This window comes from Chroicocephalus ridibundus, chromosome 7 (assembly GCF_963924245.1).
Source record: "Chroicocephalus ridibundus chromosome 7, bChrRid1.1, whole genome shotgun sequence".
In the NCBI taxonomy this organism is placed as follows: domain Eukaryota; kingdom Metazoa; phylum Chordata; class Aves; order Charadriiformes; family Laridae; genus Chroicocephalus; species Chroicocephalus ridibundus.
The window spans coordinates 47,065,942-47,204,977 of NC_086290.1; the positions used below are offsets into that span (position 1 = coordinate 47,065,942).

Consider the following 139,036-nt stretch of genomic DNA (forward strand, 5'->3'; position numbering starts at 1 on the left):
GGCAAGCCACCTTTATATTTTTATGATATAGACGTAAACATAGTTCCTTTCATTTAACATTTTTTCAGTTGTATTTTTTTAATTATTAACAAGGTGTTTCACTTCTATTGCATTGCTTGTTTATTGTGTTAAGTAGCCAGGATTTTAAGTAAGATCTGGGTTACTAAGTCAACTGCCCAGGGATGAGATAATCCCTGCCAAAACCAAACCAACCAACCAACCAACAAACCCACACTGCAACTTCTGCCTTTTCTTACGGTACCTCAGCTGGAAGTTGTTGTAACACATACCATCTTCTTGGATGCCCTAGAGGATCTTGTATGCATTTTCAATAGGAGAAAGTGCCCCCACAAAGATACAAGTTAAATCTTTTTATTTTATCTAGAGAAGATGCGACAGACAAGGATGGGAGGGATACCCCAAGTAATGAAAATTGAGAAGTCATGACTCAAAAGATGAATAGTTTGCTGGTCATTTGAGCTCAAAAGGAAAAATGGTCTAATTTAGCAAAAGTGGTGAAAGGGAAGATGGGCATTTCACTTCTAAGATCAGCATAGTGTGCACAGGACGCAAAGCACAACCACACCTTTTTAGCGACTGCTGGGACTAAAACAATCTGGATTGAGAGCTTGGGCAATCATTCAGAAGTAGTTCAGATTCAATTTAATTTTGAAATAACATGGCTGATTATCATTCTTATTACAAATAAAAGCAAACTACTTAGGGCTATTTTAAAGTCAGGAAAGTTATTCTTTTTTCTCCCACATTTCTTTCTTCCATTTCTAGTTTCCTCTTGCTTCAGTTCCACAAGGAAATACTGACAGCTTAATAACAATGCTAATAGCAACAACCAAATAGCAGGGCTGCTAGTTTAAATAAAAGAAAAAAAAGGAAAAAAGAAAAAAAAAATCACTAAAATCCAATATGTAGCCTTGTTTCACACCTATGATAAAGCAGCAAGGAAATACTGCGCTCATGGGTGAGAGTTGGCAAAACTGCTCTGCTGTTGCAGAAGACAGCAGGAGTTTTCTCTCACAAGACTCATTCCTCTCCAAGGATCCTGGTTCATCACACTGACCCACACCCAACTTCAGGAGAACCCAAATGAAAAAGGAGTATGAAGCTGCACCTGAGCTCCCAGTTTTGTAACTAATTGTGATGAGAGTGTAATTCACATCTCTGAAACCTTGATTTCAGAAACCTGACAAGAGATGTACCCTAATCAGCCATTATGCTGGGTATAACCACCTATACCCCCTTGCCGTCCCATGCAGTGATTCTCTGCAGCTTTTTCGGGAGAGCAAACTGCAGGCAGACAGACATACACCTACTGGCCTTGTCTGCCCATGCCCCAGTCACCTACAAGTTTCAGCACATCAGGCGTGTACTGTACAAGCCCAGCAGCTGGCCTCCAAGCCCCCAAAAACTGTACCTGTCTTAATCTCTCCTAAACGTACAGTGATGCTCTCTGCAAGACTCAGTAAGGACTAGCACAAGGTTTAGGCTTTCTTGTCCAACAGTTCCTGGTTTTCCTTCTAAGACCACAAAAGAGAGTCTGGATCCAATAGAAACAGGGCTGATAGTGAGCTTGCTGACTGCCAGTGTGCTGATACGGCTCAGTGTCTTCTGGACTGGTCCAGCAGTTTTGTATAGACTTTACCAGTAGTATCTGGTAGGCCACGACGTGATCAAACAAACAGCCCAAAATGCGCTGCAAACCACCCTTCAACAGCATCGCACTGAATTCCCACAACTAGTGGAAGATATTGAGTGGAACGATGCAATGCAGAAGTTCTATTTTTTGTGAAGAACAATGAAAATATTTAGTCAGCCAGGGAGGATTAACTTTACTGCTTTGGAGGATTTGTGCAAGTGATTACTGATGATCAATACACAAACAGGGCAGGATGATCAATACTGTCTCTGCATTCCTCAGCAGAAGTTTGGGGAAGTATCTACCCCAGAGCACACAAAAGGTAAACTGATTATTCCCCACAGCTCGGTGAGAACCACAGGCAAATGGCCGTCTTCTGTACTACCTGCACAGCCCCTGTCACCGTGTTCTGGGAGCAATGGTCTATGCTACACTAACACTCAGAAATCCCAAGAAGTCCTGTTGGTCCATTCTGTGGGATATTTGTGGGATCCTGCTGAGAGACAGCCAGTTGCTGACGTGGTAGAACAGTTTTATGCCACAGCCTGCCTGTGGGCTGCTCACACAGAGGCTCTCTTCCAGCAATCTCTGTCCAGATGCGCCAGCAGTTTTCGACCTGGAGTTCCCTGGTTAGGACTGTTTATCAAAGCATCCACCAGTAAGTGGCCTACATCTTTTCTCACTCCACACACTGCCCATGGACTTGTTTCTCCAAACAACTGATTTTTACTAGACCCTTTGGACAGCATATTTATATCATCTTTCAATCTAGCCACAATTACTCCCTTGGAATGATTTGCTATCCCAAACATTGACAGATCCTCGTGTCCTGGCTGAAAAAGCAGCTTCCAGAACTCTCGTGATGTAAGCAAGAGGACAAAGATGCACTGTGTGAAAAATAAATACTGGAGTATCAATGGCATGATTGGCCAGCAGCTATTTATATCCTTACACCAACAGGTTATCCTGGCCATAACCTGGCCATCTTGGATAAGCTTGTATTTTAAAAAATCATGAATAAAAAGACAAAGGTTGATATTTGCAAGACAGGAAACTGGATGATCAAGCTTGGGTAGGTCAACCCTTTTTCAAAACACATAAGCATAACTCGCTTTGCTTGTCCTCTGTGAGGAAAAAAAAAAAGTTTATGCATTATGCTGTAATACAAAAGGAAGCCCTTGTGTTTTTACTTCAGTTCTTTTGATATCTGATAAGCCAGGTTCTCCAAATAAGGTGCAGTTTCCCCCGGAATTTTATAAAGCATTTACAGTAAGTACCGTAGTTATCTTTAACAAGACATCTCTGAGGTGGGGCCAATTCCAAAAGTCATCTCAGTTTTTCTTATTCATCAAATGAAACTCAGGACTGCAGAAAGCTGTCTGGGACAAAACAGAGGAGCTGTTTCCCAGTATTTTCATAATATTAAAGAATCTCTTTTTGTCCAGACAAGGACATTCTTCAAAGATAAATGTAGACGTGTTAACTAAAATGAATTCTGGGGAAGTCAAGCAAAAAACTTATAGAGACAAAACCACCCCACTGATGAGGACACCCACTATGCTGCTACCCTGAAACCTCACTTGAATTACAAAACTACCCATTTAATGTTCAGTGGCTCTTTGAAATCGATATTTGTAAACCACATTACTTTCACTTTCTCAAGCAGATCAATTTTCACATTTATATCCTTCACTTCAGAAGTCCATAAACCTACAGTTCATCCATACAGTGTCCTCCGCTTTCACCTGACTGCAGTGTGCTACACTCACCTGGAAGAAGCTGCAGTAGGTGTACGTGGAAGCTGTAGGACTAGCACAGCCAGTCAGAGGATCCGTGTGGGCAGGTGAACAACACTGCAGTGCAGCTGCAAGAATTCAAACACAGTTGTCAGACTTCCAGAATTTGTGTTTGGTATGCAGAGTTTTATTGCTTACTTTGATTAAACATTTCAATAATCACACAGTAAACTGAATTCCAGAAATGTATTATTACCTCTCAAGTGATTTTAAGACTGATTTCTTCGTCTTAAAAAATATTTATTCTAATATATGTGTACATATATTAAAAATAGATACTGTAAAATTGATATGCACACATATAAACTTATAAAGCACGGCCTTTTGTATCTTAGTATCACCTTTTTAATTTGTCTGCTTGACTTTCTCATCACAACATACCACAGAAAGTGGATTCACATAAGGAAGACCAGACATTCATACACACACACACACAAAAATTAAACAGTGATTTTATTCTAAAAAGCAACTCTGTAGATGAGGTAGTATTCTGCAGGTATTATTTTTTGGTGACACACAGAGATAATTTAAAAGTAAAGGCATTATTTGTAGAATAGATACTCTTTAAAATCTGCAGTCATTCTGAGACAGAGAGAGAAATCCGTGATGAAATCAAATTTAGTCCAATGTTCATAATTAGTAAATCTAATAAGCATAACTTGAGATGGCAAACAGATAAGATCAATTTATTTGCAATGCTTGTCACTTAAATGGGATTTCACATGAGACAGTTGCTACGATAACCAATATGGTTTTTTAATATCTATACCTTTTTAATAAGATGTTGATTTTTTGCGCAGTTTGGAGCAACAAACACAGGTGCTAAACAACACAGAAAGAGCCAGCAGACACCCTTCTAAAGAAGCATGGGATATGTGTATCACTTGTGTTACTTCAAAAGCTAATTCTGAGCAACTTTATGATGAAATGCAGCCATCTTCCAGAAGAACATTCTGTACAATTCTAGATATTGCCAAAAACCTAAATGATATCTGGGTTTCTCTCACCGGAAACTCCAAAGTATGTTTACAAACCCAAGAAAACCACCAAAGAAAACTTTTGAAGGGCTATCGCATAAACAACGTAAGACATCAATGACAAAGGAGAAATTTCTTGCAACCTGCTAGAAAGATTCTAAGGAAAAGCAAACACATATTACTAAGAAGCTATTTTCTAAGAAAAGAAAAGGAAGGACCTGAAGGGACAAAGTGCTTGTGAAACAGTAGGTAAGTGTAAAACCCCAAGTCCAGATCATATGCTATAAAAAGCTACAAGTAAAATATAAATGACAGTATTCTTACAGTTAGTAGACCTTGCAGCAAAAGGAACTCATTAGTCAAACGAATTCTTATATTTGTAAATCAAAGTGAGGAGAAGAAAAATAACTGTATAGTAGACTGGACCGATGACCGATTCTGAATGGTTCTGAAATGCAGAATGTTGCATAAGAAGAACATTTTGCACTCACAAGAACTTTTTTTTTTTTTGCCAGCTCATAGACGATGGCAGTGGCTGATCTAACAGCAAGAACAACTGCGTCTGTGGAAATACCACGGGAGATGTGAACATAGTCTTAATGGCAGTCAGTTGAGAAGCAAATCCACTGTAAGATGGAGGCCAGTTTTAGATAAGCACCACTCATCACCCATAGTCACAAAAGGAGAGTCACCATATATCCAAACAACTTTTTAAATAACAATGAAGAAAGCATTTACTGACAGGCAGTATTATCAAAAGGGAAGGTGTTGATTCATTTACAATACTTCAAGTCTTCAAATTGAATCAAGATTCAAAAAACATAGCTGCTTCACTCACAGGCTTTTGTCCTACCCTGTTAATTGGAGAGAAGAAATTTCTAAGTTCTTTTGTCTAAGATACAGTTAATGTAGTCATACCCAGAAGAAATTACCAGCTGAAGCACATTCTGTCACTGGCTGTTACGAAATAACTGACAGTGAACAGATCTCATTTGAATACTAAGGAGACAGGGATGAATGGCATCTTACGGAATAGATGAATATTTACTGAATAAATTAAGAAAAAGATACAGATCCTTCCATCAAACAAGATGGACCAGCCTCAAAATAGATTCGGTTTCTGCCAAAAAAGAGACGTACTTCTGCCCATACAAGCTATGCATGGAATATATCACACACTCTTCAGGACACAGTATGTGGAATATCAACACTGATTTATGAAAATGGAATTGCTGTCAGCAGGGCTGTAACCAACCCAGCAATGGACCCCTGAGGACAAGCAGAGATCAACGAAGAGCATAGTTCACAGAACAAGGGAAGGACAGAACACTCTGCATCACCATTATTCTTACACACGATCATATTTCAAACATACTGAAAATATCTTTGGATATCCAAAGAGGTTGCAAAGAAATCAGGCACAGAAATCGATACTTTTAAAGGAAGTTATTTAGAAGTATGTTAACAAAAAATTTATAAGCAAATGTAAGCCATAAACCTGTGGCTAAACCAGAAAAAAACGAAGGAAATACAGTGAAATAGAGAATGAGTTGACACTGGATAATACATAATGGGAAGGAGTCAAGAAGACTTCTTTGTGTTTAAGAGAAGTCACCCTTCATGCCCTCTTCAAAGACCTTCAGTAGGTAAACAAACATGGGTAACTGTGATATGGTATTCAGATTTCCAAAAAGCTTTTAACAAAGTCATAATCAGAAACTCTTACAAAAACTGAGCAACAACAGCACGAGCGGGAAGGCTGTACATTTAAAAAATAATCTATCTTAAAGATACAACAGACAAGATAGATAGGAATAAACAGGCACTTTTCACAGGTGAGCAAGGTCACCAGTGGAGGTCCCCAAGGACCTGAACAGGAACTAAGGCTACTCATCATTCTAATAAAGTACTTTAAAAACTGGGTGAGTAAGCAGTGAGGTGATCCTTGCTGATAATACCAGGTTATTCCTGTCAGGAAAGAGCAGTCAGCTATGAAAATGTGGAAAAAAAAACCCTTATGAGTTTCCCAAAGCCACCAGCCACCAGATAAAGCTCTGCACTTAGGAAAAATAAAACTGATCTCACACAGAAAATGATGGGCTCTTAGTTGTCAATCAATAATCAGGAACTAGATCTTGGTATCATAGTAGATAGTTTCAGGAAGACATCAGCTTCACACACAGCAGCTGTCAAAAAGATCTCCAGAGTCACAAAAGAAGCAATCAGGTTCTTAGGAAATATTACAAAAGGGAACAGAGAATCAAATAGGAACGTTATTACTCCACTGTATATGATTCACACCTTGACCACTGTGTATATTTTTGGACTCTACACCTCAATAAGAAAATAACAGAACTGGAAAAGGTTACAGGGCAGGCAACATGGATGATGTACAGAACACTTTTCTGAAGGACCAGCTAAGTGGGCTGAGACTCTCCGATCTAGAAAAAATGCAGCTGAAGGAACCGCGATAGAAATATTTAAAATCATGAACGATGCAGTGAGAGGGATATGGATATAGACACATTCACACAAAAACCAAATGGAGATTTAATGAATATGCAACAGGCGGAAAAGAGACAAGAAAAGGTGGCTCATTGCACAAAATGCAATTAAGCTATGAAATGAAGCCCTTGTCGCAGATGTTTTATGTGCCACAAGTCTACATTGGTTGGGAGAAACAGACACGTTCATGGAAGCGAAATCCACTGAGGGCTATTAAATACGACTCGTGTTATGGTTTATTAATTCCCTGAACCCACACTGTTGGGAGTATTTTGGAAAAGCATCTACTCCTGCAACTCCTCCTTGGCCATTACTGTCAGAGGAAATGATGAGCTATATGGGCATTTGGTCTGATCAAGGCTAGTATTTTTATCTCCAAAGCAGAGAACTATTCATTAGAGAATTAATGAGGCATTCACTAAATCTTCTTTTCTCAACACTGGCAAAATTAGATGAATTGTATAAAAATGGACAAACAAAATTTAGCTGGAGGGATGACAATATTAACATTGCATTCTTATATACTTCTCCCTCCTCATCAGACAATATTGGTTTGTGGGCTCTCAACGTTTCAATAGAGAAGAGCACATCAATCATAATCTTTGATGAAGACATGAAGGCTATAGTTCTACCAGTAAATTAAATGCATCCAGACCCATTCTCTGGCACAGAGTCTGCTAATCCTATTAAAATCTCTTACTCTTCCAAGTCAAAACAGCCACATCCAAACAGCCTCTAGGGAATGGTCCCAAGCCCACGCCAACCACTGACATAAGCACAGCATTTTTAGGGGAGAGTGCTAACCAGGCTAACGATCTAATGATAGAGCTGATGAAGACACACAGGCACTTTTCCTGGCAAAGTCTAACACAGTAGCGTAGACGCAGACAGATATGCTTGAGCTCAGACATAGTTTTAGCAAAGATATGTCTTGCCAAATATGTCTGGAAGTTAGAACCTAAATGTAAATAAAATCTAAGAACATCAAAAAAGCTCCATGCTCATAGTTGGATGTGCACACATTTGTACTGCATGCTTTTTACAGGTTCCAATACTACACACAAACTCAGGAAAGGTGAAAGCCTAAAAATAAATGCAAACCCAATACGATCAGCAGCAGATTTTTACCAAGCTTGAACAGCCCCCGTAATTTCTCCAAAGATCTGCTGGAAATCGAAGGACCGCATGTACCATCTCTATGCCTTCAAGACAGCAACAGACATTAATAAGCGTTACCATCAGCTCCGCTGGCTAAAGGGGTGAGACTGACCTCTCCAGCATCTTCCATTCCACTTGAGCACGCACTACATGGGAAATACCAAGGAAGAACCTTAAGACCGTCCTTTCAGTGTGAAAGTATGATGTCAGGTCCAAAAGTTATGCCTAAGAGAAGCTAACTCCTCAGACAACTGGGTCAACAGTACTCAAAGGTGTGCAGGAAATTAGGGAATGCAGCTGTGCCTGTTCCTGACAGATCAATGAACACATCGGAATGGGCCTGAACACAGAAAACATGCAAGCTCCGATCCTTTACCAAGCAAAAGACTGATGAAAATGAGGATGATACCCAAGGGTATCTTCAATAAGGGAAAATGGGAAAGACGACGTTGTTTGAACTGGCTTAGGCATTTCGGAGGGATTAATTGCATTACTGCTACATAGACTCCAATGTCTAGCAGTTGTCAAAACTCTGCACAGTCAATGAACAAACAGGCTCATCTGAAAGAAAGCAATTGTCTTCCAAAGGCATAGGTCTAAGAAAGCTGGAATGACTCAACCTCTGGGAGGTGCCTGTTTCTCTCTGCTGGCTATATATGTAATCTAGATGACAAGCCCAGGCGTATACAACTAACTATTATACATTCAGATGTATCTTAGGCAAGATGAATCCTACTACTAGTTTTACAAGTGCATTACTAATGCATCTAGTCTGCTTTTCTCAAGGGAAAATATGGTGCTATTTATGCTGCGTTAAAACAGATACTGTGTTTTCAGCTGCTTATTTATTTTAAAAATCCCCTTTTGACCAACACATATGTGAATTTTAAGCTTTACATACATTTATCTTAACAGAGGGTGTATCATTCAGAATAACATGACTACTGCTAAACTACCACTCACCAGAAAGGTTATCATATGTAAATGACCCCTGCAGCCACAGATGTATTCAGAAGGCATGACTGGACTTGAAATGTCAGCTGGCACCAATAACTAACATTTCTCACATAGTCTCCTTGACTGATTTTTCATTATTAGGATGCCCTCTGATAATAAAGCTTCACTGCATTTCTTTGATGCAATCCTACTGCTATCAAAGGTTTTGCAGATAGTTGAAAGCAAACAGAAATAAATCCTTAAAATAATTATGGTCTAATGCTAGCGGGAAAAAAAGATCCAGATGAGCATCTTTTATTTTACTGCCCTTTCAATGAGAATTATAATGAAAAAAACACGGAAATCTTTTTGTCGCTGAAGTTAACAGACAAGTCTGAATACACATAAAAAGAAATCTTTTGACGAAGTTCTACTTTGATTTAATTTAATGGGACTTCAAAAGTGAAATTACAGTAGTCAAGAATAAGATTGAACATATATTCTTTAGTCCCCTTGCTTATGACATACCTATTTTAGGATTAACTATGACTTTCCAAACAAGCTAATCTTGGTTCTGTGCTCTCAAGATGAAGGAAAGCAGACTTTTTCATGTGGACATATGAAGAAATCAGCTTTCAGAATTCTGCATGCTATAATATACAGAAGAAAGGATAGCAAAGAGATTGAGAGATACACAGGAACAGAAGTAAAAACACTGAGACAGTCCTAAGTGACAGTGAAAATTAAAAGATTTATAATACTTTCTAGTGAAATTTCAAACTTCTCAGAAGTACTAAATAATTCACTGGAGTTTTCAAAAGCCTCAGATTCCATAAGTTTCTCTATTTTAGTCTGAATTACACTGTAATTTTTGTACCTTGCAAAATTTGTTATGCTTTAATCATGCCCTCCCCGCCACGGCCCAGAATATTTTACCTGTACAACATAGCCAATTTATTCTTCAAACCTTTGTAACTCCAGCGAGAGAGACTAGCGTCATCCAGTTACAGAGATCTACATATTCATGTCTAAATCTACGCTAGCCTCCCTCAACTCCTCTACAGTCAGTACTGCAAAATAGGTGCTCCCAGGATATGAGTAATCTCACCCCAAGACAAACTCTAAACCAAGCTGTACGAATCGCACCCTGGAGATGCCCATTTCCTCTCCTCGACTATAGAAGAGGTCTGGGGGACTAGCTGAGATACAGACATCTAAAATTCAATGTGATTAATTTCAGCCTATGCTCTGTAACTGATAAGAAACATGAAGTGGGGACCATCTCCCACCTTAAGCACGTATTCTGGCTGAGGCCTTGAGCAACCCGGTCTAGTGGGAGGTGTCCCTGCCCGTGGAAGGAGGGTTGGAACAAGATGATCTTTAAGGTCCCTTCCAACCCAAATCATTCTATGATTCTCGGGATACCCCTACTAGTTTGCAGCTGGTAATGCAGGCTGTAGCCACCACAGTAATCTTAGTAAGTAGCACAGGGCAAGGAGCACACGGCAAAAGTTGCCTGTCTCTTAAACATTTAAGAATGTCCACAAGAAATGTCTAGCTCCTCAGAATCCCTCCTCGACAAAACCGATGTTATGGAAACTAGCGATCATTGTCTGAAACATTCTCAGCAGAGGTCTCAGAAGACACGCACAAAAGATATGAAGATTTCACTGTGTACTTGGAGAAGGACAGCAGCCACCACGTGTAGGATTTCTAAACAGGGATATCTATCTTAGTGAAGGTGCGGCTGCCTAGGGAGGAACATGCAGAAGGAAAGAATAATAACCAAGTTTTGGTCTGTTCAAGAAAAGAGTCACTATGTTCTGAGTTTCAGAGGTTTCAGGGAAATTAAAAAAAAACAACACCCCCCCCCCAAAAAGTAATTTATCACGTGATTTTTCCAATTCAAGATAAGGCAAGGAAAAGAACACCAATTTGCTTCAACTTGTCTTCTGAAGAATAAAAACACTTAAGCGAGACTGAAAATTTTAGCAGAAACATTTTGGACAAAAGAAAGGAGTCAAGTACAACAAGAAAGCTGTACTTTCTAGTCTTCAGGGCATTAAAAAAAATACAACATAAAGAAGGTAAGCAAGAAAAAAAATTAAGATCTGAAAATAGTATGAGCAGAAATATTCTACACAATACTTTTGACTGATCTTTGACTTTTAAAATTTAACCTGGGAAAACATGAGACCAAGGACTAGTATACTACTTTTCAATAAGTTCTCAGTGCTTTAGTACCATCGTCTGAGCTTTGCTTAATTAAAAAAACTATGTAAGTTTGCCTAACACTGACTAGCTGTGGACAAACGTTTTTTCTCCTCACCCTTTAACCTCAACAGAGAGGCTACCTGACAAATCGCCAGGGGACACTCAGAATCTGGAGTAAGTACAGGAATACCAACCAGAAAACCTTTTCGCTTTATAAAGGTCTCTCTTCCTTTTAGACTTTACACTTTCTAATTCTCACTTGAGATATACACGTGACAGAGCATTGTAGAAAAATATTTTTAAGTATCACTTTTAAATATCTTTTTGAAAAGCAAGTGCAGAAATTTTTTTCATACCTGTTGGATAGTAGGCTTGTGAGTACTGCATTGAAGAAGTGTAGCTGCTGTAGTTTGGAAGGGAAGTGGCAATGGTTTGAGAGCCTTGCTGAAGCGGCAGAAGAGAGACGACAGGCTGGAGTGTGTATGTGACCTCTGTTGGAAACCTCTGGAGCCCTGGAAAGGCAACCCCTCTATCTGGAAAAGTTGGGGAAGCCTCATGCCCTGGAAGTAACCCAAGAGATCCCTGCCATGTTCTGGAAGGGACTGAAGTCCGATCGAAACTTTTTGCCGGTAAAGTGCTGTGGTTCTGGACTGAGGTTGATACATAGGAGTAAGGAAAGAAACCGTCTCGATGATAAGGTTGATGAAACTGTCCTACAGGCATCAGTCCTGCAGCGGGTACAAAATAAAGTGACACAAGCGTTAAGGAAAGGAGTTTTCACAGGCAATGAAAGGCAATATGAGGAGCCAAGGCTCTGCAACATGATTTGGGAAGACTACCTATGCTCCGATATACTTAATCCAGAAACAGATTGTATTCTTACACCTGAACGCACAGTAACTGCTGCAGTGGCAGATTAGTGCAGTGCCAACACCCAGCTGTAGCATTCAATCTCCTTAAACTTGCAGTAACAAGTTATCAGTATTTAGAAATGTGCTATAAATCAAAACGCATAGTAACTTACTAAACTAAACAAAATTAATTTAGAAAGTACTGTATGTTAAATCGGACAATAAGTTTTAAAAAAAAATGGGAAATCGTAAAGCAAGACTTCAAGACTTGACAAAACTCCAATGCTGGCAGCTGATAGACAGCTAAGGGAAGGGCAATGTCAAAATCCTCCAAGTGACTCTGAAAGTACTTTACGACAAGTCATTTAATTTGTCAAGAAAAAAAAAAATAATCAAGGCCAGCTCTTCCAGTCAGCTCAACTAGTTCAGTTTAGACTAAAATATCCCAAACTTCATCATTTTGTTATTTCCTAGACATTCCTTTTATTTTTCTCTTAAGTTTTCTCTCTTAGTCAGTTATTTCATGAAACAGTATTTGCTGTTATACCGTGATAGCTCAATTTCTATTAGAGGTTTTGGTGACTTTGTTGAAACACTGACAGTAACACCGAGAATGTCTATGTTCATTGAATTACTAAAAGAACTACTGCACTTGTGACTTTTCCATGGTGTTGTATATGACTATATACATTGTAAGTTTCAGGATAGTTCACGTCAATAGGGTTTATCTAGAAGCCAGGTTTTTCTCAGACCTGCAGTTCCCAGTTCTCACCTAAAAGACTTTTTACAAAAATAGCCTCACATTTACCTCTTTCACTCCTCTGGTGGGAACTAATTCAAGAAATGGGTAACATACAGTCATTATTCTGCAAGTTCATATTAAATCATGAAGAATCACTAAATAAATACCACCTGGCCCTTAAAATTTATTAAGAGTTAATGTATAGGACCATTTATTTCCTGTTCAGCATTTTTACCATATATAAAAAGAAAATAAACAGAGGTATGAGTATTCCTTTGTTTATATTTTACCTTTGAATAAGGAAATTAAGATTATCTAGTTTTAACACATAAACAAGACACCAGAGGATGCCAAGTTATGAAGCATCAGTTGCTTTACAGGAATTATTCCTGGATGTTTAACACAGAGTTATGTGTTGCAAAACATTTGGAACAGACTGACGCTTTGCAAACAAAAATATCTTTTATCTATCAAATTACCTCACATTTACAGCAAAGACATGCCCCTAAACAGTCAGTACAGAGTGCACCATAAATTGTCAGCCTGTCAGAACTTGACTGCATATAAAACCTCATGTTTTCCTTGTTCTGTCTTTCTAGAAACTGAGACTCCTGAAGCAAAAGCTCTCTAAAACTGCACCCATAAAACCAGAGGCCAAAAAATTAAAAGCTTGTATCTTTCTCTGGCAACGGCCTGCATTACATCAGTCAGAGCAGATTTCATTGAAAAAGTCTGTAATGACTCATCTTAGTCTTAACAATGTTAACACCAAATCTCTAATTTAAACACTTCCTAGTCTCAGTACTGAAATAAGTTCCTTTCCTTCTCAAATACTTCGTTTTGTTTTCTTGGTATTACAGATGTAGTTCCATACACATCAGAGAAACCACCACGGAAATGAGATGACAATTCCTACTCTGAAACAGCAACCAAGAACAAGTATCATGATATCCTACTCTGTCCTAAACTGGGGGCTGGTGCTGCAGGCAGCAGAACCAACTGCTTCTCCCCTTTTCTCGCACTGAGCCTTACAGTTCTGCACCCACGTGCTGCATCACCCTGGCCTGAGAGCCTGCCGTAAAAAGGCCACTCAAGTCTTCTCCTTGGATCCTCATGCTGAACCAACACAGTTGCTCTATCAACTGCAAGGAAGATGATGCGACCAAGGGAATGGGAAGCAGGACTGCTCATCTGATAGCAGCCCACAATTCAATCAGACTGAGAGCAAAACAAAATATTCACATCTTCCTTTCAACTACAATGCTCTCCTGCATACATGGAATTTGTGGAATAATCCTCTGAGAGCTCAGACTTGTCCTGGAAAACTCAGATGCTCTCAACAGGGTTAAAAAGAAAGAAAAGGTGTTCTGAGGCTTTTTAACAGCATTATTTTCTATTTAGCTCTTACCTACTCCTTCAGCCCTCTTTAAAAACTATTTAGCTTGTAATTCTTTTTCAGGAGACAACTGACAGAAATCTAACTACCAGGTCTTCTCTCCTTTGCGCAAAACTGACAGGATGCTCTAGTTGTCACTTCATCTGACCCATCATTTCACAGATTTAATAAAAGCTTATTGAGCATCCCTGCTGACAGGCAAGGAGGACTAACATTCATCTGGTAGAGCTGTGCCAGCCTCCGAGAGATCAGGCGAGGGTGTTCTTAGTGTAGTATACAACAGGGACTGCATTGTAGACTACAGGCAGACTGAAACACATGTGAACCATGTTACCCATGCTTACCGGCAGCAGATCTACCTGCACGATTTTCCTACACCGGGTGAACTGAGTGGCCACCAGCACGGACAGGTAACCCTCCTCCCTCAGGGGAATGCTGATTTTCAGACCTCATGCCACCCAGCGCTTCTCAAACCCACTGTGGCCCCGCATGGCCCGCCCCACCTCACCGGGCCTGTTGGCCTTGCCAAGCGTCGAGGGTAGCAGCAGTGGGTTCTCGTGCGGCGACATCCCAAGCAGCCGCTGGAAGCAGTTGGGTGGGCGGCTGTTCACCTCCAGACCAGCAGCCAGCTTCGCCTTATTGGTGCTTGTCAGGCGCTTCAGGTGGACAAGGAGGTCAGGGTGATCGCGGCAAAAGTGGGGGCTGTGGAAGTGGTGCATAGGCCCGGTGGAGCTGTCGCCATCGCCAAGCCCTGAGCCCAGCCCAGGTCCGGTCCCCGCCACGCTACCCGCCGTCGCCACCACTTTGCGGAAGCCATAGAGGTTGAGCTGTCGGATGAAGCTGGTGAAGTTCTTGGTCTTGAAGAGGTTGGCCCCATCGCCGGCCAGCCCCACGGCATGGCCCGGCCTGGTGCCCAGCACCTCGCACTCGAAGAGCGGCTGGTCGATGAGGAGCCCCTCGCCGCGGGCGTCCCAGCGGACGGAGCGGAACCGCGGGCTGTTCGCCAGCCGCCACAGCTTGGCCGGGAAGTTGCTGGGGTTGATGGAGGCGGGGAGCTGCGGTTCCTCCATGCCGGCGGCAGGGGGAAGGACGCGGCGAACGCTCGCGCTCCAACGGCCGCCGCGCGAGGGCCGTCGCCCCGCCCACCCCCCAGCGCCGGGGCCGGCCCGCGCGCCGCCCGGCACGTGCCCGCCTCACGACGCGCGGCCCGTGGCGCCGCTGCCGCCCCGGCCTTGCCATCCCCCTAAGCGCCGCCGTCCCCCTCAGCACCCCCAGCCCCCTCAGCTCCACCAGTCCCCTCAGCCCCACCAGGACCCTCAGTCCCCCGAGTCCCCTCAGCGCCGCCGTCCCCCTCAACCCCTCCAGTCCGCTCAGCTCCCTCAGTCCCGCCATCCCCCTGCCTCCCCTCCGTTCCCCCAGTCCTCTCGGCCCGCCGCCTCCTCTCAGCCCCACGGTCCCCTCAACCCCTCCAGTCCGCTCAGCTCCCTCAGTCCCGCCATCCCTCTCCCTCCCCTCCGTTCCCCCAGTTCTCTCGGCCTGCCGCCTCCTCTCAGCCCCACGGTCCCCTCAGCGCCGCCGTCCCCCTCAACCCCTCCAGTCCGCTCAGCTCCCTCAGTCCCGCCATCCCCCTCCCTCCCCTCCGTTCCCCCAGTCCTCTCGGCCCGCCGCCTCCTCTCAGCCCCACGGTCCCCTCAGCGCCGCCGTCCCTTTAGCCCCGCCATCCCCTCAGCCTCCGCATTCCCTCAGGGCCGTCGTCTGCTCTCAGCCCTACCGTCCCCTCCGCGCCGCCGTCCCCTCAGCGGCCCCCAGTCCCCCCTCACGGCCGCCAACCCCTTCAGCTCTCCAAGTACCTTCAGCGCCGCCGCCTCCCCTCAGCTTCCCCGTCCCCTCAGCGCCGCCGTCCTTTCAGGCCCGCCGGTCCCCTCAGCCCCGGTGCCACCGGCTGCTCACGTCGGCTCCGTCGGGGAGCGGGCGGCTGAGAGCGGCGGTGACACCCGCCGGCAGCGCCGGGGAGGCTGAGGGTCCCCCATCACGGCGGGGGCCCGGCGCGGGGCGGGGAAGGGGGCGGGAAGGCGGTAAAGGGTGTCCTCCTGGGCGCCGCCGTGGCTGGAGGAGGGCTGCGCCGGAGGCGCTGTGACAGGGCTGGCCCCGGGCGGGGGTCGGGGTGGGGGGCAAGGGGCAGGGAATAAAGAGCGGGGCTGAAGGGCCGGGTTCCCCAAAGGGAATTAATTTATTATTATGAAGACAGGCTGAGAGAGCTGGGGGGGGGGTTCAGCCTGGAGAAGAGAAGGCTCCAGGGGGACCTTATAGTGACCTTCCAGTCCCTAAAGGGCCTACAGGAAAGCTGGGGAGGGGCTGTTTGCAAGGGCATGGAGCCATAGGACGAGGGGCAATGGTTTAAACTAGAGCAGGGCAGGTTTAGATGAGACATGAGGAAGAAGTTCTTTACACTGGGGGTGGTGAGACACTGGCCCAGGTTGCCCAGAGAGGTGGTGGAGGCCCCATCCCTGGAGACATTCAAGGCCAGGCTGGATGAGGCTCTGAGCAACCTGATCTAGTTGAAGATGTCCCTGCTCACTGCAGGGTGGCTGGACTAGATGGCCTTTAGAGGTCCCTTCCAACCCAACACATTCTGTGCTTGTATGAATTTAGATGTCACAGAGTAATAATCTTGAGGAGGGTGGTGAATGCGGAGACCTGGGCTGGTCAGGACACGAGCAGTGAGGAGCAGAGCGGCTCTGCCGCCGGGCCCGGCCTGATGGGGGACAGTGCTGGGTCAGGGCGCAGAGGGGGCAGACACGGGGTGCAGGATGCCGACCACGCGCAGTGCGGCCTCGGAGCTGATGACTACTGCCCATGGGAGCGGTGATGAAGTCAGAGAAAATGTTTGAAAGTGTCAGCTTAAAGTTCACTGGCAGTTGGCAAAAGAAAACTCGTTTAGAAGGGATTGTGAGAGGAGCACAGTGCAAATCAGGAACTCTTAAGTGTCATGTTTGTCCGAAAAAAAACCCAAAAGTGTGCAGTTCTGATCTCCCCTGCTCCAGAATAGATCGCGTAGAGTTAAAATGGCATAGAGAAAATCAGCATCAAGGACATGAACTAACTTCAACAAAAGGAAATACAGAAGAAGAAATCTTCAGGGTTGTTTTTTTTATATATATATAAAAAGGTAGGTAGTAAAATTGTAGGTAGCGTAAAGGAGGCAAGCATGACTACTGGAGGATGTCAAATAGAAGACATCAAATCAGGTACTTAACCACCGGGAATCTGGGAAGCTAATTGCCATGGGAGGTTACTTGGCTGAGGGGGGGAATTAGCTATATTCACGAAGAATATAGCTCTTAAAGCCTCCAAATATAGCACCTTTGTCACTGTTAGTCCTCGAACTGAGCTCATACCTGAGACGTGCCAGTACGCGTCTGCCCTCTTACACTCTTCTCAGGGTTCTGCTGGGACTGCAGGGACTTTTTTTTTCCCCTGCCCTAGCGCACCTATTCTTACTGGTTTAGAAGAAGAACCTGCTACGAACCAAAAGGGGAAGAGTTGGAGCTGGGAAAGGAGGAGCATGGTAATCTCTCTCTCTCCGCTTGCATCCTATCCAGGGGTCACCAGCAGTGACAGAAGAAGAAAATGACATTCCTGTCTCTTGGCTGCCCTCAGAGCAAGAAAGCGGTGAGAAGACTAAGCACCTGTGTATTTCCTGGCCTTAAATACATTATCTTAGAGTTGGCGTAAGATTTCTTAGCAAGAAGGTACAAAACCAAACCCCTTCTTTCACGGAAATCATTCCTATTGCTTTGGTTTACAGCACAGCCCCAAAGCAGCATGGCAAGTGAAAGTGCAGTAAGTTTCAGATAAGGGGACAAAACTGAATAAACTGACAAGAAACTGTTCCTATTTGTAAACAGACAGCAAAATCACTCTGCTTTTCCGCATAGCTGAGGTGAGGAAAAAGATGTTAGACGGACTAGCTTAAATATTTGGGGTGGGGTTGCTAACAGAGTTCCCCACTTCAAATTAAAGCAGACAGGTAAAACAGGAAACGGGACAAGGAAAAACGTTGATAAGGAGAGATTAGAAGATTTTACTTTTGCCTCTTTTTCAGCAGACTGGCTGATTATTTCTCAGTCGCTGCCTGTCTTGGGCAGATTTAGCACATTTATCATTATTCTGAGTCGGTACCAACAGCAGGAAGGAGGAGAAATTTTGCCAGAGTTGTTATCAAAGCTAAAATCCTGCACCACAGAAGGATGTTGCATTTCCCAAGGAATTAATGGCCTACAATTCCAGTGAACTCATGCTGCCGTCTTCCCAAGAGGCTTTGCATTTTTATTTCCTCTTAAGAGGAAGTATTTATTCTCTTAAGAATTATGGGATGGCTGCTCAGTGTAAACAGCCGAAACTTCAGTAAAGCATACAGAATGCAAACCTGAAAAATCAAGAAAAAAGTCCACTTCCCTAAAAAAACATTTTCTCAGTATTCCCGAGATTGCCTTTTGCATTACTTCAATTAAAGGATTTAAGGCTTCTCCCCTCTCTCCCTGTGCAGCAGGAGCGCAAGACAACTGCGACTACCTGATGGCGGGACAGGTGAGGTTTTTTGTTATCACCCGTAACTCGGGTCAGAGCCAGCAACATGTACAGACCGAATCCCTTAAACTAAAGCCCCTGAAACTAAAGCCCCGAAACACGGGTCCCTTTATAAGCCTTTCCTTCGGTACTTTGAAGCAGTGAAACAGAGGACTTTTTAAAGACAGAACGATGTTTTCCATGAGCATCCAGAGCGTGGCTCGCTCCCAGCAAAGCCACAGCTCTCACCTCTTTGCGCCTCGCTGCTCATGCTGGGTCTTACAGCAGGAGGTACAGCCCAAGGGAACAGCTTCATAGCCCTGGCAGGGAGGGCACTCGCCACGCCATGCCAGGCTAACGATGAGAAGCGAGGTAACGGTCCCTTCAGCTCTCCTGGCAGATCAGCCTCCGAACCCTTCGTGCTTTGGACTTCATGCAGGGGCTCTCTGGAACAACGTGTTCTGGGGAACACGGGAAGTTTCCTCTTGCTTGGAACGCAACAATAATACTGAAATGCTTTTTGGCAAGAAATGGTGTAGCTCAGTCGAAAGCTGTTGGACTGCACAGGCTTGACAGGTAACGCTGTCAGCTGAAAAAGTGCCCAGCCCTTTCAACCAGCCTTGCTGCTGTTCCCTCTGCCTCTCTTCTCATGCTTCCCTCTCCCCCTCCAGCCTTCGCTCACCCTGCCCGCCCCACACTGACCTACAGCATTCACTCTTTCTTCCCCAAACTGCGATGCTCTGGCTCCGAAGCAAGGTGAGGAGCACACCCCGCCCAGCGGCATGGGTTCTCTCCTCCCCGCGGCCCGGGTTTCCTTCACACCCAGCCGTGGGTCCGGCAGCACCGCTGCTGCCTCTGCTGTCTCTATTACAGTTGTTCCTCTTCAAACGCTCACCTGTTACAAGTCGGTGACGCTGCACGCCTCCCGTCTTTCAATACCACTGGAGTCACCTGTTTTAGGGAATACTTTACTTACCCTGCATTCGAAAGGAAGACGCTCCGCACAGTGCACACCCTGGACCTGTTAAGCCACATGCGTGGCTTCACTTTTTGTCTTTCTGCAAATCTGCACGAAAAGAAATCTGCATCTTTTTCTGACTATGAGTGAGGAGACATTGTTCTTTGCTACTATCTCAAATTTCCTAGCTTGTTCTTGAACAGGACTGCTTCGTTAGCAGGTGACAGTGAGCGCTTTACAACCTATAGCCACAAAGAGCAGTGGCATGGCAATGGTGAATACTTTGTCCCAGGAGCACAGCGCTTGCAAATCCCCCTCCCAGTGCTTACCCTGACGCTGCTGTCTCCTCTCCCGAGCACTCCGCTCTTCTCCGGTGGGGCCAGGCAGCACCCGGCTTCTCAGCGCAGAGGGGGCACGGGGACGTAGAAGGGACTGGGCCTTCAGTAAGAATTGCCTGCAAACGCGTCAGGACAAACTACGCTTGCATGGGAGAGTCGAGTTGCATGACTGGCCTAAACTTTGTGAGGCTGAAGTTGGGTGCTCCTTTGCTGCATTTTTTTTTTAAATTATGATTTTAAACAAAAGATGCTGCATGCAGGCCCCAGTGTACCCAGGGTCAATCTGACAGATTGGTTTTAACTTGAGAGACACAGAGCTGCCCCACGTACCACGAACAAATGGCAATGCCTGGAGTTCACTTTCACAGAAGTCTAACGTTTTGTGGAGAGAAATATCCTATTTCTTTCTTACACTGAAAACGGAATAGACGGACACCCTCGAAGGCCGCCTCCGAAAGCCTGCATCCTCCTCGCCCCCGTCTCCTGCTCCGAGCCCTTCCCAGCTCAGGACTTGCAGGCTCCCAAGGCCACACGGCGCTCCTCTCCCTCTCCTTCTCCCTCAAGGCTCGACATGTCCCTTCACACCCCCCGCAGTTTTACCATTAATGGCTTAGCAGCTGAACGATACCAACCGTTGCAAGCTTGACCAGGCTTCTCACTACACCTAAATCTCTGTTTATTTTGTTCAGTGGCCGATGAGATATTATGGTACATCATAAGCAGTTCCGGTTGTTAATTTGCTAAGAATTCATGGCAGTTAGTGCACTGATAGTGAAAGGCTTTGATCTCACTGTTTGTGCGAGGTTTAGACACATTTCAGCACACATATAGATTACCTCACGCTGAACGTCTTGGCAAATTATGGGTTTATATTCTTTAAGTGATAATGCTTTGTTCTGTGCTCAATAATCATGATTTTTAAGCGCGCTTTGCTGGCGTGACCAGCCTGACATTGCAAGTCACAAGTGTCTCGGCAAAAGGCCTCTATTCAGTTTGGAATGCAGTGGGGGAAATGCTGCCGAAGCGCGGACCTGGCTGGCGCTGGGAAGCCAAAGCGTCACCCAACAGCCCCAGCAGCTCGCCCTCCACCGCCTGCCAACATGACATCGGAACAGTTAAAACCAGAGCCTGGAAGTTAAGCAGTAGACCGTCCTTTCTGTAAAAAATTTGTTCACGATGAATATTCAGCACCGTCGCCTCCAACGAGGATCTTTCGTGTGGCTGCTTCAGGAGCAATGGTTAATTTCTAAATGCGACAAGCGATCTCGCTCTGAACATTTCCAATACAAAGCGTTTAGGTACTACCTGTCTGACATGAACACTGACCTGAACCACGTGAGCAGTTTACCAGTGATCGGCTCAATTCCAAGATCCCTGGATGCTTTAAATTGCGGACAAGCTTTCCAGAAGATTCTCTCCAGCTCCACCAGAAACTGTAACTGACCTGCGTTGCCCTTGGCGCACCGAGCCGACCGGGCACAACAGTCCCCATCTGCCGTCCTGCACAGGGGAACACAACACACAACCCACCAGGGAAAAGCGGTAGAAGCCTGTTGGTGAAGAGCTAGTGAATCCTGCCAAAAAATTTCTTGGAAAAGAAAAATTTCTCACCGAGTCATTGCGGGAGAGGCTGGAAGGGGCTGGAATGCTGGGCAGCTGCAGGTTTGTTCGGAAGAGAGCAGAGGGCCTCAGAGTTGCGTCCTCCCCTTGACTCTTATTTGTGAGAAGGGATATTAAATTCCTAACATTCCTTAATCAAGGGAAAAGGCAGCAAGTGACAGCAGCCTGGGAAACATCGTGCAAGAATTCACCACAAACGAAAGAATGGGTCCAAACACAGCAGCACTAATATAGAGATTTTATTTCAACTGTATTGAGTTGTACAGCACATTTTGTTTGTCACAATGCTATCGAACTGATTTTAGAGTTTTTTTTGGCCAGCACATTGTGACGCTGAAACTCACAAGAGCTAAAAGCAGTTTGAACTAGTGGCCTGAACGGAAGGGCCAGGAGTACCTAGTTTCTGGCTTCCTTATTGCTTGCAGTCACTCCAACACGTGGAAAACAGGAGCGGATCCAGTTTCTTCTGCCAGCCCAAGGGTCACTCTTCCATGTCGGGCAATGACTGCAAGGTACAAGGCAGGGGAGAATCTGAAGCAAGGTGCCTTCTCTTCCCAAAGCCATATTGGTTGTTCCCAGTATGGAAAAGAAGCAGAGTCCAAGTAAGTACAGGGTCTTCCGATGATGCTAGCTTTGCTCGCACTATTGGGATTCACAACACCAGAGGCTGACATACCACAGTGCAGGAAAGGGTCATTGTTCCGTTCCCTCCGACGGAGATGACAAACCGTTAGCAAAAAACTGGGGAGACCAAACAGTGTCAAGTACTTTGCCTTGTTAGCAAACCAAATGTCCTCACAGGTCTCAGGAGGTGCAGAATACACCAGCTGTGTTCAGTTAGCTGGAGAGAAAACCTGCATTTCTGCAAAGAAATGCCCCACTTCCAAACCCTTCTTCCTCATTAATAGCCACAGATTTCTTAGAAAGGAGGCAGGATGGATACTCCCCCAAGGGATCCAGGGTTTTAAAGGCCCACCCAAAGCCCACTTTCTTTCTAAACCTTTCTTTCTTTCTAAACCCAGTTCCTTTTCCTTAGAATGAGTTGGGATTCCTGCTCTAGTTTAAAGAGGCAATTACAAGTTGGCAACTCTGAACTTTGACCGCTGTACAGGAGACAAAAAAAGAAGTCAAATTCGAGAGGCATTTTAGGTAGCGCTGGGGCGAGTCAGAGAGATTGTTTCCACCACTGAACGTGCCGTGTTTATCGCTGTAGCTTGGTTATACATCCTAAAGTGAAAAGCACAGACCATAGTGTCTCTGTCAGCCAGTGTCCTTCCCCACCCCCATTTTGGTATCGATGCTTCATTCTCCCTTCTTCGGGTTACATTAAGTGCACAGAAATATATAGCAGCATTTGGACTGAAACCCTCACATACACCAGACAGCACATTCCAGGAGGTAAAACAACACGTTATGGCCTATACCCTCAAGGTATCAAGTTTTCAGGATAATAAAGAGCAGTAGGAAGTGGAGAGCTGAGGGCGGAAAAGGGGAGGAGGAGCAACACAGGACGGCGAGTTCTGTTTCCATGCCAGGAGAGGATCAGGGTGCCACTCCTGTGCTAGCACCAGGCCGTGACACTACCGCAGACAAAGCAGACGGGCAGAGCAGAAGTGAAAAAGCCGATCTCCCCTGGCCCTGCAGTACGGGGGTGGGCAGGGGCAGAGTCAAGTGCGTTCACCGATTCTAGCGGAGCGTGAAAACGGGCAAAAGCTGCTTGGCCCGTTTTCAGCCAGAATGAACTTCTCTTCAACGCTCAAGAGAAAAAAAAAAAAAAAAATCAATTAGTGATGGCTAATGAGTCTTGTTCACCAAGCTGATCGCAAATCACACTCATGGAAAGAGAATCTACAGAACTGCTCCAGGCTGAGGCCCTTCCAAAGCACACGGCACCACCCGGAGTCTGCCCGCTTCCGTCTCGTACAGCAGCCTGCCTTGGTAGGGGGAGATGGTTCTAAACATGCCTTTCTATTGCTTTGGGGGTACTTTGCACAGGCAATATCTGTGAAAACATTGCTTTCCAGCCCACAAAAGACAGAGGTCGCAATCCCCTCTGTAGCCCTAGGTCGTCAGACTAAATGTACGGGCCCACTGGTACCAGAGTGGGGACACACACACCATACTCTAATCTGAGCTCCTCTGCTCCGGACTGACAGTAAGACTGCTGAAGACAGCGCATTCAAGCTTGGTGTTCAAGTGTTGCACCAACGGCCTTCACAATTACAGTGGAGGCAGAGTCACCCTTCAAACCCACGAGAGAAAAGGCTGGGCTTCGACAGGTCCTTTGTCTGGCATTCAGCTGGAAGCTGTGGCAATGGGTTTCTTCAGATGTTGGCTCATGAGCTCCCTGGCACGAGACACTTGGATGTGGTCATAACAGGAGTTACAAACGAGGACAGGGTCGTACAACTGCTGATCAGGGATGGGCAACTTCAGGTGGCAGCAACCAGCGCAAAACACATTCCCACAGTTCCTGTCAAAGAGCAAGAAAACTGGTAAACAGAGAGCTGGGAACACGGCAGCAAAACTTCAGCCAGTGCAAAGGGTCCAGTTCAGGGGCGAAGTACCAGCCTTACTTAGGGCTCGTCAACATGTTCCTTAAAGTATATTCTTAAAGCACTGTGCTCTCCAGTGCAAGCTGCCTGGCACGGAAAAGGGACTAATGGGCATTAAGGATCAAAGGCCTTGGAAAAATAGAAACAAGAACAATGTAGAATCATAGAATCATAGGGTTGGAAGGGACCTCTGAAGATCATCCCATCCAACCCCCTGCCAGAGCAGGGTCACCCAGAGCAGGTGGCACAGGAACGTCTCCAGGTGGGTTTGGAATGTCTCCAGAGACGGAGACTCCCCCACCTCTCTGGGCAGCCTGTGCCAGGGCTCTGACACCCTCACGGGAAAGACGTTCCTTCTCATGTTTAGGTGGAACTTCCTATGATCAAGTTTGTGCCCGTTACCTCTTGTCCTGTCCCCGGGCACCACTGAGAAGAGCCTGGCCCCATCCTCCTGACACCCACCCTTTCAGTATTTATAAGCGTTGATGAGATTCCCCCCTCAGTCGTCTTTTTTCCAGACTGAAGAGACCCAAATCCCTCAGCCTTTCTCCATAAGAGAGGTGTTCCAGTCCCCTCAGCATCTCGGTAGCCCTTTGCTGTCCCCTCTCCAGCAGTTCCCTGTCCTTCTTGAACCGGGGAGCCCAGAACTGGACACAGTGCTCCAGGTGCGGCCTCCCCAGGGCAGAGCAGAGGGGGAGGATGACCTCCCTCCACCTGCTGGCCACACTCTTCTTGATGCACCCCAGGATGCCATTGGCCTTCTCTGCCACGAGGGCACATTGCTGGCTCATGGTCAGAATGGGAATCTGCAGGGAATTTATGAGGCCTGGCAAATAAAGGAAAGACCTAAAACTTTCTCCTTAGGAGCTGGAGGGAACAAACATCACAGACAGGCATTTGGTGAGAAACAGGCTGAGAAGAGTGGAACAGCGATACTATTGTTTACCTGCAGTGATGCCTCCGTTTGGCCAGCCAGAATTCACAATCACAGTTAAAACAATGCGAGGCCATGTGGTCCGGAACCCACCGTGTGACCTAGGGCAGACACCAATCCTCATCAGCTTTAAGTTTGAACACGACAATGGCCAGGTCTCAAGACACCAGCGCAGGTGGAGATGTGGCTTTGGACCACCACAGGCCAGCCCAGAGCAAGCCCACCCCACAGGTCCCCCTTCTACCGGGCACAGCAGCAGCAGAGAATGCGTTAAAGGACTAGGGTGGCTGCTCTCTGCCTTGCTTCCAGCCCACTCTCTGCTGCCGTAACCACCAAAGTTAGCTGCAAAGAAACATTCTCTCCTGCTGCATTACAGCTGCTGTAACAGGACACGTACCTCAGTCTCCTTCTTATCAACAGGCTCCCAGCTCGCTTCTGACAAACAATCTTCGCTATGATCGGAACAGAAATCCTCAGTGTCGCTGCCGTCCGATTCCTTCAGACATGTCTGCAAAAAGAGACAAAGTCAACAGATCTGCCTCCATCGCAGGGTCAAGGGCATTCCCTGCCCTGGCCACACTGGGTGCTTCTGAGGGGCACGTGGGTGGCTCCACAGCTCCCCACGCAAGGGGGTGAAGCGCTTATGACTGTGTAGGAGCTGTTGCTTGGCCCTCAAGAAGCAGGGATACCTTTGGGTGGCATGAGGACACCGCATGTGGACAGGAGGGGAAAGGGCTGAGGAAACACAGGAACAATCTTAACCACCCACTCCAAAGGTAAGAGAGCAAGAGCTGTGGGTCGGGGGGACGCAGGGACCACCGCACCGCCAGAGTCACAGAATCACAGAATCTTCAGAGTTGGAAGGAACCTCTAGAGATCATCTAGTCCAACTCCCCTGCTAAAGCAGGACTGCCTAGAGCACATCACTCAGGACTGCATCCAGGCGAGCCTTGAAAATCTCCAGAGAAGGGGACTCCACAACCTCCCTGGGCAGCCTGTTCCAGTCCTCTGTCACCCTGAGGGTAAACAAGTTTTTCTGCGTATTTGAACAGAACTTCCTATGTTCTAACTTGTGCCCATCGCCCCTCGTCCTGTCACTGGGAACCAATGAAAAGAGTCTGGCACCATCCTCCTTCAGCCCACCCTTTAGATACTTGTATGCCATAATAAGGTCTCCCCTCAGCCTTCTCTTCTCCAGGCTAAAGAGTCCCAGCTCTCTCAGCCTTTCCTCATAAGGGAGATACTCCAGTCCCTCAGTCATCTTAGTTGCCCTTTGCTGGACCTGCTCCAGCAGTTCCCTGTCCCTCTTGAACTGGGGAGCCCAAAACTGGACGCAGTATTCCAGTTGTGGCCTCACCAGTGCAGAGTAGAAGGGGAGAATGATCTCCTTCGACCTACTGGCCACACTCTTCCCTATGCAGCCCAGGATTCCATTGGCCTTTTTGGCAACAAGGGCACATTGTTGGCTCATGGATAATTTACTGTCTACCAGGACCCCCAGATCCTTCTCCTCAGAACTACTTCCCAGGAGGTCCACCCCTAACCTATACTGGTGCTTAGCATTCTTCCTCCCCAGGTGCAGGACCTTGCACTTGCTTTTGTTGAACCTCATTAGGTTCTTCTCTGCCCAGCTCTCCAGCCTGTCCAGGTCACGCTGGATGGCAGCACGGCCCTCTGGAGTGTCAGCCACCCCTCCCAGCTTGGTATCATCAGCAAACTTGCTGAGGATACACTCTGTCGGGGCGTGAGAGGCAGTTACTTACAAAGTCATCCTCGTAGTCCATGGGCGGCTCGGCCGGAGGGGCGCAGAAGTGGCGGATGTCCAGGCGCAGCTGCAGCTCCCGCACCTGCCTGCGCAGCTGCTCCACCTCCTGCTTGTAGCTGGCCTCGATCTGCCGCAGCCGGTGCTGAATCACGTCCGTGGGGAAGGGGAGCCCGTCGTCGTCCAGGTAGAGAGGAGGCACAGGAGAAGGACATTTTGGCGGCACGTGCTTGGGACCAGACGCTTGTTTCAGGTGGTAGGGTAGCCACGAACGGCTGGGCTTCCCCACGGGGCCTGCAAAATGCGTGCTGACGTGGCCAGAGCAGGCTGAGGGTTTCGCACCTTCTCTGGCAGCCCACTGGCCACTGAGGCACAGGCCTGGCGCCCGCAGCGCTTTGCTGCTCAACCTCTTGCTGCAGCAGCCGTAGGAGAGGAGGTGTCTGGGCGCAGGCTCCCCATTCGGGAGCGATGTCACCATTCCTTGAAAACTGTCCCAGTTGGACCCCAGGAAGGAGAACTCGCTGCTTTGGCTCTGGGAAATAGGCTTGTGCCACTGCTCTAGCGGGACTCTCCCCAGCCGGCCAGGCTCCTCGCAGGGCACATTCCTTCCAGCATCACCTTTGCTGCTGTCTTCATCTGGGCAGGGGATGCCCGGGGCAGGGCCTGGGATGTCCTGACAAGGGGTGCTTGGTGCCAGGGCCTCCTGGCTAGGAATGTCTTGGCAGGTGTTTCTCTTGGGGCAGCCTCCTCCATTGGACACCATGCCAGTAGCCTTCAGAAGTTCCTGGGGACCGGTTTCTAACTGCTTTCCGGAACTGCTGGAAACCTTGTCAACATTTTCCTGTCCGGAAGGATTTGGAGCTGGAGACGTACCATCCACTTCCTCCATGTGTGTTCCGTTTCCCTTTTCTGCCTCCAGAGAGACACTGCCCGCTGGCACAGAAGCCCAGCTGCTCAGTTGCCTGCTGTGCCCTTCGTGCTCAGCACGGCTGCTACAAGCGCTGCTGGCTTGCAGTGGAGCGTTTTCCTCTTGCTCCTCCACCTGCCGTGTCTCTCCCGCAGCCACTGCGCTGCCTTCGCCCAAGTGCAGCTCAGCTCCCTCAGCGGCAGCGTGCCGGGCTTCCAGCCCCACCCGGACGTCCTGGCAGTGGTTATTCAGGTTGGGATCACTAGAGGTGCGGGTCAGCGGGCTGCTGGAGTCGCAGGCTGAGAGCAGGTCATCCATAGATCTTGTCTTTGGTAATCTAGAACCCAAAAGCAAACAAATCGCAAACCAAAAACTCCTGAAACTTTCCTCAATTCAGTTGAAACTGAAATGAGAGACAGGAAATATTCCTAATTACAGATGATGGTGTGGGTGGGGAGGGGCAGTGCAGCAGCAGGAGCTGAAACGCACACCACTATAGCGTGGCCTTCGCAGTCTGCCTTTCTAGGTGCAGCAGGGAGCCGTACACGTTCTTCTCTAAGTGGCTGGGACAACACTACAGAGCTCTTGCTCTCCACAGGAAAGATGAGAACAACAGGTAAAGCAGAGGAACTACAATGAGCAAGGAGGGAAAGAAGGCCTGCGGGGAGGAGGCAACCCAGGATTGGGGATTCTAGGCTCTTACCTGTCCAGACATCTGCCACTGAACTCCTGGCTCTGAGATCCAGGGGGCAGGTAAATATCCATATCATCCTGTCCCAGGGGATGGGGCGAGGAAGCTGGGAGATACACTGCTGTCCAGACGTGCAGCGCTCGCACGTGGCACACTGGGTGCAGCACCTGCAACAACCACTGACAATGAGAGATGAATGCAAAAGGAAACCCCTCCAACCTCTCCCTACCCAGTCCCTGGTACCCGGCAGGCGGAAAGCCTGGAAAGCTGGGCCAGGAGCTCTACTGACCTGCTCCGAGCCTGGCATATAGAGAAGATTGTGGAAGTTCTTATTGCCAGCCCGCAGGAGGGACCACACAGAGCAGGTACGCTTGTAGATGTTGTGCATCTCTCGCTCGCAGGGGCTGTTCCCCAGGAAGGTCCCGTAGAGGCAGGAATACGTGTGCTGTACCAGCTTCACCTGCAGCATCGGAGGGGGAACAACTGTCAGGGCCATTGGGAAACGGTGTCTCCTGTCTACAGGGGAAACGTCTTCTGCTCCGCTGGGATGGCTCACGCACTTCCTACCCACCTGGTGACCTGATTGCTGTCCCGTCTGCCACACAGGGCAGGACAGCCAGGGGACAGTAACAGGAATCACTTAAAGTGAAAGCAGCAGCCAACTAATACCATACTCATAACTGATACCATACCCATCCCTCTATGGCCCTAACCTGTATTGTTTGATAAGAGAGAGCTTAATAGCTATCTTTTCCCTAATTTATTTTTTTAAAATGCTTCAGAGTCATATTGCTCCAAGATATCACAATCAGGCTTTTAATCAAAACAGTGCTGCTGATGGTATCTGAATTCACTGGGCTAGAAAGGGACCCGGAGAAGGAGTGATGCAAAGAAACCAGAGAATATAAACCCTTCATCGCTGTGCAATCTGCTCGGTACTCCGGGCCTGCAGTACCCGCTGGGAGGAGGAGGAAATTGCAGGCAGCTAAACAGAGGCTAGCAAAAGCATCACACACACACGCACACACAGAACCAGGTCAAAATACCGCAACTGAAGGGCAGGGCTGGACCCACACAGTGAAGGAATGTCAAGAATGCCAGCAGAGAGCCCAAGCACTACTCGGACACTTCCCCGTTTTTAAAGAATTCAGTTGTTGGTTTTTTTTTCTTTCAACTACAACACTGTAAAATATCACGGCCTTTCTTCTGCCTCTGCTCACAACTGGCGAGGGATAAAGAGATGCTTGCATGTGTATTTCTTACCAAAAAAGCTTCGTTAAATTCGAAGAGGCAAGGAAATTGCTTCAGAAGCTGATGAACGGCATCCAGCCACTGGAGAAAAACTGGGCACTGCTCATTCTGATCTTCCACCTTCTCCTGGTGACCACAGCGATCCCCGAACTTGTGACCAAAATCCAGCCAATCTGATTCCACAAGCACCTGGAAGCCCTGTGAATAAAAGAAAAAAAACCCTAATTACAGACACTTTGCTGTATGCACGTAGCAGGACAAGCCGAGCCCCACCTGCCAGCAGTGCCAGGCAAACCCAGGACTCCTGAAGGGAAAGGAGGGTGCAGCAGTGCTTGGTTTGGGAGCAAAGCTACCTGAACGTCAGAGGTTTCCAAACACAAGCAGCTGTTATTTCTAGAAAAGAAACAGCTTGGAGAAGATGCACAATTAAGAGTAGGGAAGCAGCTAAACCTTAAACACAAGAGGTTATTTACCACAGTACTTCTCCAAGCTGGGCAGAGGAGTTCACCAAAACCAGGCGAGAACAGAACATGGAAAAACCCGACACCCACAACAGTAGCTCTGAAATGCCACAATGCTTATCACCAAATGCGATCCTGCTCCTTTCTCCATAGACTCCAAGCCAAAAGCTGCCTTTTAACAGCCAGGAACTAGCAGCACAGCACAACTGGTACCTCCATGGTCCTGTAGTAAGGGTCCAGAAGAATCTTTGCCAGCGCTACAATCTGCGGAGTCCTGTCCCAGCCATCGGAGCAATGAACCAGCACCGGGCGCCCTTCTCTGTCAACCGCATTGGAGACCAGCACCGCTGCCTTCAGCATGACAGAGAGGTGCTGCAGCCACTTGGTACTCTCCAGGGCTGAAAGCCAGCTACGAGGGGCGCAAAAAGCAAGAAAATGGTTGCTTAGCTCTCCAGTGAAAAAAAAAAAAAAAACACAACCAAAACCAAAACCACCCCCCAAATATATTTTAACCAAAGTCTTTTTTGAGTCCTCAATGGAAATCAGTCTTTTCTAAAACACGTTCAAAAGGAGCCAGCCAGCCTGGGAATAAGTGCAAAGAATCCAACGCCTAACGTCAATTTTTCCCACATACGGCTACATGTCAGGAACCCTCAGAGGACACACAGCAAGTGACACTATGGCAGTGCTGCAAACCCTTCTGGATTACCAGGCATCAAAACAAGCAGCATTCGAGCACCGCGAGCACTTTCTTAACCCCCCTTTTTCTGAGGTAGAAACCTGGGATAGGAAAAAGGAAGAAGGAGGAAAAAAAAAAACCCCAGGACATTAACAGACGTGGCGTCAAACTCAGCAAGAGAACATTCACTTACTTGCTGGGGTCTGGCACCTGGCTGCAGACCGCACGCAGGTACTGGAAGCTGTTGCGGATGGAGTGGATGTTGGCCATGCCCATGAACACGACTTCACAGTTTGGGTAATACTCTGAACACAACAGAGACAAAAACACTCAGAGAGAGCTGCTGCCACTGCAGCAACTGCCTCCACGCGCTTTAGCCGGCCCCTCACAGCACCATCTCTGGTCTCCAGGCAGTTTTTGTACAAAAGCCTTGTGGGTCAGCAGCAATATATCAGAATAATGGACTTTACAAGAGCAAGAAGGGGAACGTGCTCCCAGAAACTGAGTAGCAAAATGCTGCGCCCCCTCAACTGCACTCTAGGACCCACTTGACAGAGCAGGTCCAAGACGAAGACGTTCTGGGATGTGCTCAGCCCTCTGTACCTTCACATTCGCAGCCGCCTCCCTTCGCTCTGTTGGCCACAGCCGCAGTGTAGGACCTGGCATCAAGAATCAGCAGCTTCTGAGGAGTTCCTGCGTTCTCCACACCTGAACATGCGGTGAGGGACGAGTCTGCAGAGACAGACACGGACTGAGCTCCCAGCATCTCCCTCCCTCCTACGAGAGGCCTCCAGTGCCACCCAACACCAGCCGCGTACGAGCCCAGAGACCCGTCCCACACACCGCAGTCAAGGTGTGACAGGGCCCAGCCGATGCATCTGAAGACCAGGTTTAAACCTTGCGTTGTCACAGCAATATTTAGGTGTAGGAAGCGCTGAATAATTTGCACGTTTAGGAGAGAGGGGAAGGGAGCGAGCTGTCTCACCGAAGTCGGCATCGCAGGCCTCGCTGCCGTCGCTGCTCCCGTTGTGCGGCATGCCACCAGGTACCTTTACTCCAGGGTTCAAGGCACAGGCTTTGGCAATAGATGTCACAAGATACTCGTCGTCAGCGTTTCGCCAGCCCCACCAGCTGATTTCAGGCTGGCTGCAGCGTGCAATCACCGCCCCATTGCGCACGTGTCTGCAAAGGAAGCAAGAGCCTAATGAAGCCCACAGAGAGGTGAGGAATAACCCCAGGAGGCTTCACCTACAGGCAGCACCTGTGCGACCTCCTCACTGCTTCATCTACGGCATTTACTCTGGCACCCAAGTGGTGAAACAAGGCAGGGCATTTCAAATAACGATTATTCATAACACCAGCAGAGCCATGGCTGTCACTCGCATCACGGCGGTGAGGAACAAAGATGGCTGTGAGCAGCACAGGAGTGGCTAATGGGGCTGGAACAGCTGGCAAAACGAGACTGCGGAGGAGCAGGTCACAGGAGTGGCCGTCAGGAACCGCCAGTACCAGCGGATGGTGGCAGCTCCGGGGTCAGCTGCAGCTCCCAGGTCATCACTGTGTCCAGCTCCACAGGCCCCAACTAAGAAGGACATGGAGCTGTTGGAGAGGGGCCAGAGGAGGCCCCGGAGATGCTGGGAGGGCTGGAGCCCCTCTGCTGTGAGGACAGGCTGAGAGAGCTGGGGGGGTTCAGCCTGGAGAAGAGAAGGCTCCGGGGGGAGACCTTCCAGCCCCCTCCAGTCCCTCAAGGGGCTCCAGGAAAGCTGGGGAGGGACTCCGGATCAGGGAGGGGAGCCATGAGACGAGGGGAGGGCAGTTTTACACTGAAAGAGGAGAGATTTAGATGAGACGTGAGGAAGAAATTCTTTGCTGTGAGAGTGGTGAGCCCCTGGCCCAGGTTGCCCAGAGAAGCTGTGGCTGCCCCAGCCCTGGAGGGGTTCAAGGCCAGGTTGGACGGGGCTTGGAGCAACCTGGGCTGGTGGAAGGTGTCCCTGCCCAGGGCAGGGGGTGGCACTGGGTGGGCTTCAGGGTCCCTTCCAACCCAAACCATTCTGTGATTCTCCTCCAGGATGGAGGGCTGTGCCTCTCACGGGGCTCGACTGCCAGCGAAACAAATGGGGAGTTTCTGCAGCAAGGGGGAGGCTGCCAGGTGTTCCAGCCATTGCTCTACTAAACTATTTTTATAATATATCTTTACATATTATTGTAAATAAAAATATAAAATACTATATGTATAGAGATATGTAAATATTTGTAGATTAAAACAGAGAGGAGAACTTCAAATTATGATTGTACTTCGTGACAGTAACAGTTTTTTATTTTAATACTGTTCTGTTCTCTCATTTTCTTTCTTTTCTTTTTTCCTTCCCTTAAAGTACGTACCAGTTGTTCAACCATTTCATTTATCACTTGTCAGTTAGAAAGATTAGCTCACTCGGCATCAGACCGGTTGGTTTCTGGGTGGAGGCCTGAGCTGGTGTTTATTAACAACCCCTAAAATGTGAACCCTCCCCTGGCTGTTGCTCACTGCCGCCTGGCACAAGGCCTGAAGTAGGAAGAAGTGTTCATTTTTCACATGAACACACCAGTCAGGTCATTCACAAACAACCTGGAAAGGGAATGGGCCATTTGGTGACAAAGTCGCTGGTGATACAGAATTATCCAGGAGAGTCTGCGGCTGTCTGGAAAAAGTTGCCAAGGATCTCGTGACACTGGGTGATAAAAATAGAGTATGAAATTTAGTATTAATAAATGAGAAGTATTTAGAGATGATCAAAACGTAACTCCAGCTATTGACATGGAGCCGTTCAGTACAAACCGGACGCCAAATCTTGAAGACTTTGAAGTCACCGTGAAGCTCTCAAAAAGCCTCAGCTCCACGCTCAAGAGAAGCAAGAAGTTTAAGAATGTGCTAGTAGTTATTTGGAACAGAAGACAGAACATATTATGGCATCACATCTTACCCGTCTCCAAAATGACAAAAATTTCTCATTAATCCATCTCAAAAAGGACAGTGTGGTACCCGAACCTCCGGAGGAGGGTGGCAAGGGCAACCAGAGGTACAGGAGAGCTTTGCTACAGGGACAACTTCAGTAGGAAACAACTCTCCACCATGGCAGAACAACAAGAATGGATAAGAGGCATAAAAGGTCATGAATGATACAAGAGAAGTGAGTTTGGAAGATTAGTCTTGTTTTTCCCCAAGACAAAGACAAATGAGCATTGGAATGGTCCTGCCATAAGTTTAAGAACAGCAAGAAGTCTTTTTTGGACAGCAAACATAACAGAGGGTGGACTCAATGCCACAGTGCAAAGGGGAAGTATAAACTGGTTCCAGAACACATTAAATTCATGGAAGGCAGGCCTAGCAAGTGACTGGGAAGCAAAAAATCATATATTCTCCTGCACATCCATTGTAGAACATCTAAGGTACCAGCTGCTCCAAAGATGCACCAGGGCAGAACTCCTGCTATACTTCCCTGAGATGCTACTCCTGGTTCCTGGCCCTCCTTGGAGACAGGATGATAAACTGGACCTCAGCTCTTCACCCTACCAGTGCTTGCCCCTCCCTGTCCCACCCTCACTCATGCAGCACCTCTCTGAAGATGAGCTGGAGTAAGAAGACAGACATAGATAAAGCTCCTGACAAACCACATCCAAGTATTTTCTTCTTATTTGTAGGTCAACACCTCTGAAAAAGTTGCCCTGGTGGCAAAGCGGGGGACGTAACGCTGTAGATTCTAGAGCACACCAGCACAAGCCTCAGCCCACTACTCCGGGGCTGTTTAGTTTTTAGCGAGGGCTATTAGAAGCACTCTTGAAGGTATCTCACATGCTGCCACCCTAGGAGGGGCTCTGCTGTGCCATAGGGGCTGACAGGGCCTGTCCATGTCATTCGCTGTAAGGCAGCACACCAAGAAAATGCCTTGAAGCTTTGAACAGCTTCTAACGGTGGTGCACAGTATCTCACCAGCACCTACCCCAGTTTGCAGCGATGGGTTTACTTCTCAAAGACAAGGTCCCCTTGTTCTCCTGAGGCAACTTATCACCAAACGCAGAAAATGCATTATGTTAATGACATCTCATAGATAACAATGGCGAAGACTCTAAACTGAAGACTTCCAAAGAGGTAATATTCATGTTCGGCTAAGTCAAAATACCGTGGGGTCCTTCCGTCGGCACTCTCTGCTGCGGTTTTGTTTTGCGAGGTGACTTACTGAGACGTCACTCCCAGGAGATCCATCCCTGTCTTCAGGATCACTCAAGGATGGTTAACAGAGACAGCAGTAAAAGCTTTGTTTATACTAGTAAATGAAACAGAGCCAAGGTGTGGACCTAAGGACTTAAGCAGCAGCCTGTGATCATCCAAGCCTGTTTGTTAGCACACCCACGGTCCTTGGCCTGTGCCAACCAGCTCTTTCCCAGACAGCGCCTGAGCACGTTTTGGGGAAATGCAGGAGCTGTGCCAGGACTGCTCCCAACAGGCACGGCTGGGATGCAATGGCACCATTTTGGGGTGCAGAGCATAGAAAAAGAGTTTAGCTGCGTAGGCCACTCGAAGTCAGCGGTAGCCTGCTTAACGCAATACTATAAACATTGCCAAAGAGTCACATTAACTCAGAAAACTTCTTGGTAGCACAAACCTCTCAGCACTGCAACAAGCACCAGGCAGGGGATGGCCTGGAGGTGGCCAGTTTCAAGAGACAGAACGAGGTGCCAATAAACACAAGGCAATATGGCCAGCATCGATGAGCATAAAGTCATCAGCAAGCAGAACACATAGCAAGTGCCAGCGGACAAACTAAAACCACAACTGAGCTGGCAACGAGCTTCCCAGGTCAGGGGAGCAGCCACAGCTCGACTCGGTGTTCCCTTCCTAATCTCCCCAGCATGAGGAGAAAGCATTAAGCATTTCAGGTCTTTTCTTACTGGGGATTTTTGTGCTTTTCCTCAAAGGAAAAAAAGCTCCTTTCTGGAAACTAGGATGGCAGAAGGTGCCACAGTGTTTTAACTTACGTGGACAAAACTATTCTTTTAAGGATCCTCAGTTTAGTTTTAATGACTCCAGGCCCTTTCAGAATCCAAAGCTGGAGTATGAGGTGCCTCTGTAGTTTAGCAGTTGAGGTTTTACTCCCTGATTCATTCAGAGCGCAAGGCTAGAGGCACATCTGATACTGTTAGTACGTGCCATTTAACACACAACAATCATCCAGAAAACATCAACTAACACCTCTCAAGTCCCCTCTCTATTACTTTCTGGCCATAAGAGGGCTCATCAATGCCAAGTCAAGCAGCGTAGCTTAAAATACAAGAAAGAGGTGAGAGAGGGTTTGCAGAGCTACCGCCTAAAGTTTCCCAACTGCGATGCATGTACACAAGTGCTTTCGCTTCCGCAGCCTCTGGCTTAAGCTCCCGGCTCACTCTGGCACGATCTGAAAGCCTGAGACCAAGCGCTGAACCACAGGGCTGGAGCAATGTCCACCGCTTGCCCGCTGCTTCCCTGGCATCCACCGCAGCACCAGCACGGGCAAAGGGGATGCTAAGCATCTGTGAGGAGCTCTCTGGCTAACGCAGTCCCAAGGTCTTCTGAAGGTGGCTGTGTAGACAGAGAGTAATAAGGAGGAGCGGCTGGCACGCAATGCCCGTCTGTCTCTCTAGTCAGCTAAATAATTAATTGCATCCTTTGCGTTGTTTTAAAAGTGAATTGTGCCTGGAGGTTCCTGCATCTCTCCTGCACATCTCCACTGAGGACTTGGAGATGGACACCTGAATTTCTGCTTTGCTTAACAGCTAAGTTACACTTTTTAAAAAAAAAAAAAAAAAAAAAAAAAGAAAACTGATAATGTGGTACCTTTGGTGTCATGTTTTACATATCTGTGACCCAATGAATTCAGCCCTGTTCTCCTAAAGCTCTGAAGTCTATCAGACAGTCCTGTGGCTACAGAGTCCCCAGGGTGCACGCACCCGAGCGCACTTGTCCACGCTTCTCCTGAGCCATGGGTGAGGAGGAGCTGAGTCTGAGGCCCTTCCACGCAGCACAAGGCACTCCAGAAGCAGCCATGGCCCTCACGGACCCTCCTGGCCAAAAGGCTTCAATCTTGAGGGCAAAGGCTCAAGAGTGCGTGAAAATGAGAGACACATGTGGGCAAGCACTTGTCCCGTCTTGTGACATCACTTGTCAGCATCTTCTAATCTGATCCCAGGCTGCAAAGCATTGCACCTCAGCCTGTAAATTACTGGGTACCATTACAGTGATATTATAAAGCAAGGAACAAAATAAGTGTTAGAGTAGCAAAAAGACAGGGCCTTGCCCTCGGGTGGGGAGGCACACTGGGACAGTCTCCAGCGCCAGGCCATTTTTAGCAAAAGTAATCACAAATACAATTAACTTCTTAGCTGACTTGGCTACAAAGAGGGAAAGGCTCCACACGATAAGCAGCACTCGTTAGGACTCTGCTGCAGGATTTCGCTCTTCTAGAAGCAATACACTGTGTTTTGCCGGCATCTAACAGCAAATCACGTAACACGGAAATGTAGAGTTAAGGTACGTGTAAATTCACCGGGTTTGTTTCCTGGCTTTTGTACTTTCCAGGACTGTCCTTTGTTCTGCAGCCCTAATATTTTCAAAGTTTTTTTATATTTGGATTTAGGAATTGCTACCACAGAGTTTAAGGCTAGAAACCATAACGTACATTCGACAACACGCTCACTGCCTGGGTGCAGCTACCCAGCCAGCCTCCTGTTCGTTTCAAACATGTCAGCCTCCCGGAAGACAAGTTAAATGAGAAACCTCCCCACCCCCGGAAAAGCCCTGCTTTATTTGCTGCCTGGCCTCCTGCATCCTCCTCTATGGATTGTTTTTGGAAGGCCGACTAGAGACTATTTACCAGCTATTGAATCAACAAAGTTCAGCTGCACACAAACATTTAATTCAGTTACCTAAATGTTGTCAACAGACCTTGGCCAAAACAGAAGTGATTTGCACTTGGGTATTGAAAGCTACGTCCAGGCCTGAACACCTAGTTGAGAGCAGGGCCACACAGCAGGCCCTTTTTGGCTGAGATTTCTTTCCGAAGTAGCAGCTAGGCAAGTACCAAACAGTGAAAGGGTTTTGAAACTCAAAAAGAGAACCTTAATTCGACACAGTGCTCTTGCTGCATCTCCCATAGGAAGAAAGTCACCCACATCTTCAGATCTAAGCGAAAGCAGGGAAGAAGCAACAGCTATCGAAACGCTGTTTCTCCGTTCCGGAGAACAGCGTGCGTTACCGTCGCAGACTGTGTGCCTAGAGCGGCTGATGTGTGTGTGCTGGGAGGAGGAGTCCTGACAGCAGCGTGTTTTCAGATGGGAGGCAAAAGGAACAGGCAGCATGAGGACCAGGACATCATGCCTTGCTCCACAGCCCCATACGCACGCTCTGCCAACCTGGCTCCACAGCGCCCAGTGAAAGAGTAAAGGACAAGGGCGGCTGTCGTGGGGTTGAGGGAAAGCACTGGTTTGGTTTTGGATTTACCTGTACACCACCACAGGGATCCTTTTCCATGACCTAAACGAAGCCACGTTCTCTAGCTCCTTATCGGTGATCCAGACAGGGACCAGCAGCTTCTGGGGATAACTGGAACAAAGCCTGGAAGAAAGAAAGCACGATGATGAGGACTGAGCAACCAAAAATCTGCACCAGGGAAACTGTGCAGAGAGAAGGCAGCAGCAGCTCACATTTCCCCAAACTCAGCATGCAGGACTTCCACTGTTTCTCTTCGTATCTGTCTCAGTACAGTCTCAAAGTGGGAAGAGTGACCCAAAAAATGCTGTCAGGAGTGAGCCTCCTTTCCCCTCAGGCCTCACCTCTGGGATCGTGCTAAGTACCCCAGTACTTCCCAAGGGTGCCTTTGGAGCATCCTCTGGATTTAAGAATTCGTGAGCATTTAGAGGAACAGTTATTAATTTATTGGGGTTTTGGTTTTCTTGCAGCACTTGCAAACCCAGAAACACAGCTTTGGGTAAATGATGATCTGCCACTTTCTGCCTCGCAGAAAACAGGTCACCACTGATAAACATTACATGTTTCTCTGCAAGGAAGACATAACTCTGCCCAGAAAGATGGCAACGGTGTTTTGGTGTATGCTATAATAAAATGACATAAAGGAGATCTAAAAGAATATCTTGTTTGGTGGGCTGCCAAGAAATCACATTCCTAATACACATCTGAACACGTGGCAGCAGTGAGAGGAATGCCATGGGCAAGTCCCTTCCAATCCAGTCCCCTGGAGAAGAACCTCACAGCCTGCACAGCTAATAACGGGGCACCCAACTCTTCCACGGGCAAAAGAGACCCACATCGTAACGAACCTGGAGCGTAAAGCAGTTTGGTTGAAATGGAAATTCAGCCTGTGGGGAGTGGTGGAAGAGGCAATAAGACTGTCAATGCTTAAGTCTCAAGACAACCGTTAAAAACCCAACTGCAAGTCCGTTAACAGCAGGGCAAGAGGGGAGCCAAGGGAAAAAGGGGGAAGAGCCAAACAGTGTGCTGGGGAGAAGGGGAGAGAGCGACACAAGTAAAATGAAGCACAGGTAAAGAATCCAGGAGCGCAGGGGCCTCCTGGTTACCCCAGCTCCCACCCTGCCCCTGCGGCAAAGCCCTGCCTGGGCTGGACCAGCTGAGCTCCAGCAGCCCAGGCAGACACAGCCCTGCAGGACTCGAACATCAAAAGGCAGCTCCAGCTCCAGGCTATAACCACATCATTTAGAAGGAATGTTTCAGGGCAGATGGGAAGCAAACTGAGGGGGCGAAACTATCCATCTGGTAGGCTCCAGAGGGTGGCCTGCTGTTCCCCTGAGCCCAGGCTGTCCCTGCTGATGGCAACAGGCACGACACAGCGCTTCGTATTATTGAGTTTGTGATGCTAGCGAGGAGCTGCCTGCCACGTTAGAAGATGGCACTTCACACAGCATCTAGACAGCTTCTCAGAAAGCCCCAGGCAGAAAGCAAGGCTGTCTCTGGGATAAAAACAACAGAGTGAGGAAGAGGAATCCAGGAAGCAAAATTAAAGCGGTCAGGTAAGAAGCCGAAGACCAGGATGTCTGTGGTAGGATGTCTAGGCCTGGACATCTCTGAAATGCCTCGGATTCCATGTGTAAAGCTGGTCAGGAAATCATTGAAGAGAAGTATTGAAGTGTGACTGCGAATAAAAGGTAGGAGGAACAGGATTGGCACTTGTTAAAAGATCTCGAGGAACTTTTGGAATAGCTGAGTCTATACAGGAAGAATGGGCTTCATCGAAATGAGAATAGAATCAGTTCCGTGGCACTTCCAATTAAACGTCACAGATGTCTGTAACCAAAACCCGGGGACAGTCAGTACAGGAGAGGTTCAGGAGCATGTCTTCTAAGAGTTAAGTCACTGAATCTCTGTAGCCTTAGGAAAACAGTAAGACAGAATTCAATAAAAATCCAGGCAGAAAACAGGACAGCCTCAAGAAGTTAAGCCAAATTTAAGCAGGGTGCACAAAAACAGGCAATGAGGCAAATAAACCTGTGCTTCTAGGCTAGAATTCCAAAAAACAGAGGGGCTGAAAAGCCAGGATAAATGAGGACGTTGGCCTAATAGCATCTTATGAACTTGATATAAGGAAGATTATTACTGGTATCCTAAATTTCAGAGTACAAGCTTTGTAGGAAGACCGGAGCTAGTGAACAAAGTGCGGTACGTTCCAGGAAAATGCGAAGGTAAAAGCGCAAGGCTAAGAGCTACCAGCACCCACAAGCAATGTAGAACGTGCATGGACTCAAATCCCAAGCCTAGAGAGAAACAGGACAGCACTGAGGCCACACCATCAACCACTGGGGCGACAGTAATGACATCCATGGGAGGCTGGAAGAGATTCATAAAGGCTGCGAGCCCTGAAATCGCCACGGGAGACTTTTGTTGCTTCCACATAAAATGCATAAGCGCCACGATAATGCATGAGACAAAGGTGACATTTTTAGACGTGATCAGCTGCTGCCTAGCGCTACCAGCCAAATAACACCAAAGTACGTAACTCTTCCTTTGGTCCTAAGCTGCTCCAGAACAGAGTAACTGAAAAATCACTTTGTTACAGTATTCATCACACAGTAGAATTCAACAATATTTTTAGAGGGGACAAGCCTGCCATGACAGTCAACGATCAGTTTCAGAAAAGGGCGGGGGGCGGGGTGGAGAAAAAAAAAAAAAAAAGCTTGCAGATGATGTGATGGTGTGATGGTTACTTAAACATACTATTCAATGGTAATATAAAATGCATCAAACATCAAAAAGATCAGAAAGAGCTGGCAGAGCTAAACAGTGAACAACAGAAGGATTTTAGAAATAAAAGGACATCCTTCAAAGAGGGGAGATGTTTCCAAAGGACATGAGAGGAGCCAAGTGTGCACCTGAATTAAAAAACAGTAAAAAGGAGACACGTCTGGCAGTTTTTCAGAAATGACCTGTGAAGATTAAAACTCTGAAGACCTTTTTCAAACATCCCGGGGGGATCGGCCTGCTACTGAGGTTGAAGGTGTGACAGATCAGGAAGATCACAGCAGAAAATCGAAACTATTTGCGTTGGTGCTCAGCAGAAGAGCTCACGGAGAAGCTGCCAGACCTAACCCTGTTTTACAAGGGACGGGGCGCAAGAAGAAATTAATGTGGAAACTTCTGCAGGGGAAGTTTTAGAACAATCTGCTAGGAACCAGGAGCAACTAATCACCAGGACTAGATAATGCTCAACATTTCTACAGCAACCCAGATGCGCACCAGGTGAATGATTAACCGAGATGTGTAAGCCATTGCTTACATTGGCCCGGGTGCCAGAGGAATGAAGGGTGGCAAACACAATATCAATTTTGTAAAAAAGGTCTCTGGGGCGAACGTGGGAAACCACCGGAGTCTGACTTCTGTGCAAAGCCCCTGGCTGCCACAGTTGGTGCAAGGGCAAATACGGCGCACTTGGGAAAAGTCAACATGGCTTTTGTGGAGGGAAGTGGCACCGCACGCATGTAGAGTTTGCTGGAAACATTACTGGGCGCACAGCTAGAGCTCCTGTGGCTGACACTTGATTTGGATTTTCAGAAGGGGTTTTTCTGAAATTTGTGTGTGTGTTTTATCGGGTGGCTCACCAAAGACTTGAAGGAGGCTCTTCTTCCGAAACAGCAACTCTTGAAAAGATAAGAAATCGTGCAGAACTTCAATGGTCATTTTTCACATCAAAGGGAGTCCTAAGGGGAACCACACTTGTCCCTGCGCTGTGCAAAATGCTCACTTGCCACGAGGAAGAGACCAAGGGCGAAGCCACGTGGGTCACGGAGGAGGGGCCTGAAACACCCCTGGGACAAAACAAAGGATGCGACATTTCTGAAACTGTGAGGTTTGATCCCAGAAAAGGTGGCTGTAACACCACAAACGCGTCCATCGGCACAAGCCACACCTACGACGAAGCCTCTTCTTACCACAAAGTCCATCGGAAGAGATCTCCCTTGGGAGATCTAGGCTAAGCCACACATGTAATTGCTAATGGTCCTTGCAGACTTTTTGGCTACACGTTCATATGGCAAATACAAGCAATAACATTAATTATCGCTTTTCCAATAAAAGCGAAGGATAGCGTTAAAGTTTGTAGAGAATTATAACAAAGTAAAACAAAATATGAATTAAGACCAGCCACAGAAACAAGTAGGGAACATCAGCTGTCTAAACCAGTAACAGAGAACTCCAGACAGCTTTTTCCTCATAAAGTCAAAAATAAATAAAACCACAATTGTGAAAAGATCGAAGTTGAAAATGAGCATCAACAACTGAAGGCAAGATGAGCGGTTTTTCCTTTTGGAAGGAACCATGCGTGCACCGAACCCAGCAGCCAAACGCACTCCTGTCTCGGACAGCATGGCTGTGGCAGACAGGGAATGCCAGAGTGCGCCCATTTCTCTGGGTATGCACATCACCGAAGATGGGAGAGCCACAGGGAGATCATGTAATAATTTTATTGTCATTGTATGCTGAAATAGTAGACTTTTATCAAGACCGAAGGAGTGGTTATTATATGCTTGTATTGCTCTAATGTTATGATGGCTGTCGCCAGGAAGAAGATAATAATTTCCAGATAAGGACATCTCGGTACAGACTTGAAAGACAACGAACAAAGCCATTACCTTGGAGCATCCTGTCTCTAACAACACTGTTTTGCCAATGCTGGGAAATAAAAGATAAAAGGACTATAAACAGTTAAAAAGTAACCCGATTCCTGTGAATAGAGGCAGGTGGCAATGATCAAAAGCCAAGGCAGGATTTAAAGACACACTCCCCGAAGCAGCAGCAGCGAGAGAGAACTGGTTTCTGAGTTGCACAAGCAAATTACACCACCTTTAAGATCTCGGGATGTCTGCAGGAAGCCCAGACCTGCCAGGATCCCCAGGTAGGAACTCGGCAGATGGAGGAAAGCAAGACCAGGCCTTCATCCAGCTTGCTGAGGTTTGTTTCAAGTTGTTTCTTCCCTGGTTTGGTTGGAAATAAAACATCTGTCTTTAGAGAAGTTGGCTAATTGCTGTGTATTACTGGCCAGGAAGCGAACCACAGATGGTCAATCTAAGCTGAACTTTCTGAAATAGTCAGAGGGAACCACATCCCAACATCCAGCAGCAAGAGAAAGCCTGACTGCTCTCAAAGACACGCAGAGACTCTACCGAGGGCAGGGACCTACACGTTCCATGTTCCAAAACTGAGCAGGTCAGGAAAGCAATTTTTATTTGACATCCTTTGAGAAACTGTGTAAATGCCATTGAAGTCCCATTAAAGGTCCAAAAGCAACAATGTGATCAGTATGGCCAAGTAAAAACTGTAAATCGCCCCCCAAATCTAGTGCTTGCTGCCTGGATTCCTGAGGAAGAGAGAAGAGTACAGGCAGCAAACTGCAAAACTCTGCTGGGATTTCCCCCCGCCAGTGTGTCCGAGGCTTCTCATGGTCTCCACAACAAACCAGTGACCTGGAACTGTTCGATATCTAGGTGACGGAGATGCCTTTACTGGCTGAGACATAGAGAAAAGACTGAGGGATACCAGTCATTTCATGGAAAGGGAAACGAATTATAGGGAACGAAGACATGAATACATCTGTCAAAGCTTAATAAAACCCTGTTGGCTTAATGCCACCTGCTGCAAAGAATGCAGCAGCGCTTCTCTAAGAGCTCCTGTGCTCTTCTCCAGGAGTAGAGGACAGGCTGGAATCCCTGATCTGCTGGTGGGAAAGACTATGTGGGAAAGATTCTGGAGATCTCCACTCCTGCCACCCACTCACAGGGGACCACCTCCAACACTAGATCATCCGAGACTTGAAACGCTGCGATGGAGAACCCCCACCTCTCTGGGAAACTGTCCCAGCACAGCACCACTCTCCTGGGGAATGATGTTTTTCCTCCCATGTCCAGTGTGAACCTCCCAAGCTGCAACTTGTGACTGCCACTGTCAGAAGATGCGTTTCACTGTATTAGCTTTGTAACTGCCCTTCCAGCAGCTGCAGGCTGCAAGCACATCACCCTTTGGCCTCTTCTGTGCCAGAGTGAATGAGCCTCGCTCGTTCACAGCACAGGAAGGACACGGAGCTGTTGGAGAGAGTCCAGAGGAGGCCACAGAGATGCTGGGAGGGCTGGAGCCCTTCTGCTGTGGGGACAGGCTGAGGGAGCTGGGGGGGTTCAGCCTGGAGAAGAGAAGGCTCCGGGGAGACCTTCCAGCCCCTTCCAGTCCCTAAAGGGGCTCCAGGAAAGCTGGGGAGGGACTCTGGATCAGGGAGGGGAGCCATGGGACGAGGGGGAATGGCTTCAAACTGAAAGAGGGGAGATTTAGATGAGATCCGAGGAAGAAATTCTTGGCTGTGAGGGTGGTGAGCCCCTGGCCCAGGTTGCCCAGAGAAGCTGTGGCTGCCCCATCCCTGGAGGGGTTCAAGGCCAGGTTGGACGGGGCTTGGAGCAACCTGGGCTGGTGGGAGGTGTCCCTGCCCAGGGCAGGGGGTGGCACTGGGTGGGCTTTAAGGTCCCTTCCCACCCAAACCATTCTGTGATTCTATGATTCCCCAGACTTCTGAGCATCCTGACAGCCCTCCACTGGCTCATCCTGTTTCTCAATGGAGTTGAAGAGCTGCCTGACTTTATGAACACTTTGTATTTTTCATTTCAAACACTGCGAGCATTTTAGAGAGAACGACTGACCAGAAAAGCAACCCTATGACGGACAGTTCCTCCAAGACTCCAGAACATCTTCAAGGATGAATGATGGCTGCCACAATTTAAACTACCTGAGCCAGCATTTACAGTTGCTGCTAGCTCTGATGTTTGGGCTGTATTCCTTCTTCAATCCCATGATGAGAAAGGCAGAAAGAAGGGGGATCTGGCTCATATGCTGATCTGCCTGAGGGTTATCAAGGCCAGGAAGGAGGATTAGCTGGAGTCTGACTCATCCACTGCTCTGCACGGGGACTGCAAAGGGAAGAAGGCAAGGAAAGAGGAGAGTGGGGAGAGCCTGGCGGTGAAACACTCACTTGTAATTGTTGTTGATGTCAGAGACGCGCCAGACGTTCTGCAAGTCAAAGCCCATCCTCACCAGCTCCATCTCAAATCGGTATCTCACATGGTCTCCTGGAAGAGCAGAGCACAGGGTATTTACTGACAGCTAAGCACAACTGCCACCATGTTAGTGGCAGCTCCACAGCAACTATCACAGGCTGGAGAGAAACTACAGGACAGCTGGATGGCAGGGATCTTGCTTCAGAAGCCAAAAAGACCTGTCCCTCATGGGGGTTCCTCTATGTATTTTATCAAGCCAGATCACCTCTCAGTCTCCTGGCACACAGCGGCATGGAAGCAGCCTTCTCACGTCGATATCGGAGTGTAGGGGGTTAATTTAATCCCCTTTTGCCCTTCTGACAGAGATGGCTTCCAAAGTGGATGTCAGGAACCCCAGGGCAGAGGAGTACAGAGTACCCACCCCAGGCAGTTCCTTCTTCCAGGCTGCACTCTCAGAGGCTGACTCAGGGTTTGCTCTCTTATGTTTTGGTCTTGCCTTACAAATCCTGGATGTCTTTGTTGCTCGAGTCTCTAATGTTGTTAATAAATAAATACTACAAAGCTCTTTGCCTCATTCATATCCTGCAGCAACAATTTCCACGGATAAGTTTGTTTATACACAGAATAATACTTCCTCTAAAGGAGAGACAGCAAATATCTCCTAATTGCTGGTGTTTGGGACTGGGTAAGAACACGTAGTTTACCTTTTCTCTGTTAATTTCTTTTTGGTATCTCTTTCAGTTATGCTATTCAACAACAATGCTCCAGCCCAACCTGCGTATGGACATTTCATTCAGGCTACCGCTTCTCTTCTCAAATAGCAGTGCATTTTCAACTCTAAGAGACAGGTTTGTCACTCATTTTAATCCCCTTCTATTCGTGGTGAAGCTGTTTAAAGACAAAGCAACTGCCAGTGAACTTTGTGTTCCCAGAGAAGGGAAACTCCTGATCCACACGAGGGCACCATCACAGAGCTCTGGTTTTCTCCTTATGGATTCAAAGATTTCACTTGTCCCTGTATAAGCAGGAGCCAGCCGTCTCCACGGAGCTATCATCAGAATGTCATGGCATTTCTAGGTGTTGGAGAAGAGATGTAGATGGACTCGTATTAATTATGCTGCCTCAAACCTGATGATGTTTACCATCCAGGGCCGAGACTGCTTGAGCTCTCTATCATCATGATGAGAATACTGAAGTATGTTTTCTTCATTCACAAGGAGAAAGGGAAAAGCTGCTTATGTGTTTCTGGCTCAGAATGCTCCTTATTGTGCTTATCACTATTATTCTTTTTACCATGCTTGTTATCCAGCCACATCTGGCCATCAGCTGGATCTCTAGGCCAGGTACAGGATGTCCCTCAGCAAGATGAACTTGGGCTATGGCCACAGCAGAGCCTAAGACCTAGCCAGACATCAGTTTATGAACAAGGGTTCAAATTGCATTGCAGTGCTTCTGGCCAGAAGAGCAGGAAGGGGACCTCAGGGCCAGGAGCTTACCTGGACGGCAGAGATGTGCATGTTGATCCTCCTCATCAACACAGACTCCTAAGCACCACGCATGATAGGCAAATGCAAAGAGGTCCTCAGGCTTAGCAGGGCGGGCAATGGCTCGAGTTAGCCTCTTTAGCCACTCCTGGCACTGCTTAAAGGTGGAAAAATGGCACCTGCAAACCAAATGCAAATCATCCTCAGTGGGTACGCTCATACAGCCAAGACACACAGCTCTGCTCCACTTAACCACAAAAAGGAGCAAAGCACCAAGTCTTAGTAACCTTGGCCACGAACAGCTCAATTCCAACGGCAGCAGAGAGGGAGACACCAGAGCTGATCATGGCAACTGGCCTGCAGTGGCACCTACAATACAGCAATAAAACGGATACCTGATCACTTTGGAGTCCTTGCAGACGATGTGAAGCTGGAACATATCCCGACACTCCACGCTTTCCATCATCCTCAAAGGCACCTGCGAGGGACAGATGTAGGGCATGACAAGACATCTCACATCCCATAGCAGCCTTGCCCGCAGGCCCATCACGCACAGTCATGGCTCTATCAACAATCGTGAGCTTCTAGTTCAAACTACAAACCCACTCGGAGGCTTATGAAGCTTCGTGACTCAGCGCAGAGCCTCCTTCAACAATTACTATTCCAATTTCTATTCTGTCCTTGGGTAGTTTCCCACCTGGGGCCAGTTACTGACTAAATCACATCCAGAGCAGCACAGGTAACCGAGCCAAACAAAAGCTGCAATCAAAGATGGCAAGTGAAGACAGTGAGAGAACGCCTCAGGCTCCCACTGGCTGACTGTCGGTTGCTGGTCTGGAGGTAGAAGAAGTCTCATTAAGACTAGCCTGCAAGAGACCTTAACAGTCTTAGAACTGCCACATTTAAGGCTTGAATTTTAAGAGAACAGCAAAGGAAAGACCTCATTATTATCCAAAGGAAAACCCCATGCACACCGCAAAATGCAGCAGCAAAACAGCAACTAGACCAGCAGTAACTAGAGACAGCATCAGACGTGGCATCCTTCAAGAGGCACAGTTCCCAATGCCACAGACCACCGAAAGGGCTATGCCACCCCTGCCCGCCCTCCCCACATACTGCGAGAGATGATGGTTCAGGCAGCAGGAACAGGCAGAACTTACATTGATCACAGAATCCTTGAACTTGATATGAAGCCGGTAGTTGGAGATGGCGATCACAGCATCATTTGCATGGCCAAGATACTCCACTCCCTCGCCCTGCAACACAGTGAATGGGACCTGGAAGGGAGACATCACTAATTCAAGACACACGCAGAGTACTTTGTGCACCATAAATGCCACAAGCTGCCCTTCCGACTGCCCCCGCGCTGCATCTCCTGGGGGAAATCACACAGCAACGTGTTCTTTGTGCACCGAGAGCAGGCAACGAGACCAACAGCACTGGCACCCACTGTCCAGCCCCACATGATGGATCTTCTTCTAAGGATGCCTCGGGACCCACTGTCCATCGGGAACCTCCCGATGGACAATTACTTGTGGAGGAGAGATGTGACTGCAAATATCACGGACGCCAACTGTGGGCATCTGGCCGCGAGGGTGCTGCATGGGGGCAGAGGGCGTTATGGTCCCTGCTTTTTAGAGAGGGTGAACACAGCACTAGCACGAGTGATGAAGAACACGTCAGGCACCGCTCAGACACGAGCTGGGGAGTGCTCTGCATAGCTCCAGGCAGAGCCCAAAACAATCAGAGCCCTTTGTCCCAAGAGAAGGTGTCACATATGGGATCCTGCTGCAGCATTTAAGTGAAGGGGGCTCTTAACAGCACTACGAGACTCGCTGGTACCAATGCAGGCAAGTAAATGAACCAGAGTTTTGACCAATTTCTGCTAACAAGGTTCTGAGAGAATCTCTGTCTATAGTTATTTATAACCAAGGAAATGTCATTAAAGTTACCTGTATTAGAACTTTTTTTAAAAAAATCCGGATAATCAAGTGTCTTTCTGGTTTTCCCTATCAGCCCGGACACGCCATAGCTATTTTTAAAACAGGGGATCCCGGCAGACGGCCAAATGTGATTTTCTTTTCTTGTATTAAAAAAAAAAAAAAAAAAAAAAAAAAAAAAGAGGCAGAACAGCCTAAAATTCCCCAGGTCCATTTTCCTTAGCTAAGTAGACTCCTCATTGCTCCCTGAATGCCACCTACACCAGGTGACGTTGGTAATCAATTACGCAAAAAATGTCACGAAGAATTATTTTGGCCAGAGCCTTTTACTTGCCAGACAGGGCATCTGATGAAACCAATTCATTATACTGTAATTAGTACAAGCCAGACCGCCTTGTCTTTATTTCGAAGTTGTTTCCATGGCTTGGGTATATGCTGCCTAAAAATTGAATTTCCTAAATGTCAGACTTCGTGTTCAAGTGACAATTGTACTAACAACTTCTCTCTTCTTAAGTTACTTGTACAACAAATAACAACCTTAGGCTGGCACCTGTCTGAAAACCATTTAAAAATGTTAATTATTTGACATTAAGGGAATATACTCTCTTTATTCCGGCAGTTTATTTATGCATGCTTGCCAGAGCTGTTTTTAGTTGGCATGTGTTTCTTCTGCTTACGTGGCTCTTTCACACAGCAACAGAAGGGAGACAGATTAGAAACGGGATGGTAAAGCCGCGAGAACTGAGAGAGGGAAATCCTGGAATAAACTGACAGATGCCTGGATACAGCTTGTTATCAAGCCCATGGCGTCCTTTTAGACTTCGCTTTACATTAAGAGAATGACAATTTACTGAACGCAAATTACCCTTTGGGAGGGGTGGACTTTACGGTCCTCCACGCAGAAGACTTAAGCGGATTCTGCTCTTCTCCAGGCGGTCCCGGCTCAGTGGCTTCACCTCCCGAGGGCCGCCGACCTGCAGCCTTGGCCCCCTGCACCTCCTCAGCCCGCCTTCGCTCCTTCACACCAATCCTCCCGGTGCCACGCTTCAGTCCTTGCTTTTATCAGCACCGTTTACCGAGACGATGCCGCTCAGAGCAAACTCAAATACTGCAGCAGCAGTGAGAACATACAACGCGAGTTTGGCCAGCCATAGGAGGAGGATGATGAGCACAGGGATAAGGTGGCAGTGGGCTACGTTAAAGGAAGCAGCAAACACCGGGAGGCTTTGGCTCCCACCGCTCAGAATACTGCCCTTGCTGCACAGCAGCAACAGTACCCAGGGCTCTTTCAAGGGCCTTTTGCAGCAGGAGGCAGGCACCACATGGAGATTTCTCTTTCCAACAGCTCTGCAGCAGGAAAATGCCAGGAGCAACGTATATTAGGGCCAAATCATCCATTGCGATGAACACCATGGCTACGCAGAGCACAGTCTAGCCCTGATATTTGGCCTGTCCCAGACAACGTCTACCTGCTGCAGAGAGCTACGCGGGCAGCGTCACAGTTTCTCACTGTCAGCACAAGTGGAGGACAGGGAATACCCAGGATGGCTCTGTATTGCATCATGCTCCAGCCGTTATTTCCAAGCGGCAGATGCGATGCTGTACAAATCGCAGCGCCTTGGCAGGGCCGGGAAGGCAGGGCCAGGGCATACAGAACTGCCGTCAGCAGCCTCCACGCAGGCGGAAAGACTCGCCGGTCCGAATGTGACCTACAGCACCAGCGAGCCAGCCGCCTCCAGAACATGGCCCGGGCTGGAGAGCTGCTCTCAGGTTTCACACTACCCGAGTCGAGCCTGCCGCATCCCGAAGCAGACTGTTTCGGTTTTCTTACTTCCTTACCTGCAATGACTCTTCCTCCTTTACAAGCTCTTTCGGGGGAAACAAGTCCTTGGCCTGGATATACTCCAAACTGGGAGGGCCCTCCTCACCCTGCATTGCAAACAAAACACACAGTCAGACAGTATTTTTTATGAAATGGCAAAAATTGAGGCTGTTGGATACTCTTGGCACCCCAATACCTTGGGGATCCCCTGGACCTGTGCATGGAAACACCTCCAGGCCGTGCTCTCTGCATTGCAGGACCCCAGCAGTTCCTCCTGCCATTGCAGAATACCCACCGCACAGTGACTGACCGAAAACAGGTCTCCAAGTCCTGTCCCTTCCAGTTGCGTGGTATTTGGAAAGCCAAGCAGATGCACCTTGACCACACATAGGATCTCAGACCGATGCGACAGGAGTTTGTCATGTCAAAGGTTACCCCATTACCTTCACTACGGCACCGCAGCAAACACCGTAACACAAAGGGTTTCCATCTACAGCCCAGCTTCGGCCTGCTCTTCCTCCTCTTATGTTCACAAGGACTGCTTTCTTTGGGGAGTTCTTATTCTGGTCATGGTTGGACTTGATGATCTTAAAGGTCCCTTCCAACCTAGATGATTCTATGATTTCACATAAGAAATCTGGGAAGAGCCTGAAGCTTTTCCAGGAGAATATGCGAGTATGAAACGTAGCCCTATAACAACTGCATCTAAGCGCACCCAACATGTGCCACTGACTGGCGACAGCACCCAAGCAGGGCATTTGTCCTCAGAGCAGCTGAACGTGTCCAACCTGCTCAGACGGAAACCCTGGGAAGCCCATGGAGGCCTCAGAGAAGTGGTCTGAGAGGAGACACAGAGCCTGGACACGCCATCCTTGGAAAAGTGGAGAGCGTGTCTCCATTTGGGACCTGTGAATCTTCAGTCCCTCATTAAAATCGCAGTGCTCATTTTCACCAACCCTCCCCCCACCTTCTGCCACACCACTGGCTCGCTGCACAAGTGAGCAGCATCCAGACACTCAGCTGAGGATGCTCCCCTGCTGCGAGCCCGGGACAGTGTTAATTCCGTGTGTATTTGGTGTGGGAATGTATTCTGCAGAATGCCTATTGCTCTCTAACTACAGCTCCTCTAGGGTCCAGCAATTATTAGGAAATACTCTGTTCTGCAAGCATTAAATAATATTTTACAATGATATATCTTTCTGGGTAAGTCACCGAAGCCAAAACACTGAATTTCAACCTGAAGAAACGAGAACCCAACCCTTTTGTCTCAGTTATAAAGTTATATTTAAATAAGGCTGAATCCCCATACGTTGCTGAGAGCACCCCCAGGTACCCGGGGCGCTCCCCGGATCTCAGACCCCGCAGTCCATCTCCTGCCCGGGTGCAGCAGTACCTGCGCACCCACTGCTCGTGGCTAGCACAGAACTCGGCATCAGCCCCGGCCGGAGGCAAAGGCGCTGCCCCTCCTCACCCACTCACCTGGTCCCTGCGTGAGGCTGGAGACCACGGAGCTCTCAGGGGCCTCTCCTGCCAGTGGCTCGCTCCGAGGCCGAGGTGCTAGCCCAGGAGAGTGCAAAGGAAAGGTGCGTGCCTGCGTGCTGGTGCAGCAGGCAGGGAGCAGAGGTACCCTCCTCTCCCATCACCACTTTGCAGCTTGCAAAGAAATCCCAGTGAGCAGCAGGAACTGGAACAGGGCAGCCCAAGCTCTCCACCGGCCTGAGTGCCCTTGAGCTCCTCCTCGCCTGCAGCACAGGACAGGCGGGAGGCTGAGCATCTCCTCCTGCCACAGCCCCATCCCAGGGTATCAGCAGGGCGGGGGGGGACTCAGGACCCCGCTCTCTTCACAAGCCACCCACCTCCTGACACCCTCAGAGCCCATTTGTCCATGAGTCATTTTCAGGGGGGCTTATGCCGGAAGGGCCATCAGATCTGCCTCTGAGCAAGCAAACTCCTTTCCCCGAAGGTATAGAAGACGCAGAGCTTGGGATTCCCTCCCACACCACCCTCCTGGCAGCCTCAGCACAGGAGGGGGCCTTGCACACCCCTGCCTTGCACGCCACAGCCATGGCGGGAGCGCAGGGCTCCCCTGGGGCTGCCTGCTCTCTCACGGTAATTTTCCAGCTCCAGGCAAGGACGGGCCGGAGCCTGCGTGGCACGGCACCATCACTGGGGCCTTCCGGCCGACTCAGCCTGCTGTGCCCTTGGGCTCGAGCAGGACAACAGCACAGCACCGGCAGGGGCCACGGCATCCTCCGGTGGCACATGGGAGGGAGGAGAAGGGGACCTCCTTTGGCAGGGGGCTGCACGACAGGCTGGGCGGATCCGGGGCAGGAGGATCCGCACACGGCCCTGGCCTCAAGGACAGGCCTGATCTGGGGCAGCCAACTCAGCATGGGAGCTGGAAAGAGAAACTGGCTTACATGGAGGAGAGGAGGGGGGGAAGGAAAGCAGCACTTACAAAGCAGTTGAGCATGGAGCAGGAGACGCGGCCTGGCAGACTCATGTTCATTTCCCGAGGCGGCAGCAGGGCCGGGCAGGCACAAGCAGCATCTCCTTCCTCCGTCCCTCGGCTGCTGCCGGCAGCGGCTCTGAAACCCTCGCGCTGGGACTGCGGCAGCCTCCCCGCTCCGCCGCGAAGGGCAGGAGCATCCCTGCCGCTGGCGGCCCCAGCAGGTGCCCGCCACCACCGCCACCACCACCGCCGGCTGCCGCTGACAATGGAGGGAGGGCGGGCGGAGGACGGCCAGACTCCACCTACCTCCCCAGGCCGCCGAGCACGGCTCTGCCATCTAAGTGTCTCCCTGACAGGCGAGACAGAAAATGGAGCGAGCGATGGAGGGATCACCCCTCCCCATAGGCAGAGCCGGCATCCTGCCCGTGGGCGGATGCCAGCGACGCATCCCCTTCCTCGCCGAGCGGAGCGGCTTGCCGGGAGATGCAGTCGCAGCCGCCACACTCCGAGTGGCCGGCACCTGCCTCATGCCGCACTGATGGCGTGTGGGGGAGTGCCGGGAACAATAGCAGAGGGCTATTTGTGCCCTGGCACTGAGCCCTCTGCCCCGGCACCGAGCCCTCCGCCCTGGCTGACGCTTCCCGATGCCCAGCCAGTATCCTCCTGCTGCCAACCTTTGCCCGTGATGCTCTGGCTGCCCGCAGCCCTCTCTGGCCAGGGAGGAGAGGACAAAGGGGCTGCTTTCTCGCTGCTGAATACGACCAAGCCTTTAAGTCCTCCTTCCCAGGAGCTGCCGTGCATGCGGGGAGTAGCTGGATGTCTCCGGCTCCCACCAGCACCCATGTGCCAGAGCACGGCCCCACTCCCCTCACTGACTGCCTGGAGGGTTGGCTCCCGCAGGAAATTTCCCCGACTCTGGTCTAGCAACGCTTGCAAACATCGTGGAAATGCCTCGGGTACAGGAAAGGCTGCGAGTTGAACACCCAGCTCCCTGCCCCAGCCCCCCAGGAGCTGTTTTTTACTACCTGCTCTTTGTCAAGTCCACGAGCAACCAGCAAGCTGCCCAGGTCACAACCCACCCCCAAAGCCACAAGACAGCAGCCTGGGCAGTGCCATCTCCATTTCCATCACCAGCTGCCACTCAGCCCCTCCACTGAGCCAGAGTAAGAATCTCTTTCTTAAAATGCAAAATTAAACCCCAGCCCTTCATCAATCCTCCAAGGCCCAGGCCCGACTATTTTGCTCAAATCATACCAGCTTTTTCACTCCTGGGCCACCAAAACAGAGCACAGCCTGTAGCCATTAAGCTCGTCTTAGATGTGGTTGCCCCAAAGCCACCACAGACAGCTCTACCTAGTGACACCGACAGCATCTCACAGAATCACAGAATGGTTTGGGTTGGAAGGGACCTTAAAGCCCACCCAGTGCCACCCCCTGCCCTGGGCAGGGACACCTTCCACCAGACCAGGTTGCTCCAAGCCCCGTCCAACCTGGCCTTGAACCCCTCCAGGGATGGGGCAGCCACAGCTTCTCTGGGCAACCTGGGCCAGGGGCTCACCACCCTCACAGCAAAGAATTTCTTCCTGAAAAAGGTTTTTCTCAAAAGGTTTTTTCTCAAGTCAGATAAAGGATTTGGGCATTTATCCGCAAGATCATTAAGTGTTAGATTATTCTGAGCTGTTTCGACCAAGAAAGAGCTTTGCAGCACCCAGACCTGCTGCCCGTTGTCACTGCAGGGCGGCAGTGTCTGGGCAAAAAGCCCTTGAGTGAACTCCCCGGCTGAGAAACCAAACACACCAACTACCCCACAGGCCACAGTCACGTGGGCTTCACCATTCAGGACAAAAGCCCTAGAAGAAAATGCGACCACGCCTGGAGGTGAGCCAGGAAATCCCATCACCACCTCGGCTCTGTCCCGCTCCGCTGTTTATGTGATGCACGGTGGGCAAACGTCTTGCCCAGCCTCAGGGACACCCGACTCCAGCTGGCACTTGCAAACCAAAAGGCATTTGCATTACAAAGTCAACACAAGGAGAACAGCGGGTTATGGACAAGGTTATGGATTTGTCTCGGCCAAATTGGAGTAGCGGGAGAGGTGCCCCGCTCCCCGCAGGTTCTCCTCTGCGGTGAACGCCAGAGGCCTGCTGCAAAACCAGAGCAGCAAAAGGTAGAAGGAACCTTTTATATTGGAGAGAAAGTGTACCTATAAAAACTGTAAGACCAATGTTGTTTTTTTCCTGACATGTATCAGGAGAACAGCAACACAGCACGTCTGTCAATAACGGCTGAAGCACAGAAGTCTCTTTGGTACAGAGTCAGAGCATACATCGCCATTTAACATATTAAGTGCATTCAACACACGACCAGCATTTATAACATACAAAAACATAGACAAGGCAGGTGAGAGCTCTGCTCCGACCCACGGTGAGATTTTTAGGACCAGCGCTCAGTTCAGGGCCTGGCACGGGGACTGTTTCAGCTCGAGTTGCAGAAGGACCTTTGTAACCCTAAGCTGCAGCTGCCCAGAGTTAAAAGGTTGTTCATCAGATCATTACTTGGAATTTCCAACCTAAGCTGACCTGAACATCCACAAATAGATCTTCTCCTGCTTTCGCTGGAATATTTTTGCACTTTTAGCTTTAGAAAAAGATTCACACATAGCTTAGGGACTTCTGCCCGAGAGCTGAGCCTGGTGCAGAGCAGAAGTAGACCTTAACCTGAAGGTCGCAGTGTCTCAGAGGCTTGTGGAGTTTCAGGAGGAACTGGATTCAAACTCCACCGTTCTTCACCTCTTCCTCCAACAGTTCACAAAATACCTGCTCTCCTTTCCATGCAATCAAGCAGAGGAAGCCAGGAGGGACGTCAGCGAGCCCGCCCGGTGCCAGGCAGCCTGGGCAGCCAGGCGTAAGAACGCCGGGCGCTCGCAGCCTGGTTTAGCTGGCTTAGCTACAGGGATTTCCTAAATGCCACCTCAGATGCCTCCCCGGCTGAACAGCTGGTATTCACTCCATTAGTGCCAACCACTACCGGCCTGAACACAGAAGACAAGGTTATTTTCACATAACCGGGCTCCTCCGAGTGCACGTTCATGCAGGGGGAGAGAGAAACCTCCCTTGTTTTCTCCTAATCACTACAACCCTAAAGGTCTCTCACACTTTGAGGAAGAGAGGAGGCGAACAGAACATGGGCAGCATGTTCTTCAGGCCAGTTGGTGGTAACTAACCCTTTTTCCTCCCACGAGCAATGCACGCTGTTTGTGCTGCAATGGCTCTCTCCTGTGCCGCTCCTCCCACCTTCCCGTACTGCTCTGCTTCCACACTGCAGGTAAACAGCTTGCAACCTCTCTTGAAGGTCCCAGGAGGGATTTGGAGGCCCTAAGATAGCATAGTGCTTGGCAAAGATAGGACTGGCATTCAAGGGGCCATCCTGCAGCCTCCGAGGGAGACGATATTCCCTACGGAGACATGCCTGCACGCACCAGGAGCCCAGCACAGGGGTTCACAGGGGTGAGCTGCCACCTGGTCCCACACGCCCAGGGAATCCGTACTGGGAGCACAGGACAGCCACCGAGATGCTGAAACCTCTCTTGTGGCCTGGAGCCAGTCAACACCCCAGACTGCATCGTTTTAATCAAGGGCGAGCCCAGCTTTCTGCAAGACAAGGAAAAGGGTGGTTCAAAGCGCAGCAACACCCACCCCCGGCGAAACACAGGCAGTCTCACACTCACAGAAAGGTGGAAGCAAGAAGCCAAAGGGTGAGAGAAGTGGCCCTGTCCTCTGCAGGGAGGTGCCACTGCCAGCGCAATGGACTTGGACTTCTGAGTACAGGTATACCCATCCCAACCCCGACATATCTTTATCCTCCATTTCTTTTCGGCACCCCAAATAAAATTACTGTAAAAACTCTTTTACTAGGTAGAGCGCACCACTTCCACCCCTTCTATGTATTATCATCAAATCGTCTAGGTTGGAAGGGAGTCCAACCATCAGCCTAACACTCACAAAACCACCACTAACCCATGTTCCTCAGCACCACGTCTGCCCAGCTTTTAAATCCCTCCAGGGATGGCGACTCCACCACTTCCCTGGGAAGCCTCTTCCAATGTTTGATAACATTGAAAACAATGTTTTGGTGAAGACATTTTTCCTAATACCCAAACTAAACCTTCCCTGGTGCAACTTGAGGCCGTTTCCTCTCGTCCCATTGCCTGTTCCTTGGGAGAAGAGACCGATCCCCCCTGGCTACCCCCTCCTTTCAGGGAGCTGCAGAGAACGAGAAGGTCTCCCCTCAGCCTCCTCTTCTCCAGGCTGAACACCCCCAGCTCCCTCAGCCACTCCTCACAAGACTTGTGCTCCAGACCCCTCACCAGCTCCGTTGCTCTTCTCTGGACACACTCCAGCACCTCAATGTCTTTTTTGTGGCGAGAGGCCCAAAACTGGACACTGCACTCGAGGTGGGGCCTCACCAGTGCCCAGTACAGGGGGACCATCACTGACCCAGTCCTGCTGGCCACACTGTCCCTGATACAGGCCAGGATGCTGTTGGCCTTCTTGCCCCCCTGGGCACACTGCTGGCTCGTATTCAGTTGCTGTTGACCAACACCCCCAGGTCCTTTTCCCCCGGGCAGCTCTCCAGCCACTCTGCCCCCGGCCCAGAGCGTCCATGGGGTTGTGGTGACCCAAGGGCAGGACCTGGCACTTGGCCTTGGTGAACCTCACACCATTGGCCTCGGCCCATTGACCCAGCCTGGCCAGACCCCTCTGTAGAGCCTTCCTGCCCTCCAGCAGATCAACTTGGTGTCCTCTGCGGACTTACTGCAGGTGCACTTGATCCTCTCGTCCAGGTTATTGATAAAGATATTAAATGGAATTGGCCCCAATACCAAGCCCTGGGGAACACCACTCGTGACCGGCCGCCAACTGGAGTTAACTCCATTCATCACAACTCTTTAGGCCGGCCATCCAGCCAGTTTTTTACCCAGCAAAGCCTACACCCATCCAAGCCATTATTAAGGGTAGGCTTTTCATCACCACAGCACAGTGCATCACCCTGCAGACGCAGAAGAGGGAAAGCAAGGGGCAATGGCCATGGATAGCAGGGATCTGGTAGCGCATCCATTGCGCAGACTGTCCTAATCTGCCTCCAGCTGGAGAAAAATGACAGAAAAATTGGCAGGAGGAGGTGACTGTCCTGGGAAGGTACTCTGAGGATATCAGAAGCAAATCGACAGGAGACAGGGCAGCTCAGGCGGACAGCCTGGGGCTCCAGCAGCCACTGAGCCTTCGCCGGCCGCTGCAGGCTGAGATGTTCCCAGCAGCAGAGGTGTTACCAGGGAACTCTAGTTTATATCTGCCCAGGTCTGAATATTTTTGATGAAGATTAGGTAGGAACTGGTTATCTAGATCTTTTTACGGGTAAGGAGAGGAAGGGAGAGACTTGTATCATTTAGCTCATCCTAAAAGTTAAAATTTATCCTCTCTGCTTAGCAGATACCTACATCAAGGTGAGATGAATTGCACTTAAAACAGGTTATTTCTATTTCTCTCCACCGCCCAGGCAAGGGTTTGACATAGGCTGATGCACAGAACTGACTCGCTGTGGCCAAAGGGACTTCTTGTTCTGCCTTCTCTACTTCTGTTGCACGAAGGGCATCTTTGTTTCAGGTCCCTCTACAAAAATAGTCCATTTCCTCAAAGCCTAAAGAGGTCCTTGGGTGAACTGAAAGGCTGCTGAGCCACTGAGGTGGCCTCCCAGAAATAAACCCCTAAACTTATGTGAAAAGAAGTTACTATTTTATACCCTGTAAATCAGGACTGGGATGGTGAATGCCATCTTTTCGTCTTTACAGGATGAGAGAAGAGCTTATAGATCTGTAATACTGCATTTAACATCTGTTCAGAAAGGTGCTCAGAGGTGAGCACGTACCAGAAATATGAAGCAAGAAGCCTTTGAGATGAGGGACAAACAGACAAAAGTCAAGGGCTATCAACTCTGTATGCCAGCAAGAGGGGACGAGGGACGGCTAACCTGCAAAACGCTGCCTAGACTAACAGTCATGGTCCCCTCCAAAGGGTATTTCCACTCCAAAGGGTATTCCAAAGTGGATTTCCACTGTGGAAATCCAGATGTCTACAGTCCCAGTGTCCCCAGTAGTAAGAAAAGGGAATCTGCTGTGGGAGTTACGGTGTGCGGTAAGAGCTAAGCCCTGAGCTGCTGGCAGAGTCGCACAGCAGCTGCACTAACTTACCCGCCAGGTTAGTTTTAAGTAATGTATTAAGGTGCTGTGTGCTCGTTAGGATTTCCATTAGTCAAAGTTAAGGATTAAACCACCACTACTGCTGTTTTCAAGGTCATTTTCATCAACAGGGAGTCCTCAGTGAAGAAATGAGGAGAGTCTTACAATCAAAGCAAAGAAAGCTCTTAACCGACACTAGCCCAAGTGTTTGTAGCAGCACAAAGGGGAGAGCAGCTGGTGATCCATGTTTGGGGTGCTGCTGAGTAAGGGAGAAGCTTTTGGGCATGCCCTTGCTGACCAGAGGGCATTGGTGCTGTGCCCTCTGACTGCTGAGATCACAGGTAATTACCTAAGCGCTCAGCATGCGTGAGGAAACAGGGTTTCCAACCAACCCTCCTCGCAGCTGGCTGAAGCAGACAATCCCACGGAGCATCCATTAACCAGCACCTGACCTCCATCCCTCCCTGCAGAACGGTGCTTAACTCAGGATCACAACCCTCCAGAGAGGTCACAAAAGGACTCAAAGGAGGTTGTCAAGAGTTTATATCAGCTCTCCACCTCCAACCGCTGACAGAAGCTCAGGTAGGTAAGTGGAGGCAAGTGCTTATTTGTACACCTTGCAAGTATAAGTTGCTTTCTCTCCCTTGCCATGGGGGATAAAAAGCCTGTACTCTCTTCCCAAAACAGTGAGTGAGGGGGGGTGCGGCTTTTTTGTTGGCTGTTCCCCCCCCACCCACCCAGAAAGGAAAAAATAATTTTAAAGAAATCAAAGGAACATTTTAATAAAATATGAAAACCCCATAAATCCTTTTTGGAAGGTCCTTTGAAACAGCAGTGTCATCTACAGGAGCAAAAGCCCCTCTTGTCTAGAAGAAACCAAACCATTCGTGGTTACAACTAAGGGCAGGCCAGGGCCAGGTCAGGATAAGTATCTGTCAAGAAAAAGGAAAGGAGCACAGTGAAAAGCAAAAGCTTCCATGTTTTAATAGGTCCAAAATTCCAGCCTAAGCCCCTCAAAAAGCATACATGTCCAGAGAGGGGCGACAAGGATTAGAGATGGCTTCTCTACTGAGAAGAATTTAAAAGGATGGAGATCTTCAGATGTCTAACGGGAATGCGAGAGACATCTACAGAATCCTGAAGAGCATGGAGATGCTCACAGGCAGTGCCGCACTTCACCGGTACTCCCAACACAAGAACTGGGGACCATCAACTGAAACGACACAGGGCAGGCTCAAAAACAAAGCAAGAGGGGCTACCCCACACAACCCAGCAGCGCAGCTCTTTGCCACAACATGTCACAACTGCAAATCTTTACTTGGTTTTGAAAAGCAGCTAAATGAATTCACGGAAGAAAAGGCTACCAAGGGCTCGCAAAACATCAATAAATTGTTTCTGGGTTACCAAGTTGCTGAGCTGCAGACCCTGACAGGTAAGGGCGTACACCACAGAGATGCTCCCCAGGCCCTCCCTGCAGTGCTCACCCAGGGTCCCTCATCAACGGGGCCTTCGGCAGACCCAGCCTGGCCTTTTCCATGTTACCTGGAGAGACTTTTGGTGGATTTTCCATGTGTTTATTGACTTTTTTTTTTCCCCATTCATAGCCGGATACATCTGCATCACTCTCAACTCAATCCCATCCAGAGAAGTTGTTGGGGTTTTTTTTTTTTATGCACCCAGTCTGACACCAGGGTAATTCCAACTTGAAGTGTAAGACCCTTCACCAGGTTACAACAAGGCCATACTTTCATCTCTCCACCCCAGAGCACACTCCTCAACCTGAGGTGTGCAAGAAGCTCTTCCAACGGAAAGCACAAGACATCTTGAAGCCAAACCAGGAGCACGAGGATAGGGACTACACCAAAAACACTCTGTGTGTGACTACTGGAGCTGACAGTTCAATTAATGCAGAGAGCACATTTCCTTCTCTATTCCAGCTGCTAATAGATCACATGGGGGACAATCCCATAGGAGATGTCACTGTTTCCTCCAGCAGTCTGCCAGATTTATTTTTTATTTTTTTAACATGTTTAACCTAAATTTTCATGTCCTCAATTTGAAATTCCAGCCCTTTGACTGTTTCTGCTGCTCTTCTCTGCACTCCTTCCAACATAACCATAACACTTCTGGCAGTGGTGAGCCCGGAGCTGATGATAACACATTGTTACTGCAGCAACGCTCAGGCTCCTGCCCACCCACAGCCCAATATGCAGACCACCATGTCGCCTTCTAACCCTGATTCAAACTAGCCCCCTAATGATGCTTTCAGCATATCTTCCAACATTCCTGAGCTCCAGCTTCCTTCCTCCCATCAGATCACGCACATTTTGGGTTATTTCTTGCTGGAGGCATTAGAGGCGCTTTACCTGAGTTTATCAGCAATCTGGCTGTTTTGGCTGTGTTTCAGTCTTTCCAGGTTCTTTTACACCATATTTTTCTGTGACTAACTATTGTGAAATTTCTGCTACTTTGGTGGCACGTTATTAACACGGTGTTAAATCTTTATTGAGAGATGACAGAGGAACTAGAATGAGAAACTCCAGCACTAACTTTGAAAAGCAAAAATAAATCAGTAAGCCACAAAACCTGGACGACTATGTCAGTAGTCCAAGGAAGCAAAAGGGGATTCCAGTCTTACTTACTTTTTTTGCCTGGTATGTTTCAGTAACAAGTTTAGGGGTAAACTTACCCTACCAACAGCATCTTGGCCACAGCAATAAAACCCCTCTGTATCATATTATTATATATAATACACAATACTATAGCACTCTTCTTTCCCATTCTTGTATTTAGTCTCATACATTTAGCAGCGGTAGAAAATTTGGACACACAAAGAAAGAACAAAACCACCCACAGAGGACTGAGGCAGACTAGAATATATACTCACCATCCTCAGACACCCTCCAAAATCGCCTGGTTCAATCACAACTCAGTCTCTTCTCGTTCTTCCACTAGTCTCACCTGCAGCGAAGAAGAGACAACCCAGAGCAGAAGTTTAGATCAACAGGAATGATACTTCAGTATGAACATAGAGGGGGGGGAAAAAAACCCAAGAGCCCACGAGGCCCACACCCTGTACCTATTGCTGCCAACCTCTATTTAGTGGCCTTTTCGGGAGCTGCTGGAAATCAGACTCAACACCGCAGGGGACACACCAAATCCCTTCGGTCAGGCACTACACACAGCATGCAGGGCTTGGTACCCACCAGCACACACCAACCAGTACCCAAGAAGTGCAAACAACACACCTCGGGGCAGTGGCAGGGAGCTGAAGGAAGAAAGACATGGTCATTACAGTTCCAGGACCTGGGGAGGATCCTTCTTCCTACAAAACTCCAGTGCTTGGAGAAGATCGCTGTGGTTTTGGGAGGAAATCATCTCTAAAATCAAAACTTTTCCGACCAAGGAGGCAGGGCAGGATGCAAGAGCTCAAAGTGCCATGCAAAAGCCAGCAGCCCCTTCTGCCACCTTTCCCCACATTAGCAGGGAAGAGGTGCTCTGCAGGAGGGGAACAGCCAAGCAGCAAGGCTTGAGCATGGTCCTGCTCTAAGAAGATCCTTTCCAACAGCACTGGATGATCCCAAGGTGATCCTGGGATTTCCATGGAGGAACAGACCCTTCCTGAAGGTTTTCAGATCTCTCCGATATGGGATCACTTGATTACCAACATCTTTCTTGTCTGTCCAAATTCTGCCCTCTGTTCTGCTCCTCCAGCCCCACTCAGGGGACTGAACTACACGCGATTAAACATTGTCATCGGAAACTGGTTGGCAGCTGCTCTGTGCCCTCCTGTTCCCGGTGCCACTCACCCGGCTGCGCAGCCCCTTCTCTGTAGCACGGAAATCTGCACACGTGTCCCAGCCAGTTTGAAAAATAACCATGTTTTAAGTGGGGATGTTCAGTATTTAAGTGTAGCCTGAAGATGGCTTAGATTTCACCAACCAAACCCGATTTGTGCCAGTCGCACCAAAGCTCCAGGAACACTCAAGATCTTTGGTAAGTTTTGCCACCATTTATTTTAACCTTTTTCCTCCTTAGATGAAATACAAAATGTCAACAAATGTGGAACTGGAGACAATCTAAACATCTTGCATAACATACCCCGCCTGAGAATTACTTCTCCTTCCACCATTGCGGGATCGGGTCGGCGACAGAAGAGTTTCGGAATAGCTCCTCAAGGCTTTCCTTCCACTTAGGGATTTCTCTCCCAGCCCAGAATTAAGCGAGGCTTGACACCCCTGCATCAGAAGGCCAAGCTGGATGCCAGCACTAAGGACTCATTTTTGAAATGTAATCTTCCCAGTGAGCAGGCAGCATGCACGTCCTCCAGCTCCCCCAGCACGGCCACGCCACGCAGGAGGGAGCCCCAGCCGTGCTGCCAGCCAGCAATAATTACCCTTGGACTTTCAGCTGATTTCTCCTGTCCTGCCATGCACTTGATGAGAAAGGACAGGAGAAAAGAATGGGAGTTCAGAAAGGATTCAAAACTTGTGCGCTATATTACCTGACATTTAAGAGTAGATCACCGAGTTCCAGAAAAATAAGGAAAAAAAAACCTATGATGGGAATTAACTTTTTTCCCTAGGAAAACAGAAAAAGCCAAACAGTGCAATATCTCACTTCAGACCCAGATCCAGCCTGTCTCTTTTCAACTATAAAAGCCTTTTTCCCCCACTATTTAGCAAAATGACCACACTTATCAGACTTCATATAGTGAAAAAAAAAATAAAATAGTAGTAGCAGCTTACCACACCACCAGCAAGAGTCACTACTAACTGGCAACTTCCAAATTAGGTGAAAAGCACAATTAGCAAGGGAAGTAAAATGTTAAGTACGCTTTGTTCACTAGACTGAAGATATCTGAATTATTGATAACACCGAATGACACATGAGTACTTTTCCAGCAGTACGCTTTGTACCAATTTATTAAATCATCGCTAATGGCTACTTCAGTTTCTCACTTCCTTCCTTGTAGGAGAAGTCAGTCATCGCTAGAAACTGCGACTCTCTTTGGCTACGTCATGTTTGAGGATGTTCCTCCTCGCTCCCACCCCCCCGCTGCTCTCGGAAGCCAGTTGCCCAGAGGAAAGCAGGCCAGGGCGGCCGGGGCTCCGCAAGCCGCATTAGCTCAGCCCGCAGGAATGCTCCTCCGCCCCCAGGCCTTCCTCCTCCGCCCCAGGGAAGCCATAAAGCTGAAGGGGCTCCTGAGGATTTGTGGAATGAAGGAAGCCAGGGGATACCACAAATACCCCAAGTGCTGCTTGTCCCACCAAGGACCTTCAGCACTACCCAAAATACACGTGGCCCAGTCCACCCATCCGCAGGCAGCTTTGCCCATGCGCTTGTGCAGCTCCACGTGCTGGCATCCCAAACGCATCCCCCGGCTCCAGGGCTGGCTGTGGTCCTCCTCCTTTCAGAGGCTCCCGGCTTTGCCACTATGGCCCCCCAGCCCTTGGGAGGGAGGACGACACCCCTCCAGGCTGGCACCTGCCACCTCTCCTGCAGGAGTCACATGTGTGGCCTCGTGTCTGCTCAAGGAGTGCTTTCCCATGCAGGAGGTTGGATTCCCCCAAAATCCAGGTCAGAAGCTTCTGTAAAATATCAGTCACAGGGGCCGGGCTGGAGCTGGCCACCCACTATGCCCAGCCAAAGTGGAGGCTGACGCTGCCAAATTAAACCAAGAGGGGACCAGAGAAAGACAAGACAAAAAGGATGAAACTGTGGGGAAGATAAAAGAGCGTGATGCCCTTTCCCACACAGATGGAAACCACAGCCCAGAGCCCCAGGTGTTCTGCTGCCGTGCAATCACAGGCAGAGCTTGTGCCCCACAGCTGGGGGCCAGCAAAGCCAGCAGCCCCTTGCCCTCCCCACTGCTCGCCTGGGACAGGCGCAGGACAGTGCTGCTGGTGCCGGTCCTGCTGACGAGGCCAGCAGGCGATGCTGCCTGACACACCGCAGCTGGGGGAAGCAGAGAAAATAACTCGCTTCACTTGAGCGTTTTTATAGCTTGTATCCTACCCTGGAACTACAAATCTCAGAGCCAAACCCTCAGATAATAAGGAAGTGCCAGGGTTGAGAACACTCGTAAAAACCTCAGTTTGCTCTCCCCAAGCCCATGTGACTCACGTGCCTTATTGCACACTTCGTTAGGCAAACGCCTGATTTCCTCCAGGGATCTTTGCCTCTCCCAGAGCGAAACAGAGCTGCAGAGACCGAAGCAGCGGCCGTCTTGAAACCTCTGCCCTGGTTTGCTGCTAACAGAGATGCAAGGGCTTGCAGAAAAGAGCCTGGGCAGCAGGAGCGAGCTCTGCCTGCAGAGCTGGACCCGTTGTCACCCACCACCCAAGCCAGACATGTCACAGACAATCAGCGACTATTCTCCATTTTCTGGATTGCAGCTCCGGACTCAAACACCCGGATTGCCTCTCAGCTACAAGCCAAGTCAAGGTGTGATACAAACTACATGTGCTGGAAAACCCGACTCTCCAAGCAAACAATTAGGCTGTCAAAAAATAAGAAGAAACATTTATTCTCTCTCTGCCTCTCCACATCTCACAGAGGTGCCATGAAAGCCTATCGTTGCTTCACCAGTGTGTATTTATGGGAGCCTCACAGAAAAGATTGTGAAAAGCTTAATAGCCCTGCCTTCAGCAGAGCTTGATTAACGATGGCAAGCCAGGCTCAGGAAATGCTGAATAATACGGCACGGCAGGGCCGGTCCCTGCCATGGCCGGCCACCAGCACGCCGTGGGGAGCAGGGGTCCCTTGGGAGGGAGGAAGGATACCCATTGGGGCACATGGGGGTATTTTGGATGCGCATGTGGAGCTTTGGAAAGGTGGGAAACACAGCAAGCGCCCACTATGGCTTCCAGCCTCGTTAGCACTGCTGTGACATGGCTTTTGGTGCACCCGCCCCCCCCCCCCCCCCCCGGCACGGTGGGTGGCCTCGCTGGCAGCTCCACGCTTCCCGCTACGAGACTCGTTTTTAATTGCTTATAAAACTTTGCCAATTGTTTGCAGTTGGAGTGAAGCTCTCTGCACTCAGCGCCTGCCCCAGGCAGTGATTTTGTTTTAATTTCAGCTAAAATAGTAGAGTTAGTCCTTATGTACTTAACAGGGAAAAACAAGTCCTAGTATTAAACAGATGTTAGAAGAAACAACCAGGAACCCTATTAGCCTTATTTTGATCCCAAATGAAACAGAACAGCCATCTCAAGCCTCTCAACTAATTAGAGGCTAAAAATATAATTGTCAGACCACATAGTTACATGCAAAGCGGATTGTATGGGACAGTCCTTGTTATTTTAAGCAAAATTACAGGTCCGAGGGCTCTTTCAAATGAAGACCGCTACCAGCTGGTTTCAACAACAAAAAGCTTTTTACTGATGAATAACTATTAAAAGAAAAGATTGGGCTACCAGAGCTTAGGAATGTCACAGTAACAGCAGATGATGATGACAAGTTGCCAAAGTATTCGGATTGCTCTGCAATGCTAAGTGACTGTAACTGAAGTGCGTACGGGTATGACCAGAGGCAAGGTATGAATTCAGAGACCCAGAACTACCCACAAGACGAAGGGCTGCTGTTTTCCAGGCCGTGTACCTTAGAGGACCCCACAGTCACCTCCACACGAGCTGCCCAAGAAGGAGCAGGCAGAAAGTCTACTGCAGTAATATATTAAAGTAGTAAACAGCAGAGGCGGTGAATTGATGGCATTTCTGTTCCCAGTGCTGCTGGGGCCATGACTACAACTGCCTCCAGGTGGCCACAGCAAGTTTGACGCATAAAGACAAAACCCATCTAGTCATCCAAAGCAAAAAACCAAGCTTGCATAAGCAGCTTAAAAAAAAAAAATAATAAAAAGAAGACTTGCTCAATATGTTTAAGTATTTATGCAAAGTACAGACAGCTCTGGGGAACTCTGCTGACAAGGATATAACTCAATCCAGTTACTGGTAGATGAAGTTTCAAAATTGGATAAATTCCATAAAGCTTATGAAAAAAAGCTGGCCTTTTTATTGATTAGAGTACTTAAAAGGGATCAGATACTATTTTTTGTGCAGGTCTAAATATGTGAATCCTGACAGGTCTGTGAGTAAGCAGAGCTGCCCATGATGCCCTTGGCACACCCCAGCTCCGGCTGCTCTTCTCGAGGAGATGGGTGACTCAGGATTACAGACCGTCTCACACTCAACGTCAACCTACCTGCAAGATGTGGGGAGGGAAAGGGATGTTCTCCCACAGGAATGCAGGTACCCCAATGCTGCATATGCATCACCCGTCCCAAGTACCAGGGGACGGTCTCAGACCAACAAGGAACAACACACGGGCATCATCTTGCTCAGCCCAGGGCGCAGAACCACGTCCTGCCCGAGAGCTGAACCGCCCTGACTGCCCCACAGCCACCATGGCAGCCAGGAGAGGGTAACGGCCTGCAAACCCTTCCTGGCCGTCCAACCCAAGAGTCAGTTCATGATTAAAATGCCCTGAAAGTGTTTTCCTTCCTGTTTAAAAACCTCTTTGAAGACTGATTAGGCTCCACTTGCATTCAAAGCAAGAATACCAAACATAGGATTGCACCTGAGAGATCAGACCAGGACACATAAAGCAGCTCTTTGCAGGATGGCAGAGAGACCAGGGAAAGCTGCCGCAGCCAGAAACATTCCCGACTACACAGCACCGTCCTAGACAGGAAATTCACCTTTTGGCCCCCCAAAACATACCCAGATTTGGCTAGTGCATCACTAGTCCTCATGCACATTCTCAGTCCAAGTTGATACAGCTGTGCAGTGAAGATGGCAGAAGCTGTCCCCTGAGCCAGTGCCATTACTGGTCACAGAGTCACACGGGTGACATCGGGACAGGTTATCCAGCCCTGCTGGACTCATAGCTAGGCATCGAGCAGAGAAACAGGATAGGCATGTGCCAGCTGCAGAGGAGGGAAGCTGAACGTGTGCACATGGATAAGATTACTGTGAGTGCAGAGCAACAGGAGGATGGAAACCAGAGCCATGCTGTGAGAGCTGATCCCTGAGGGAGTGCCGAGGAAGCGGCAGAGTGAGGGAGAGAACAGGCAGAGCAAGTTTAAGGAAGGGATTTCAGGAGCACAACTGCCATGGAGTCAAACCTCCCGAACAGTGAAGGGGGTGAGGATAATTTGAAGATTTTGCCAAGCTCAAGGTTTTTGCACCAGCAGTTCTAGTAGAGCAGGTACGGCAGGTTGAGGAGAGGAGGGACTTCAGTCTGCATGGGCTACCTACAAGGGACTGACCATGAAAGTAGGAAAAAAGTCAACGAGTTAAGCAGGAGCAGAGGTGAGCTTTGGCTTTAAGAACGGAGACACTACACAGCATGGGGAAGGATTCAGAGGCAGATGAGAAACCGAGAATAAGGGGGAAGGGGAATGGTGTAACAGGGAGGAAGAGACAGCATGGGGTGAGAGGCAAGAAGAGAAACCAGAGGAGAACTTGTGCCTGGTGCAGGGGAAGGAGAAGAGTGAAATGCAGGGAGGGAAGAGGGGATGTTGACACAGTATTTTGTCTTTTTCCCCTCTGCAGAAACAAGGTCCTCTGCAGTAAAAAGGAAGGGGAAAAGACTGGAGAAGCCAGAGGTGTGCCCAGAGCAGCCACGGGCTTAATGCCTGGCAAAGCAAAGCTCTTGTTTAGCGATGAGCAGAGCAGATCCAACATGAGCCTTGAGCCCACAACTCTGCAGGCAGCCTGGCCCCGGAGTGCTGCATTGGATGCGCCACTGCCAAAAGTGAGAATGAATGTGACACGTTTTGGAAATGTAAACAGATGAGAGGAGAGATGGGCTGGAGATCACAGAGCCTGGCAACAGCAACGCAGACCCTGAGGGCAGAGATGCTGGTGGCTACAGGGTCTCTGCTCGAACTGGGCTGGGGTGAGGACCCCGGGGCGGGACCAGCACCAGGGCATGGGCAGTTTCGGGGTTCGAACAGCATAGAAGTGAGGAGTGCCGAGGGTGAAAGAAACAGCGAAAGCGGCAGCCGTGAAAGGAAGGATGCAGGAATGCAGAAGAGGGTGTGGAGAGCTGGAGGGAGAAATGGGCAAGCAAGCCCAGAGCTCGGGGGAGGAAAATACCACCAGAATTTGAAAAATGTCTAAGTCAATAGGCTGGGCCAGATACATGCATGCAGTGAAGACCTGCCACCCATCTCTGCGCTTCAGGCCCAGGGAATAGCTTATTAGCCTGGGGACAATATCAAACCAGTCTAATGACAATTTGTTTTGTGGAAGAGCAAAGAAAAAGGCGAGGGGGAAAATCCTTACAGCACATCTAAGCTGCAGGACCACTTCTCCAGCACCACTGTGCCCATTCCATCCTTTCCTCCACCAAGGTCACCCTGCCACGTCTCGCTCAGACAGGAGTCAGGAGGGATGGATACACAGAGGAGCCAGTAAGAGTTTAGACCACATGCATGGGCAGACAGGCTGAGGGACTCCAGCTTGTAGGACACCTATGGCAAGAAGGGTCCAGCAGTGCCACCCAGATGTCATCAAGGTGTGCAGGATTATGAGGGAAGAGAACAGAGCCCAGCACTTTGCCAGACCCCTAACGAGCACTGCTATTCATCACTGCAATGATTGTAAGCATAATTAATTTCAGCAGCATGCCTGCCTGCCAGCTGACTCCACTCTTTACATTAATGACAGTGAAATCAGACTTTCAAGGGGAAACCAGTAACTGCAAAGGAAGCCCCACATACCGCAGAGTGAGGACCATTAGTGTCTTACTCAAGACCATCTCCTTTCTCTTACCAAAGCTGTGGCAACGAAATACCTTCCTGTGCTGGTGAAGCAGCCAAGGAGCTGGGGACAGCCGGTGGCACCAGGTGGCAGCAGCACGCTAGGGATGCTCCCCTGCCAGGTCAGCCTCTGCCGCCTCCTCCATCTTCTGAACGAACTGGCAGAGAACAGGGCCTGGCGAAGGCTCTGCACCATGCCACTTGCCCTGCCGTCACTGCACTGATTCATCTCCCATCGCAGACAACAAGAAGCTGAGACGCCAGCAGAGCACCAGACAGACCCTTCATTTATTCCAGGGGCACATGGAGAAACCATGGACCTAAAGAGCCCCCACCGCCCCCATGCCATCCCTGCCCTCCAGGCCTTTCATCCTGAGCCGGCAGAGAAGGGATTTGAAGCCAAGGCTCCGAGCTGAACTTCATAACCACAGGACTAACGGAGACAGGAAGCACAGCTTTGGCAAGCATTTCCAAAGCCCCCTGTAACTCCAGGCTGTTGTTCTCCAGTTTTGTTTGCTTTTCTTTAAAAAAGCAGTTGGGACATTTCGAGTCACAATTAAGCCTTTATTCAAGTACAAACAATTGCCTGGTCCCTACCCAAAGCAGTGCAGATGGACCCATCCCAGCTGCAGTCCAGGCTCCTGCCTGCTCCCAGCCCTCTGCCTGCAGCCCTGGGGGGACGCGTGGGCACGGGGCTCCCTTGGCTGCTGGCAGCCCCGTTACCTCCCTCCACACTGCGCTGAGCTCAGATTTTAACTCAATCTCAGGAAGGAAGCAGCAACAACTTCAAGGAAACGGTGCCTGCACTACTGAGGTCACATCCCAAGTCTCCAGCCTGGAGAAGCGCTGTCTAAACCAGTCTCTGTGCACTCATTTCTTCGTATGCATCAGGAGAATTCACCTTTTAATTCCCGTCAACTCATGTAGCCTTTGACAGCCGCGGTTCTCTTTGAAAGGCAGCCTTTGTGACTGCAGAAAAAAGAAGCCTGAAATACGTGACCCAAATGCACCAGAAGGCTCAGAAATCAAAAGATACAAGTCCTGAAGTGTGCCGCTCCCCCTCTCCACCCTGCACCAATGCTCCCCAGCCAAGCTCACGGCTCTTCAGAGCACCCCACTGCGATGCGCTCGTACTCACCATCTGGGTATTTTAAAGTAATTTCAAGTAAACAGCAGCAACACAATTTCAGCCCAGTTGCTATTACAAATATAACTTCTATTATTCTTTTAAACAGGTGTGTATAAAAGTATTTTAGAAGTCCTGAGGTTTGTAAGGCATCTGCCTGCAGCCAGAAGACAGGACTGTTGGGGGAACCACAGCCCTCGGTAAAGGGGAGGCCAGGCAGGACACCTTTAGCATCCAAACTGGTACTACACTAAACTGGTACCTGCCTGCAAGCATCTGAATGCCCCCTGGGATTCAACAGAAAGTGTGTGAAAAAGAAATATTGCTGTTATTCCAGGTGATCATATGCCCTATAACGGTCCTGCAACACGACTAGGTTTGACAGCCCTGAGATGGCCACGCTCCCAGCTCCGGCTGTGTCTCCTCTGCGCTGAAACCCCGGGGCTTACTCTGCATGTTCTGGCCCAGGCCAGAATCCATGCACCATCATTCGCATACAAAATTTCTAGGAGATCCTGTTTTCTCCAAGGGTAATTTTCCTCCGCAGGAAGAAAAATGAACCATCTTTAGTTACTTGCATGAACACGTACGTGAAAAAGCTACCACCGAAACTAAAGCAGGTCTGAGAGGACAACAGAGCATCAAGATTTCTTCTCTTGACTCACCCAAATCAAGTCACCCAAAACACGTCCAGTTTCCCCAGCAGCCTCCCCACAACCAGCTGCACTGACGAGACGAGGAGGATCCTGCAGCGCTGACAGTGATGTCTAACTGCTTGAAATGTGTCTGGGAACACACGTCTCTGCTGAACGCTCCTGGTGGAAACCCAGTTCCTCTCTAACACTTGCAATAATTGCACCATTATCAAATTAAATACACAACTCCACCTTCCACAGGAAGAACGCTCTAAAACAGAGCGACAAACATCTGCTCGGGGTTTCTACCATCAAGCTACAGGAAGACAGATGACCACAAGATGAGAGGAAAACCCTTGAGAGTTGTTATTAATAAGCTAAGAGCTCACTTTCAATTGCACGTTCAGCTTGAAATCTCTCGCTTTTTGCTGAGCATGGTCATCCAACAGTCAAACCTGCCAGCTCCTGCAGAAGTGCCGAGTTTGTGGGCAGCTTATCTGGATGGTACGTTATAATCACAGCTTGGACGTCCTCCTTCTTTGTGCCACTGCAGAGAGGAGCCCTCTCAGGACTTTGTGTTGTCACCGCTGCTCTTCCAACCAGGCACATACAGCAATGAACTCAGAAACTTGCCCTTCACAAGGCTTTTGTGGGGGTGGTTTCCCTCCCAGTACCAAGCAATACCTAACCTGGCCTTTAGCAATTCCCCTTTCCACCCTAAGCCCCCAAAATCTCTAGTTTAAGAAGGTTAAACTGGAGCCTCTGGTCTTTAATTTCTAGGTATCTGGAGCCTTCAAAAATGTTTTGCGCTTTAGCATTAGAAAATCGTCTGAACGGATTGCCTTGCACACTGACCTGCTTTCAATTAATAAACTCACGTCAGATGACACGGGCAGGACACTAAGTTCAGGTGAGCTTAACTGCTACCATCTCTGCTCTCTACCATGAGCTTAACTGTTTCTAAAAACAGTGCTGACCATGACGTCCTCTCAAAAGGCACTCTGAGAAAGGGAAACCCCCAACCAATCAATAAAAGGAAAGAGAAGGCAATTTGATATATATAGCAAGTCCCCTGCTTATCTAGCAGCAAGAACTGCATAAATTCACACACACTGTCCGTTCCCTGCTGCCAGCTTCCACCAGGACAGGGTATGAAGACGGCCACACGATAACCTTGGTACTGAAAGAAGCCTGAGCATTTATACTCACCTGCTGTAGTTCACACAAATTTTTTTTTAGCGCTAGGAACAGAGCCTGGGATTTCTTACCTTTAATAACTGACTGTATTAAAACTGATTAAGGATCAAATTCCTGCCTCTAAAAGGTTTAGGATAAAAATGAAGCATATCTAAACACAAAGACAAATCTCAGGAGGCAAAGGGATTTCTATCGTCTTTGCTCAAATACGAGATAGTCACCTTCCTCCCATCAGCACATAACTGACATGCACAGATGAAATCCTGTGGCCACCGAAACCAGCGGCAGATCTATTAGCAATTTCAGCCAAAGCCAGATTTTCCTCAGCATTGCGTTTTCATTTCAGCACACGCTCTGCCATGCAAGCCAGCACCCAGGGCTGCAGCACAGCACCTCTGTGTGCCAGACGCACCGGAGAACAGGCAGAGCCAAAAGCTGCGTCTTTGAAAGAAGCCAGAGTCACAGCATTCGAGGAGGTGTCCCGCTCCCCATCCTCTGTTGCTCCAGTAACAACCCTTTCTCTGCGATTTTTGGGGGCCAGGGGAAGTGGGAGCAGCAGCACAGCCATCCGCAGCACAAGAGCAGTGGGATCCCACCTGCCGGGCTCCCAGCTCCCCAGGGATCTCCCATGGATGAGCTGGCTGCTCGTTCAAACTCCGATTCTGACTGCTTTGTCATTAGCAAAACATGCTGAAAATGTGACTTCCTCTGCTACAAGTCTAAGCAACTTCCTCTTGTATTTCAATAAAAGAAGGCAAGCCTACAGGCAGAACAGTTTCTGTCGTACTTCTGGAAATTTCTCTACTAAAAACACCTGTTGAAGAAGGAAAGATGCAGTAGAAGAGAGAGAAGGGGAGGGAGAGGGTTTAGCTTTTCATCAAGTCTGTGTTTTATTATAAAACAAAACTGTTAGTTCACTTCACAGGGCAAAAATACTTTTGCTTCCTCTTTTGCCTCATTTAGCAATGGCAATGAAAGCTCTGCACGCTGTTTCCTAACGAGGCATTTCGGCGATCTGCGCAGAACCTCTGCATTCAACAGTTTTATATTAAAAAATAATCTCCATTTACTCTCCTTGCTGAACAAAACAAGCTCTGTCTCAGATCACCTTATCCGGCACCGAGAGGTGCTTGGCTACCCTCTTTCCGATGAAACGCAGAGTGCGGGCAGCAGAAAGGTATCTGTCTGCCCGCTGGCGTGCCGGGGGGAGGTGACACTCCCCAGAGAGCAGGGCTAGCAGCCTGAATATATTAACCTTTGGAATTACAGAAAGGGGAAAGAGCAAAGAACAGAAAAGGTAAGAAAAGATCTCATGCCAGTCCAAGAAGTGCAAAGGACAGGAGGGAGGGGTATGAGTCAGTCTCTTGCTGGCACATCCCAGCCCTGGCATCTACTCCCCCTGTGGATACGCATCCAGTTGGTGCTGGCTGCCTGCCGGTAACGTGGCATTCCCTCCGGTAACGCGGCATTCCCTCTGGCAGCTGACTGCAATATGTCTCCAGGCCGCCCTGTAATGAGCACAGTACCTTGGATGCTAGAAGCTACTGGCTCTCCTAACGGGAACAGTCAGTGGTGTGAGTCAGCCACAGGCACAAGAAAGGACATTACCAATTCTTCAGACAAAAGCATGCCTGTTCATTCATTTCTTCTGATCATTTATTCGTCTTAAGGTACTGCAGGGGCTTCCCCGAAGGCCCTACTCCTCTTTAAGTCCATCATATGTCAGCCTGAGGCAGCTCCATTAATTATCACTTCCTGCACCAAGTCTCATCCCTCACCTTCAGCACGCAGAAAAGGTCCTCTCCAACATGGTTCTTCATGCTACCAACCTGCTGCGCTACAGACAGAAAGCATCTGCTCTTCCAGGGTTGCCACTCTGATAATTCACAGTATCACAAACAGAATCAACATCATCACTTAACGTTTAAGGCAAAGATTAATTTTGCTCAGGTCACCTCTCCGAATGACGCTGCCTTCCCAACGCTCCCACTGGGTATTCTCACCAGGCACGGCAGACGCCCACTCGAAGGATCACAATCGCCAGGCTGAGGAACAGAAATGGGGCTGTCGCAGCCACTGGGACAGCATCAGCAGAAGAACCAGAGCAAAGCTGCTCCACCAACAACTTTAAGGTACTGTTTCGACTCCAGGCAGAGGAGCACTTGGCACTGCCCTGTGAGATGGTGCAATCTGGCAAAGTTACAGGGAAAGTCTGGGACTTGCTCTTTGGTCCCCTTGGGGATTTCTGCGCCTATCTCCAATACACTGGAGTCTCCCACCACGGCCCCTTCCCTTACCACAGGACTTCTCATGAAAAGATCGTGTGTTCTTGCTGTTATGTGCCTTTTAGTTACAACTGCTGCTAGGACGACGCACCACAGGTTCAAAACCCCCTGGAAAACAGGGACTTCACAGCTTAAACAAGCACTTCTCCTTTGAAATCAAGGTACTTTCTCTTCCCCATAGGCAGCTAAATCCAAACATGAAAGCACAGCATACATCAATAACAGACATTCAGAGCTCAATATACTTTTCACCTGCCTAAGTTAGAGGCAACAAGGCCCTGAGGAAGGCAGCAGGGTGGGAGCTGGAACAGAAAGGATACACAGCACTGGGTTATCCCAGGGATAGTAAAGCTCCCTAAATCTAGTAATAGAATTACTCTATCAAGGCACTGTACTGCATGAGCTCTAGTACCAACCCGAGCACAGTGGTGTCAGAGCCAGCATCAGTACCAAAATTCACAATCATTTGGTTAACATACCATCGGCTCAGCTAGGCTACAACTTTTATGCGAAGAGCCACTGCTGACCTCAGCTCTGTCCCTCTCCCTGGACACGGTGTTATTCCCTCTTCCCACAAAAGGAAAAGAGGCAGCACCAGAGCCTTGTGGAAACCAGGTCCACAGATGGAGGAGCTGCCTTGCGGCAAGCAAGCTGAGATTTCTCTTTGCCCAGACTCCCTTTCTCCCTGTTCACAGCTACTTGCTGGGTTCACACGGATATCCATGGCCTCCTCTCACTACATCGCTGGAGAAGGTGCACAGAAACAGGGGGCACTGAGAGCTTTCCTAGTCGCCTCGTCAGCCGCTTGTAAAGGGCGTGGATATGAAAAATGCAAACCAGTAGCTCCCCTGACAGAGAAATATTAAGCGCTGGCACTTTCTAGAAGCAGATGATCTCCCTTCCATACCAGGCAGGTGACGAACGGCCTTGTACAGGTGAGAGAGATGTTTGCAGAGGACTGAGAAGAGCCAGGCACGTTGTCTAAAAGCACAAAGGATTCAAATAGACAGAAAGAAAAGCTGATACCCCAGACAGAGGGGACAAATAAATCGCCCTGCGGGGATCCCAGCCATTACAGCGTCTAACCCATTGGGACTGTAGGGAAATGGCTGCCCAGGAGCACGGCAGACACAGAGGCAGGCAGATATTCATCACACCAGGACTCAGCAGCAGTTCCCCAAGTCACGAGGATCTCAGCTTTAAAAAAAAAAAAGGCAGCAGTGAACTGTAGCATCAAAGGAAATAACTCCCACATACAGAGGACATAAAAGTGTCAGGCTGTGACAAACCCTGGAGTCACACCACTCGTCACACTGCAGGAGCATCAGAGAGGGAACGAAGGTCTGACAAGGGCCCAGATCTACCCAAGGGTGCAGGAAAGTTGACAACAGGATTCCAAAACATCAGCTGTACTTCAGCCCAGACAGAGGGAAAATTTAACACTCCAGGACACTAGTAATGTACAGCAGACACAGCATCTTTAGCAGTACATAAAGCATCTTTAAAAAAAAAAAATAAATCTCTGGTGCTTCCAGAGGACCTCACCAAATTCCACTTTGCTGTGCATCTTCCCGCCAACCCCTCCAAATACGTTACAGCTGTTTTTCCCCCCTCCAAACACAGCCTTCTGCACCCCCGCCACAGGCTGCTCCGTTTCACACCTGACTGCAGCTTCCTCGAGCCCCGTGCCTGAAGAGACTGACTTCCACCTACCCAAGTAGGACCTTCAGGGCAGCACAGGCTTTTTGGTCTGCACCCAGATGCCATGGGATCGCTCCAAAGATTTCAGCAAGATTAGAGCATTTTAGCCGTTGGGGAATTCAGTCTAACATTAGAGAAGGCAGGCAGAAGTGGCTTTGGCACTGGGGCAGCCGCAGCCCTGACCTGGTGGGAGGCAGGAAGGGGGCTGTGCAGTCTGGCCAGAAAGCAGAAGCAAATGATGCTGACTGGGGTGAGAGACAATGACTCCGGGGCTCCTTACAGCCTCCTAAACCTACAGCTGAACCCCCCGGATCACGAGGAGCCCCTCAGGTGATGGGTGGTACCTGCAGGCAAGCCGTGCTGCAGGAAGCACAGGCACCGACCCAAGCTCAGGGCTGGCAGCCAGCCACGCTCTCCCCGAGTACCCTCGGCAAGATGTTCTCAAAACTGGGTGTAGGTGCCTCATAAACGAGATACTAAAGAGGACAATGGCTTCTCGGTCACATTAAGAGAGTGACATAGAGTTCTACCTGGCTTGTCACGTTGTGTGCTGGTGGTACCAAGTGCTATGTGCCAGTCATGCTCCAGCAATAAAGTGAAATTCCGCCAACCACTTTGAAAGATTTTAAAAAAAAAAAAATTTATTGTGAATCCAGTTGAAATAACAGAGGCCACTGAATAGATTTATGCTGGTTTGCCACAAGGCACTCATCCACTCAGAGAAAGCTGGCTACTTCGAGAAGTTTATAGAATAAAACAAAACAACAAAACCCTCTGAAGCTTCCAGAAGGAACAATGCAAACTGCACCCCTCGCTCGGAGCAGTTCTCGGTTTCAACAGAGACCATCAGAGAAAAAGACTGGCAGAGTTTAAGCAATTGAACTGACTGTAAAAATATAAATGCTCTGAGGGTCCTTACCATAAAGCTGTCACTCACAAGCAGTACCATGTCCAAGCACGTTCTGCCAGAGAGAACAATTCCACAATTTCATTTTGCAATGAAGAACTGGTCAGGTTGGAAAAGGAACTATGACTCCGCTTTCCAGTCTGTGTTGAGCCACGAAATGGAAGAAAGCCGAGCTCTAGTGAATACCCTGTTGTGAATGTGGGCTTAAGTTCAGATACAAGACTTTGCCCCCGAGCAGATAACTTGTGAGCCGTGTCTACCTATGCCTCTGCTGCCAGGACAGACTCCTCCAAAGAGGGGTGGAGCTGACAGCAGTCAGCAGCCTCAGCAAAGTCACCAGATTTGGCCTCTTGCTATGTCTCAGGCCAACACAGAGCTCATACTTTGCTATCAGAACAGTTCCATCCACTTTATTCCTAGCTAATACCATTCCCAAAGCTTTGGTAAATCTCAGTCCTCATCGCCATCCCTCCTGTGAGTGCCATGCCACATCCTGTGCAGCGCGATCAGATCTGCACTCTTGCAAGAGACAGCATGATATTTCTTTCCCCCAGGAAAATAAATATTGGCAAAAGCAAAACTCTATTGTGCATGCCCAGGACAGCTGACCTTCACGGGGTTTAGAGTGCATGAGATCAGCAGTATCAAACACAGTGTTGAGCAAAGACTCCACCTAGAAGATAAGCGATATGATCAGCAAGGGAAGGAAGACTGGTATTGCTCATATCAGAGACTATAAGGAATAAGACACCTTCAAATGTACACAACAAAAAAGGAAGCCTCTGAGGCCAATAACTTGATACGTGTTGAAGCACAATATACAGACACATAACTCTCCCCTCTTGGGATAGGCCCTGGGCAGGCTTCTCCCTCTTGAAAAAGAAATCTGAGGGCATCTCTCAACTGGGAAAGAGCAACAAAGTCAAAATAATAAGTAACAACAAAGTCACTCCCACTGCTAAAAGCAGGAGCTGCCTGTTTAATTTTGGTGTTGCTATGTCCCACTGACATTATCTCCCCTAGGAAAGGCAAGACACTGCTTTCAAATCTACCATAGATCACTACGATCTGCAGAAAGATGCTGCAAAACAAAACCCATGCAAAACACCTTGCACAATTCGATTCCCATCTCCAGGGAAAGAGAAGGAGCAGGACCCCCTAGCCCAGAGGCAGACCCAGGTACAGCAGAGGAATGGAGGCTCCAGGCCCAAACCCCAGCACAAGGAAGCTGAGCACAACCCAGCGGGAGGGCTGTCAGGGGGCCGTGTTGGAAGGAGTCTTGACAGACCCTGAACCTCCATGTGTGTCAAACCCTCTCGGCAGCCGTCAGACTGACCAAACCAGAGACAAATGAAGCAAAGCTGGAGGGAAATAGATGGCAGGTAAGGGGGATGTGTGTGTGCAGCCCAAAAAGGACCTCAAGAGCTTAGAGAGAAGGGCTCTGCGGTACCAGCATGTGCTCTCTGGCAGGAAAACAGGCTCCTTTCAAGAGCGATTCAACCACTGGATGCGATTCAGTTTCATTTCAGCTCAAGTTCCCAGTGAAGAGAACTGATTTTCCTGTATAGGCAAGGAATGGGGCACCACGTTAGTGTACACAGCAGCACAGTGCATTAACTGCTGCTGGAGCCTTTCAAATCAAACACAACGTCTAACGCTCCGGCTGCAAAGCTGAAACACCTCGCACTAGGCAGCTTCCTTCCTCGCAGAAATTCATCATCTCCGACAGAAAGTATGCCCAGTTTCCTGGGATTTAGTTGTGGGCCACAAGGTGCAGATGCGGTTCCACTTGTTGCAAAGGCAGAGAGCAAGAGAGCAAACAAACAACACGCACTCGAAAGTAGGCCTGAACGGGTATTTACTATTTATAAGCTAATCATCTGATCCCTCCTAAGGGAAATCCTATCCTTTCAGGCTGTTGGGAGTGCACGTAACTGCACAGTCTCAGCAGGACTGCTAGGAAGGAACAGAAGGGAAGCAATTATACCAGAGAGGAGTGCGCTCAAAGTGCCCAGACAAAATTCCTCCCTGCTCCATAACAGTGCAGGCATCCTCCTGGAGAACAAGCCAGGGATTACGAGCAGGGATTAATCTGTTACGCTAATTTGCTAAGAGCAAAGTAATTTTTTAAATAGCTCTCTTCTCCATTCATCATTATCTAAAAAGGGCTCTGATCTAGTTCTGCAAATGTTGACATTTTCCTGCAGGCAGCAATAGAGGAGAGTCTCACGATAAGCGCCCGCATCGAAATCCACACCAACAAGCAGAAAACTGTGGCTGGCTGGAGCTACCTTGGACAGTGGGGAAGCAAGGACGGAAAAGAAAGGTATGAACTTTCATAATTGCTTGCTAGTTATTAATTATTCCTGCCCTGGGAAGTTGAGCGTGATATGCAAGTATGCAGCGCTGATTTTTTTTTTTTCCCCTTTTTCTCCTGCTCACACTTCTCCCTGATAAAAATAATCTGGGATAGATTACACTGCTTGACTTTCTTGTAAAACAATGCTCAGTCATTTCCAACGCAACTGCACACACTCAATGCAACAACACACAGCCCCAACAACCTCATTTTCTCTCTAGCCTCTTTTTATTCACTTACCAAACCATTACTGAGAACAACTCTCCCCCTTAGATGACAGCAACCTCTAAAGATGAGCTGAGGATACAGAATAGGAGGGGAAATAGCTCTGTCTCAAGCAGCACAGGTTAAATCTCTTGGAGGAGAAGGCCCAGCTCCCAGAGCAGTCTTCACAAATGGGGCAGGCAAGAGCCATCCAGGCCTGGTGCCAGCCTTCAGGTGAGCAGAGCTCAGCGAGACGCAGGCTATTGGGAGGGGGAATCGCAGCACGCACCCTCCCCTTCGCCCCCACCACAGCCGGGACAAGGCGAACTTTGACAAGCCCCACGTGAATGAAAAACAAAAGCAAGCCAGTACACATTTTGGCAGATTGAGATAACACTAAAAGCTGGCACAGTGGGATTCTCCAAAGCCTCGCAATCGTGGTGAGATCTAACCCTAAAGCTTCCCTTGAATTTGGTTTTCTTTTTTCCCTTTTAGCTTGCTACAGACGATTTTGATAGTTGACTATGCAACCCTGTTGGCAAGACAGAAGGGCTGGACGGACACTGCCATGAAACCAACTCTAATGATACATCTGAGGAAATTTCCTTGTTCAGGCTCTCTCAGAAAAATCAAATAACTGTCACTGCCAGGGTAAACAGATTGCTGCAAATGCAGTAAAGAAAAGGGGAAACCAGATGTTCCTAGAAATTAATAACTGTAAGTAAAACTTTTAAATTTATTTCCCAGTATTCATCTTCATTTACTTATTTATTCATCTTCCAGCGAACACCCTGAAAGACATTACGGCCACTTTACTCCCAAGCAGAGCAGACCACAGAACTTCCCAAGCTGTTAGCTGAGCTGCAATACTTGCCATTGCTTTTATTAAAAAAAAAGAAAAGTATTGAGACCTGATGTAAAAGTTGCCAGAAAATACAAAGTCATCATTGATTTTGGGAAGTTTGCTCTCATGCTTGAATCTCTACCACTTAAAATATACGCTTTGGTTTCCACGCACGCACTGGTATACCACCACCAGCCACACTGAATTCCCACAGTCCAACTTCTGTCCACACGTAACCGCAGACTGACCAAATCTTCTCTCAACTTCTTGGATGAAGCAGATGGAGTTCTCGTCACTGCACAGCAGCTTTTTTCACCTTTAATCCTATCCTCATACATCATCTCTGAACTCTGCCCAGCTTTCCACCCGCCTTTGCACCACACACGGGTGCAGCAGCGTTTACACCAGCGAGAGCTGAACAAACGCAGCCTCTGCTCCTTCTCCACAGCCGCAGTGAGGTACCAAAGCCCCCCTCTGCCCACCCAGCTCTGTGTTCAACACCGCCATGAACCCATGCAAAAACTACTGCTCCCTAGGATGGGCCTCACCCCTTCCTCCCTTGCTTCTCTGTTGGTGTAACAGACTTTTCCCAAGCAGTTTGCTTGCTCTAGTAATAGATGTGTGGCCTCACCAAAAGCACAGTGCCAAACGAATCAGACCACCATATTGGATCCTCATCTCTCATTTTCCGCTCAGCACTCCCAGTTGCTTATGCACTTCATCAGCTTTTAGCTGCAAACTTTCTTCAGGTCACTGACAAAATCAGCAGTAGGGCCCTTACCAGATCATTAACGTCATGTCCCCAGTGATGTTCTGGGAGTCACCAATTTAACACCGGTTATCATTATATAAGCTCACCCCCCTTCAGTTAATTCAGCAGGAAAACCCAAAGGCACTGCATCAAACGCTTTAGGGAAACCTATGTTTACAACAAATAGTTGTTTGAGGCTTTTTCACGAAGTGTCAAACCTGCAACAACACTGTCGCCACACCAAACTCTGGCCCCTAGCAGTTTCAAACCCAGCAAGGAGGGGAGGCACCTTCTCCAAGAACCAGCAACGTCTGGGGGGGCCACCGGGCAAACCCCCCGGGGGGACTGCGGGCGAGAGCATCCTCCGGCAGAATAAGCAGCTCCGCGCCGCTACCGCGGCCGGTGCGGCACAAGCACACCCCACACGCGAGGCCCTTCCCGGTGGGATCCCCCGCCGGCTGGGAGGCAGGGCCGGCCCTGGGCAAGAGGGCAACGGCTGCGCTCCCCTCCCAGGGCCGGGGCCGGCGAGCCGCCCGCCCTGGGGCTGCTGCTGCCGGTACGGCGGGGCTGGGCCGGGCTGGGCTGGCTGCCTCGGCCCCGGGCCTGAGCCAGCGGCCGCCCCGCGTCTCCTTCCTTCTTCCCCCTGGCGGCACCTCGGGGCCGCACCCCGCCGTCACCGACCACCCCGCAGCGCAGCAGGCCCCACCAACACCGGGCCCGCCCCTACCGACACCGGGCCCGCCACCGCCGCCTCAGCGCTGCCGCCACCGGGCCGGCAGCCGCCCCTCACAGACAGGCCCTGGGGAGGCCCCGCTCACCGGGCGGCGGCGAGGAGGAGGAGCGGGGTCCGAAGGGGGGGCGGGGGGACTACGCCTGAGGAGGGCCAAGGGCCAGGGCCGGGCCCGGGAAGGGGCGGGGGGACCGGCGGGGTCTCACCTAGCTCCGTCCGCGCCGCTCCCGCCTCTGCCGCGTGCAGCTCCCCGCCCTGCCCCCCCCTCCGGCCCGCGCGGCGCAGCCAATCAGCGCCCGGCGCCGCCGGCACCGCCGGCCAATGAACGGAGCGAACGCGTCCCCGCCCAGCGCCGCCGGCCGCCGGGGCACGCCCTTCTCCTCGCCCGCAAGCCTATCCCGTGACCCGCCGCGGCGCGCGGCGCCGGGGTGGGAACCCGGGGCCCGGCGCCCAATGAGAAATCACAGCGCGTCCCGCCGCAGCCAATCGGCGGCCGGTCAGCTCTTCCCCTCAGAAAAGGGCGGGCGGTCAGCGGGGGGGCGGGGGAAGTCGCCGGGGGGCAATACTGGGCGGGGGGGGAAGCCGCCCCCTCACGTGATCGCACGGTAACCACTCACGCCCACGCCCAGCCGCAGGGCCCGCGGGAGGGGTCAGGCCGAGGAGGCGTCGGAGGAGTCCCCCGCACCGGCCTCTCCCGCAGGCAGGAGCCGCCCACCGGGCCCCTGGTGCAGGCAGGCATCGGGGGAGCCCCTCACGGGCAGCGCCGCTGCCCACCCCGAGGTGGCCTGGCCCAGGCAGCGTGACGCTGGGGTCTTGGCACAGGGTCGGGGCACCTCGGTGTGCGGGGTGTCTGTGGAACAGGCCTGCAGAAGCCTTTGGGGCAGTAAAAAGCTTGTAAGGGCTCCCTGTGTTATCGCCCTGCTCCATGGCTAGCCACTGCTTGCCTCTGCTTCCCAAAGGGCTGGATGTCCCCCTCCCCCATGGCTCATCTCTGGTTTTCCCCATCATTGGCATGACTTCTGCCATTACCACACAGGTCTCACCCTACACTCAACCTGCCCTGCGAAACAGCCCTGCTGATATACTTGTGGGGCAACCTCAGCCTTTCTTACAGTCCAGATTTCACATTTCAGGCAGGCTCCTCTTCCCCCTGGAGGCTGCGGGATGCAGACGGGGATGGTGATCCCTTGAGCGGATGAGGATGCTCCTGGCCAAGGCAGTGTCTCCCTGCCAGCGCCTGAACAGGGCAGCACGAGCTCAGCCCCAGACAGGTCTGGAGGGTTTGAGGGTGTGGGGACGAAGGTGATGTTGGTCCTTTGCAGAGGACTTTCACCTCTGCCTGGCCCAGGGCCTGTGGGCAGAGCTGGCCAGTGCCTGTCCCTGAGAGATGCAGGAGGGCTGGGAGCTTCCTCCTCACCCCGTGGGTGCTGAGTTGGGGTGCTGGGGCTAGTTACATGCGTTCATGATGCGCCAGCGTTGCAGGGATGTGCTGAGCACCCCCAGGAGGAAATCCAAGCATGGCTGGCAAGGGCACAGGGACTCTGGCCCCACAGCCGCTGCGCTCGCAGGCGTGTACAGGGCTATAGGTGACCATGGGGGCATGGGCAGGTGTGAAAAATAGTGAAGGTATTGTTGGCTTTCGCCATAATAACAACACTATAAATATTTGACTTATAAGGATAACTAACCTTTAGTAAATTAGGAAACATGAGAAACCTCCAAGATAACAACTAACAGCAGCTATGAAGAAAAACATCTGAGAGAACCAAAAGAGAACTTCTCCAAAAGACCCCACAAATGATTAACAGAAGGAAACAGATGCATAGGAGAAGGGAGCTGATGATAATCGATCCTACCAGAAGAAACAAATGCATGGGAAAAGGGAGCTGATCCTACCAGAAGGAAACAGATGCATGGGAAAAGGGAGCTGAAGATCATCGATCCTCAGAAACAATTGTCAGACGGAAACACACAAATAGAAGAGAAAAGGGACTAATGATAATCAATCATCATAAACAATTACTCTGCCTAAAACAGTGAATACATATGCAATATTGAATGTATGTAAGACATGGGTGAAGTATTAGCTGGTGTGCCTCTGACTTGAGTCATGCACCCAGCGCTGTGCTTTTGCTTTATTGACTTTGTCCCTATAATAAAATAAGTGCCATTTCTGTTTAAGGGGTCTGGCTGTTTATTACAATTTTGGGGGCTCGTCCAGGAGAATTCACTTGGTCCCAGTGGGCTCCGAGACCCCAAGCAGGAGGTGCACCCCACCGATTTCGGCAGCCTGCTCAGAGGACTTCCCGGTGCCTGTTGAGACTCCAAGATGATAATCCCACGAGAGGAGGGACTCATAAAGCAGAAGGTGTAAGTCTCCCCAGGAAAAATCGCGGTAGCCCACAATTCTTGTGCATGAAGACCCAGGCAAGAAAACAGAACTGTAAGTACTGCTTGGTTGGGCGGGTTTGGGGCTTGATTGGTGTGTGTGTGGAACTCGGACCGGACAGTCCGGATCTGGGGAGCAAGTGTGGAGTCTTTCTAACCGCAGTTCCAATCTCCCGCGAGGGAATTGGCCGGTGAAGAGATGAAGCGTCAGAGATTGAGTGAAAGACAGCCCGGGAAAATTAGGTGCTTGACTGCTGTGGTGAGCGGAAGACAGCCCCAGGGAAATGGGACAAAAGAGAGTCCCAGGGAAAAGGGGACCGGGAAAGTGCCGGCAGATATACCCCAAGACAGTCCTTCGGGGATAAAATTGGCTAATTGGAATATTGATCTGGATACTAAAAGTAAGGATAAAGTTAAAATGATTCAGTATTGTATGATAGAATGGACAAAGGAACCTATACGAGCAGACCATTTGTATTGGCCTAGATATGGGTCCTTTGAAGGGTGGATATGCCAGGCTTTAAACCTTTATGTAAACGCTGAAGAATCATTCAGCCCAGAGGAGAGTGAATATGCCTCCTGCTGGAAAGGGGAGATTTGGCCAAAAGGAGTTAGTACCTTTAAAATACCTGAGATCTCAAGGGAAGAAAAGGAGAAGCGGTGGGATCCTCTGGAAGTTTTGCCCCCTCCCTACCACCTCCCTCCAACAGCCCCCCTTCTCCAGGGAAAGAGCTGACACCTAGTGCTAGGGGAAGGTCGGACAGGTCTCAGAGGTTAATTGAAAAAGTGTCACTTACAAACTCTCGTAGGTTACAGAGGAAAACTTCTGTTAAAGTAAAGGAACCGGAAGACCAAGACACGGTACAAGAAACACCAGGAGTTAGTTTATTCCCCTTAAGGGAAGTACCCCTGGGGGGAGCACAAGGGGGGATAGGATTTGTAAACATTCCTTTGACTCCCACTGAAGTCAGGAACTTTAAAAAGGAATTAAAAGGGTTACTGGAAGATCCAATAGGCCTATCAGAACAATGAGACCAATTCCTACGCCCTAATATTTATACCTGGGAGGAAATGCAGTCAATAATACGTATAATATTTTCTCCCGAAGAACAGCAAATGATTAGAACGGCTGGGATGAGAATTTGGGAAAGGGAAAATCAGCAAGGCCCACCTGGGGACCAGAAGATGCCAATAGTACACCCAAATTGGAATCAAAATGATGTAGAGGGTCGTAGGAACATGAGTGATTATTGAACTTTAATTATTAAAGGTATAAAAGAAGCTGCTCCTAGAGGGCAGAATGTAACCAAAGCATTCGATGGGCAGCAGGGAAGGGAGGAAACCCCGACCGAATGGCTTGAAAGGCTGCGATGTAACATGAGACAGTACTCAGGAATAGATTCAGAGAGTCCCGCGGGGCAAACGTTACTGAGAGTTCAATTTGTTACACATGCCTGGCCAGACATTCGAAGAAAATTAGAGAAACTAGAGGACTGGCAGGATTGGGGCCTGAACGAATTATTGAGGGAAGCTCAGAAAGTATATGTACGAAGAGATGAGGAGAAGGCTACAGCAAAAGCTAAAATCATGGTAGCCACCATGAGGGAAGGAAATATTCAGAAAAATCCCAGGGCGATGGGGGGGATGGGACGGAATCCTGAGAGGCAGGAGGAGACTTTTAGATGGAATCAGATCCCTCCCAGAAGGGGACCATCCGGAACTGAGAAAAGGAATGAAGGAAGTGGATGTTTCTATTGTGGGAAACTTGGGCATTTTAAGGAGGAATGTCCTCAAAGGGATAAAGATCAGAAAATGTTTAGAGAAATTGAGGATTAGGGGTGTCAGGGGCTCTACCTCCTGGGGGATAGCTATCACCTTGAGCCCTTGATAAACCTAAGAGTGGGTCCCCAGGAGGAAGTATTAGAATTTCTAGTAGATACAGGAGCTGAGCGAACTTGCGTTTGTAACATACCTAAAGGATGCGTTATAAGTAAAGAAGTAATTAATGTAATGGGAGCAAAGGGGGAAAGTTTTAAAGCCCCGGTGATCAAGCAGGTGGTTTTTGAAGGTAATGACAAAATAGGTGTAGGGAATATCTTGTTAGTGCCTGGAGCTGGGTGCAATTTGTTAGGAAGAGACTTGCAGATCCAGCTGGGGGTTGGAGTAATCCATGAAGAGGGGAAAATGATTGCAAAAATATTGTCAGGAGGACGAATCCAAAATTAATCAGCAAGTTTGGGCTGCAGCTGGTAACAGAGGAGGTCTGAATATCCAACCAATCAAAGCCTCTATAGAAAGGGAAAATCACCCCATACAAGTCAGGCAGTGCCCCATTTCAATGGAGGGAAAAAAAAAAAGGTCTCCAGCCAGTAATTGAAGGACTCATCTCTGATGGGACCCTCGAACCCTGTATGTCTCCTCATAACACTCCTATCCTACCTGTAAAGAAACCTGACAGGACATATAGGTTGGTGCAAGACTTATGGGAGGTGAATCAGATTGCAAAGAACTTGGAACAACTAAGAAATAAAGGGTTGCTCCCACAAACTACCCTGTTGGATTTTAAGATCCATAACATTAAAATTGGAGAATGGGTTTTAAACATGGAGAGAGCAATCTTTAACTCCCCAACGGGAGGGTCCCTTTCAGGTGCTGTTGACTACGGAAGCTGCAGTACGGACAAAGGAAAAAGGGTGGACTCACGCCAGCAGAATAAAGGGACCAGTAGAAGAACCTAGAGATTGGACTCTGACTTCAACTCCCAGGGACACCAGACTCACCTTAAAACGCCAACCAATGCGGTGATGTATGGGAGAGGAACTGAATAATAACTTAGAAATCACAGAAACTTGGGGAGTGAAATCAGAACTTTATCGTTGGTTTCGGGTATGGCCGGGACAAACCCTAAGGAAAATTAGATATCCTCCTTGGGGAAGAGCACTCCCATTACAGACAGGAGGGTCAGGGTTGTATAAAACTGAAAACTCTCTGTTTGCACTTGCATGTGATTTATATAAAGAAGATAGTCGGCTATATCCTAACCTTGAGGAAGAACTACAGCCCCCTCCAGTACCCCATAGTATACCTTGTCTGATACATCCCTATGCTAGACATCATAGTTGGGTAAAGTGCGAATGCTTAGGTTGTAAGCAAAATTGGTATTACCATTCATCCCGAAGACATCCCTTCTGTTTAAATTTCCGGAAGCAAAATTCAAGTTTGGCTCGAACTCAGATACGATATACCAATATCGTAACATTAATTTGTGGGTGGGAATTGCTAGTGCCGGTTCTGTGGGAAATTCCTGAAGAATGGTGGGAAACAGTGGTCTCTAAGTGTAAAAAACGATTTGCTTGGAAAAAGAGATAAGAACCCTACCTGCTACAAGAGCCAGGGATACCGAATCGAAAGAGGATGGAGGGCAAGACCAGGTTGGCCACTGTATTCGCTGCCAAGAAGAATTATTTCTCGGCTGTTGGAAGCACCCCAATAGGCATGAGAGGTAGGATTATAAGCCATACTGGACCTCCACTCCTCGTATTGTTATTAGCGGTATCCTTAGTATCCAGTAACGAACGCATGAAGTGTTACCAGCAGGTCTCCTGGAATAGGAAGATGGTTTCCACTATGACGGTGCATTCGCATATCAACAGCCACTGTTATAACTGCCATGAGTTAACAGTGTGCAAATACGACCAACACGAATATTGGGTTGGGAAGAATTTAGGAATAGGCGGAACAAGACTAGGAGTACATTGTCCTAGAGGGGAACAATGGCTCTGCTTTACTAAAGCCGGGCATTGGGACGTATCAGACGGAGGTGGGGTACAAGATATGATAAAAGCCGAAATAGTGAGGGCTGCTATCTACCAAAACCGATTAGCCTTAGACTACTTACTGGTGGAAAATGGAACACTTCGAATTGTTGTTTAAAGATAGATGACAATGGGGATGCAATATTGGAAATAACAGAAGAAATCTGGAAAATTGCGCATGTACTGGTTCAAAAATGAGAATCTATGTTAAATGATAATTGGTGGAATAATGTTTTTGGGGGAACCTGGTGGAATAAACTAGGCTACATTCTCTTATGTTCAATTGCTGGTTTATTATTTCTTCCTTGCTTAATCCCTTGTTTTATACACTTAATTACAGCAGTAGTCCAAAGCATGAAAGTAGTTTCCATACCCAAGAATCCAAAATTGGCAGCCTCAGGCTCAACTAAAAAGATAATGATATTAAGGAAAATAAGAAATACTCCATAACAATTGGAAAGAGCAGAATTGATCTATGAACAAAACAAATGGATTAAGCAAAATGAAAGTTATGGCACAAGCCAAATGTAGTATAAAAGACGAAAAGGGGGAATTGTGAAAAATAGTGAAGGTATTGTTGGCTTTCGCCATAATAACAACGCTATAAATATTTGACTTATAAGGATAACTAACCTTTAGTAAATTAGGAAACATGAGAAACCTCCAAGATAACAACTAACAGCAGCTATGAAGAAAAACATCCGAGAGAACCAAAAGAGAACTTCTCCAAAAGACCCCACAAATGATTAACAGAAGGAAACAGATGCATAGGAGAAGGGAGCTGATGATAATCGATCCTACCAGAAGAAACAAATGCATGGGAAAAGGGAGCTGATCCTACCAGAAGGAAACAGATGCATGGGAAAAGGGAGCTGAAGATCATCGATCCTCAGAAACAATTGTCAGAAGGAAACACACAAATAGAAGAGAAAAGGGACTAATGATAATCAATCATCATAAACAATTACTCTGCCTAAAACAGTGAATACGTATGCAATATTGAATGTATATAAGACATGGGTGAAGTATTAGCTGACTTGAGTCATGCACCCAGCGCTGTGCTTTTGCTTTATTGACTTTGTCCCTATAATAAAATAAGTAAGTGCCGTTTCTGTTTAAGGGATCTGGCAGTTCACTACAGCGGGGAATGGCAACAGCGCAGGAGAGGGGCCCAAGTGAGCAGGGAGAGAGGAAGTGAAGCTGGAAGTGACGTGAACACTTTTTCCCCAGAACGAACTTTTGCTTTCATTCCCCTCACGGAGAAGAAACAGGCTTCGTCGCTTTTTTTGGCAGGCCTGGGCCTGAAGGGTAGATGGCTGGTGAGTACGACCAGCAGTGCTGGGGCTTGGTGGTGGGACGGGGTCCTGCCTGGGTCCTGCTTGCCCTGGTCAGCCTGACGCGCAGGGACACGGCGCGACATGCGGGGCAGGGCCCACGATACTGCCACCCTGAGTAGCTGGGGCCCTGCTCCTTGCAAATGCACTCTGTGCGTGGGGGTGGGGGGAAAGGGGGAGGTGGGTGATGGCAGGGGAAGCCCCCAGGTTGGGCAATGAAGGAGGGAGCAGTACCCTGGGTGGGCAATGGGGAGGGGGAGCACCCAAGGTGGCTGGTGGGGGAGGAATCGGCAGCTGGCGGGGGGGGCAATAGGGAAGGGGGCAGCACCCAAGGAAGTGATGGGGAAGGGGAAGCAGTTAGAGGGGTGATGGGGAAGTGATCAGCACCCTGGGGAGGCGATGGGGAAGAGGAAGCACCCAGAACAGGTGGTGAGGCAGCAGGAGCCGTGGCATGGGGCGTCTGGGCGCTGACGGGGCTGCTCTTGCAGACAACCTGCTCCTGAAAGCGCGGACAGCCTTTGTGGAGCGTGTGAGCAAGCCGGTAATCTCTGGGCTGCTGGATGACCTGCTGGACCAACGGGTGCTGCGCCTCGAGGAGGTGGACGAGGTGCAGGATAGATACACGGTGCGCGCCGACAAGGCCCGCTGCCTCATCGACAGCGTGCGCCTGAAGGGCACCAGGGCCAGCCAGATCTTCATTGACAGCCTCAGGAAGCGTGATGGCACCTTGGCACAGCAGCTGGGTCTGGCCACTGAGTCAGGTGAGAGATGCAGGGCTGTGATCTGCTCCTGGCCATGCTGGGGCTCCCAGTGCTTCCAATGGGGTGCTGGAGGCGGGGGGCTGGCCCTGGAGAGTGTCTGAGGCCTGAAGGCAAGGGGCAGTTGGGCACCCCTGGTGTCACTGCTGGGGCACTCAGTCCCCCTTGCCATGCAGCGACAACAGGGCTCTCAGGAGTGGCTGTCCCCCTTAGGGGTGAACATCTCCGCTTGTCTGTCCGTGCCCTGTGACAGTCCCCTCTTGCTGCAGGCGCTTCCCAGTGTAACTGTGGAGCTTTCTGCTTGCAGGGAGCCCTGGTGAGCAGTTGGCCTCCTCTGAACCCCCCGCTGGCATCCAGGGCCAGCAACAGCGGATCCAGCAGTGCTCCCTGAGCGAGTACCAGCGCATCAGGGACACAGAGGGAGACCAGGTGCTGCAGACAGAGGAGATGAGAGGAGGGCTGGAGCATGGCCCATCCGCTCTCCCGGAGCGGACAGGGGCTTGCCAAGGGGAGACAGGGTCTTCACTAACCCAGGAGTGGGGCAGGAGATGTGGGGAGATGCCCCAGGGACATCCTGGGGTGCCCCTGGTGGTGGCTGCACCCATGGGCCTTCTTGCTATTAGCTGCCTCCCAAGAAAGGCCCCCTGCACCCACCCACCACTGAGTGCTGCCTCTCTCCATCCTCACAGATCTATCCCATCCACCTACCGAGGGAGACGCGAACCCGTAGAGCCCTGCTCATCTGCAACATTGAGTTTGAGCACTTGAGCAGGCGGAATGGGGCGGAAGTGGATGTGGAGGGGATGACAAAGCTGCTTGAAGGGCTGGGCTACGTGGTGGACATCCATTGCAACTTAACTTCCCAGGTAAAGGACCGCACAAAGCAGCTGCCACCGGCCCCAGGATTGGCATGTGTTGGTGATGGGGGGCTCTGGCACCGCAGGGACACCTGTGTCCCCAGTGTCAGTGGCTCCTGCCCACAGCTGGTGGCTAGGTCTCCATGCAGCTGGTCACAGGTGGCTGATGTTCCTTCCTTGTGGTGGTTTGTAGGGGATGGCTACAGTCATGAAGGATTTTGCGGATCGCAAAGAGCACTGCACCTCTGATAGCACCTTCCTGGTTTTCATGTCCCATGGGGTCAGGGCTGGGCTCTGTGGGACCAAGAGCAGAGATGGGACCACAGACATCCTTTCCCTTGACACCATCTATGAGACATTCAACAACAAGAGCTGCCGTGCGCTGCTGGGCAAACCCAAAGTGGTCATTATCCAGTCCTGCCGTGGAGGTGAATCCCCACTATGAGATGCCTGCAAGGCAAGCAAGCCGGCAAGGCTCTCCCAGGGCACATGAGCCCTGGACACAGGTGGGGATGGAACACTTCATCATGACTGATGGCTGGCCCTGCCTTCTTAGGAAAAGAAGGGTACACGTTTGTGAGCGACTCCGGAGACCCTGCCATGCCCGCTCCCAGCTCGGCTGACCCGATCTCTGCAGGGCTGGAAGATGATGCAATCTTTAAAGTCCACCTGGAGAGTGATTTTGCAACTTTACATTCCTCCACGCCTGGTAAGCAGTTCCTGGAGATAGTTGCCCTGCCTGAGGGCAGACAGGACTCCCATTCCTGATGCCAGGGGTCTCCTCCACACCTCCTCCTGCTCCGGGTGGGTTGCCGGGGGTTGCCTCCATCTGGTGACTGCTTGGGCATTGCTCCAACAACCTCTGGAGAAGGCAGTGTCCCCTGACGCCAGGGTACAAGGCTGCTCCAGGACACCCACAGATCCCTCTTAGTGGCACCAGAGCCAGAGCTTTGTGTCCCTGCCTGGCTGCCTTCCCTTGCCTCCGCCCCAGCCCTCCCCACCAGCTCTGCCTGCACTGCTTCCCCAGCCGATTTGTTTCACTGCAGTGGCTGGCTGGGGGAAACTGTCTTCTCCCACTGGGTCACGGATGGCTCCTGGGAGCATTGGAGAGCAGAGAGGCTTGAAGAAAATATTCACATCACTTCTGTCTTCCCTGGGATGCCCTGTCTTTTTCCCATGCTGTGGGCTGGCTGAGCCAAATATAATGATCTTGAAGAAGGTACCCCAGTCTCCTGCTCCAGCACCCAGCGTTAATCACTGTTGCAGTAAGGGACACCAGTGAAATCACATGTGGCATCTTCTCCCTCCCCAGATACTGTCTCCTGGAGATGCCCAGTAAGAGGCTCCCTTTTCATCCAGCACCTGATAGAGCAGTTTCAAAACCACGCCTGTAACAGTGATTTACAGGAGATCTTCCGAAAGGTGAGGCTTTGTAGTTAACTGCAGGTGTGCCAGCAGATGCAGCCATGCCAGCTGCACAAACGCTGCTCAGAGCGGAGCTCGGGGCAGGGCAGGCCGTTTTTCGGCAGGCCCCTCAGGAGCAGGCTCTGTCAAAAAGGGGTCTGGTTGGCCTGGAGATTCTGCTGGATCTCTGGAGGCGTCAGCACCTTGCCACGTGGTGTGCTTGCACCAGCCCGGCATGTTGGCACAGCCCATGGCATCCTTTGTGCCACCAGACATATGCCTGGAGATGCCCCTGGGGATGCCTCCTGACTCCCTGCACTCTTCCCGCGCTGGGAACAGAGCTGCTCTGATTTCCCCCCACTGTCTCTCTCACCCCAGATCCAATATTCCTTTGGAAAATTCCCTCGTCAGTTGCCATCACAAGAACGGACTACGATGCTGAGGAAGTTCTACCTCTTCCCAGGCCACTGATCTCCTGCCCGAGGTGAGTCTCTTCACCTCGCACCTCTGCGGCAGCCCTTGTCTGTGCTCCAGACCCAGTACCTGGCCAGTGGAGAGGAGCGGGGAGAAATTCCCCATCGCTCCTGGGCTCTAGACCTTGCAGCTCGGTCAGGATATCCAAAGGACTTGTTTGCTGGTAGCCGGGACCACGCAGTGGCCTGATTCCATCCCCACCTCCGAGCTGGCTGTCGCAGAGACAGGTGCTCAAAGAACTCATTTCAGTAGCAAGTGTCTCAGGAGCTTCTCGGTCTAATGTTCTTCACAGGTGAAAAAATAATACACGGACAGCACAAGTGGTTGAATTTGGGATAATACAGCAGAAAGCTCAAGCTCTAGGTGAACGCAGCCCTGCGCCAGAGAGATGCACTTCTTCAGAGAAGGAAAGGACAAGAGGAAAAGCCAAGAACAGCTTTGCAGAAACACAGTCAATCTCCAAACCAGCTACTCACGCCCCTCTGCTAGGCAAATTACAGACCTGGAATAAAACAGTCCTTGGTCTCTTGGCCTTCCTTCCTTTCGTGGCCTCCAAACAGCCCCAAACTGAGCAAACTCTTCCCAGGAAGCAGCAGAGACACTTGGCTCTGGAGCACCAAACGCAAAGCTGGTTAGTGTCTCTCTTAACTGTCCCGAGACAGAGCCTGTCCCCAGCTGTGACAGAGACGATTTGCCAGCCCCAGAGCTGCTTCTGCCCCATCTCTGTCTTTAACCGTCATCTAATCAAGGGTTTTCATGTCAGACAGCACCACTTCTCTGCCTTTAGCCCTTGGGGGGCAGATAGTCCTTACATCTGGCAGTAGCTGCTGTTACATGTCCTTGGGGACCCTGAGTAAGCGGGAGGTGGGAAATCAGAGGGAGCTGATGGAGGAGGAGATGCCCGCCTTCAGGGCAGGCTGGGCAGATGCGCTGGGGGGGTGGATTTCCATGCCTCCCTCTTGCAGGCTCACAGCATCTCCTTGTCAGGAGGCAGCTTGCCCCACTTCCCGATCTTGCCGCTGCCCCTGATGTGGAGGGAGGACGCGATTCCCCCTGGGACCCACGAAGGATCCTCAAAGCTATGTCTTCCGCACACTGCTCCTACAGCTCACAGGTTACAGGCCAATTGTCACCTCCCACCAGCATCCCCGCTGGCGAGAGCCCCTTCCCCTGCCACCACCACCCTTCCTGTCCTCCGCGGCCACATCCAAACCGTTTTCTGCCTTGGCATGGATTCAACTTTATTGCGCATTCTGCAAAGTCACACCCAGCTCCACAATCAGGTGGTCTGGCAGCAGGAAAACAAGAGGGCTCTCCTGTCCCCTCTGAGTGTCCCCTCCAGCGCAGGCAGGACAGGCTGTGCAGGAAGGGCAGTGTCCTGGGCTGGTGCCACCCTTCGTCCCTGCAGCGTGTCAGGAGAGCTCAGTGGGAGGTGCCTGTCCACTCTGGCTCCGGGAGACCTGGGGTGGGATAGGCCTTGCAGGCAGGACTGGACTGCAAAGTGGACGGCCAGTCCTGGGCCGAGCCCCTTCTCCCAGAGCCCCACATCACTGCCCGGAGCTCCTCAGGTCCCACGCAGTGCTTGCAGAAACCCTGGTCCCCTGCACTATGGTGGTGGCAGGAAACTGAGAACAGCAGTGATGAATTCTTCAAATTTATCCTGATGGACTATGTGGCCTGCACCTTTGATGTGCTGGACGTTTGCCTTGGGGAAGAGGCGCTGGATCTCCGGGTAGTCTTTGGAGCTGCAGGACAAGGGAAGTGTGGTCAGAGGGCCACCCAGGTGCCTTCCCACACCCTCCCCAGGGGATGCCAGCTCTGACCACGTCCCCTTCCCTGCTGGGAAAGCCCAGGGCTGCCTCCAGGTTCCCCCTGGCTCTCCAGCACGTTGGTGTCACCAGCTGATGGAGGCACAGTGCTCGCTCCAGGACCTTCCCCATCTCGGTGGCTTCCTCCCACCCTTGGCAGCTGCAGAAGAGCACAAGGGGTCAAACCACAGACTTCGAACCGCTTCTCTCCAGTCTCACCTGATATAGGGTGAGTTGGATCCTCCCAGGAAGAGTGCAGGGCCAGGATAAGGCTTGTGGAAGACAGGGAAGTTCATGATATCTGCCAAGTGGTGGGAAATAGCCTCCAGGTTCACCCGCCAGACGAAGCGGCCCTCCACCTCCACCAGGTTGGTGAGGAGGAACTGTCTCAGCTGCGGGAGCTGCCACAAAAGAGGATCAAACGCTCTTCAGTAAGAGCAACAAGCCCTCAAGATATCCTCGCACCCTCTGTCCTCCTCTCCACCCCTTTCTGCCTGTCTCCCATTCCCCATGACTCCTGCAGCCCTGGTGAGATGTCCTCCAGTGGTGAGTGAGCAGGGGTGAAGAGACTCCCGCTGGGACTGTGGTCCTAAAGCCCCGTGCTCCAGTCCCAGGGACAGGCTGGAAGTGGAAACCCCATCCGAGGAGTGGGATGTCCTACCTGGACCACCGGACGCAGCTGATCGTCAGCCAGCTGGCGGGCAGCAGAGCGGGACAGACCATCCGGGATCTTCACCGACTTCATGGCAGAGATGTAGGCAGAGAATTCGGAGACGGGCGCAGTTGTAACGGGACTAATGTCTACGGAGATGAGGCGCTCCACCAGGTCTGGCTGGGGACACAAGCAGGGCAGATAGATGCCAGCCGACATGTCCCCAGCAGGGCCAGGCATGGGGCTCTGCTCACACCCAGACTCCCTGGAGGCTTTTCACTCCCTGCTGCCTCCGTGTCCCCTTCCCCGCGTTCCCATTTCCCTGCGCCTTAGCACGGGAGATCTCCAAGCCCCCTTGCAATCAGCACCGGAGCATGGGCTGGTGGACAGAGACTTCTCCTGCTCCCAGCTTACAGTGGGACGGCACCCTGACCGTCACGGAGAAAAGCCACCCCCCGCGGGGCAGTGAGCAAGGCTGGCACTTGACAGCAGCCCCCGCAGGTGCCACCCCCCTTCCCGCAGCCTCCCGCTCCCCCCACCCAGCCCCGGGAGCCCCGCGCCCGCCGACCCGCTGCAAGGCCAGCGTCATGGCCGTCTTGCCCCCCATGCTGTGTCCCAGCAGGATGCACTTGGCGATGCCCAGGCGGGTCAGGAGGTGCTGCACGTCCAGGCTCATGGCTTCGTAGGTCATCAGCGGGCTGTGGGGGCTGCCGCCGTGGTTCCGGGCGTCCACCGTCACCACCTGCCTGGGCAGGGGCACCCCGTTACCCCAGCCCCGGCCGCCGCCCGCCCTTTGCACCCCCCCACCCGCCCCCCAGGGCCTCACCTTGCCGCTGCCACCGCGCACCAGCGCCTTGGCCACCGTCTGGAAGTTGCCGTGGCTACCGAAGAGCCCGTGGAGCAGCACCAGGGGCGGCCGGTCCCCGCGGCCCCCCAGCACGGCGTGGGCCAGCGGCACGGCGCTGCGGGGAGAGGGGGCGTGGGGCGGGGCCTGTGAGGGCGTGGCCGGGGCGAGGCTGCCTTGCTGCCACAGGGGGGCCCGGGGGCGGGGCCAGAGCCAGACCCCAGACCCGGGGGGGGAACCGGGGCACGGGGGCGGTGCTAACGCGGGGGCGGTGCTAACGCGAAGGCGGGGCTAACTCGGGGGAGGGGCTAACGAGGGGGGCGTGGTCAGCGCCCGGAGCGCGTGGCCCGTCCCCGTTACCGGCCCCGCCCGTCCCCTGGAGACTCCTCCCGTCGCCCCCGTCCCGCGCGCGGCCGGGCCCTTACGTCACCACGGAGCGGGCGGCGGCGGGCGGCGGGAGGGGGCGCGGGCGCCGCAGCGGGGCGGGGGCGCGCGGCAGCCGGCGGAGCATCATGGCGGCGGCGGCGGCGACGCAGTGCGCGCGCTCGGCCCCGCCCCGCCCCGCCGGCGGGGGGCGCCCCCTGGCGGCGGACGGGCGCGGCGTGGCGGGTTCCGCGGGCGGCAAGGTCAGGGCCGTCCCCCACCCCCATGGCCGCGCCCGGCGCGGGGCGGGGGGGCCGGGGGCCATCCGAGCCGCCAGCCCCCGGGGCGGGCCGCGCACCGGCGGCGGCTCCCGCCCGCTTTGTCCCTGCCCGCCGGAGCGTGGCGGGGAGGGAGGGGGCCGGGCCGGTGGGAGCGGTCCGTGTGTGTGTGTGTGTGTCCCGCTGTGTCCCGCCGCGCAGCCAGACTTTGGCCCCGGGAGCGCCGCTCCCCATGGCGGCCCCGCCGCCGCCCGCCACCCCCCGCGGAGCCCCGTCCCCAGCGCCGGTGCTGCCGTAGCGAAGGGGGTGGTGGGCTGGCTCCGCGGGCGGGGCTGCAGCCCCCCCTCACTCCGTTCCCGGTGGGTTCCCATCCCCCACCCCTCCAGGGTTACACGTTCCCGGGGGGATCGCCCCGCCCCGAGGATACTGGTTCCCGGTGGTTCCCCGCCGCCGCCCCAGGAACACTCGTTTTACCAAAACAGGACGTGTTTATTGACAAATGTAACCGGTACAGACCACGCGTAACAGGGACAGACGGTGCCCGGCCGGTCGCGATGGGGGAGGGGGACACACACACACACACCCGGGCGGGGGGGAGGCACCGTCCCCATCCCTGTCCCCGTCCCGTCCCACCGGCGCGGGCAGGGGCACCGCGGGCCCCGCGTCTCCCGCCGACCCGAAACCGCCTCTTGTTTAACCGAAACCGTCTCTATTTACATAGCCCGGCCCTGACCCCGCCGCCGTCCTCGTCCCCGTCCCCTCCTTCGCGTTCCCCCCCACCGCGCCGTCCCCGGTTCCCCGCGGAGGGCGATGAGGGTTTCGGGGTGGGGTCGGGGGGGGGGTGTATATGGGATGTCGGGGGGGTGCCGGGGGGGCTCAGACATAGTTCCTCTTGTCGTAGCTGGTGACGGCGGAGCGTGGGGCGGAGTAGGCCACCTTGCCAGTGGGGTACCTGTCGTCTTTGGGGGGGCAGGAGCAGCAGAGCAGGGCCCCCCCCAGCAGCAGGAGCGCGGAGGCCGCCCAGCCCACGTAGAGCGAGGTGCCCAGCTCCCGCTTCTGCGCGTCCAGCACCAGCGGGTTGTAGAAATCCCGGATGATGGTGTTGGCCGACCAGGAGACGGGGATGAGGGTCATGACACCGGAGAGGAGGAAGATGACGCCGGAGACGATGGTGATCTTGGCTTTGGTGCTCTCGTCCTCCACGCAGCGGGTGCACTGGGCGCCCACGATGGCCACCATTAAACCCAGGACGGCTAAGACGATGGCCACCACCAGCAGGGCGCGGGCGGCTTGCAGGTCCTGCGGCAGGGCCAGCATGGAGTCGTAGACCTTGCACTGCATCTGCCCCGTGCTCTGCACCACGCAGTTCATCCACAGCCCTTCCCAGATGATCTGGGCCGTCACGATGTTGTTGCCGATGAAGGCCGTCACCCGCCACATGGGCAAGGCGCAGCAGATGATGCTGCACAACCAACCCAGCACTGACAAGGACACCCCGCCGATCTCCAAACCCATCGACATGGTGGCCGCTGCTGCCGCTTGACTTGCCGCTCTCCGGGCGATGGCGGAGAAGGACCCAGGGACCGAAACCGTGTCCGTCACCCTTCGCCGCTCGCAGCCCTTGGGATCAGCTTACACCTGGGTGCACCTGCGGTTATAAGGGCTGGCGGGGCCGAGCTCCAGCGCCCGCCCGGGGTGGGGTTTCAGTGCTGGACGCTCCTCTCCGTCACCGTCACCTGCCGTCCCACACCCTCCCCTTTGTTTGCAGAGATGGCGCCGGGTTACCGGAGAAGGGCGGGAGGGGGGAAAGAAAAAGAGAAGGAGAGAGAGACGTCACTTTCCACTGCCATCCCTTTGGTTTCGGGGTGATGGATACTGGGATGCTCATTCCTCCCCCACCCTCCCTCCTTGGGGGCACCTGGAAGTCCCTTCAGCATCGCCATTCCCATTTCCCACTCCCCCCCACCCCGCACCCACCCCTTCCCTTCCCTCGCTTCCCAGGTCAGAGTTTGGTTTTATTTCTGGAACATCTTATCAGGGCTCACGTTTAAAATCTGGGGTTCGGCCAAACTTTACCAGCCACCTTTGCATCGCCGTGCAAAGTGCAATCCCCTTCTCGCCGGGCTGGGATGCTTCGTGCTCCCATTCCACCATCCCATGGGATCCCGGTGGATGGGATTTATAAAAAATATAAATATATTCTTCCTGCCTGTGACGAAATCTCCCTTTACGACTCATTAACTACTCAACAAACGGGATGCTGACGAGGGACGTCTCACCGCTCCCGCATCCGAGGTCTGCGATGGGGGGGCGGGGGGAGAGAGCACCCCGACACCCCGAATGTGACTGGGGTCAGCTGTTGTCACCCCACGTCACCCCAGCACCCTGTGTCCATCCAGCCGGGTTGGCCCCCCGGCCCCCCGAAACCCTGTATCCAGCCAGGGTAGCCTCTGCTACCCCATGGCACCCCGAAACACCCTGTATCCATCCAGGCGTGCTTCTGTCACCCCATGGCACCCCAAAACACCCTGTATCCATCCGAGTGAACTTATGTCTCCCCTGTGGCACCCCAAAACCCCCTGGATCCATCCGTGAGGGCTTCTGTCACCCCATGGCACCCAAAACCACCCTGGATCCATCTGGGAGGGCTTCTGCTACCCCGTGGCACCCATAAACACCCTGTATCTGGCCCCAAAACACCCTGTATCTGGCCAGGTGGGCTTGTGTCTCCCCTGTGGCACCCCAAAGCCCCCTGTGTCCATCTGGGTGGGTTTCTGCAACCCCATGGCACCCTGTTAGCCCCTGTGTCTGCCCAGGTAGGCTTCTGTCTCCCCTGTGGCACCCCAAAACCCCCTGGATCCATCCGGGAGGGCTTCTGTCACCCCATGGCACCTAAAAACACCCTGGATCCATCTGGGAGGGCTTCTGTCACCCTGTGGCACCCATAAACACCCTGTATCCAGCCCCAAAACACCCCGTATCTGGCCAGGTGGGCTTCTGTCTCTCCCGTGGCACCCCAAAGCCCCCTGTGTCCATCTGGGTGGGCTTCCATCATGCCATGGCACCCCGAAACATGCTGTACCTATCTGGGTGGGCTTCTGTCACCCCGTGACATCCCAAAAACCCCTGTGTCCACCTGGGAGGGCTTCTCCTACCCCATGGCACCCTGAAACACCCTGTATCTGGCCCCAGAACACCCTGTATCTGGACAGGTGGGCTTCTGTCTCTCCCGTGGCACCCCAAAGCCCCCTGTGTCCATCTGGGTGGGCTTCTGCTACCCCATGGCACCCTGAAACACACTGTATCTGGTCCCAAAACACCCTGTATCTGGCCAGGTGGGCTTCTGTCTCCCCTGTGGCACCCCAAAGCCCCCTGGATCCATCCGGGAGGGCTTCTGTCACCCCATGGCACCTAAAAACACCCTGGATCCATCTGGGAGGGCTTCTGTCACCCTGTGGCACCCATAAACACCCTGTATCCAGCCCCAAAACACCCCGTATCTGGCCAGGTGGGCTTCTGTCTCTCCCGTGGCACCCCAAAGCCCCCTGTGTCCATCTGGGTGGGCTTCCATCATGCCATGGCACCCCGAAACATGCTGTACCTATCTGGGTGGGCCTCTGTCACCCCGTGACATCCCAAAAACCCCTGTGTCCACCTGGGAGGGCTTCTCCTACCCCATGGCACCCTGAAACACACCGTATCTGGTCCCAAAACACCCTGTATCTGGCCAGGTGGGCTTCTGTCTCCCCTGTGGCACCCCAAAGCCCCCTGTGTCCATCTGGGTGGGCTTCTGCCACCCCATGGCACCCCGAAACACACTGTATCTGGCCAGGTGGGCTACTGCCACCCCGTGGCACCCGTCAATCCCGTGTGTCCATCTGGGTGAGCTTCTGCCACACCATTGTACCCCAAAACACCCCACCAAGGGCACCCCAAGCCCCCCCCCTCAAGCTGGCCAGGGTTGGTGGCTGTGAAGGTACAGAGGGGTGACCCCGTACCTGCTGAGGGGGAGCCCGTCAAGCAGCACCCCCTGGGCCTTGTGTCCTTGTCACTGGGGGGTGCTGGGGGTCTGGGCGCTCGGGGACCCATGGTGCCCGTGCTGGTGGCAGGTGACAGCAGGTGCTGGCAGCGCGCACGGCGGGCAGGGCTGTGCCAGCACCCCGGGGTGCGAATGCGCACAGGCGCGTACACACACACGCACACACACACAAACTCACACCCCCCTCTGCTGGCAGCGACACCCGGCCACGCAGACAGGCAGACAGACACAGGCAGAGGCAAACAGGCACACGACAGCGGTTGCAGGTGCACACACGCGCCCCACGGCGCGCCCACGGCTGCGGGGGCCGTGGGGCAAGGGGTACCCCCCGGGCAGGGCTGTGGGGCAGGGGGAAAACCACAGGCAGGGCTGTGGGGCGGGAGAGACAACCCAGGTAGGGAGGTGGGGCAGGGGGACACCCCATGCGGGTGTGTGGGGCACTGGGGATACACCAGGCAGGGGTGTGGGGCAGGGGTAGGGGCAGGGGGGACACCCCGAGTAGGATTGTGGGGAGGGGGATACCCCATGCAGGTGTGTGAGGCAATGGGGGCACCCCAGGTAGGGGTGTGGGGCAGGGGGATACCCCAGGCAGGGGTGTGGGGTATGGGGGGATAACCCTGGGTAGGGATGTGGGGCAGGGACACACACCTCATGCAGGGCTGTGGGGCAGGGGTATCCCCCCTGATGTATCCCCCCTGATGTATCCCCCCTATACATCAGGAAGGAGTGTGGGGCGGGGGAATACCCCATGCAGGTGTGTGGGGCAATGAGGATACCCCAGGAAGGGGTGTGGGGTGGAGGGGGGATACCCCTGGGTAGGGATGTGGGGCGGAGGGGGGATACCCCTGGGTAGGGATGTGGGGCAGGGGGACACACCTCACGCAGGGGTGTGGGTCAGAGGGACAACCCAGGTAGGACTGTGGGGCTATGGGGATACACCAGGCAGGGCTGTGGGACAGGGGTAGGGGCAGGGGGGACACCCCGAGTAGGGTTGTGGGGAGGAGGATACCCCATGCAGGTGTGTGAGGCAATGGGGGCACCCCAGGTAGGGGTGTGGGGCAGGGGGATACCCCAGGTAGGGGTATGGGGTACGGGGAGATACCCCAGGTAGGGGTGTGGGGCAGGGGGCTACCTCAGGTAGGTGTATGGGGTACGGGGAGATACCCCAGGTAGGGGTGTGGGGCAGGGGGATACCCCAGGTAGGGGTATGGGGTATGGGGAGATACCCCAGGTAGGGCTGTGGGGCAGGGGCAGAGGGGGATACCCCCGGCAGGTATGTGGGTCGGTGGGGATACCTCTGGGGTAGGGGCCACTGGGGCAGGGGTGGAGTGAGATGGGGCAGGCGAAGCACCGCAGCCCCTGACCCTGCAATCAGAAGCCCCACACGCCGCGTCCCCACTTTGTCATCCCAAATTGCCCAAAGTACAGGCTGCGCGCGGTGCCGTGCCGGCCCGGGGCAGCTGCCGCTGCTGCCTGACTCACGGCGGAGGAAGGGGCAAATCACCGGGGTTTCGGGGTGCCGCCGCGCGCTTCAGGGTGCATTCTTGTGGCGAGCAAACCGGCTTGCTGGTGTTTACCCAAAACAGCTGAGCCGGGCCAGTATCCCTGTGGGGGTCCTGGGAGCATCCCCATCCCTCCTTCTCCTGCGTCCCCCACCCCGGGGAAGCCCCTCTGCTCGCCCCCTGCAGCTGGGAAGGGATGGGGAGCGTCGCCCGCAGCAGGTCCCCCAGGATGGGGACAAGGTGGGGTGGCCACATGGAGCCACCGATGCCTGGTGACCCCAGATGAAGGTCAGACCAAAGGTCATGGGAGCATCCCCGGTTTGGTGGCGCGGGAAGGACACCTGCGCTGACATGGGTGGTGGGGCGGAGGGACACCCACGGCAGGCATCCCCGTGTCCCCACGGTGTCCCCAGCACGCCAGGGGGGAGCAGGAGGTGACAGCAGAAACCGCCCCGGGGCCTGCGTCCCGCTCACGTGCGCCTGGGCACCCGGCGTGGGGTTTGGGGTGTTTCCCCCTTCCCCTGCGGTCTTGGGAGTGACGGCACGTTTCCCCCCCCCGGGGGAGCTGGGCCGGGGCGGTAAATGCTGCCGCGGCTGCTTATATTTCAGGCGCGGGGCTGCTGGCTCTGCCCCGGCCAGGGCACACAGGCAGCCCATTGTTGAAGCCCCTTCGGCGGTGGCGGAGAGCAGGTAAGGCGGCTCTGAGCATCAATGGTGGCTCTGTCTGCCGGCGGGGCGGGGATGGAGCTGCCGGCAGCGTCGGCGCCCGGCCGGTACACGGGGAGCTGGGGGGCGGCGGGAGACACGGTCCGGTGGGACCTGGCAGGGGGAAGGGGGAGGCTGGCAGCTCGCCCGGGGGATGCCGGGACACCCGAAATCTCAGCGTGCCCGGGGCATCCCCACCCCGACAGCTCCAGAGCAGCTTCCAAGGGGCTTGGCCGCAGCATCCCGCTTCCTCCGAGCGTCGCCCGGGGGGGGAACCCCATTGCAACCGCCCGCATCCCCCTTCCTCAGCTTTGCCCGTCATCTCTCCCATCCCTTTGACGACCATCTCGGCAGCGCTTGGGCCTATTTTCCCCATTCAGAACCACTTTTTGCTCAGGGCTTTTCTTTTCGGAGCGACGTCAGGCCGAAGGTGCCGTTTCTCGCAGCAGGACTCGCTGCCCGGTGGCTGTGTCCCCCCCCTCCCCGGGACCCCGCCGCTCCCAGCTCCTGCCGAGCCGATAAGAGTGTGCTTTCCCATAGCGGGAAACAACCTGACTCCGCATATTTGAGCCGGTTGGGGGGGGTTTATGTTGGGCAAGGACGGTTTTTGGGAACATTCAGTCTCTAGGCTGCCAGTAACTAATCCGCGGCCGCCGGCAGGGAGAGGCGGCCCGACTCAGTGCCGGGGGAGCGGGAGGGCAGGTGGCCGTGCCTCGCTTGGCAGATGTGAAGCCGGAGATCACGGTGGATCACCGCTCGCTGGCAAGTCTCGCCCGCCTTTTTGGGACTCGAGGTAGCCGGGGCGGCGAGTTCGTGCGCGGGGGCCGGGGGACGAGGGGCTCTCAGCTCCCTGGCGCAGGGCTGAGCTGGTGCTGGGTGTGTGCGCGATGTGGGAATGTCACCCATGTCTCGGAGGGGGATGTCCCCGAGCCCGTTGGTGGAGGATTCGTGCCCGGAGCCCTCTCCCCGCAGGGTGTGCTGTGCCCTGAGCAAGGTCAGGGTGACACAGCCTCTGCCGTTTACCCGGCGGTGCCCGGCATTGTGGTGACACCGGATTTGATGCCACCTCCCTGCCCGGGGATGGCCTTGCTGCCCAGCCGTGGGGCTGTGTCACATCCCCATCCCAGTGAAGCGGGGACAATGGGCGGAAGACATTTCCTGAGCCACAAAGGGCCGGTGGTCAATGGGCTGGATGGGATCTCTGCCGTCACCGACCCCGTTAGTGTGCAGTGGAGCAGGGCTGGGAGCTCAGGTCACCCCGTCCTGCAAATCCCGATGGATTCGGGGCAGGGCACGCACACCCGGCTGGGCACTGGGGCAGGTGCTGGGTGGTGAAGGCTTGGGATTGGGGGGAGCACCCCGTTTTGGGGTGGAGGAGCTCCCTGCTGAGCGGGCGGGCTGTGGTCCCATCGCGGCGTGTCCCTGTGCCATGTCCCCTTGCAGGTGGCACTGGGACGAAGCCAGGACTGAGGTCCTGTGGGATGCACCCGGCTGTGGGCAGCTGGGCCGGGGCTGTGGGGATGGTGTCCATGGCGTGGCGTCCCCGACCGGTGTGTGCCGAGACGCTCGGCGGTGCTGTGGTCCCACCCGCGCTGCCGCAGCATCCTCTGGCTCGGCGCTGGGGACAGGGTGCTGCCTGAGCGTCACCCATTGCTTCTCCGCTCCTTGCCGAGCCCGTGTCCGTCTGTCCTGCTGGCCGGCAGTGTTGGGGACACGGGGCTGGCTGTGCTGCCCGTGCTGCGCTGCTGGGGGACGTGGGGATGGGCACGGGGGCTGTTCCTGGGTGGCAGTTTGAATATATGTCACGTTCTGGCTTTAATTACAGTAATTGGCTGTCGGAGGGCCGTGCTGGCGCCTGCTCTGGCTCCGAGGGGGAGTGTGAGCGGCTTGGGCGTTTGATGCTCCGCACGCGGAGGAGTCCCTGTCCCCACCTTGCTATTTGTCCCCAGCTCAGAGGCATGTCCCCACGCGCCGCGCCGGCGGCGACACGGCCCATGCGAGGAGCGCGCACGCGTGGGCGCGTGCCTCTCCCCAACCCCAAATGATGCGGTGGCCGCAGCAGCCGTCTGGGTGGTGAAACCACGCTCAGCCGCAGGCAGAGCCGGCCCCGGCGGGGATGCTCCGGACCCATCAGATTAAAGGGAACTCTTGACCACAAGGCTGCAGCCCCAGGGTGGCCACGCCGGTATGCCAGCAATGTGGGTGCTCTGGCAGGACAGACGGACGGATGGAGCACCCCAGCGTGGCCGGGTGCCTGGGTGGATCCTCCGTCATGGGTCGGGCAGGCGGGACCCCGGCTCGTTCCCGCATGTCAGGGTCTGCAACAAGACCCAAGTCCCCAGCCGCCGGGCTCTGTCCTGCCCACTCCTGCCGCGCCGGCGCCGGCACCTTTAGCCCAGGTGCCGCTGGCATCCTCATGGCACTGCCGTGCGCCGGCCACCCGGCTCGTCCCATCATCAGGGCGCGATGGCCGGGGACTCCCAGTGTGGGCAGCTCTAGAGCCTGTCACACCGAACAATTAGCACAGGTGATTAGATCGTACCAGTAACCCCAGTGCTTGGAAAAACCAAGATTACCTCAGGCCCTGTTATCTTTTCCAGAGGCCCAGGATTAAGCCAGGGTGGGGGAACGGTGCAATGTCCATCTGTCCGTCCTTGGGGTCTGTCCGGCCTTGTGCTGCGCCTGTGGGTGCTGGAGGGGCTTTGGAGGGAGCGAGGAGGGGATGTGTGCGGGGCGGGGGGGCAGGTCGTGGGTTAGAGGAGGAGAGGTCAGGCAGTGCCCAAAGCATCGGCATCGGCATTGGCATCTCATTAGCATCAGCACTGGCATTGGTTTCGGCATTGGTATTGGCATTGGCATCAGCATCGGCATTGGCATTGGTATCGGCATCGGCATTGGTATCGGCACAACCTGCCAGCGGGTATGACCAGTTGTGCCAAAATGCTGCCAGCACCGCGTGTCCCTGCCTGCGCCTGGCACCCCGGTCCCCACCAGGACACCTCGAGGACACCTCTGCTCCCTGCAGCCCTGGCCCACCGAGCCCCTCCAGCAGTGCGGGCAGCGCAGGCAGTGCGGGCAGCGGGACAGCGGCGGCGCTGGGACTGAGGGCTGCCGTGCGAACGCCAGCTGGGCGGTGGAGCGTAAGGTGGGGTGGGTTTTGGGGTCTGCCCCCCCCTCGCCCCGGGCAGCGCTGTCTCTCCTCTGTGGGGAGCCGGCAGCCGCTTCAACCGGTTTGTGGGTCTGGGCGGTGACACCTCCCGCCCGAGGCCCGATGGAGGGCTGGGAAGAGCTGGTACGGACGCCAAGGAACAAACAAGAGCCGCTTGTGTCCTGCCGGGCACGGAGCCCAGCAGCGGGGCAGGGACGTGCTGCTCCCCCAGAGCAGGGCGGCAGGGGCCGGGGGCTGGAATGCTGCTGCAGCAGCCGCCCCACGAGCTGTGGGGAAACTGAGGCACAAAAACATGGAGGGACCCCATCCGGGAGATGGAGCAGGAGATGCTGGCAGTGATGGCAGAGACATCCTGGTGCCTGGACACTGGCCCTTCCCCATCAGCATCCCAGGCTGAGCCCTGGCGGCTGCCCTTGGCCCCATGGGCAGCGATGGGACACATTCCCATGCCTGGGTGGCCTGATCCTGGTCCCCCTGCATCTTGCTCCGTGGGAGCAGCCAGGATATTAAGTGTCATCGCTGCAGGGAGAAATGCAAGCGGAGGAATCCTGGGAAACTGGTTCTACCCCTCCGTCCGGTGCCGGCGGCAGGACGGCGGCGGCGGCGGCGCTCCTCCCTCGGCGAAGGCATATAACGCCTGCCATGGTCCTGGCAGCCGGCACTGCGCTGCGGGAGGCGGGCAGGGGCGCCGGCAGCGAGCGATGGCCTCCATGGGGATGCAGGTGCTGGGCATTGCCCTCTCCGTCATCGGCTGGTTGGCCTCCATCCTCTGCTGCGCCTTGCCCATGTGGCGGGAGACGGCCTTCGTCGGCAACAACATCGTGGTGGCCCAGATCATCTGGGAAGGGCTGTGGATGAACTGCGTGGTGCAGAGCACGGGGCAGATGCAGTGCAAGGTCTACGACTCCATGCTGGCCCTGCCGCAGGACCTGCAAGCCGCCCGTGCCATGGTGGTGGTGGCCATCGTCTTAGCCATCCTGGGCACCCTGCTCGCCGTCGCTGGCGGCAAGTGCACCAACTGCGTGGAGGACGACACCGCCAAAGCCAAGGTCATGATCGTCTCCGGAGTCATCTTCATTGTCGCCGGCCTCCTCATCCTCATTCCCGTCTGCTGGTCGGCCAACACCATCATCCGGGACTTCTACAACCCGCTGGTCACTGACTCCCAGAAGCGGGACCTGGGCTCGTCCCTCTACGTGGGCTGGGCGGCCTCCGCGCTCCTGCTGCTGGGGGGGGGCATCCTCTGCTGCACCTGCCCCCCCCGGGGCGAGAAGCCCTACTCCGCCAAGTTCACGGCCGCTCGCTCGCTGCCTGCCAGCAACTACGTCTAGGAGCCTCCGTGCCCACCTGGATTGGGACTTCCTGGGGCGCCCCTGGCCTGCGGACACCCCCCCCCCCCCAGCCGGGCTGGGGGCTGGCTGGGTGCCGGGGCGGGGAGGGCCGGCTGCCGGGGCGGTGCGAGAGAGCGCAGACAGAGCTGCCTTTGTTCACCGGGGGATTGAAGCTGGTTCTTTAATCTTGGTTGAGATGGGGAACGGGGAGATCCTGTCCTGGCTGTCCCCCTCCAACCCCGGCGGGGGTTCTGCTCCCCCCCCTGGAGCACCCAACAGCAGCATCTTCTCCGAGATAACACCCGTTCCCCCACCCGGAGCATCTCCTGGCTCCCGGTATCGGGGTGTGCCGGGCAGTGACGCGGCTCCCAGGGATAAAATCCCTCGGGGTGGGTGCCGGTGCTGGTGGGGACAACGATCCTGTCCCACACGGCCTTGGGGACGTGGCAGCTCTGCGAACCCCGGCAGGGTCTTGAGGGGCGGTGGGGGGTGGGGGTGGGGGTGGTGGTGTCTCGCCTGCTGGCGCCCCGAATTTTGACTGTGACCTGTTTTCGGGGCTCGGAGCGGCTGCACCCGACGTGGGATTTCTGGTGGCGGCTCCCCGGGGCGGGGACATCATTATCCTGGGAGTGGGAAGGCAGCGGCCCGGCTGGGAGAACCGGTCCGGGAAGAGGGAGCGGATCCGGGCTGTGCACGGAGGGGAGCGACTCCCGGACCCGACTGCGTCCCGGGGGGTGTGCCCAGCCCCATGGCATCCCTCGAGTGGGGTGCTGGGGGCGGGAGGGGGTGGCTGGCGGTGTTCCCCCGCCGGTTGTGCTGCCGTCCATCCCCGTGTCGCAGCTTTCCCACATTAAAACGGCAGCTGCTCAGACCGCGCTGTGCTTCGTTTTCTTCACCCTCTCCAACACCCGCCTCGGTGCGGGGACAGCCCGGCGCTTCTGTGCTGCCGACCCCCGTCCCACTGAGATCCCCCAAATCCGCTCTCCGGAGCCTCCCGCGATCCCAGCCGCCCCCTGACCCCTGCTCTAGCCCTGCCATCCCCTCCCCGGGCCACCCGGGGCCACTGCTCCCTGAGGGGTGGCAATGGGTGTCTCCATGGCACGATGCCTTGGTGGTGCCTGCCGCGGCATTGGGGCTGCCCCACACCTGTCCCGGCACCATCTTCCCACCCGAGGAGGAAGAAGGTGACGGGCGCCAGCAAGGGCAGGTCGGGGCACGCTGGCCCTGGGGCCACCTGACAGCCCTGGCTGGGAGCACCCCGGGGCCGGCGTGGGCAACGCTGAGTGTTTTGCCTATCTGGCTTCCGGCACAGTGAGTTGTGCCGGGGTGCAGCCAGTGCTCCACCGGCTTGGGAGCATCCTTCCCTCCCGCCTCAGGGTGTGCAGGAACACCAGGTGACGCCGGCTGCCTGGCTCTGGGTGTCTCATCTGGGTCTGGGGGTTGGAGGGCTCCCAGCTCCCCTGTCCATTCACTGGGACACGGTGGAAAAGTGTCCCGTGGTGCCAGTGGCGGGGTGGAAATGTGAGCACGATGCTCTAGTGAGCATCCCCTGCCGGCATCCACAGGGACACCGCTCATCCCTCCTGCGGGATGTCGTGCTCTCCATTTTGGGTGTCCCCTGTGGTCCAGGTCCCGCTGGCTGAGGAAGGCTGCCTGGGGTGGCTTCCCCTCATCCTGGCCTCCTGGGAGGCTGGTCTGCCTTTCGTGGGGAGAGGGACTTTATTTTTGGCCCAAAATGGCTTTCATGGACCAGGGGAGGCAAAGTCCCAGTGCCAGGTGTCTGTCAGGATGCCGAGGGACGAAAGGTGCTGCGGAAGGAGTGGGGACGCAACAGGGGAGGAGAGAAACCGATACCGGGAACGGGGAAATGATGGTGAAACCTGCCACAAGCGCCGCAGGGCGTGCCGGGCACAGCCGATACCCCGCTGCCGTCCAGGGCCCATAAAAAATCAGCTGGTTGCAGGTGCCGAGAGCGGGTGAGAGCACCCATGGGTGCGCTCTGCCCCACGGCGGTGTGAAGGCTCTGCTCCACGTGGGGCTGAGCAGTCATTTGGGCTGAGGCCAGGGCCACAGTGGGTCGATTCAGACTGGATGTTAGGAAGAAGTTCTTCACTGTGAGGGTGGTGAGACACTGGCCCAGGTTGCCCAGAGAGGTGGTGGAAGCCCCATCCTTGGAATTTTTTAAGGCCAGGCTGGATGGGTCTCTGAGCAACCTGATCTAGTGGGAGATGTCCCTGCCCATGGCAGAGGGGTTGGAACTAGATGCTCTTTAAGGTCCCTTCCAACCCTGGCAATTCTATGATTCCATGTGTGACTGTGGAGGAGCCACCAGCATCCCCAGTATGTCCCCCTGTACCAGCCACCCCTCTTACAGGGGTGACACCTGCGGTGACGCCGGGCTTCGTAGCCCCTTGCCGGGGGGGTCTGGTGTCTCGGTGCTGCTCCCGGTGCGACGGAAGAGCGCGTCTCGCTGAAAGTGCTGAGCGCCAGTGGCAGGATGGGAGGCAGAACTGAGCTCTGACCTGTTTCCAGAGGAAATCCTGGGTCCAAAGGGCGTTGCAGCACGGCAGCCGAGGGCAGAGCAACACCTGCCCTTGGCCCGGGAGCAGCCAGTGCTGCAGGGCGGGCAGGGGGCTGCCTCGCCTGCCCGGGCCCCCCTGCGCCGTGCTGCTGGCCAAGGAGGCTGAAGCAATGGAGCAGGGCATGGGGTGGGCGCTGGGGGGTGGCTGCCACAGCAGAACATGGGGTGAGCTGGGGGGGGGTGAGGGGTGTCTGTGCTTGGGAGGGCACAGCGATCCCCTCGTCCTGCTCCCCGAAAGCCGTCCCCTCCCCAACACTTGCCACATGCTCGGCCCAGCTGGGATGGGGCGATGGCAGGGGACGGCCCTGTGCCATGCAGGGGGAAACATGACCCATGGGGGCTCCTGCCCCTCGGCCTCCTGGGTGCTCAGTGACACACGTGACCCCACGTTGACCTGCAGCAATGCCCTATGCCACCAGTCCCCATGCTGGTCTGCAGCAATGCCCCATGTCACATGTGTCCCCATGCCATCCTGCAGCAATGCCCCATGCCACATGTGTCCCCATGCCATCCTGCAGCAATGCCCCATGCCACACGTGTCCCCATGCCGTCCTGCAGCAATGCCCCACGCCACACATGTCCCCATGCCGTCCTGCAGCCGTTCCCACCCAGATGGGGAACAGGACGCACCCAGCATGAAGGCCACGCTCTTCAGAAAGCCCCCCTGGCTCGGGGCCATGTCTGTGACGGCTGTGCCCTGTCCCCGCAGGTGCTGTCGATGGCGATGATGACGATGCAGCTGGGTGGGCTGACGCTGGCCGTGCTGGGCTGGCTGGGCTCCATCCTCACCTGCGCCCTACCCATGTGGAAGGTGACAGCCTTCATCGGCTCCAACATCGTGGTGGCCCAGGTCTTCTGGGAAGGGCTGTGGATGAACTGCGTGTACGAGAGCACGGGGCAGATGCAGTGCAAGGTCTACGACTCCCTGCTGGAGCTCACCTCCGACCTGCAAGCGGCTCGTGCCCTGGTGATCACCTCCATCTTCGTGGCCTTCATTGCCTTCCTCACCGCCATCTCGGGTGCAGACTGCACCCGCTGCGTGGATGACAAGAACACCAAGACCAGGATCTCCATCGTGGCAGGTGCCATCTTCGTCCTGGCCAGCATCATGCTGCTCATCCCAGTGTCCTGGTCCGCCAACACCATTGTCAGCAACTTCTACAACCCCATGGTGCCCGAGGCCCTCAAGAGGGAGCTGGGGGCTGCCCTCTACATCGGCTGGGCCTCCAGTGCCCTCCAGCTCTTTGGCGGGGGCATCCTGTGCTGCTCGGGTCCCCCGTCCCAGCAGGACCCCTACCCCAAGAAGTACAGAGCGGTGAAGAGCTGCGCCCCGATGGGCTATCCCATGAGGGACTACGTATGAGCCACTGTGCCCGGGCACCAGCCCAAGGGAGCACACCACTGTCCCCGTCCTGCCTCCATGTGTCACCCCCCCTGCCCACGCGCTGCCTCCTCCCGCCTGTCCCCACGCTGGCTGCGCCCCTGGCATTGTCCCCCCCGCCTGTGCCCTCCCCCACTGTGCTGGGGCTGCGCTCCCCATGGACTATAAACATCTTGGTGCCACCGAGGCTGCCTGGGCTCATTTCGAAGCAGCGCGGTGGGGGGAGGACGGTGACATGTCCTATGGGTGTCACACCCTGCCAGCCTGCTGTCCCCACAAGGATGTGGCAGTGGTCAGCCAGGGAAATGGAGGCAGGGAGAGGGTGCTGAGAGCCAAGAGGGGCACGGGGGGACAACGGACTCCCAGAGCTCCGTCCTTTGAGGCCCCAGGGGCTGGGAGGGGACCCAAGAGAAAGGCCAAATTGCCCCCTGGTTCCTGGCCACCCTCCCCTGCCCACGGTCCCCACTGCTCCAGGAACAACACACGGGCAGCGGAGGCAAAGGGTTTATTCAACAGCCAAGTGCAGGGATGGGGACAGCCACAACCCCCCCACCTCACCCAAGTGCCCAGGGGACAGTGCTGGAGACAAATGGGGGGAGAGGGGCGCAGGGCAGCTCCCCACGATGGGCGCAGGGACGCCAAGACCTTCGGGGACAATGCGGAGGGGTGACAAGAGCCACGGGGAGGGGGAGTGCGGGAGATGTGGGATGCCCCAGGTGGGTGATGGGGACAGACACGGCCACCGGAGAAAAGCTCCTGAAGGGAAGGAAGCAACCGGTTCCCCAGAGCCATGGGAACGGGACGAGCAGGAACAGGTCTGGGGGGAAGAGAAAAACGGGAAAAGGAAACATCCCAGCAAGAGATTTGGGTAAAAAGCTTCCCAAGGGAGCAGCGGAGGAGGAGATGCGGAGGCAGCGTGGCACGGGGCTCGGGGAACAGGCTGGGCAGGCGATGCCGGGCGGCTCCTGGAGTCCCTTCCAGCCTCCTTTCCCACCCAGGCCATGAACTACAAAGCTGTAGGAAAATGAGAGACTTAATGCAGCTGTCGCGGGATGACAGGCTGACGGGGTGCTTGGAAAGCTCCTCTGGCTGGGCGTCGTGTTGGCACAGCGGCTCCTGGTTTGGATGCCGAGGTCTCCTGCACCTCAGGGTGCGCTGGGTTAACTCCTGGGAAGGATGAGGATGGGGGACCACAGGATGTGGCAATGGGGACCCACCTCCAACAGTACCTCGGTAGAGACCACAGGGGTCTGGGGTGGGGAAGATGAAGGCGGATCTAGATTTTGACCATGGCCATGTGGGAAGGCTCCTGGGGAGGACGAGGAGGGGGACCGGCAGGACGTGGTGATGGGGATCCACCTCCAATGGTCCCCCGGTAAAGATCACAGGGGTCTGGGCTGGGGAAGATGAAGAAGGATCCAGATTTTGACTGAGGTGGGCCCAGAGGGGAGAAGACACCCCAGACAGGAAATGGCTGTGAAGCGTGAGGTGGGTCTGCGAGATGTCATGGCGAGGATCGAGGTGACAGAGACGGTACCAGAATGTCACAGCTAATGGTGGTGCCCAGGAGACCCTGGTGAAACCAGGAGACCCTCCCCAAGCTGCAGAGTGGGCAATGTCCCCAGAGCCCAGACCTTGAGGGGAAGGAGTTGGGGAAGGGAATGGGGACGTTTTGGCTCTGGGAGCTCCCCATGACCCTTGTCACCCCCTAGCAGCCACCCTGCTCTGGGAGGGGGTCATGGGGCTGGGTTTTACAAGGGGCCAAGTGCTCCCCCCCCACCTCCCCAGAGCCGCCTGGGCTCTCAGCCTTCCTCGAGGGGGGGCACGGGACATTTCTGATAGATGTAGACCACCCCGGAGATGTAGCCGGTGCCCTGGGTGCTCTCCTCCTCGGAGGTGGCCCTCTCCCAGCGCTCCACCTCCTGGGCCAGCACCTTCTGCCAGGCTCCCTGTCGCTCCAGCTCCGCCAGCGCTGCCTCCAGCTCCGCCTTGTACCGCAGGTTGGAGGGGTTGCTCCTCGTTGTCAGGCACAAGAAACCTCCTGCAGCGAGAGGGGATGGGTGACGCTGATGCCGGGTGTCACCCCGCTGGGGATGGCATCCCCTCGGAAAGGAGCGGGGCAAGGGGAAGCACCCAGACCCTGCTGGGAATCAGCTGGCAGGGCAGCGGGCAGGGGACAGGGGACAGGCAGGACAGGGAGGCCAGCGGGCAGGGGACAGGCAGGACAGGGACAGGGAGGCCAGCGGGCAGGGGACAGGGCACGAGCAGGCCAGGAGGCCAGCAGGCAGGTGACAGGCAGGTGGTCACACCTGAGCATTGGCTGTCATGCATCAGAAGTGCCACCGCCACCTCCTACCACGTCCCCTTGCTGGGGACCGGGGTGGCACCGCGTGTCCCTGCCAGTACTTGGCAGCAGGGACAAGGCCACGTCCCGGCCGTGCCACGGGGCCAGCGCCCAGCCACCGGGACCCAGTGTCTGCGTCCAGCCACCCCGGTGGTCCCGGCGGGGAGGGGGACAGCGGGGGACACCCCTCACCCGGTTTGGTGACGCGCAGCAGCTCGGTGACGGCCGTGCTCGGCACCTGCCCCTCGCCCAGGGCCCCCACCACTGTCACGGCGTCGTAGTGCTCTGCGGGGACATGCGTGGTGTCACGGGGGGGGTGTCACCGGCCCCCCCTCGCCCCGACCCTGCCCGGTGCCGGCCCGTTACCTGCGGGCGCAGGCAGAGGCTCCCGGCCCACCACACACCGCCGCAGCTGCCGGTACAGCCCGGTGCTCCGCGCCCGCTCCAGCATCCCCTCGCTGCCGTCCACGCCGTGCAGGCAGCGGAAGCCGCGGCGATGGAGCTGCGGGGACAGAGGGACAGACGGACACACGGGGGCACCGTCACCTCCCGCCCCGCCCCGGCCCGCCCCGGCCCGACCCCTCCGGTACCTCCCGCGCTACCAGCCCGGTGCCACAGGCCACGTCGAGCAGCCGCGCCCCGGCGGGCGGCGCGGGGAAGGCGAAGGCGAGCGAAGCGGCGGCCAGGTGCGGTGCCCGGTACTCCAGCGCCGCCACATCCTGCGGAGACGCGGCGGGTCAGAGACGCCGAGCAGCGGAGCCACCCCGGTCCCGGTCCCGATCCCGGTCCCGGTCCCCCCATTACCTCCTCGTAGCGGTCGGCCCAGCCATCGTACAGCCGCAGGCGCTCGGGCAGCGCCGCCCCGCAGTGCACCGCCGCCACCCGCTCCCGCACCCCCGCCGGCAGCCTCATCCCCGCCGCGCCGGCACGGCCCCGCCCCCCGCCCCCCATTGGCTTCGTGAGCCCGCCCCGGACACGCCTCCCGCTCTCCATTGGCTCTCTGCTTCCTCCCAGGCGACGCCCCCCGCTCACCATTGGCTCCGTGCGCCCGCCCCGGACACGCCCCCAGCGCGCCATTGGCTCCGCCGGACCTGCGCCGCCACCGCCTCCGTCCCGCTCCGTTATAGGGGGAACGGCGAGCCGGGCGCGACCAAGTGCGCCGGGGCGGGGGACACACCAAGCGCTCCGGGTGCGACCATGTGTCCCGGAGGGGTGTCCGAGTGCCTCGGGGGTGGCACGCAGTGCCCCGGGGGGTGACGAAGTGCCCCGGGGAGGGTGACCAAGGGCCCTTGGAGGGGGGTGGCACCCGATGCCCCAGGGGGAATTGACCAACTGTTCTGGGGATGGTGACACCAACTGTTCTGGGGGGGCGGCACCAGGCGCCCTTGGCGGGGTTGATACCAAGTGCCCTGGCAGAGCAGGTACCGAGCGTCCCGGGGTCACCACTCTCTCCCTGCAGTGTCCCCAGGCCGTTTCCCACCATGCTGCTGCTGAAGATCTGCTCTGTCCCCAGCACGGGTCAGGCACTGTCTGCTTGCTCCCTCGTGTCACCCATGCATGGCGACTCTGCTCCCCGGACAGGTCACCTCCTGCCCCACCACTTGTCCCAGCCCCTGATGCCGCGCAGTCACCTCCACACCTGCATCTGCATCTTCGTCTGCCACTTGTCCCCACCACTGAGTGGTGACCACACTCCTCTGCCACCACCCGAACCCATCCTGTCCCACCACGCGTAAAGGTGACATCCTAACGCTGAGCAGCTCTCCCAGCGCCTGGGGAAGAGGGCACCCACCACCAGAGCAGGTCCTTCATGTCCTGATGTGTTCCACCCATCTCCAGCTGCCCAACCACTCCCATGGGGTGGTCATTTGGCACTGCCCCTGCCCATGGACAAAGTGTGTAGCAGCAGCAGGCAGAGGTTGGGGACAGAGGACGGGACTGTGGCTGTGAGGCAGGCAGAACATCTTGGCTATGTCAAGTTTGGGTTTTGCTCCGGGGAAGCAGGACAAGAAATGTCACTGAGTGCCAAAACGATGCACAAGGAGGTGGTAAGACGCTTTCTCCCTTGATCCAGATGCCCAGCATTTGTAACATACCATATCCAGCTGATTAATGACAGAAGTTCGTTAGCTCTTGGGTAGAAAAGACACCAACTGGAGGTGCTCTCCGTAGGAGGTAATGTGCTTGTTGCTCTGTGAGTCTCCGCTGCATAGGGAGTGAGTCTTGTCTTCTGCTAGACCAACCTTTGGTATTCATAGTGGAGGATGTGGGACAAGCTCTGGCTCATGGGACCACCCTCAACTGTTGTCACCCATCATTTGGCTTCTGGCTTTTTCCAGGGGCCAAACAGACAAATCCAGCCACTAATTAACAATGGAAAGAAAATGAGGGTGCCCTGAAGGAGCCAGTGGCTGCCCCAAGGCCACACTCGTTGCTCTCATCACCTCTTGCTTGGCGGCTCAGGCAGCTTGCTGATGCTTCTCCATTGTCCCTGTGTCCTCCTGGCCACCATCCCCAGTGATGGCCGCTTCACCTCTGTAGAATCATAGAATGGTTTGGGTTGGAAGGGACTTTTAAAGGCCATCCAGTCCAACCCCCCTGCCATAAGCAGGGACATCTTCAACTAGATCAGGTTGCTCAGAGCCCCGTCCAGCCTAATGTGAAATGTTTTCAGGGATGGGGCATTGACCACCTCTCTGGGCAACCTGCGCCAGGGGCTCACCACCCTCACAGCAAAGAATTTCTTCCTTATTTCTAGATGAATCTTCCCTCTTTTAGTTTAAAGCCATTACCCTTTGTCTTATCACAACAGGCCCTGCAAAAAAAGTTTGTCACCATATTTCCTGTAGCCCCTCCAGGTACTGGAAGGCGCTGGAAGGTCTCCCCGGAGCCTTCTCTTCTCCAGGCTGAACCCGCCCAGCTCTCTCAGCCTGTCCTCACAGCAGAGGGGCTCCAGCGCTCCCAGCATCTCCGGGACCTCCTCTGGCCCCACTCCAACAGCTCCGTGTCCTTCTGCTGTTGGTGCCCCAGAGCTGGAGGCAGCACTGCAGGGGGGTCTCACAGAGCGGAGCAGAGGGGCAGAATCCCCCCCTCGCCCTGCTGCCCACACTGCTAGGGATGCAGCCCAGGATGTGGGGGGCTTTCTGGGCTATGGGTGCACGTTGCCGGCTCATGTCCAGCTTTTCCCCCACCGATGCCCCCAAGTCCTTCTCCTCAGGGCTGGTCTCCATCTCTCCATCCCCAGCCTGTGCTGAGACCCAGGGTTACCCTGACCCAGGTGCAGGACCCCACACTTGGGCTGGTTGAACCTCACGAGATTCACATGGAGCGACTTCTCCAGCCTGTCCATGTCCCTCTGGATGGCATCCCGTCCCTCCGGCGTTTCGCCACACCACTCAGCTCGGTGTCGTCAGCCAACTTGCTGAGGATCCCACTGCCTATGTCATTGATGCGGACATCGAGCAGCGCTGGTGCCGGTACGCAGCCCTGAGGGACGCCGCTGTCACCGCCTGTCCACCCAGCTGCTGCGTGCCCGGGCCCGCCGTCAGGCGTGGGGCTGGCGGTGCCCCTCGGCCGGGCAGTGCTGGCCGGGGACCTCGAGAGGGAGCCCTCCGCCCGCGCTGGGCCACCGCCGCCCCGCCATGCCAGCCTCGGGACCCCGCCACCCCCGCCCGCCTCGGCCCCGGCCGCCGCGCCGGCTCCCGGCGAGCAGCACCCGCGGTGTCACCCCCCGGTGACACCCTCGGAGCATCCCCCGGGGGGCGGCAGAGGGGACGCGTGGGGCTGGGGCGGGCGGCGAGGGGTCGCCAAAGGACACGGATGGCCACCCCCACCCACGCCAAGGACACGGATGGCTCCTGGATGGGGGTCAGGCCCTGCCACAGCTCCTGCCACCGCACACGGGCTCTTTGTCCCCTCTGCAGCCGCCAGCACGGGTCCGATCCTGCCCCCTGAACTCTGCACCTCCATCCCTGTCACTGCGGGGACTACGGGACACCTGCGCGGTCAGGCCTCTAATACAGGCGTTCACACTCCTAACACGGTTTCCGCCACTAATTATAGCCTGACCTTCGCTTACAAGGTACGCCGGAGGCAGGGTACGCCGCCAGCACTGCCCTGCCCCTGGCTCTGCTGCCCTCGCCCAGCCCCTCCGGCCTGCAGCTGGGTCGCGCCATCCCCGAGCCTTGGCCCGCACGGATCCAGTCCCAAATTAGCCGGTGCTTTTCCAAACATCGCCTTCCCGGGGCTGGCTCGCTCCGCCACGCTGCGCACAGCTGTGCAAACAGCTTCGCCCCACGGCACGGCAGCTTTGGGCTGGCATGGACCCAGCACCGGCCAGCCGGGGCTTGGACCGGACCCGGTGCCAACGTCGGAAGACCCAGGCTGTCCCCTGAGGGTGCACGGTGGGACGGTGGGGACCCCCTCGAGGGGTGGCAGGAGGTTGCAGCAGGTTGGATCTGCCCCGTGGCCGGTGCCAGTGTTGAGGCTGGACTTTGCCCTGGCACGTGGCCTGGCACTGGAGGGCAACCAACTGGGCACATACCGTCCTGCTGCTGTGATGCAGTTCCTTGGGGTCCTGTCCTTGTCCCCTGCTGGGGACAGGGGTCTGGCTGTGCCCTGACTGTGCCCTGACTGTGCTGGCTGTGTCGCTGGGACCCTGGGGCTCAGTGCAACCCTTGCGGTGGGGTGTCCCATCACCCCTCAGCGGGGAGGCTGGGGGGATGTGTGTCCCCAAAGCAGGGCCTTGGCTGGTCACCCTGAGCCCACAGACCTCTGGCATGACCTCGCCTGCCCTCCCTCGCCAAGAAGGAGGTGCAGAGGTGGAAGGGCGGCTGGGATGGGTCCCTTGCCCTCGAACCTGCCACTGAGCTGGGACAGGTAATGGGAAAGACCAGGTCTGAGCTGGGTTTGGATCCTCTGCGGGGCTGGGCATCTCCAGGCTGGGCTCTTCCAGTTCTAGGAATGTCATCTGCTCCTAACCTGCCTGCACGTTCTACGTCCAAGCTGGTCCCCGACCCCTGGGTAATGTGTGTGGTGGCAGCTGATGCGCGAGGCAGGTGGGCTTGCATTTCCAAAGAGCAGTACAGGGCATCCCTGGCATGGCCTTGGCCCTCAGGGTGGGACTAATGCTGTCCCCTGGACAAACTGATGCCGGAGGGAAGTCCCTGGGACTCTCCATTGGAGTGGAGCCATGGGATGCTCAGTGCCACGGCTGCGCGTACTGCAGACGTTTGCTGAGTTGCCCATGTGGACATGCATGAGCCCAGTGGCATCAGTGATAGATAGATGGTCCCCAACAAGAGCATGGAGGGAGGTATGCGCACGAGGCTTGTGCTTTTGTGGGCACCCTGACAGGTCCCAGTAGTTTAAGATGACATCCATCAGTGCTCAGCTGAGAGCTTGGGAGCGCACGGACCTGCGCAGTGGTCTGCAGAGGAGGGAGAGCGGTCACACACGTGTTCCTGTGTCCCCGGGCCATCAGCAGCCACGACGGCTGTGCTCATGGGGTGACGGTCGGGACGCGGGCTGGAGGCTGCAGTGAGCATCCCTGTGTCCTCCTCCTGCTCCTCCTTCGGCATTGGCTGCTGGGAGCTCACAGGAGCCGAGCCCAGCCGTTCCCTGCTGGGGCCTTGGCACCCACATCCATCTCCAGTTTACGGAGCAATCAGACCCCTTCAGCTTGTACTTTGCCAACCTTCCCAGGTTCCTTCCCTCTGCTTGTCCCACCCCCAGCACCACAGCCCAGTGCATCGCCCTACCCCGGAGCTGCTCTGCCCTACACAGCCCCGGGGGACAAGGGCCCTGCGGGTCCTGGGTGCCACAAAGTCCAAAAGACCCCCCCCAAGAGCAGCATGATGCTGCCCTCATCAGCAGCTGAGAGTCCAGCTTCTCCACGTAGCCCTCAGACACGACGAACAGGCAGGAGGGACGTTCTGCAGGGGCAGGGACACGCTGCTTGGGTGGCTCCGTGTTGTGCGGGGTTTGCACAAGCTTCTCTGGTCCTAAATATTCTCACTCATGGGCATTCAGAGCCTGGCACTTGGGTGTTTTCCAGCCCCTAGATCCACCTGTGGGGTGTTCCCTGGGGCTGGACGGCGGGGGGGACAGATGCTCGATGGCGCCAGCTGGGGACTTGGCAGCTTCTGGGCCAGGGGACTTTGGTGGCAGTCACCATGGTCTTGGTGACTGTCACCAAAGGGTGTCAGGGTCAGGGGGTGCATGTTTCATCTCCATACCCCCTCCATTCTCCGGGTCCTCCTTGGCGGTGGGGGGAGGATGCCAGAGCCAGGGAATGTCCTCAGGGCAGCCCAAGGCAGGCACTGGGAAGGGACCCCTGATGGTACTCTGAGCTCTCTGCCGCACATCCTGTGGGGCACTCGAGCGCCACACGATGCAGGACTTGCCCTGCTGAAGTGGGATGTTCAGTGGTTCGCCCCATGGAGCAGAGCTGGCCCATGAGCAGGGCAGGCCAGGAAAGCCCTGTGGGGGGACAGCCGGGTGGGACCTGGAGAGCCCTCGTGGGGAGGCAGAGGCAGGAGGGTGCATGTCCCTGCAGCCGAGGAGGTGGCAGGCAGCAGGACGGATGGGGCGGCCGGTGAGGTTCTGCTTATCAGCGCTGCCGGGGGCTGGGATATGGCTCCACGCTTGCACGCGTGGAGGACGCAGCGTTTTCCTTTCCCAGCATCCAAACGTGGCCGGAGTCCATCGGCCCCTGAACTGTCCAGTCCTTCCCTAAAGCCCAGCCCTCTGGTGTCCAGGGACAAGTGGATTTTGTCCCCCTGACACACACCACTCAGCACCACCAGCCTCCCCCCCGGCCCCGGATTGCTGGACTCCTGCCCGACTTCTCAGTTTGTAAATCCGAGCGTTGCTGTGATTGATGGCGGCCAGGGCTGCTGTCACTAAACCATCCGCACCGGCCCCTTAACGCCCGCATGGCTCATGACCAGGTAGCAAGAAGAGGCTGAGATATAAATCAGTGTGGCACGGCGCAGAGCTGGCCGGAGATCAGACCGGCGGAGCAGGCGGGCAGACCGGGGGAGCAGCTCACATAGCTGATTCATGACTGCTTGCATGGCTGGGAAGGGTTGTCCTCCTGCCAGCGAGCCACGCTGCCCACGCCACATGCAACCCCCGAGGACCTGATATGGTCCCCGGCTGTGTCCTGCCACCCTGCGGGGCTCTGACCGCCGCTGCTCGCCAGGGAAAGGTCGCAGCAAGATGTCTCTGTCATGCTGAGAACATCCCCAGGCCATGGCACTCCCACATCAGCCCCAACCTCTCTACATGTGTCAGCTGCATCCCATCCCTCCTACACCCCCAGCGTACAGTGTTCCCATCCCTCCTGCACCCCCAAATGTGTGGTGTTCCCATCCGTCCTGCATCCCCAATGCACGGTGTTCCCATCCCTCCTGCACCCCCAGATGTGTGGTGTTCCCATTCCTCCTGCATCCCAATGCACCGTGTTCCCACACCTCCTGCACCCCGGATGTACGGTGCTCCCACCCTTCTGTACCCCCAGTGCTTGGTGCTCCCATGTCCCCCTGCACCCCCAGGGCACAGCAATCCCACGTCAGTACATCGTGGGGGCATGGGTGACGTTCCCATTTCTCACCATCCCCATCCCAAAAGCCAGCAACGTGCACTCCTTCTGCAGCTCTCACCTGAGCACCCGCTGCCCAGATCAACCTCTTCCTCACCACAGCCCACGTCCACCGCCCCAGCCCACGGACCTCACTCCCACCTCTGCCCCAGCCGCACTTTCCCCCTTGCTCCCTCCCGTTGTCCCCATTGCCGTCCCCTCTCTTCCCCCGACCAGGGACTTCCCACCCTGCCCATGTCCAACACCCCTTGTGAGCCTGCTCCTCAGCTCGGGCTCCCCCCGCCACCCCCATACAACCCCTGCCTGCCCTGTCACACCCCACCATGTGCCGTACCTGTCTCCCCTCCCTGGCAGCCCTTCCCGCAGCCGGGTGCCTCACACTGCCACCTCCCTGTCCCCACGTCCACACAGGCAGTGCCATGGCGTGGTGAACACCTCGGCAGACCTCAGCCCCGTGAGTCAGCATCCCTCATGGCACAGCACCCTCGTCACTCGGCGTCCCTCCCCAGCGCACCCCAGCAGCTCCCCGGTCCGCCCTGAGATTCAGCGTGACTCGCTGATCCCGTCCCTGCCCCTCCGTGTAAATCCCGGAGCGTGTCCCTGGGACTCCAGGTAGGGCTGCAGACCAGTGCATCACAGGGGCATTGGTGACATTCCCATTTCTCACCGTCGCACCCATGGCCGGGTGCGAATCCCCCTGATCACCTCCCCTGCCACCGGCCTGCTGCCCAGGTTGCACCCATGAGGCTCAGCCCCGCTCCAAGGTCTCATCCCTGAGATCTGTCTCGGAAAGTGAATGCCCCCTCCTGGGACCGGTCACGGACGGGCTGGATGAGAGCCAGGGGGTGGAAGCTGGAGTCAATAAGTTCAGCTCAGTAATAAGGTGCAAACTTTCGCTGGAGGGGGAATTAATGAATGGATTAGTGGCCATAAATAAACAAAGGATTTCTTGTGGCTTGTAAGAGATGACTCATTGCTTTCGGGAGGCTGGGTGTAGCCGAAGCAGACAGCGGGGTGAGCCCTGGGTAGTCTGGACCTTATCTGTTGAGGTCCATCTTGATGATCCTAAAGCAATTCTGGACATTTGGTGAGGTCAGGCCATCTCAACTCTGTTTATACCGGTACTTAGGTGGCATTTGGGTATCTGAATCTTAAAAAGCAATTTGTAATTCCCTCCACTGGTACCCAACCCTACAGATATTCAGGAAGGAGGATGGGCTGCTGCACTATAAATTGCCACTATTTATCTTACCCTCAGGCTCTTGCATTATCTCCTGCAGCCCAGGCCTTCCTTTTGCCGGGGCACCTGTGAATCCCAGCTCTGCTGTGAGCCCAGCAGCTCACTTTTGGTAGGAGGGATGAAGGATCCCTCGGTTGTTTCACCCCCTGCCCATCCTGCCCAAATGAGGGTTGTGGGGTTCCCTGGGGGAGTGGAGCCAAATAGGTCAAACCATTATTTTTTTTTTATTTTTTTTTTTAACTGAGCTGAACCTGAGCTTTGCTTCGCCAATTCCAACTGGAACCAAATCACCAGACACAGTCCGTGTAACACATCAGGGAAAGCACGTGCAGGAGGAAGAAGTGGCTTTGAGTCTGGGTTGACCAGCAGAGAGTAATGGGCTGAGTAAATGACAACAGGTGATGGTGATGATGATGGTGTGGTGATGGTGATGGTGTGATGGTGATGGTGACCATGGACTGAGAGTTCGTTTGTCCCAGAGCTCAATGACGTGTCCTCTTGTGGATGAAACCACGTCAACCCATCACTCCTGGTTCTTGAGTCTTGCCTTGCCTTTGCCGGAGGATTTCAGCTTTGGAGGACTGTGCCGGAGGATTGCATCTTTGGATTTCCTGGCTTGAGCTGCTGGTCTGAATGCTCTCCAACCCATGTTGATCCAAATGACCTGGTTAGGCAGTGCAGTGGTGGGGCTATCCTAACTCACAGTTGCAGCTGGAAGAGGATGTGCAATTAATGTCTTGGAAAAGGAAGGAGGGAGAGCAGCAAAACGAAGGCTACGGACTGAGAACTGCTACGTAATAACTCTCGGGAAGCACGTGCGAGGGAGGATACCGCAGGGCAGCTGCCTGGTCCTTCAGAAACAGCTTTAAGGGAGTAAGTTCAGAGAGAGGCTAGGAATCTGGCAAAATGGAAATCTCTGCAATTATCTCAAGAACAAGGAGGAGGGGCCCAGACAGCGGAAACAACATTAAATCATTAGAGACAGGGTAACGCGATTGCATGGGCAGACGCAGCACGACCTGCTGGAGATGGCTGGTGTGTTTCCAAGGGTTTACAGGGAAGGGGAAGGTGGTTCCTGGTGGTCCCGGTGGTCCTGGGGAGGTGTGACCATGGCTGGCTTTGGGATGGCTGGTTGGTTACTTTCCTTTTCTGCTTTGGCGTTGGGTAGGGAGCGCAGTCGATGTCCTCTCGGCAGGGCTGAGAGCTCAGCCGCGGGTGGGCTGGAGGTCTGGGCGAAGGGTGTTTGCATAAACCTTGTATTTTCAAAAGCCTGGTGATGGGCTTTTGTCTTACGGCACTTCGAACAACGGCTGAAGAAATCTCGTCTGTGGATTATCTTTGAGAACAAGTAAACTAGGAGCTCATGTGGGTTCAAAGGGTGGGTTCAGCTCAAGTTCATGGAAGAAAAATCCACTAGGGATTATCACATAAAAAGGCTCAGCTCTGGCTCAGGAGGTCCCTGAACTGCAAGCTGCTGTAAGCTGGGAAAGTATTTGAGGATGTGTCACCCTGTGTGGGTCCTGTGTTTCTGTGTCTCACCTCCGCGGGCGGCGATGTGCAAGGCTGCAGGGTGCTCCTGGGCACTGCACCCACCTTTCGGCGCAGGGGGAAGGCAGCGAAATGCCTTCTGCGGCAAGTGGAAAGGCAGGGGGAAAAGGCACGTGTGTGATCCCTGACTGCAGGAAGGCGTTTGGCGCTGCTTCACACAGGTCAACAGGGAGCACGAATCACCTGGGACTGCTACAACCTGTGCACAAACGTGGTTCCCAAAGAGCAATCCTCAAAAGGCCATGCACGCTCTGCTGGTAGGACTGGGATTTGGGAGTCCAGATGGCAGCGGTGAGGACACTTCTGTGCCCAAAGCCCTAGGAGAGTCCAGGTTTATCCTACCCCTGCTTTTGAGGGTTGGTCTCTTGCAGCCCACTTGACATCACATGCTTGGCCAAGCCAGAGACAGCCTTCCTCTTCCAGACTGAGCTGTACTCACGTCTGCTCTCCGCTGGAGCCGTCCTGCCGCAAGGCTGAGGCAGGGAGGTCACCCCTTGGTGCCACAGCCAAGTGACCTTCACCGGGTCTGGTCTCCTGCTGGCACAGTGGGCCTTGGAGGAGGATGTCTGGTCTGGGGTTCACCACGGGGTGTCCGGGATGGACAGCAGAGCTTGATGTGCATTGGCTCCGGGACAGAAACGACGGCAGAGCTGGGTGGAAGAGACCTCAGGAAGTACCTAGTGCAACCTCTACTACTGCCACCACCAGAAACCAGTCCCATGCTGGGGCTTGGTGGGTTGTGGGCAGCACCCCCCAACACGGGAGCAGAGAACTGCTCTGCGGTGACGTCCAGGATCACGGCTGGGATGGGAGGAAGCACAAGGACTCCACAGCTCCTGCTTTAGACCTTTGTCCTATGGTCCCCGTGGGCTGCGGAAAAGCCTGCCCCTTTCTGGGCTGTGGGTCAGCAGATAAACCAGGTGTTGGGGATGTGAGGGGGTGTCTGAACCTGCCCCAAGGTGGGACGGTGTCTGGGCTCTGTGTGCTTGCTTGCATCTGGCTGGAGAGCCGTGCTTCACCGCCGGGTGGACGGAGCTCAGCGCTTCACCTCGGGACACCTCGCAGATGCTGGCTGCTCACCACCCCTTCCCAAAGCGTTGGCCGTGCGTGGGGGTCCTCGCTGTGACCCACCGCTCCCCTGTCAGGCACGCAGATACACAGGCAGCCCTGGATGCTGGCAAGCTGTGTGCAGCACAGATGCTCTGGGTGATGCCAGATCTTCTATGTTTCTTGGCCCCCGGTCCCTCGGCCATCTCGCCAGGTATGTAACTATCCCAGCTATTTCCTGCTGTACTGCAAAAAAAAAAAAAAAAAAAAAGAAAATTATAAAAATTAAATAATACAACCCTTTCCCCTGTTTGATATAAATACACGCCGCAGCTGCCCAGCCCCCTGGCTGGACAAGCAGCATTGCAGACGGATTGCGTCTCGCAGCCGCGCAGCCAGCACCCCCGTGCCCTGCTTGTTCCCTTTGGCACGGGGAGCAGAAGGGGCTGCCACGGTCATGGCCCGGACCCAGCTCCCATCACAGCTGGAGTGATTTATGGTCTGCTCTCCTCCTCCTGACAAGCACATCCTGGGATGGTGCTTCTGCACCGAGTGGAGAGAGGGGAACTCGTGGCTGTCTGGGGCCGACGGTGCCCCGTGGAGCTGCCCGTCCCCTTCCAGGGGCTGGTGGGCAGAGAAGGGGCAGCCTCCCACCATCCCTGGGAGCCTCCTCCATGTATTTTCCCAGGGACTAGCTTTATGTTTTCTGTCCCATGGTGAGAGCGCCAGGGATCTGATGTCCCAGATTTACACCCCATCATCCCAAATTGGCAGCCCCCTGGCTGCCCTGTTCCCAGGCTGGGGAAACGGGTTCTTCCCAGCCCAGAAATCCGCCCAGGCAGGGAAGCCCACCACCGATGTGCAGCTCTCTGCAGGGGTCTGTCACTGCTGGGATTGGGGGGACAGGCTGTGCAAGGGCGTACGTTGCTCCAGGACCTTTGCTATGTGGGTGCTGTGCCGCGGGGCTGGTGGGCACGGAGGCATGGCCCCCGGTGGTGTCGTGAGACCCCAAAAACGCCAGTGACGTAGAGCTCAGGGCAATGCATCCACAGCAGACGCTCTGCTCCTCTCAGAGCAGTCAGCGAGCGGGTTGGCTGTCCCCGATTGCCCTCTGCAAGGGTGACGGATATTGGTGGGGGAGTGGGTTAGTGATGGGACACGGCAGCGGCGCTGCGGTGGGGAGCAAGCCCTGGAGACCTGGCGGCCACCAGGCTTGCTGGTATTTTGTGCTCTCTGACTGGGCTTTGGGTGGGAGCAGCCTGCGTCCCCATGGCCCTGTCAGACCTCCATCCTGGCTCGAGGCAACTCGAGACAGGCTCGAGCTCAGGGCTGCGTCCCTGGGTGAGGCTGAGGTCGAGGTGGAGGACAGGGTCTCTCCTCCATGTGCCTCCAGCTCCCACCCCACCAGCCCCCAGCCGCTGGCTCCCTGCTGACAGCGGGGTCTCCCCTGGCTCTCCCCTGCTTTGTCCTCAGCATCCTGCTTGTGTAGAAGGAAGAGCAGCGATTTTCGCAGTTACGGGGATGCAGCCTGGAAGAAGGAATTGCCTTGGGTCACCCACCCCTGCCCTGCCATGGCCATAACTGTGAAACACCAGGGATGTGTCTTGCCAGGGCTAAGACCCCGTGACTGCAGCCGGTTTTGCAAAAAAAAAAAAAAAAAAAAAAAAATCCCAGCCTTTAATTAAATAAGTGAGGTCCTGGGCACCCTTTGCAGCCCTGCTGTGAGGGGCAACGCTGGGAAAGCGTTTCCCCCTTCCCCGGGCTCCCGCAGGCCCCTGCCCGGCTCTGCCTTGCCTGCCTCCCCCCCCATGTCTGTGCCTCCAAAGCACGGTGGGGGATTAGGGCTGGTGCTGGCCCCATGGCGTTTCAGACCCCTCTTTTCCCACCCTGTGGGGGCCAGTGGGCATAGCCCCCAGGGTGGTGGTGGGGGTGCTTACCCGGCCCCCGGTCTGGCAGTGCTCCACAGAGCTCACATACCATACAGATCCCCACGGAGCATCCCTGAGTGCCACCAGCCCCATCTGACTGTGGGCACAACCCCTGCCCCAGCTGCTGCCGAGGGCCAGCTCGCTGGGCCAGTGCCCGCCCGGCAGCGGCCGGTGCCTGGGGCCGTGTGTGTGTGGTGGGGCTTTTGTTATTTTGTCTGAGAACAATTTTGTCCCGGGCTGAGAGCGAGCAAGCCATGATTTGAATTCCAGTTTCACTGTAATTATTCTGTTATCTCTCCGCCAGGGTCTGGTTTCACTCATGCTTTGGGCCGCTGTCTGCTGTGAATGGATGTCTCCTCCGTTTGCAAGGGCTGTTCCAAAGCTTTCCCTGTCTCTGCTCTTTTCCACTTCCCGTGCTGCCCTCGCAGACCTCCGTGCTCCCCTCGGCACTGAGCCCGGAGCCCCTGCGGTGCGGGCAGGGCAAAGGCCGCCGGGATGCACAGCACCTGCAAACCAGGACCCACCATGAGGGCAAGTGCTCCCACCAGCCACCCGTCCCCTCGGCAGGGCACGGGTCCGTTTTGGCTGGGAGGCTGTCCAGGGCGATGTAGCAGAACCATGGGGGTAAGGAGGAGGAGGGGAGCAGCAGGGAAGGGGCACCGGGGGCTGCACCGTTCCCTGACCCACATGGCGTGGTAGCCTCGCCTTGCTGGGGTGCAGCAGGAGAACCGGAGGTGGTGGGTACTAGTTGCAACATGGGGAATTGTCATCAGAATTTTTCCCGATGGAAATTTTTTTCCCCACCATGAGGTGGTGAAACACGGGAAGGAGGGCCCAGAGAGGTGGTGGGATGTCTGCTCTTGGAGATGTTCAGGACTTGACTGCCAGCCAACCCCAGCCAACCTCATCACATTGGACCTGCTGTGCTGGGGGGAGCGGGGCTGGATGCCTCCACACGACCCTCCCAACCTCAGTTACTCATTTATTTACTGATAGCGGACGGAGACATTTCCCCAGTCATTCCTGGGGGGCTGAAGGCACTGAGAGGTGGCACCAGCGGGGGCTGTCAAAGAAGGGACAAACCACGGAGGAGGTTTGCAGAAAAGGTGTGGAGGAGACGCAGGGTGGGGGATGCTCCCTGAGTGTGCCCCGGGATCCTGACCTCGTTACTGAGCTCTCATCCGATCGTTGTCTGGGATTTGACCCAATTCCTGGCTCCAGTACCTGACCCGATGGCAGGATGGTCCTGACCTGAGAGCGTCACTCTGCTGATGGAGCTGCGTGTCCTCTCCCAGGTACCAGAGCTGGTTGTGATGAGCTGCTCCTGGACGTGGTGCCTCTGAGCATGAGCCTGCAGCCCAGGGACAGGCCTGCAGCCCAGGGACAGTCCTGCTGCCCCGTCACAGTGCAAACTCGTCTGTCCTCACCCTCCTCTCCAGCTCTCAGGGCCGCTCGCTGCAGTTCGGTTTCCCAGACCCTTCAGAAGATGTCCCCCATGGACCAGCTGCGGGATCCCGGAGTTTGAGGGCTTTGCTTTGCTCCTCTGGTGTCTCCCTGTGCAATAGCTGTCCAGGCCCTCCTGTCCTGGTGTCCCCAGGGCTGAGGAGCAGACCCTGCACCCTCTCCTAGGGCGGCTGGTGGCCACGTAAACCAGGACACATCTCTGTGCCCCCCGGCAGTTCCCAAGCATGGTTGCGCACGCCGGGCCAGGGCTGGTGTGACACTGCTTGGGACACTGAGATGCGTGTGGGTGATAATCTTCGGGGCCATCAGACCAGGCACTGAACCAAAATCCAGCTCTAATTGGCCTCGTCCCGTGATTCTTCCTGACAAAACAATTAAGTTTCTCAGGCAAGAGATGTTCTTTGCAAACGGTCCGTGCCAGATGCTTTTGCTTTTTTTATCTGTGGTATTTAAGGATCTTTTCCTAATACTCACTCATTACTTTATGAGGCACAGACCGGTTCTGCCTGCCCTTTTGAAGCTCAGTATCACACTCATGTTCGTTTGTTGTCTCAGGGCTTCCCTAGATCTACGTGAGGATTTTTTTTTTTTTTTATAAATAATTTTAAATAAACATTCTTGATTTGTAAAGGGCTGGGCCCTGCGAGACAGGGCAGGGAGCGGGACGGGCTCCAGCCCTCCCAAGCCTGCGGAGCCTGTGTGTACTGCCGCAGAACTGAGGTCAAAGCTGGAAAAACTTGCAAGACCACATCGCAGAGAAGGCCAGCGGGAGCCTGGCTTGCAGGCTGGCTTGCGGAGGGGATGGCGGCCTGTGGAAAACACGGTCTGGGGGTGGCTGCAGTGTGTGTGTGTGGGCATTCGATGCCTGCCTGTCTTTCCTCTCTCCATCCTCTTGCACCTTCGGGAATCGTGCGTCGGCGGTGCTGCTGATGGCCCTCTGTCTCCTCACCTGGGAGTTTCATGACTCCAATCCGTTCCTCATCTTCCTGACATCAACTTTTAGTGGCTTCAGTCCACCCTTTGGAGCAGTCTGTCCTTTGTTTTTCCAGCCTGGGTACCCAGTGAGGCTGAACATAGATGCCTTAGCATCTTGATGAGCTGCTAATCCGAGTGCTGCCAACTCCTGCCCTTCCCAAATCCCTTCTCACAGTCTCAGCGCTGCTATTCCTGATCCCGGGAAAGGGAGGGTGCAGCTTTGGGGAATGGCACCCCAGGATGGGATGCAAAGGTCTGCCTCTCTTGGTGTGTTAGCAGAGCAAAACAGAACACCTGGGTGGGATGTGCCGTAGGGTGAGACCAGCTGGGTTTTGGGGGCAATCTGTGCTGTCTGTGGGGTGTCTGGGCACTAGTGCTGGATATGCCCTAGTCTGCATAGTCTCTAACATCTCGCTCAGTGACTCCAGCACTGCTGGCTGCTCGTTGCAGAGGACCTAGGCTGGGCTGGGTGCTGTTTGACCAACGATGTCCCAGGTGTTACCTTGCTTGGCCGTTGCTGGAGCCAGGAGGGGCGTGGGGGGCCGGGGAGGGGAGGGAGTGGGGCTGTGGGCTGGGAGGATGCCGAGGGAGGGTGCAGCCGGCGTGCAAGTTGTGGACTCAACACAAGCATCCCGATGCAGCAGCCCCTCAGCAGGTCCCCAACCCCATCGTGGCACAAACGCATTCCCCCAGTCAGTGGGGAAACAGCTCTGGGAGGGTGATGGCATCCCTCCTGGAGGCACATCCATCGCTCCCAGCCTGGGGCTGTGCCGGAGGGAAAGAAAACCCAAGCAGCCGTGTCCATGGCAGGTGCTCCTGCGGCTCGGGATGACCTTTCCCAGTGGGCTCTGTCCCAGGGATTCAATCACTCCATAAATCTCCATTCCTCTGCGGTGTGGACCACGGAGAGGCAGCCCTGACTCAGGGCTGGGAGTGTCCAGCTGCGGACGCTATCTCAGCGGAGGAGCCGTGTGTGGAGATGCCAGCATTTCCAGGCGAGAGACAATCGTGCTTTATTTCCCTGCCACATAGGAAAAATAATAAACATTCCTCGGGTTTGTTTTCAGGCTGCTTTGTGGAATAAATCTCAGACTGTTGTTGTCTCCCTGGGCTCCCCGGTCCCGCAGAACTGCCTGTTCTCACTCCATGAGTCACCGACGCCTGCGCTGCCGCTGACGGCGCCTCTGAAACCCCACGTGGTGGTCCAGGGGCTGCTCCACGTTGGATTTGCCATGGACACCGGGAGCAGAGCTGCTCCACACCCATGGGGAGTTCACATGGGTACTGGTGTCCATCGGGACCGATGAGACCCCCTGGACACCTTTGTCTACTGCCAGCAGCAGCCTGGACAGCTCTTGCCATTTTGTCATCTGGACCTGGGTCTTCCTCCCAGGGTCCCGAGTCTGACAGCATGACACGATGCAGATCTTCAAGGTGAAGGGTCTGTCCCATGGGACAAGGACTCTGCTGGAGGAGACCCAATGGCCTTTCCCATCCCTTCTGCCTGGGTGGGAAGGAGATCCAAGGGATGCTATGGCCGGATGCCACTAGAGGTGCCTTGAGAGGGAATGGTCCTTGCAACACGCTTGGAGACAGGTTCGCACACACCTCAGCTGATGGACCAGTCTCATGTGCTGTTGGGTAACACGGGGGTGAGAGACAGCAAGCAGCACTGGACAGGCACGTCCTGGAGCAGCGGTTCTTAGTGTGAGGAGCAAGCGACATCATCTCCAGTGCCTAGCAAAGTGTGCCCCGTACCCAACCGCATGTGGAGACCTCATAAACTTGGCATCCAAACCTTACCAACCATTCTCCTGCAAATGATCCCACCACCTGGGAGATCAAGGAGGTCCCGGGAGCTTGTTGTGGACTGTAGGTATGGTGAGGGGAGCCTGGTGGGCACAGGAGCCCAGGTCGGCTGCTGCTGGATGGTCCCCACTGTGAGTGACCTGTGCTGATGAGAGGAGCCCTTTGGCACAGGTTTGGAGCACCTGGGTGTCAGAGCATGTCCCACGAGGTGGGACGGGGTGGAGGAGTCTCCAGGAGGTCGGCGTGTGCGCGTGGCTGGATGGCTGACCTCATCCGCAGCATCGCTACGCACGTGTCCCAAAAATAGCTGGTTTTAGCAACATGAAGTCTCCTCGTGCTATTGCCCAACACTCCATACAAATATAGTGGCAGCAGTCAGTCTAGCGAAACTATCGCCAGAAATAGTGCGAGTTACGGCAAACAAACCGGCTCTTAGGAACGAAGGCGGCTGGGAGGGACTCGGTCCTCGGGGCTGCCAGAAACGTGGCAAAGGACTAGTCCGAGCTCAGGGTGTTTGCAGAGCTGTCCGTGGCGAATAATGGGAAAAAAAAAAAAAAGCCCCAAAGGTAAAGTATTTTACTGCCTCCCAGGGAGGGAAGAACGGGATGAGGAATGAATGAAGCGCTGCTGCCAGGAGGGGTTGTTCAAGCACTGGAACAGCTGATAAAAAGGCTCGATGAGCACCGTGACCCCGGGCAGGCAGTGGCTGCGGGGAGATGCGCTGGCTCCACTCAGGGGCAGGAGAGGAACAGACGCCGTCACCGACAGCTCTGGCACCCGCGTGCAGCCCCGCAGAGAGACGAGCTTCTTTAATTAGAGACGAGGTCGTTTAGGGGAAACGCGATTGCAGCCTAGAGGAAAGGCTTGCGGAGGGAAAGAGCTCTTTCCCTGGAGATGCCTGGTAGAGGCTTAACGGATGTCTTGTGCAGCCAGCAGTGTAACTGCTTGAGAGTTTCTAAAAATCACAGATAAGGGTCAGTCGTTACGGAAAGCTCTGGACAGTGTCAGGGCAACGAGCAAGCGGGCTCTGCTCTGCTAACGACAGGCTAATTGCTGGGCTCGTGGGGGATCTGTAGGCACCGGAGAGCGGCGTGGCTGCGCTTGCCTTGGACATCAATGAACAGAGTGTTTATTTGGACATTTGAAAGGTCAATTTGCTAAAATGCGAAACAATCGTTGGCGTGACAGGCTGGGACTGTAAATTTAGAGTGGGAGGTGTTAGCAAAAACTGGGACTCGTTCAAGGACATCCCAACAGTGCCCCAAACCCCATGATTTCATAGACCAAAATAATTCTCCCAGGGAAGAAGCTGTCAGAGGCGGTTTGGATGTGTGAGCGTGGTGGCCCGCAGCCGGAGGGGGGGGACCACTCTACCCTGAGTGATGCAGCAGGTGGTAACCAGGCGGGAGCCTGGCTGGCATCTGGGGTAGAGGGAAGGAAGCTGAATGAAGGCCGAAGTGCTTACTCTGTTTCACTGCCTTGGAGAGGGCAGCATTCCCTCTCCTCATTCTTCTTCTGCTTCAGCCGTGCATTTTGGAAGGGTGACATGCTGAGCAGGCAGAGTCAGATGATGGGAAAGCTGGTGGTGTGGAGCAGAGCGTCCATCAGAGGAGAAAAGAGACCTTGGTGACATCTCTTGGGACTGTGGGATGACGGCAGCTGGTGAAGACCTTGGAAAGGGTCTGCCCCTAGACCCAGCAATTGTGACTGGGCTGCTCCATCCACCTTGGGAAGAGCTCTGGCAAGTTGGCTGTGGACAGACACAGGAGAAGGTTGTACATGTGATGATGAAATACCCAGGGTTAGCATTTCAGGCAGAGTCCCTGTGGTCCACAGGATGCTCCCATCCATCCTGCCATCTCTTGTGCAGAGCAGGAAGGAGACATCTCCTCCTTCACGGAGAAGGCGTCCTGACGAGAGCCTGGGACGTGTCAAAAACCAGCCTCCATGGGCTGGAGAAGGTGGAGCACCCCAGGGAGGATGGGGGAAAAGGGAAGGCTGCAGCAATGTAAAGAACTGCTGGTGGTAGAAGGGAAGCCAAAGAAATCAATGAGCTGTCGCTGGCTAATGGCAGTGAGAAACCTTTGAAAATATACATTTAGGATGACCAAATCAAGCCAACCACCAAGTCCAGCCCTGCATGAAACAAATGGAGTCTAATTGTAACAAGCAAAACCATAAGTATTCAATAGATGACTCCAGCCTGTGCTTGGGTTGAAGCATAGAGACACATTCAATTCTGGTGGGGGAGGGTTTAAAAAATTAACATCTGTAAAGGAGAAGGCTGTGCAACTGCGGACCAACAGACCTAGTTAACTTACACCCTTAAGCTGGGAACGAGCTGCCGGAAGAGCCCCTGAAATGCTGACATTGACATTGAACAAGTCTTGGAAAGACAGGACAATACTGAGGGCTTGGAGACCTGCCAGGAGCCCGGGCGTGATGGCCCAGGGAGGGGGATGTGCAACCAGACGTGGTGTCCACTTGTCATGGACCCCTGGTCCCATGGGCTGGGAAATGAACTGCAGAATGCGAGGCTTGGTTTATCCCGCTTGCTCAGAGAAGCCTGGGAGGTGACGTGAGCATTTTTATAGGTAATTGCACATAAAGATGTTTCCTGGTGGGGAGGCTTTTGGGAGTGTTGACAAAAGCATGCTACGGTCCACTGGCTGGAAACCTAATTTAGACAAATTCAGGCTTGAAACAAGCTGCAGTTTCCCACTCCTCGAGGGTCACCAGGCACCAGAGGAGATTTTTGGATGTTGGAAGGATTCATAGTTGCCTGGAACTTTGGCACGGCAGCACAATGTCTTCCTGCAAGCCAGGCTTTGGGCCAGCTTGTAGGAGAAATTCTCCAGGTAACCTTTGCTGACGAGGATCAAATCATGGTGTTCACCCTGTTCCTTCATGGCCCTTGTGGGGAACCAGCTGGTGGGCTCATGGTGTGCACAGCTTCTTCTTAAAGGAAGGTTTCTGATCAGCCTCAGGGCTCCAGGCAGCACCGGGGTGGAAGACATGGAGACAGTGTTGTGGTTGAACTGGAGGATCTGGGACCATGTTGCAGCTTCCAGGGCTGGAAGGGCACCTACTGTGACCCAGGTCCATGAGAGGGTGGGACTCAGGTTGTCACCTCTCTGCTGTCAAGGTTGACATGCAAGGCAGTCCGGGTGCATGAGCTAAAGGGTGCCAGTTCTGGTACCTGAGCTGGGAACTGGAAGAGGATGGGAATGCCTCGGCCAGGTAGCACAAGGCCACAAGCTGCAGAGGAGAGGGAGGCATGGTGTCTGCTCACATACCACAGCACTGTCACATCACTGAGAGCCACTCCAGGCTGTCCAACAGGACCAGCAAGACCATGCATGGAAGAGATTCCCACAGCAGGAGCAAGCGCCTACTCGTGTCTCCTTCCTCCCTGGTGAGGAGAGGCTGCCGAGAGGGGACAGAGCAGTTTTAATGGGGGGAAAAGGTCTTTACCCTTTGGCAGGAGGTATCCAGCTAAGCAAAGGGTCAGAGTCCCTGCAGGAGAGTGGGTCTGGGATCAGGTCCAGCAGCAAAGAGCTGCTTGGGCCACAGGCCACCCAGAGAAGACCATGAAACCAGCATGGTGGTGGACATCAGAAATTATGTAGGAGACAGACAAGACAGTGCAGAGGAATGGCAGATGCTATGGGATAGAGATATAAGTCACCAAATGTGATAATACAGACAAGCATCAGACAGTGCTGAGGACATGAGTACAGCTGGTGGTGTTGACACTTACCGTGTGTCTGCAAAAGGAACTCGCTTAGTCTGTGAAATGGTCTCCAATCTGCTCATCATCACCCAGCAGAGGTACCCAGAGGATGGCATGGGCAGGGTCAGGCACTGGGTGCAGCTCTTTTTCCGGAACAACCACCGATGTGCTCAGATGCTTGCTGCTGTTTTGCCCATCTGCCTGCGGGCATCCTTGTTGTCCCACCCCTGCCTGCTCCCTCCAACAGCCCAACCTCAAAAAGCGAGGGAGGACATAACATCCTCATAGGTAAGCTTAGGAAGTGTGGGTTAGATGAGTGGACAGTGAGGTGGATGGAGAAATGGCTGAATGGCAGAGCTCAGAGGGTTGTGATCAGTGGCACAGAGTCCTGTTGGAGGCCTGGACCCCCAGGGGTCAGCACTGGGTCTGGTCTTGTTCAATATATTCATCAAGACCTGGATGAGGGGACAGAGTGCACCCTCAGCTGGTTTGCCAATGACACAAAGCTGGGGGGGGTGGCTGACACACCAGAAGGCTGTGCTGCCATCCAGAGAGACCTGGACAGGCTGGAGAGCTGGGCAGAGAGGAACCTCATGAAATTCAACAAGGGCAAGTGTAGGGTGCTGCACCTGGGGAGGAATAACCCCCCGCACCAGGACAGGTTGGGGCTGACCTGCTGGAGAGCAGCTCGGTGGAAAGGGACCTGGGAGTCCTGGTGGACAACAGGATGACCATGAGCCAGCAATGTGCCCTGGTGGCCAAGAAGGCCAATGGCATCCTGGGGGGCATCAAGAGCAGTGTGGCCAGCAGGTGGAGGGAGGTCATCCTCCCCCTCTGCTCTGCCCTGGGGAGGCCGCGTCTGGAGCACTGTGTCCAGTTCTGGGCTCCCCGGTTCAAGAAGGACAGGGAACTGCTGGAGAGGGTGCAGCAGAAGCTACGAAGATGGTCAAGGGCCTGGAGCATCTGCGTGCTGAGGAAAGGCTGAGAGCCCTGGGGCTGTTCAGCTGGAGAGGAGCAGACGAGAGGGATCTCATCGATGCTCAGCAATAGCTAAAGGGTGGGTGTCAGGAGGATGGGGCCAGACTCTTTTCAGTGATGCCTGTGGACAGGAGAAGGGACAGCAGGCACAAACTGGAACACAGGAAATTCCATCTCAACATGAGGAGGAACTTCTTTCCCATGAGAGTGGCAGAGCCCTGGCACAGGCTGCCCCGAGAGGTGGTGGAGTCTCCGTCTCTGGAGATATTCCAAACCCGCCTGGAGGCGTTCCTGTGCCACTTGCTCTGGGTGACCCTGCTGTGGCAGGGGGATTGGACCAGATGATCTCCAGAGGTCCCTTCCAACCCCTGCCATTCTGTGATTCTGTGATCTGCTGATTCTGTGCATCGCCGTGGCTGGGGCACGATTTACCTCCACCTTGCGGGTGCCCCTTCCTCCAGGAGCTCTGTGGAAGGGGAGGGCTCTGGCCAGCCTCTAAAGAGCCTGTTTCAGTGCCAGAATAATACCGGGCATTTTGCCTGGTGCCATTTGCACAGCTCGTGCTTTGGCCAGTCCCCAGAGCTGCCCAGTGCTTTATTTCTGTGGCACTTGTTCAACGGGCGGAAGGGACCGACGAAAATAGATGCTGAGAGAAGAAGCAGATGAGAGACCACACCCTGAAGGGCAGGGGATGTGGTCAGAGCAGCACACCTGAGCCCTGTAGGGCACTCTTAGGGGGAGCTCACAGCACTGGATCATTGGCTGGTACCAAATCGCCCCAGCACCAGAGTGACGGGACCCATTCCCAGTCTCCCTCAGGGATGGGACCAGACAAACCTTGACTGCTAGGGGATGGTACGAGCGGCTTTGAAGCTCTACCCAACTCCTGGGAAGATGTCCAGGTGGCATGGGAAAGGCTGGGAGTGGGACTGTAACTCTGCAGAGGTGTCTCCCCAGCTGAGCCGGGTGGTGGTCCCAGGGGATGTGTGTTGGGGAAGACCTTTTCCTCAGCGCTGCCCAGGGTCGTGAAAGGGCTGCCGGGGTGGTGGTAGCATCCATACCATACAGCCTCCTGTGGTGCCCGTGTCCCCGGCTGAGCGGTCTGTGCTACCCCTGACCTGCTGCTCCGGCTGGGACGGGACCCGGGGTGGTCTCAGCGACCACCCCGCTGAGATGTCCCCGCGCAGCTCCCTGGGGCTCGGGCCAGGTGGCTCCCGCCGCCGGGCGCCCTGCCCAGCCAGGCGGCTCTCGGCTCCGTCCTTTGCCCTCCCCGGGGAGCCAGCTCCACGGCTCCCATCCATCCCCTTCCAGCCCTGCGGAGAGGTGTCCATTGCCCGCTCTATCTCACTGTCTGGGAATTTCTCCTGAGACTTTGCCTGCATTTTGCTGTCCTTATTTGCACCTCTTCAGGCTCATTTATACCCTCGCATCGTCTCCTCTCCTCCTTGGTGCATCTTCTGCCCTCCACCAGCTGCTCTCGAGGCCCCTCTTGTTCCTGGACCTCTTTTGGCGGTGCTGGGGCCATTGTCCAGTACTGGTGAGAAGGACCATCACCTCTCCCTGCTGACCCCCATCTCCAGGGCCGGTCTCTGAACCCACAGAGCTGCCTCCACCCCCATCCAGTTCCTCTTTGCCCTGCTGCGGGCTGGCCACCGCATCCCCCACCCTGCTAGCTGGTGCCTGGCCTGGCCCGGCCCTGCTCTCAGCCGCTGGTTTTGA

At 53.5% G+C, this 139,036-nt stretch overlaps 8 protein-coding genes across 17 annotated transcripts in view; 3 read left to right on the forward strand and 5 right to left on the reverse strand.

The window, feature by feature from the left end:
* The window catches only part of HSF5 (heat shock transcription factor 5), a 24,825-nt gene extending 9,526 nt beyond the window's left edge, over positions 1-15,299 (reverse strand). The window contains exons 1-3 of the mRNA XM_063342632.1: positions 14,738-15,299; positions 11,597-11,968; positions 3,424-3,518 (exon numbers count right to left, since the gene is read on the reverse strand). Coding sequence (XP_063198702.1) covers positions 3,424-3,518; positions 11,597-11,968; positions 14,738-15,299 — 1,029 coding nt within the window. The remainder of the gene's footprint in view (positions 1-3,423; positions 3,519-11,596; positions 11,969-14,737) is intronic.
* Positions 15,300-21,939: 6,640 nt separating this feature from the next.
* Positions 21,940-83,219, reverse strand: MTMR4 (myotubularin related protein 4). 7 transcript variants are annotated; one of them, XM_063340699.1, is made up of 20 exons: positions 83,172-83,200; positions 62,538-62,726; positions 62,346-62,419; positions 50,789-50,878; positions 48,170-48,286; positions 47,405-47,487; positions 47,022-47,188; positions 45,501-45,597; positions 38,468-38,581; positions 31,940-32,136; positions 31,558-31,686; positions 31,148-31,259; positions 30,489-30,684; positions 29,827-30,012; positions 28,853-29,023; positions 28,576-28,730; positions 26,967-28,209; positions 25,601-25,711; positions 25,216-25,304; positions 21,940-24,187 (listed from the first exon to the last, which is right to left on the reverse strand). In XM_063340699.1, exons 3-20 carry the CDS (start codon positions 62,346-62,348, stop codon positions 24,010-24,012), a joined length of 3,438 nt encoding a protein of 1,145 aa, XP_063196769.1. In that variant the 5' UTR covers positions 62,349-62,419; positions 62,538-62,726; positions 83,172-83,200; the 3' UTR covers positions 21,940-24,009. The 7 variants fall into 7 exon arrangements, with proteins under 7 accessions (XP_063196769.1, XP_063196768.1, XP_063196767.1 ...); XM_063340698.1 differs by lacking the exon at positions 83,172-83,200 and adding an exon at positions 63,560-66,358 and having other exon boundaries at positions 62,552-62,726; XM_063340697.1 differs by lacking the exon at positions 83,172-83,200 and adding an exon at positions 63,560-66,358.
* A 6,424-nt stretch (positions 83,220-89,643) lies between these two features.
* LOC134518779 (caspase-1-like) lies at positions 89,644-94,953 on the forward strand. Of its 2 annotated transcripts, XM_063341974.1 has the most exons (9): positions 89,644-90,487; positions 90,991-91,263; positions 91,568-91,689; positions 91,950-92,126; positions 92,311-92,545; positions 92,674-92,826; positions 93,430-93,539; positions 93,900-94,005; positions 94,288-94,953. In XM_063341974.1, exons 1-8 carry the CDS (start codon positions 90,481-90,483, stop codon positions 93,990-93,992), a joined length of 1,170 nt encoding a protein of 389 aa, XP_063198044.1. In that variant the 5' UTR covers positions 89,644-90,480; the 3' UTR covers positions 93,993-94,005; positions 94,288-94,953. The 2 variants fall into 2 exon arrangements, with proteins under 2 accessions (XP_063198044.1, XP_063198045.1); XM_063341975.1 differs by lacking the exon at positions 94,288-94,953 and having other exon boundaries at positions 93,900-94,009.
* A 266-nt stretch (positions 94,954-95,219) lies between these two features.
* Positions 95,220-97,826, reverse strand: ABHD11 (abhydrolase domain containing 11). 2 transcript variants are annotated; one of them, XM_063341976.1, is made up of 6 exons: positions 97,725-97,826; positions 97,282-97,417; positions 97,024-97,197; positions 96,465-96,635; positions 96,023-96,204; positions 95,220-95,740 (listed from the first exon to the last, which is right to left on the reverse strand). In XM_063341976.1, exons 1-6 carry the CDS (start codon positions 97,811-97,813, stop codon positions 95,602-95,604), a joined length of 891 nt encoding a protein of 296 aa, XP_063198046.1. In that variant the 5' UTR covers positions 97,814-97,826; the 3' UTR covers positions 95,220-95,601. The 2 variants fall into 2 exon arrangements, with proteins under 2 accessions (XP_063198046.1, XP_063198047.1); XM_063341977.1 differs by lacking the exon at positions 97,024-97,197.
* A 574-nt stretch (positions 97,827-98,400) lies between these two features.
* On the reverse strand, positions 98,401-99,693 carry CLDN3 (claudin 3). The gene has a single exon (XM_063341209.1). It carries the CDS (start codon positions 99,459-99,461, stop codon positions 98,817-98,819), a length of 645 nt encoding a protein of 214 aa, XP_063197279.1. The 5' UTR covers positions 99,462-99,693; the 3' UTR covers positions 98,401-98,816.
* An 8,343-nt stretch (positions 99,694-108,036) lies between these two features.
* On the forward strand, positions 108,037-108,714 carry LOC134518534 (claudin-4-like). The gene has a single exon (XM_063341424.1). It carries the CDS (start codon positions 108,057-108,059, stop codon positions 108,684-108,686), a length of 630 nt encoding a protein of 209 aa, XP_063197494.1. The 5' UTR covers positions 108,037-108,056; the 3' UTR covers positions 108,687-108,714.
* A 3,268-nt stretch (positions 108,715-111,982) lies between these two features.
* On the forward strand, positions 111,983-112,630 carry LOC134518554 (claudin-4-like). Its single transcript, XM_063341463.1, has one exon. It carries the CDS (start codon positions 111,986-111,988, stop codon positions 112,628-112,630), a length of 645 nt encoding a protein of 214 aa, XP_063197533.1. The 5' UTR covers positions 111,983-111,985.
* Positions 112,631-113,138: 508 nt separating this feature from the next.
* Positions 113,139-115,954, reverse strand: METTL27 (methyltransferase like 27). Of its 2 annotated transcripts, XM_063342201.1 has the most exons (5): positions 115,797-115,954; positions 115,583-115,711; positions 115,359-115,494; positions 115,185-115,277; positions 113,139-114,689 (listed from the first exon to the last, which is right to left on the reverse strand). In XM_063342201.1, exons 1-5 carry the CDS (start codon positions 115,941-115,943, stop codon positions 114,451-114,453), a joined length of 744 nt encoding a protein of 247 aa, XP_063198271.1. In that variant the 5' UTR covers positions 115,944-115,954; the 3' UTR covers positions 113,139-114,450. The 2 variants fall into 2 exon arrangements, with proteins under 2 accessions (XP_063198271.1, XP_063198272.1); XM_063342202.1 differs by lacking the exon at positions 115,185-115,277.
* Positions 115,955-139,036: the final 23,082 nt, after the last annotated feature.

Bases quoted from the DNA above. Each gene is read 5' to 3' on its own strand.
- LOC134518554 (XM_063341463.1), top strand. From the start codon at position 111,986: ATGGCGATGATGACGATGCAGCTGGGTGGGCTGACGCTGGCCGTGCTG.
- MTMR4 (XM_063340695.1), bottom strand. From the start codon at position 53,280: ATGAACATGAGTCTGCCAGGCCGCGTCTCCTGCTCCATGCTCAACTGC. The intron at 48,287-50,788 runs GTAAGGAAGTAA...TCTCCCTTCCAG, and splicing joins AGGAGGAAGAGTCATTGCAG to GTCCCATTCACTGTGTTGCA. The intron at 31,260-31,557 runs GTACAGAGGGCT...TGTTGTGTTCAG, and splicing joins AGGCGGCTGCGAATGTGAAG to AGTATTACCCAAACTGTGAA.
- METTL27 (XM_063342201.1), bottom strand. From the start codon at position 115,943: ATGGGGGGCGGGGGGCGGGGCCGTGCCGGCGCGGCGGGGATGAGGCTG. The intron at 115,495-115,582 runs GTACCGGAGGGG...CTGTCCCCGCAG, and splicing joins CCGGGCTGGTAGCGCGGGAG to CTCCATCGCCGCGGCTTCCG. The intron at 114,690-115,184 runs GTGAGGGGTGTC...CTCTCGCTGCAG, and splicing joins GCTGCGCGTCACCAAACCGG to GAGGTTTCTTGTGCCTGACA.
- ABHD11 (XM_063341976.1), bottom strand. From the start codon at position 97,813: ATGATGCTCCGCCGGCTGCCGCGCGCCCCCGCCCCGCTGCGGCGCCCG. The intron at 97,198-97,281 runs GTGAGGCCCTGG...CTGCCCAGGCAG, and splicing joins TGCGCGGTGGCAGCGGCAAG to GTGGTGACGGTGGACGCCCG. The intron at 96,636-97,023 runs GTCGGCGGGCGC...TTGTGTCCCCAG, and splicing joins TGACGCTGGCCTTGCAGCGG to CCAGACCTGGTGGAGCGCCT.
- LOC134518534 (XM_063341424.1), top strand. From the start codon at position 108,057: ATGGCCTCCATGGGGATGCAGGTGCTGGGCATTGCCCTCTCCGTCATC.
- LOC134518779 (XM_063341974.1), top strand. The intron at 91,690-91,949 runs GTGCTGCAGACA...CCATCCTCACAG, and splicing joins GGGACACAGAGGGAGACCAG to ATCTATCCCATCCACCTACC. The intron at 92,127-92,310 runs GTAAAGGACCGC...GGTGGTTTGTAG, and splicing joins ATTGCAACTTAACTTCCCAG to GGGATGGCTACAGTCATGAA.
- CLDN3 (XM_063341209.1), bottom strand. From the start codon at position 99,461: ATGTCGATGGGTTTGGAGATCGGCGGGGTGTCCTTGTCAGTGCTGGGT.